The sequence below is a fragment of the Aphelocoma coerulescens genome, chromosome 7 (assembly GCF_041296385.1).
Source record: "Aphelocoma coerulescens isolate FSJ_1873_10779 chromosome 7, UR_Acoe_1.0, whole genome shotgun sequence".
Taxonomy (NCBI): Eukaryota; Metazoa; Chordata; class Aves; order Passeriformes; family Corvidae; genus Aphelocoma; species Aphelocoma coerulescens.
In genome coordinates, this window is record NC_091021.1 from 17517 (window position 1) to 157685 (window position 140169).

A 140169-nucleotide genomic window follows, 5' to 3' on the forward strand; every position below is an offset into this window, starting at 1 on the left:
CCTGGCCAAGGGGGCTCAGGGGGCTCTTCCCACCTCTGTCATTCCATGAATCTTCTCCCTGCAGAGCTCTGTGGAGACACAAGTGACAGAGAGGCAGAAGCAGAGCTATAAAATGCACCAGTACAAACACAGCAGCTCCTGTGAGGAATGAACCCTCCCAGGGCAGCGCTGGGGCAGGAGAAGCACCCAGAGGGAGGATGAGCTCAGGGCATGTGTGTGTGTCCAAGGCACAGAGGGTGAGGCTGGGCAGAGGTCAGGGCAGGGCTGGCAATGGCAGCGCAGAGCTGAGGGCAGCGAGATTGTCCATTGGGACACGGCGCAGCCTCATGGAACTCAGCAGGCCCCTGTGCCAACATGGAATCTCATGGAAACACGGCTCCACTGACAAGGCGGGGCCTCAGAGGACGCAGGTGCCACTGGGCCATTGCCAGCTCCTGTGGAATCCAGCGTCCATTGGGACACAGCGCAGCCTCAGGGCTACATGGGGACCATTGTGACAATCTCATGGAACCAAGGGTCACTTGTGACAGAGAGGGGCCACATGGAACACAAGGGCCACTGTCGTGGTTTGACACTGTCTCAAATATCAGGTAGCCATGAAAATCATCACGAAGGGCTCATGAGTTGAGATAAGGATTGGGAGAAAAACATTCTAGGTTCAAAACAGGCTCAAACTTAAAGGCATAAAGTAAATTTATTATTAATGGAGTAGGATAATGAGGAAGAAAATAAGCCTTTCAAACACCTTTTTTCCTCTCCATCCCCTCCCTCTTTCCCTCCAACAGTGCAGGGAGACAGGGCCTGGGAGTGTTCAAGCCAGTTCATCACTCGAGATCTTTCTTCAGTTCCCTCAGGGAGGGGAGTCTCTTTCTTCTGCTCTGCCATGGGCTCCTTCCCACAGGAGACAGTTCTCTGTGCACTTCTCCAGCGCGTTTCTAATTTCACGAGTATCAGTCCCTCCCAGCCTGCTGTAACGTGAGTCCCTCCCACCGGGAAAACGGTCTTCCCAAAACTGCAGGTGTGGTCATTAGTCCATGGGGTGTAGTCTTTTAAGGATCAGCTGCTTCAGTTCAGAAGCAAGGGCCCTCTATCTCTGGAAGCAGGAGCCCTCTCTCCCTGTTCAGGTCTCCCCCTGGATTACAGCTTTTGTAGCACCCAGCCGCTCCGCTGTGAGCACCTTTTCCCACGGGCTGGGAGTGGATCTCTGCATCCCCCCGTGGACTTCATGGATCCCAGGGAGACAGTTTGTTTTATCCCAGTCCTCAGCACGGCTTGCAGAGAAAATCTCGACTCCGACGCTGGGAGCATCTCCTGCCCCTCTTTCTTTCCACTGACCTTGGTGCCGTCAAGTTGTCTTTCTCTACATGTCCTCACTCCCTCCTCTTTCTACAACTAGGAGGAAAAAACTGCTGCTTGTAAATGATGTGTAAACATGTTAAGAATAACCTTTCTATGCAGATATTAACTAGTTAACATTATAACTGGGGTCAAAGTAACAAGATGCTAATATAGCTTGAGTTATAATGAAAAGCGGACAGAACTCCACTACTAAATAAGTAGTAAAGTAGGTGGGTATGCTTTATTCCAGCGCTGGGACGCACGGGGGATCGCTCCTCCAAAATCACGCGTGCCGACAGCTGCATTCAGCTCGGTATTTACTGGGTTACAAGTTCCATATTCATTAAGTTTCCTAACAAACTTATACATATTCATCACCTAGCCCCGCCCAGCCTCGCTTGGTTTTATAGTGAACTCAAAAGTCATTTACATCCGCGTAGCACTTGTGCAGTGTTGTTTGGTGGTTGTGGTAGGGGTCTTCCGAGGGTCTTTTGATGAAGTCAGGGGGAGTCTTCCTCGTCTGAACTTTTCACCTTTCTCTCCTGCGCATGCTCTTTTATACCTTTGGCCTGGGTTTAAGCTTTGGCACTGGTTTGAGCTAGTTTTGGGATGAGGCAGGATGTCTGTCTGAGACTCCCGCTGGTCTTATCAGCGGTCTCTTATCTTTTCTTCCTGCTCTGCTATGCTGACCAAGCTAGATGCATTGCTCCTGACAAACGAATTCTTCTGCTCCCCATCCCCCTGATTCACTGGTCCCAGTGTATCCTGGTGTCCCATTCTCTCCCAGTCCATCCCATTCTGTCCCAGTCCTTTCCGGTCCCTTCCCGACCGCCACCGCCGTTTCCTGTATCTGTGTTCCCCTCCCCCTCCAAGGCTGCCCCCCCACCCCCCAAGATGCTGACGGGGATCGGGGGCTTCGTGTTGGCCTTCGTCTTCCTGGCGCTGGGGCTCGGCTTCTACCTGCACAAGCAGGTGATGGGAGGGGCCCGGGGGTCGTGTCCCCCCTCCCCTGGAGCTCTGTGCTCCCCCGGGGCCCCCCAGCCCGGTGTCACCCCCTTTGCTCTGCCCACAGAGCTCCTGAGCCGCCGGTGGCCGCAGCCCCTCCCCGTGGCCTCGGGCCCGGCCGGGACCCCCCGCTCCATCCCCGCGCTGATTTTGGGGGTCGTGTGTCCCCCCCAGCCCCGCTGTCACTCTGCCCCTGCCCGGCTGCTCCCAGTGTTTCCAGGAAGGCTTCCCAGTTCGCCCCGGTCCCGTTTATCGGGGAACAGTGGGAAGGGACTTTGGGGGATCCCGCGGGGGGACCGAGAGTGGAGGGGGCAGAACCGGCCCCAGGATGGATCGAGAATGGGGACCCCCGTGTGTCACCCCCCCCGGGGGGCCCTTGCGAGGCACCTGAACCCCAAATCGGCACCCAGCGAACCCCAAAGGCGCAGAGACCCCCCCCCAAGCCGCCCCACAGCCCCCAACGACCAACCAAAATCCCCCGCGAGTATCAGATAATCAGAGCAGGCGTTGAACAACCTTCAGCCAATCAGAGCGCGCGGCGCTGGTGACTCACCAGTTGCCAGGCAGACCCGCAGCGCTCAGCGCTCCCCACCCGGACCCCGCCTGCGCCCCCCCCTCGCTCCCAGCGCCCCCCGCCAGGGGAATTTGAGGAGGGGGCGCGTGGGGGGCGCCCAGGCCGGGCCCAGAGCCCAGCGCTGCCCCAGCCCGACCTCTCCCGGCTCCATCCCGGCTCCATCCCGGCTCCTCCCGCGGGATGCGACCGCGTTGGGAAAACGGGGGGCCAAGGGTGGGCGCTGGGCCCGGGGGGAGCAGGAGAAAGGATGGGGGAGGAGGAGAAGGAGAAGGAGGCACCTTTTAATGATATTTTATTGAGTCTCATTTTTTAGAGACCGGGATCAATACTCCCCAGCCGTCAGGGCGAGTCCCTCAGGGCTGCGGGGCCCTGCTGCCGGCTCACCCCGTGCCAGCCCAGCGCCAGCGCTCAGCGGGGCTTTGGCTTCCCGTGCCCTTTCCCGTGTCCCCAGCCCAGCATCACCACCCCCGTGTCCCCAGGTCGTGCCCCACCCCTCCCCCCTACCCCCTTTGTCGAGACACGGAGGATGAGAATTTCCCCACCATCCACCCCAAGAGTTCCCCCGAGCCCATTTCCTCTCGTGCTTTCCCTTGGCAGCAGAGCCCCACCCCTCCTGGCTGCCCCCTCCTGTCAGGGACTTGGAGAGAGCCAGGTCCCCCCTGAGCCTCCTTTCCTCCAGGCTCAGCCCCCTCAGATCCCTCAGCTGCCCCTCAGAAGTCCTCCAGAGCCTTCCCCAGCTCCATTCCCATCTCTGGACGTGCTCCAGCCCCTCCATGTCTTTCTTGCACTTTGAAGCCCAATCGCTGCCCTGTCGCTGCAGGTGCCAAAACCCCAGGGAGACTCCTTGGAAACGGGGGTAGAGAGGAGCCCTTCAAAGGGAAACGTGTGCAAAACTGCTCCCAATGGCCGAGCGGGTTTGGTGTGGCTGCGGGAGGAAGAGATGCTCCGGGACTCCGCCTCGGCCCCGGAGCGGAGCGGCCCGTGCTGCCCCGGGGCGCGCGGGGCTCGGCCGTGGGGCGCGCGGGGCGGAACGGACACACGGGCACCGGACACACGGACACGCGGACAAACGCTCCCAGCGCTTCAGCGGCAGCAGCGGCAGCAGCGGCAGCAGCACAAAAGCAGCGAGTCCACGAACCCTCTGCGTCCCTTCTCCTGCTCCTCCTCTCCCTCTCCCAGTGCCTCGCACCCTCTCCCGCTCTCCCTTTCGTCCCCAACCCCCCCTCCCGCGGCCTCCCTCTCCCCAGGCCCGGTCGGGCCATGCCCCCGGCCCGCCCCCGGCCCCGGGCGGGGCTGCCCCCTCCCCGCCCCCGGGCGTCCCGCCGCGGTCCCGCCTCCGCCCGGCTCTCGCCGTCCTGGCTGTGGCGCTGCTGGGCGGGCATCAATGCCTGGCTCCTGGGCACCATCGCCAGCCCCTGGCTCCGGCTGGCCCGACCCCTACCCCGGCCCCGGCCCCGGTCCCGGCCTCGGCTCCTCCCGGGGCCCGCCGGGGACACAGGCGGCGCGGCCGCTCCCGCCGCCTCCGCAGCGTCTTCCCCGCTCCGAGCTCCGCCGCTCTTGAGCGCGGCCGCCGGCCCCGAGCCGCCGGTGGCCGCTTCAAAAGAGCCCCCATGTGCGGATGGCCGGCCCGGGGCGGTTGAGCGGCGCTCGGGGGCCGTTCCGGGCCCCGGGCCGAGCGCTGACGGCCGCGTCTCGCGGGCACGGAAGGCGCAGCAGGGCCTGAAGGAGCGCTACCGGCTGGGTTCGCTGCTGGGGCGCGGCGGCTTCGGCAGCGTCTTCGCGGCCACGCGGCTCTCGGACGGCGCCCCGGTGAGTGGCGGGGCCGGCGGCGGGCGCAGGAGGCGGGGGGCAAAGGAGGAGGAGAAGGAGCATGGGGCTGGGCACGGCGGGCGGCGAGCTCAGCCCGCTGCTCCCCTTGCCTTGCAGGTGGCCATCAAACGGGTGCCGCGGAACCGCATCGGCCATTGGGGCGAGCTGGTGAGTGAGCGAGGGGCAGCGGGAGAAGCCGGGGCGCGACGGGCGGGGATGAGCCGAGGCCCGGCAGGGTGGAAGCCGCCAGAACGCCTCGAGGGAGAGCGGCCGTGGGGCCAGCGGAGCGCGCAGAGCGTCCCCGGCTGGCTGAGGGCTTCCCGAGCCCCGGCACGGCATCAGCTCCGCTGACAGCACCGTGCTCTTCCCGCAGCCCGACGGCACCCGAGCACCACTGGAGATCGTGCTGCTGGACAAGGTGTCCGCTGGCTTCCCTGGCATCGTCCAGCTCCACGAGTGGCTGGAGCTCCCCAACAACGTGGTGATGGTGCTGGAGCGCCCGGAGCGGTCTCAGGACCTCCTTCACTTCATTTGGGCACGGGGCTTCCTGTGCGAGGAGGTGGCGCGGCACCTGTTCCGCCAGGTGCTGGAGGCCGTGCGGCACTGCACCAGCTGCGGGGTCCTGCACCGGGACATCAAACCGGAGAACATCCTGGTTGACCTGGCCACCGGGCAGGCCAAGCTCATTGACTTTGGCTGTGGCACCTACCTGCAAGCCGCAGCCTACACCAGCTTTGCAGGTGAGCCCACGCAGGGGGAGGCTCCTGGTAGCGGCATCTCACAGCCCAACATCTCACGGCCCAACATCTCACAGCCCAAGCTGGCTGTGGCAGGGGGGATTCTCCCTTTTGCTGCCAGTCATGGCAGCCAGAGTCTTCAGCTGAGCTGCTTTTGAGCGGCGCTGGCTGAGGGGCCATCTTCCAGCCCTGCTGGCAGCCTTCGCCAGCCACTCTGCCCAGGACTGGCGCTGGGGCTGGGGCAGCCAGCACCACAGAAACACCCGTGGGTGGGGGTAGCAGAGAGGGGGGCCCAGGGGGACCCATTTCTGATCCAGAAATGACGACAAAAGGACAGAAAAGGATGTCACTGCAAATAATAGCAAAACCCAAGAAGACTCCAGAAGAAAAAATTAAATCCATGGTAATTAAGGTTTGTAAAGACAAAAAAGGAGGAGGGATTAAAAGGAATGAGATGGATGAGTCTTTACAAAGAGACCGTGTGAATCGGCCTGTAGACAAGGCTAGGAACTTATGGCTAGTGAAGTAACAGAAGAAACTATGAGTTCTCTAGAACTGTTACTAATCATCAGAGACTGTTGATTAATCAAGGCCGTGTTAAATTCCTGAACCTAGAGCAAGGCAACAAAGACTTAATAGCATTAGGAATGTTTTTTTTTTTCTTTCTTCTCGATGCCAAGAGGGGGGTGCATATTAGAGGGGGGTGCATAGAGTAGGCAGTTCTGGAAGTCTGTATCTCCCGAATACCTCAGCCAGTGGGGAAAAGGAAGAGGGTGCTGTGGCCGGGAACTTGGCATCAAAAGGGGGCTGCATCCTGCAACCGTTTGACAGACGCCATGGGAAAAGCTCCATGGACTCTCCCTGTAGTCGAAGAATGTTGCAGGACTCCACTGTCTCCTTTTCAGACATAAACCTCAGGCATCGTGGATTAATTTTCCCTAACGGCAGCGACCTGCCGCGTGGTCTCCGTGCTCCTCCCCAGCCCCCCGGGAGGTGTAAAATAGTTCCCAGCGGCTCCCACCGCGCGTTACAGACGGCTGCGCGGCCCCGGGGCTGCCCGCAGTGCTCCCCTGCCCCGCCAGGGCTGCCCGCGGGCTGCGGAGCCGCCTCGCCACCGGCGCGGCCAGGGCCGGGGCCCTTCTCGACAGCAGCCGAGGGGCCGCGGAGCGGGCGGCTGCCGGACGATCAGCTATTTTATGCCGCGCGGTGCTGCCGCCTCCATCTAGCTCTCCATCGCGCCGCCGCCCGCCGCCCGCCTGGCGCGCTCACGCTCGGCCGCGCTCGCCGCCCGCCCAGCCTCGCCGGAAGCTCTCCCGCCCGGGCTGTGCCCCGGCTCCGCCGGCAGCTCGGCAGGGCCCGGCCGCACGCGTGCTGCGTGGCTCGGAGCAGCCGCGTTGCGCCGCAGGCGACGGGGAAGGCGGGGCGGGCCGGCGCCATCGTGGTAGCGCGAGGAGAGGAGCGCCCGGGCGGGGCGGCGAGCGGCGCGGCGGTGAGCGCTTCTGCTTCCTGTCGCTCGGCGGCCGCCCACGGCAGGTGCCGTGTGACCCCGCGGAGCGGCGGGGCCGGCCGGGCGGTGCGCGGCGAGGCTTTCGGCCAGCGGCGGCCCCAGCGAGAGGCTGCTGGCACTGCCCGTGCCGGTGGAGAGAGCGGGGATCCGAGGCCGGCCTTCCCCGGGCGACGAGGGGAGGCCGCCTTTGCCGCGCTGCCCTCCGTGCAGCATGTGGCCGATTCCGGCGAACCCGGGGTCTCCGCAGCGGCGCGGGCGGGAGGGAGTGGGGAGCGCGCTCGGTGCCGTGCCGGCCGCTCCCGGCCAGCGCTGCGCTGCGCCGAGGCGTTTTCCCGCCCGTCCTGGGAAGGACATAAGGGACACCGTAGTTGGAGCTTAGCTGTCAGGGGGAACAACTTCCCTCCATTGGCGACCTCCTTTTCCGTCTGATTCAGCTACCTTGTGGTAGGTGCGATGGTGCTGAAGAAGGGTGGCGGCTTGGCACAGTTGCTGTCATAGGTGGTGCGAGAGCTCCACGCAAGGAGCTTTGAGTGGCATGTGTGAGGGTAGGAGGGTACGGCACCCATAGCTGAAGGCAAAAAAGGTCAGGGCATGTCATCAGCCGCAGTCGTGCTAAGTTGTTCATCTTTGCAAACTGCTTGCCGAGTTGTTCCTTTCTTAGGTAATGGGGTTTTGTATCAACCAGAACTGCAAATGGTCAGTATTTGCAGAGAAGGTTCCTTGGACTGTTGTTGAAGTGAGTGTAGCAGTTTCTATGGCGTTTTGCAAAAAAGTGACCGGTCTCTCTGTGTTCCCCAGTTCTTAACAAAGATGAAGTTAACAAACCCCTGAAAAGAGGTTTTGCAAAACTTCCGGGATTTTTTCCTACTAGTACTGTAGAGACAACCATAGTCACCTTGTCTTTCCAAAAGTGAAGGTTCCCTATTTTTGTCCAAGAGCATCAAGTGCTTTTGATCAGCGTTTGTGTGCATGCATTAGCCTTGTTCTTGCTCTTCCTTGGAGAACTTTTACAATACTCAGATGATCTGTGTAGGCTGCAGACTGCAGTGGTGAACTTCAAGGCTTCCAGCAGAAGGGAGATGCTGTCCACGTTTTGGATTCTCCTTAGTCTGAACCTTCAATGTCCAATAACGCAGCGTTTGGTGCTCGAGGCACTGACTCTGGCGTGCCCCTGGTCAGAGACAGTCCAGCTGCGTTACCTCCACGCGTCGCTGAAGCGACTTCGGGATCAGGAAAAGAGCTTGCTGGGCTAGCTAGCTGGCTTCTTTGCAGAGGGAAACACGGCAGGAGCCGATGATGTCAGCTCACGTTAGCTCAGAGACGAAGAGAGTGGCTGTTCAGGTCTGGCTTCTAACAGGTTTAATCCGATAGGATGATGATGAGGTTGGATTGATGGGAATCTGCTCCTCGGAGCCTTGTCCTCAGTTTTACAGGGAATTTGAAAACCCCCTGTAACTATTCCTGAAAAGACCTGCCTTGCTAAATTAGTGCCTTTTAAGTCTTGTGTCCCCAGGATAGAACAACAAACTCACAAAGATAACGGCAGTGGATCTACAGGACTTCCGCAGGCCTTCTGGACCGCAGACATCTCTGACCAAAGGCCACAGATGACGTGTACCCTGATCCTGCCGAACGCCCGTCCACCCGGGACTCAGCTTCGAGGTTTGATTGATCCTGGTGCTGATGTAACTATCATCTCCTTCTCTGCGTGGCCTCCCTCATGGCCTTTACCCCCAGTGGGATCGGCCATCACAGGATGAGGATGAACCACACAGAGCTATTGAAGCGAACGGCCTGTGAAGGTGAAGGACTCAGAGGGGCACACAGCTACAATTAGGCCTTATGTTACTACCACTTCCCTTAGCCTTTGGGGACGGGATGTGTTGGCAGCCTGGGGCATACGGATCGGGACAAATTTTTAGCAGGGGTCACTGTGCGCAAAGGTGCACAGTATCCTACACTGCCTTTGCAGTGGTTGATTAACACACCAATCCGAGTCAGACTCTGCTTAGTTAGTTGAATTAAGGGCTGTTATCATGGCTTTTCAACGATTCTCACAGGAACCTTTGAATTTGGTTACTGAAGCCGACTAGCAAAAGCTCGTATACAATTAATCACCTTACGGTACCACAAAATTCAAAGAATCCTGTTCTTCTGAATCACTTTCTCTCATTGCAATCTGCAGGCAAGAGACAACTGCCCTGGGCAAAAGTCTGGGTGTGGAATTTACTCACTAACCAGTGGGAAGGCCCGTGGGAACTTATGGTTTGGGGTCGTGGCTATGCTTGCGTTTCTACAGATACTGGGGTATGGTGGCTAGCTGCAAAATGTGTTCGCCCTGCCCTACGGCACCAGAGGCAGAACAGGCAACCTCCAAATGATGACCAGAACACCAACCATCCAAGTGGCCACCAGAATGTAGATCATCAGCCATCAGATGATGATCTTCTGATGATGACCAAGATGTTGACCATCAGGCAGATGGTCCTTCTACAAGCAGAGACTGGGATGGTCCTTCCACAAGCAGAGACTGAACTTTAAATTTCTTGTTATGGAGTCAGATCGTTAAAGCCTTAAGGACGTATTTAGAATTAATAACTGATGTAAATTTCTATTTAGGATTAATAGTGGAGTTGTTATCTTATCAAACAAAAAGGGAGAATTGTAGATACAAAAATGTGCTAGCGAGGATTTTCTTGCTATTTTCTAAGTCTGTGAGAGCCTTTTCTCTCTCACAGAAGAGGTAGCAGAGTATGTAAACAACCAAGCCACCTGCAACCTTGAAAAGTCTGGTTTATGGTCTAGTAGAAAAATATTTTGACAATGGATGGTTTAGGATTTTAGCCAATCACCCCAAGGGGGGGCTGATTCTTTGTCCAATTAGACTATGAAGAAAAAAGTTTATAAAAGAGTTGGTAAAATAATTAAATGAATAAATCTTGCTGCACAATTCCTGCCTGCTGGATCTTCTCTCCTCCTCCTCCTCCCTATGGCTGCGAGACACGGTGATACACCCTAGGGCCCAGGCCTGTGGTAATAGACCACAATTACAAGTGAACTGCAACACAAGCAGCTAACACATTCCTCCTGTGATAAATGAGTGAACGATAAATTTTGTCTTTCGCATCTATCACTTTAACATTTAGAAGTGATAATGTACTATGTAGAAATAGTGTTAAGGTAAAATATAGGTAAGTAAAAACAAGACTAGAGTAAATTTTAACTTCGAAAGAGTGATAACATGTTGGGAAACGTAGGAATAAACACACGATAATAAATGTCCTTTAAGTTGAGAAATTACAGAGGTAGAAACCAAGACATCTTCAAGAAACAAAGAAGATAAACCGCATGCATCCCAGGAAGTCTGTTATCTCATCAAAACTCACACCTCCCAAAGAACCCATCAACTACAAATTAGGTTGGAGACTGAGGAGGCACCGGAGGGGGGTGCCTGCCTTCAATTCTGGAGCTACTCAGAGGACCGAGGTGGCAGTGTGCTGGCGTGTGCTGGCGCAAGGGGGCAGAGACGGAGGGGGGAAAGTTGAGTGAAGTGTAAATGACTTTCTGGGCTTAAGGACTATGTTTAAAGAAGTACTAAAGTTCACAGTAAAATGAATGGAGCCACGCCTCTAGCAATATTGCTTAGTGCTCCCGCGCTGTGATATGCCTTTGTTTAACTAATAAATGTTCAGTATTATGCTGCTGAAAATTCCGCTTGGGAATTCATCTTTCTCACTTCTTCCCTTAAAATCAGTTCTAAGAATTTAGTGTGAAATACATTTAGGCTTGGTCCACATTATTTTTAGTTCAAATAAACACATCTAAATTTTTTCCATCTTTCCCATTAAAGGATTTTGGTTTTGGCTCATTCTTTCAGCATTTTGCCAGCGATCTGCTCAATGCTATTTCCTTAGGAATGAAAGCTGTAGCATGATATTACAAAGTGTTTGGTGAAACCTTTATCATGACTCTCAAGTCGCAACATGCCAGATAATCATTGGTTTTCAAAGCTGCTTGAAGATAGAAGGAAAGCATCAAAGGTTTATGCATGAATCAGCATCCCCTTGTCACAACGTCATGCTGCAGTGATCCTTGCAGAGCTCTAAGACTGGATTTAAAGGAGAAAAGCTCAACAGTGGCTCTTGAGCCAGCAGGATGAAACATCCAAGATTGTACATATATTACTTCTGTGCTAAAACTACTGTATGAAAACGTCTTACCATTATGGCAGTTTTATAGTACTCCATAGGAGACATCTCTTTAAATGACTCTAATATCCTTTCAGTACTAAAATTGAGAAGGGGGTTGATCCATAGTTAACTCGTGTAAACACGAGTGAACTACTAAGAGACAGCAAATGTTAATCACAAAACCTAAGCAGCAGGATTCGCCTTAATCTTGTCAAGATAAGAGGAACAGGATCTTTGGAAAACCGGCACAGAGATCGCTGCATCATCCAGCGGAGAACTGCGCATGCTCCAGAAAGAAAGGTAAAAAGTGCATTGTGACAAAGACTACTGATCTTCATCAGAAAGACCCCTGAGGAAGAAGAGGAGCCTTCCTCAGTGCGCCCATCAGCGTACACAGCGCATGCATGGCACGTATGCTAATGATATTAATGACTTCCGAGAAGTAATTTCTAGAACCACTCCTATCCCAAGAATTGTGATGAATGTTCATAAATTTTACACATAATGCTGGACTGTATGGAGTGCTCTGCGTGTGTGTGTTTGTGTGTGTGTGTGTGTTAGGAGGAGTGATCCCCCACGCACCCAGCGCCGAATAAAGCAAATACCCGCTTCTCTGACTCTGAAGCATCTCTAGGCCTGGTTTTGGGCAATTCAAAATAGGTGAATACACATTACAACTACAGCTGAAGTTGTTGCGTAGGCAGATTGAAGAGGAAAGAATTTCATCTTCATCACTCTCCTTCTTTCTTGTTTTGACAGAATTAAGAACTTGTAAAAAATCTGATATCACTGATGCTCACCACTCCTCCAATTAGACTACGCTCACTTACACTGTGCTGAGGACAACGAAGTCCAGAGCTTTGGCTATCTCCTGCTTCTGCCCTAGGAATTGCTTCCAGTGCTGTACCTTTGCTCCAGCTGTGAAACCAAACCAGCAGAACCAAGGAAGTTCTCTCTGAATGGACCAAGATTTCTCACACAGTACTAAGCCTAGCCCATTTCTCTTGAAGGCTACAACGGCAGTCATGGCAGCGAACACTGCTCTTCACTGGGCCATTCCCCTGAAAAAAAATATGCACCACCTCTCAACCTAAACCGTTAAGCCTCCTGCTGATGCTGACTGACAAAGGGTCCAACTGCACTTAGATTCCAACAGCTACTTCCAATGACCTGTCAACAGAGCTTTAAAGACTTGCAACAGTCCAACAAACTACAGGAGCTATGTTTCATGGCTGTTTTTCAAACATCATTGACTTCTGTCCCTTTGCCAGGTTAAGTGAAGGTGGCCCGTCCACCTTGGTCAAAGTCAGCAGAATTTTGGCCCAATTTGTTGTTATACGACACATCATGACACAATCTCTTGGTGTTGATGCAAAATTCCCACTGAAGTGCATGTCGTTACATGACTTAAGGCTACCTACTCACCGAGTGTCCACTCCACTGCCACACCCATTTTCTGGCCACCTTGAAATGACTGAGCTGTCTTACTGTTTCCAACATTCCTCAGGGGTACGTGACCACCATGGCCTCCTTTCTGAAGTTTAGGGACCTAATTTAAAAGTAGTACTAGCAATAGCAGTTTATCCAAAATCCGTTTGCTCCATCAACAAACTCCGAGCAAGCGCTGATAATTAGTTTCAAGACTTTTACATATTTTTACAGTGAGCTTTTTTTTGCTTGTTTGTTTTTAAAGCAGATGGAGTAGTCCGCTGTTTCCCTGAGGCTACCAGGGCTTCGAGGCAGGCAGGCAGAGCCCTGGCATGGGTGGCACAGGGGACCCCGGGCGCTGACGGCTGCCACCAGCGCAGGCCAGCTCGGAACTGGCAGGCAGGGCTGCACCCCGCGTCTGCCACAACAGCTGCAGCTTCTGCAGCCTGAAACACAGCTGGCTCAGGGGTTTAAATCAAGAGCCAAAATATTTTGCTGGTCAATTTGGGGCAGAGAAAGGTCTAGTATGGTATAAGCCTGCCACTACATTTCTGTGAAGGACAATCACCATGTTGGAGTGAAACTCCTGGGTAAAATACTGAAGCGCTTTCAGATTCATATTATCCGACATTTCTGTGACCTTCTTTTATACCTGCATTGTTTCATGCTGCTGGTTTTGGGCACAAGTTCTTTGTACACTATTCTGGAAATTAAAAAAAAACCCAAAACCAACATCCACCCCTCCCCCACCATCACTCCTTCCCCAGCCCCAAGCCTAACAAAACCAACCTGCAGAATGTGCAGGATTTCAAATGAGAACAAGCATAGATGGGACATCAAAAGATGGATCCTCTTTAGACATTTGTGCATGCAGTGCTCTGCAATCAACTAAATTCTACTTCTCGTACACCAAATATTTGTCTTGGGAACTCCTTGTTCTCCATTCAAACCCTTCTGGGAGAGTAATCGAGGAGATACTCTACATATTTTTAGCACATGTTGCACTAGTCAATTAAATCCAATGGACAGCGTAACTTGACTATCTGAGGCGGTGTAGCGGGTTGGGTTTGTAACCGGGCATAAACACCAATTTAGTGCAGTGGTTTGGTCCAAAATACTCATTACTGTTTATCTTCTGTGAGATAAGAATTAGGAGAAATGCAAAGCAGGCACCAAACTTGAAAGAATATAAAGAAGTTTATTAACAGACCTAAAAGAAAGAAAAAAAATTATACCACCTTCAGAACTCTCCTCCTCCCCCCACCTTCCTCCCTTCTCCCACTGACAATGTAAAAAGACAACCCTTAAGATGTTCAGTCTGTTTACCACTTCCATAATAACCTTGTTCAGTCCATTTAGAAAGAGAAGTCTCTTTTTGCTCGTGCTATGAAAACAGTATCACACCGAGACAGCCACCCACTTCCAAATATTGTTCAGTCCATTTAGGAAGATGTCATAGGTTAGCAAGCATAGTCCCGGAAGGGATATCCTTGCTAAGGGGTGCTTACAGCTTCCTCTGGGACCTGATAGAACCTATCAGCTGGCCAGTTTGAATATGGACAATTCTTTAAGCCACTTAAAATTGTGACCGCCTCTGTGATCCACACTTAAGAATAGACAGACTCCCCCCCAAGCTCTCTCTCGTTTCCGGCGCTGGCACAAGTGGCTGCAGGCCCCGTGCGGGGGCCAGCGGGCCCGGCCAGGCCCTGCTTGGGCCAGGCCGGGCTGGGCCACGGCCATCCTGGAGCCATGGGCCTGTTCCAGCCGTGGAACCCCCCCCCCCCCCACTGCCTTGCCGTGGGCGGCCAGAGAGGCTCGGACACCCCCCCTCTCCACTGCGGCCGAGATTCAGCAAAGCGGCACCTCTGTCCGGCAGAGGTCAGTGACCAACAGCGATAAGCCACATTCCAGCTACAAGGCTGAGGTGAGATTAACCCTTTTAGTGCTGTGAAGAGCTGAAAACCTGAGGGAAGAGAGAGAGGAGATGCTTAAAGCTGAAAGTCTGTTGTGAAGCTATGATATATCAGAGTATCCCGTTGTAATTTCATGAAGATATGGGGGGTGGAGTGTTCAACTCGTAAGCAATAGGCAGATGCTGCCGCAGCTGTAATTTCATGAGAAGTTTGGACAGAGAGAGAGATGAACCAGATGAACCAGATGAGGACTTTTGCTCCAAAGAGGAAAGGAGAAAAACCTCAATTCCTAGAGATGCTCCCAGAGATAGTTCTAATGATGAAGATGAGGAAGACCCTTTGCTCCCAGGGAAGGAGAAGGGCCTCTGTTTCTTTGTTTCTGAACAGCTCAACCTTAAAATTGTACCCCAAAAACTTTCAAGAGTGGACCCTCGAAAGCAGTTGCGGGAAAAGCTGCAAGTCGGGGGAAGGGACTCACATCGCAAGCAGAGAGACTCCTCTTCCTAAATGGACTGAACAATATTTGGAAGTGGGCGGCTGTCTCGGTGTGATACTGTTTTCATAGCACGAGCAAGAAGAGACTTCTCTTTCTAAATGGACTGAACAAGGTTATTATGGAAGTGGTAAACAGACTGAACATCTTAAGGGTTGTCTTTTTACATTGTCAGTGGGAGAAGGGAGGAAGGTGGGGGGAGGAGGAGAGTTCTAAAGGTGGTATAATTTTTTTTCTTTTCTTCTTTTAGGTCTGTTAATAAACTTCTTTATATTCTTTCAAGTTTGGTGCCTGCTTTGCGTTTCTCCTAATTCTTATCTCACAGAAGATAAACAGTAATGAGTATTTTAGTCCAAACCACTACATTAAATTGGTGTTTCTGCCCAGTTACAAACCCAACCCGCGACAGAAGAGGAGTCTCTCTGCTCGCATGCGAGTCCCTTCCCCCCCCCCCCCCCCCCCGACTTGCAGCTTTTCCCGCAACTGCTTTCGAGGGTTTGAAGTTTTTTGGGGTACAATTTTAAGGTGGAGCTGTTCAGAAACAAAGAAACAGAGGCCCTTTTCCTTCCCTGGGAGCAAAGGGTCTTCCTCATCTTCATCATTAGGACTATCTCTGGGAGCATCTCTAGGAACTGAGGTTTTCTCCTTTCCCATTTGGAGCAGAAGTCCTCATCTGGTCCATCTCCAGGGACTGAGGTTTTCTCCTTTCCCATTTGGGGCAAAAGTCCTCATCTGGTCCATCTCTCCCTGTCCAAACTTCTCATGAAATTACAGCTGCGGCAGCATCTGCCTATTGCTTACGAGTTGAACACTCCACCCCCCATATCTTCATGGAATTACAACGGGATACTCTGATATATCATAGCTTCACAACAGACTTTCAGCTTTAAGCATCTCCTCTCTCTCTTCCCTCAGGTTTTCAGCTCTTCACAGCAATAAAAGGGTTAATCTCACCTCGGCCTTGCAGCTTTGCAGCTGGAATGTTGAATTTTTCTTATCACAGTGGAGAGGGGGGAGAGCCAAGCTGCTCCGGCTGCCCATGGCAAGGCAGTGGGGGGGTTCCACGGCTGGAACAGGCCCATGGCTCCAGAATGGCCGTGGCCCAGCCCGGCCTGGCCCAAGCAGGGCCTGGCCGGGCCCGCTGGCCCCCGCATGGGGCCCGCAGCCACCTGTCCCAGCACCAGAAACGAGAGAGACAGCTGGGGGGGAGTCTGTCTATTCTTAAATGTGGATCACAGAGGCGGTCACAATTTTAAGTGGCTTAAAGAATTGTCCATATTCAAACTGGCCAGCTGATAGGTTCTATCAGGTCCCAGAGGAAGCTGTAAGCACCCCTTAGCAAGTACATCCCTTCCAGGACAATGCTTGCTAACCTATGACACCCTGTCAGTCCATTCCCTAAAAGCATAGAAAAGGCAGGGTTTCCTTTAACTGATACCATTGAAATTGTAAGGCAAGGGCATTCTACATCAGTTTGAACACAGACAATTATGGAAAAGGAATTTTTCCCCCTGAATTTAAACCCCTTTTCTCCTAATAACCCCTCTCTTTTCTGGCGGCACTGTGAAGGGACTGACAAAATGAAAGGAGAAAGGTGAAAGTTTCCCCCTGGCACCCCACATGCTGCCCCACCTGCTCAGGTGCTGCCCCTTGGCACGAGGGCTTTTCCCTCGGCATTTTCTTGAAGCAATGCTCTGTGCCCAGATGCATCTGGCTGCTCCCCAGCCCCTGCTGGATGCTCCAACTATCGTTCCTGGAGGGACGCTTGGGATATCCCCATTGGCCTCTCTGGACTAGCAGCTCCCTGCACAGGTGTCCCCGGGTAACCCTCTGAAAGCAGCTGGTCACACCTGGAGCTGCTGCACCTTGGAGCGGGGCGTGAGGTGGAGAAAGGTCCTGTTTGTTGTTTGTTCCCTTAACACAGCCCATATTCTGCCCCTGAAACAGAAGTGATGGAGCTGTGGGGATGATGGAGCGGGAGCTGCGGGCGGTACCCGCGGGGGCGGGGCCCCGGGACAGGCGCAGCACCGGGGGCTGCGGTTCCGCCCCTGCCCTCCCCCGTGTCCGCCAGAGCGCGCCCCGCGGCGCAGAACATGGGGGTCGCTCTCCTTTGGCTGTCCTGTTCCTGCTGTGCCAGGGGCAGCTGCGCCAGGAACGAGCTGTCCTGAGTGAGTGATGGGGAAAATCCTCTTGGCTTGGGCAGCTGTGGAGTCTGCGTCCGAAACTCCGCACTCTTCGCTAAGACCATGTTGAGCCACATGAGCGGCTCAGGGTACTGGGCTTGTTCAGGTGGGTAAGAGATTGAGCAGAGAACTCTTTAGGGTCTGCAACTTCCTCCCGAGGGGCAGCTCTGATCTCTGCTCTAAGTGACCAGTGATAGGACCCGATGGAACAGCTGGAGCTGTGCCAGGGGAGGTTTAGGTTGGATATCAAGGAAAGGCTCTTCCCACAGACGGTGGTGGGGCACTGAACAGGCTCCCCGGGGAACGGTCACGGCCCCAAGGCTGCCCGAGCTCCAGGAGCGTTTGGACAGCACTCTCGGGGTGCACAGGGTGGGTTTGTTGGAGTGTTTGTGCAGGGCCAGGAGTTGGACTCGATGATCCTTGTGGGTACCTCCCATCTCGGGATATTCCACGGTTCTATTCCATGACTGTTGTCAGGAAGAGGCCGGCTTTAGCCGGGATTCTGTGCCCCCACGCGGCCCGAGACTGTGAATATCGCAGTCCTTTGCCCAGCGCGCTGACTCAGTCTGCACGGCTGTTCATGAGCCTGTCCCTTGGGTTTTGCTCCTCGTAATAATCCCGCAGCGGGGCTTGGGGCTCGCCGTCTTCAACATACAGCTCTGTTTGTTTGAACCACAGCTGTGTCCCACCGCGGCCCCAACGCCCGTCCCCCCGTCCCCTCCCTTCCGGGGCGGGCGGCGCAGTGCGGAAGGACGCGGGAGCAGGAGGAAGCGGATCCCGCCGGCTCCGCGGCACCGGGCGGGGCGGGCGGACGGTGAGCGGGGGTTGGGGGGGGGGGGGGGGGGGGATGGCTCGTACGGGCTCGGATGCCAGGCGAGATAGAGCGGGCGCTGCCAGGCGTCTCCCGCTGCGCTGTGTGGGAAGTGCCGGCCCGGCGCTGGAAGCCCCGCGGCTTGGCCGTGCCCTGAGCCCGCCCGGGCGCGGAGCGGTCGGGGAGAGGCCGGAGCGGGAAGTGCGTGTCCTCTCTGGAGGTCAGGGAGCTGCCGAGAAGGGAGGGCAGAAAGCCGCGCTCCGGAGCAATTCTCCTTCGCTGAGTTTTCCCGAGCCTTCGCACGGAAAACTTGGCTGCTCTCGCATTTGTTTATGGTTTGTTACAATGTGCGCGTTTTGTGGGTTTTTATTAGGATCTCACTCGTGTGTGGCTGGCGGGCGGCGTCACCAGTACGACACCGCGATGTTTCAGCCGCCGCAGGGCAGGGTTTAAATCCAAACCAAACCCTGCTTTGGTTTAAAAAAGGAAAAAAAAAAAAAAAAAAAAAGGAAAAAAAAAGCCGAAAATATGTTGCCGTTTTTGTACGATCCTTTAAAATATATAACCTTCTTTTCTTTTCTTCCCCCGCCCCCCCCCCCCCCCCCAAGAAGAAATCTGATTTATTAAGTACTGGGAAAGAAATTGCTTTAAACTAAAAGAGAGTGGGATTAGATTTAGGTATGTTCCCTGAGAAGGTGGTGAGGCCCTGGCACAGGCTGCCCAGAGAAGCTGTGGCTGCCCCATCCCTGGAAGTATCCAAGCCCAGGTTGAATGGGGCTTGGAGCAACCTGGGACAGTGGAAGGTGTCTCTGCCCGTGGCAGGGGGTGGAATGAGATGATCTTTAAGGTGTCCCTTGCAACCCGCCCATTCTATGAACGGCAGCAAAGGGTTGATTCAAAGAGATAAAGTTTAAATAACAGATATGGTGAAGTTTTGGACATTTATGAGGAAATTGGGGAATTTCTCTTGTTTGTAGGGCCTTAAGGACGAGTCAGACAAGTACCTGCCAGGAATGACCTGGAAAGAATCACTTCTGCTTTGGAAGAAAATGTAAATCTGTAGTTCAATGTAAATCTGTGGGGATCAATAGACCACACAGATTTATTAGTAGGTATATCTGTAGATCACCATGCATCTGCATCAATAGATCTGTAGGTCACTAAATGTGAATCAGTATATCTGTAACTCATTATAAATGTCTGGATCAATAGATCTGTACCTCACTGTGAATCTGCTTGGATCAATTGATGTGTAGCTCACTATAGATCTGTCTGGATCAATAGATCTGTGGCCCAGCTGTGCAAGCTACTCTGGTTTCACAGACACATCTCCAGTGCCTCCTGGTGGCACTTGCACCTTCTATTTCTCCCCTTTCACTCCTAATGCGCTGAACCAACAAAGCAAGACCCACCCACAGAGCTGCACATTCCAAACATGAGTTCTGGAGTCAGACCAGTGGATCCAAGTCCATGGCAGGGGCTGGAATGAGATGGTCTTTATGGTCCCTTCCAATCCTGTTGCCTGGGAGAAGAGACCAACCCCCACCTGGCTACAGCCTCCTTTCAGGTAGTTGTAGAGTGATAAGGTCACCCCTGAGCCTTCTCTTCTCCAGGCTAAACAACCCCAGTTCCCTCAGCCGCTCTTCGCAGGGCTTGTGTTCCAGACCCTTCACCAGCCTTGCTGCCCTTCTCATCCAGTCCAACTCCTGGCCCTGCACAGACACCCCAACAATCCCACCCTGTGCCTCAGAGCGTTGTCCAAATGCTCCTGGAGCTCTGGCAGCCTTGGTGCCATGACCATTTCCTGGGGAGCCTGTTCAGTACCTGACCACACTCTGGGGGAAGAACCTTTTCCCCTGACACAGCGCCAGCTGTTCCCTGGGTCCTGCCACTGGTCACAGAGCAGAGGTCAATGCGTGTCCCTCCCCACACTCCAATCTATAACCTCCCTGTACAAATCTCTTCCTTCACTTTCCTCTGCCTCAGGTACTTCTGTCACCAGTCCAGGGATTTTCTCTCTCCCAAGGCTCATTTTCTAGCTGGAGGCTTTTCTGATCCTCCCCTGACTTGTGTTCTGGAGAGACACCTGTGACCCAGGTGTGGGACATCCCCTCCCAGAGTGGGGTTCCCAGAGGATCCCCACAGTGAGGGATGGTGTCCATGGGGTGCTGACTGCTGTGACCCACCTGGGGACAGTGGGCACAGCTGCTGAAGGCACCTTCTGGAACACACAGAGATGATGTCACAGTCCTGTGCAGAGCTTTATCAGGCAATAAACATTAACATTCCTCAGCCCCAGCTGCCAGAGTGTTGCTGGAATGGATTTGTTACTTTTATGAAGGAGAAGATGAAAGACTGGTGGGAGAGAAGGCCCCAATAACCTGGATACCACCTGACTGAACACCCACATCCTCCCATAAAACTTTACCTCAAATGAGAGTGTTTTATACCCAGCCCTTTGTTGGTTTTGTGTGATCCAGCCTCAGGAACCAGGATCTGCAATTTCCCCTATTTCACACAGAACAAACATTATTCCTGCCATAAACTCTTTGAGGCAGGGCTTGTGTTTTATTTGCATTCATTTGTCCAGCCTCTTTTCCAAGCCAGCTGTCTCCTGACATAATGTACTCACAAACCCCACAAGTGCCTCTCAGAGATGCCAGTCCCTGACTGATTTAACTGATAGCTTTTTTGATGCTGCTCCTCATAGGGAGGTGCAGAATCTGGGACCTCAGCAGAGGCAAGGCTGCCACAGGCCCACCAGGCTCAGCAACACTGTGTATCTCCAGTAGCTGCACATCAGCCCAGTAGCTGCTCCTGGATCTTCCCCGCTGGCCCCTCCAGACTCCAAGATCTTTCCAGCAATTGGCCAGGCCCTTCTGAGCCTCTGGCAGTCAAATCCTCTCGTTTTCACATCCTTGTGCACATGCAGACTCCTGGTTCCCAAGGCTCTTACCAAGCTGATCAGCTCCTCTGGCTGGACACTCCCTGTAATCACATCCCCACACACCCACGCAGATCCGCCCCTGGTACTCGAGCTGTTCGCCTACAGTCCCACACTGGAGGTGGGGGGGGGCTCTCAGACTTCCCTTCAGAGGGAATAAACAGTCTCTGACCCAGGAGAAGATTTAGGAGTGGAGGTTAATGAGAAGCCAGGTCACAGTGTGCTGAGCAGGATCACTCTACCCAGTGAGCTCTTTACATGGCACTGGCCACTCTTGTCCCCTGGGCCTTATTTTTAATCCTGTGTTTGTTCCTCTCCAAATTCCATCAACCCCTCCATTTCCCCACCTTTGGTTCTTCCCTGAAACTTCCTATAGTAAGTGTAATGGGATCCTGAACTTCCCTTCCCCTACACTTCAGAATGTTTCCTATAAACCTATGCAGGGAGAAAGGGAGAAGAGAGGTTGGTTGGAGGGACCTTAAAGGTCATCCAGTCCCACCCCTTTCCATGGGCAGGGACACCTTCCACTATCCCAGGTTGCTCCAAGCCCCATCCAACCTGGGCTTGGACACTTCCAGGGATGCAGGGGCAGCCACAGCTTCCCTGGGCACCCTGTTCCAGGGCCTCACCACCCTCACAGCCAAGGATTCCTTCCCAATATTCTATCTAACCCTGCCCTCTGGCAGTGGGAAGCCATTCCCCCTTATCCTGTCACTCCAGCCCTTGTCCAAAGTCCCTCTCCAACTCTTCTGGAGCCTCTTTAGGCAGTGCAAGGGGCTCTGAGCTCTCCCTGGAGCCTTCTCCAGATGAACACCCCCAGCTCTCCCAGCCTGGCTCCAGAGGGGCTCCAGCCCTTGAAGCATCTCCATGTCCCTCAGAGGCCTTTGTTGACTGGCAATGACAAAATTTAGGTCACATCTTCAATGTGCATGAGATGTCCAGAGTTACTGCAGGACACTCCCTCGGCACAATCTATTTTGCTCCTGGAATGCAACAGGAAGAGAATCCTTTGTGTGATGTTCTGTGAATTCCCCTCTCTCTGGTGATGAGTTATCTCAGCTGGTGACTTACCAGGGTTCAGACCTTCTGCCCTTCCCAAAAACAACCTGTTTAACAGTTGGATTTCCAGAGTGTATAACCCTTTGTTATTCCTGCAAGTCCCTGTTGTTCTCTGTGCCTTTGTGTGCTCACTCACCCACATCTGCTGACTTCATTCAGAGCTACCACAAGAGCTCTGCTGAAGGTCTGAGTCAACAAGAGATAAGGAGCAGTTTTAGAGCACAAAAAGCCAAATGGTATCAGGCAAGGGGAATTTAGCTAAATGATCAGGCAGTGGGTTCAGACTAATCTTAAATATTTCTTTTTCACCAACAAATATGCACCACACTTGGTACAAGCTTCCAAAATAATAAAAAACTCTTCCAGAGCTATTAAAACCCAATGTGGCTTATGAGGAAACTGTGACATGGATCCTTGGAAGTGTCACAGAAGTGTCACTGGATGTGCCTTTCTGAAGGATCTGGAAATAAGAGACTCTCCATGATTAACCTGTTTCTCACAATTGCCCCCTTCACCCTTTTCCCCTCCTCTCTCCCAGATTAAAGAAGTTCATTTCCCCCCACCTGATGTGCCACAGACCCCTCACCACCTCCGTCACCCTGCATTGGATTTTCCAGTTTTTTTCACAGGTATCTCCCAGGAGAGGGGTTGGACATCTACCAGAAGATATCAAAAAGTCAAAGTTGTCTGGGCTAAGTCACCTGAATGACTATTCCCAGCTGGGAGACACCAAACTGTGGGGTATTTGCTATTTAAAGCAGACAAATGCTAACAGGGATATTGGGATTCACTGTGTCACCTCATTCACTGAAATGGCAAAGCAGAATATTTACTGATCTGGTCAAAAAGTGTCTCACCATGACAGGAATGAAAACAGTAATAAAATACTTTTATCAGCAATTCTGATTCCAGTGCCTGATAGTGCAAATATCCCAGACAGAGGAGAAGATGGGATTTGTCTTTCAGATTCCTGGAAAAAAAAAAAAAAAAGTTAAGATCCTGGAAAGATCTAAAGATCTAAGAGTGTTTCTATCTCGACCCTGATATTTTTTATCAGAACATGCAAAATATTTAATGCAAATTCTCCTTGGCTGTGCCATTGCTTTTACGGACTTTTTATTGCTTATAAACCAAATCACGTCATCGCTGATACTTTCTCTGACCCTTTAGTTAAAATGTTACCCCAAGGACAATCATATCTTTGTGTGCTCAGTTTTTGCTGAGTACTCCAGGATCCTTGGATTTGCATGAGGTGGGAGCAGAGGCCCACCCAGGGATAAGACCAACTCCATCAACACTGCCTGCAATCATTCTGCATTTTTGCCATGAAAAGCATTGAAATTTCCTCCAAAAAAGCTTCATTTGAAATTAGCAAAAACTTCTGTTCTTCTGTTTCCTAGGTGGGGGCAAGTCAGAAATTCACTGATATTAAACAAAAAGACAAAAAGAAGGGTGACTGAGCACTGGAATGGACTGCTCAGGCTGTGGAGTCTCCATCCTTGGACACATCCAAAAGTCATCTGGAAATGGTCCTGGGCACTCAGGTCCCAGGGAGGTGGGACTGGATGACCACCAGCATCCCTTTCAACCTCAACCACTCCAGGATTCTGTGAAGAAATGGGTTTGAGCCTTCATATTTTTGTACATTTGAAAGGAAGAAGATTTTTTTGCTGCAAAAACAACTTCTTTTCCTGCTCACCTCAAACGCTGTCTGGATTTATCCCTTTATGGAAAATTAAAAAAAAAAAAAAGAGGGGAGGAAAAAGCAAGGGTTAACAAACGTTCTGAAATACAGGAAGAATATGGGCAAACCAGGACATGATAATCGCTGGATGGGTGGGAAGAATGTCATAGGTTAGCAAGCATAAGACACAGGTTAATGGGAATAGAAGCAGATAAACACAACATTTCTGGATAGAAGGGATACAGGAGAGGGATTAGAGGGTAATGTGGGCGGAAATTGGAAAGAAATGATGGGATTAGTATTTTAACAGGATCTAAAGCTGGTTGGTTGAGAACACAGGTGGCTAGCCCACCCACCCTAACGCTAACCTTAACTTCTGCCCTCCTCCATTGTCTCCATCCTAGGAAGCACCACGGTGAGATTGCACTGCACGCAGGAGGTCGAGGTCAAGGTCATGCTCAGGCAGGCTGGAAAACACCTTTCTGAGGAGAGAGGTCTTACCACAATGCAATTTTGCATTCTTTCCCAAACTGCATTTGTGGCCTGTCACCATCTCTGGAAGGACAGCTTGACTCGCATGCCCTTGCTGCCCTCTTGAGTGTATCTGTAGGTACTTCTGGCCATGACTGCCATTTTGAGTGTGGCATGATGCAATTTCTGGTAAACACTTGCCATCTTGAGAGTGGCACTCTGAGTTTGTTCCAGGTCCACCATCTTGAGTGTTATGGCACATGACTTTCTGTCACAGTCGCCATCTTGAGAGTGGACTGATGCCAATTCTTGGCTCCTCTACTGTCTTGAGCATATTGCCACGTGACTTACTGCAGCCAAAACCCAATGGCACTCAGCAACAACCCTGCTCCTCCTTTGGCTCACTGCAACCCTCGTCCGCCACTGTCACTGCAACTGGGTCCTGCGCTTGGTGCTCCTAGGCACCGTGCATGCTCCAGGGCCAGCAGGAGGCTGCGACAGGCATAGGAAGCGCCACAGTAACACTGAAAGATCACTGTGCGTGCCCACAGTTTTTAGTTGCAGTACTTGTTTTTAGCTGCAGGTGGCATCAGCAAGTCGTTTAAGTCATGGTACATATGCCCGTTTATTACCGCAGGTCTGGTTCCTGGGGTACATCACCGTGTCCCGCAGCCATAGGGAGGAGGAGGAGAAGATCCAGCAGGCAGGAATTGTGCAGCAAGATTGATTTATTTAATTATTTTACAAACTCTTTTATAGACTTTTTTCTTCATCGTCTAATTGGACAAAGGACCAGCCACCCCTTGGGGGTGATTGGCTAAAATCCTAAACCATCCATTGTCAAAATATTTTCTACTAGACCATAAACAAGACTTTTCAAGGTTGCAGGTGCCTTGGTTGTTTACATTCCCTGCCACCTCTTCTGTGAGAGAGAAAAGGCTCTCACGGACTTAGAAAATAGCAAGAAAATTCTCGCTAGCAGCATTTTTGTACCTACACCTGTTTGTCGTGGGTTGACACTGGTTAGGCACCAGCACCACAAAAAATCTATTCACTTACTTGCCCCTACTGTAGCTAAGCAGAGAAGAGGAAATTGAAACTTCATTTTTATGAGGTGAAATAAGGATTATTGAGGAAAACGGAAAACCTTCAAGGCAAAACAGGCTCAAACATACAGTAGAATAAAGACTATTTATTACTAACAGAATTAAAAGTGAAAAGAATAATGAGAAACCAAAGCAAGCTTCCAGAACACCTTTCTCTTCCAGTACCTTCCTCTTTCCACCAAACTGCACAAGGGAAAAAACATGGGTTTTGGTCAGTGTTTCATTTCTTAAGAGTTTTTATGTTTAAGGAAAAGAGTTTCTCCTGATGTGCTGTGGGATTCTTCCCACAGAAGATAGTTCTCTGCAAACTTCTCCAGCGTGGTGTCAAAACTTTGTCACAACAGTCCGCCCGAATCTGCTGCAGTGAAAAATATCCCTCCCGTGAATCTTGCAGTCTTCCCACACTGCCTTCATGGGTCATAACAGTCATGGGGTTTTAGTCTTTTAAGGATGAGCTATTCCAGCCTGAAAGCAAAGGCTATCTTCTTCAATCTCTAAAAGCCTTTCACGGCATCTATAAGCTATGGCACCTTCTTTTCACGAGCTGCATGTGGATTTCTGCATCCCCCATGTCCTTCATCTCATGAATTATAGGGGAAACAAATTACTGTATTATAGTCCTCACCACAGCTTGTAAGGAGAATTTCAGCTCCAGTGCTGGGGGTGCCTCCTGTCCCTTCCCCCACTGATCGTGGCACGGCCATGTTGGCCTCTTCTCACATGATCTCACTTTTCCATTCGCTCTGACTCGGAAGAAAGTTGGTATCAGTTAAGTTGCAGCTGAGAAGTTGACCTTGTCTGGGCTCTGCATCAGGAAAGACTTGTCCTGTCTCTCATTGTCGGCTGCATGCTTTTTTTTTTTTTTTTTTTCTGATTCAGCGTGAGCCACGCCGGCTGCGGGGAGGGGCCCACCGGCCCTGGGTGGGCTGCGCCAGCTGCAGAGATTGGCGCTGCACGGTTCGGGCTGCGCAGCTGCTCAGGGCTGTTCTTGGCTGCTTGCAGCTCCGGGGTGGTTTTCTCCCGGCAGCCCGGCCCCGCACCGCAGTCCCGGGTGGGGTGGGCGGCCCAGGCCTGTTCCGGGATGGGGCTCGGGGCCCCCTCCCCCGCCACCCCTCGACGGGGAAGCAGGAAAACGGAACTTCTCGCGTTTCCTCGTCTTTAAATATGTACGTCACGGAGGCATTACCAGCTTATTTACCTGGTCTAACGACCTGTCTTATCAACCACAGGCTCTGTGCCGGTCACAGAAGGTTTTTACAAACGGCTAAACCACACCATTTCTTAGTTGCAGTACCACTTTTAGTCTGCAGGTGACACTACTGAGTCATTGAAGAGTGTATATGCACAGTATCTCGTGCTTATCACCAGGTGGCAGCAGCGATTTAAGTGCCAACCAAGATCTCAGCCTTTGTCTTAGTGACACACAAAAAAGCTCTGAATACACAGAGCTATTTTCTATTGCCTTCATAGAGATCATCTTTTCACCCATTCTCAAGCCCTTTATTGTTTAATTTACATATACAAAAGTTACATTTGTATTTTCAAGCCCTAAATATCTTGATTTTCTTTTTGAATTTTGAATTTCTTATACTCTAAGATCCTGCATATAAAACAGTGGATACAGGGTTGTATTTGGAAATAAATTTTTATAAAAATTTATATATATATATATATAAAATATAATAAAAATTACCATTTTTAACTACCCTAACTACTGCCCTAACAATTACCCCTTACAACTACACCTAACCTAGCAACTCAGTGTCTCAGGGGCAGTTCAGAGGCAGCTCCCAGGAGTCCAAAGCCAGCCAGTGCCATAGCTACTGGCAGCTTTCATCTTGTAACAATCCTCCGACATTCACAATTTTAGGAGGCAGAATCCCACTTTTAGCCCCAGGAGCATGACAGCTCTTTTCCACAGGAAGGAAAGCCTTGCAATGCACTGTCTCAGGGGCACTTGAGACACAGTCCCTGGGAGTCCAAGGCCAGGCAGATCCTGGCAGCTTTCATCTGGGAGTAATCCTCCAATGTTCACAAATTTAGGAGGCAGAATCCCACTTTGGGACCAGGGCGCCTGACCACGAATGATGGCCCTTTTCCAGAGGAAAGAAAGCCTGGCAATCCAGTTATCTCCTGGGCAATTGAGTTCCAACCCAAACCACTCCATGATTCTATGATTGGTAGTGCTGCAAGAAGTCCTGTTGAACGGGTTCAGGGATAGAGGTGCCACTGCATGCCAGTAACTGCACCATCATCCTGGTTCCTGTGGCTGGGCATGGATCAAAGGGCCCTTCCTAGGTTTGGTGAGAACACCCAGAAAACAAGTTGATCTTTCCTCCTGAACATTCACAGCACAATACAGAAATGAAGTTGACACTAACATAAATGAAGGTTTTATCTGGGTCTGCAGCTGTCATGAGATCCACCCATTTCCTGATGCTCAATCTTTTGGTCAGTGCCTGGTCCCAGTCCCCCACACTCTCCTCCCTGCCCCCACCCAGCACCATCCAGGATTGAGGGTCACCACTGAACACAGGGCAGCAGGACAGTTCAATTTGAAGAGCATGGGCATAGCCCTGTGAAAAGCCTGCTTGGTCATAAACACCCAGGATGTGTATCTGGAACTGCACACCAGACCCAGAGCCACAGACGTGATGGGCAGACATTGAGCCAATGGTATTGGCCACTGTTTGTTCTAAGGCTACTTTCACCATGTTAGTGTGGGCTCCGGTGACTTTACCGTCGTCATCCACACCAAAAAATAAATATCCACCCTCAGTGTTTGCAAAGGCAGAGACATATTTAGGAAGGTTTTTTCTTATTTATTACAAGGTATTCTTCGTACTGTATTCCTTAAATTCAGTATGTGTTGCCTCTGTGAAAGCCAGGACCTCCCCAAATAGCACTTCATCTCTCTTTCTAAACCTGGCCACGGCCTCTTGGGTATTGTGCTCCTGGATGTTCAGAGGAGTCTCTCTTGCTCCCCCATCAAAACTCAGCTGAGCTCTCTTGGGGCTCAGTCCATTCTCATTGCGGCACTTGGCAGAGTTTTTCCTCCTCAGGAATTCAGGGGCTTCTCTGGAAGTCACAGGATAAACCAAAGTGCCGGACCTATAAAACAAATCAGTGCTCGAGCTGCGGAGGTGCGGCTTTGTGGCTGCAGCTCCCTGTTCCGGGCTCCACAGCTCCATGTTTTAACAAAAAACAGCAGGTGACTCCCTGCTGCATCCATGCAAAATATTCAGAGGCCTTTTTTGCTGCCAATGCAACCCTGAGGCTCGTCTCTTATGTTAGTGTCACAAATGCCACGCTCCCAGAAGCAGTAATTCCTGTCCTCATTCTCCATCCTCACTATTCGTCCTCCTGAGTTCAGCAATGCACACACTGCTATGGAAAAGACCTTTTGTTCTGTTTTCTGATTGCTATACTTCTTCCTTCCGGAACTCTTTCCTAAAAGAATTAACTACAATCAATAACCAATAACTACATCACATCAGGATAGCTTGTGTTCAAATCAATCAGCAGCTGCCCCTCCTGGCTGGCCATCCTGATCCTGAAAGGATACATTATTAAAAACACTTAATGATTATCAGAGAATCGTTACAGTTAGGAAAGCCCTTTGAGACCATCAAGTCCAACTGTTCCCACAGCACTGCCAAGGCCACCGCTAACCCATGTCCCCTACACATCTGTTAAATCCCTCCACAGATGGTGATTCTACCACTGGCCTTGCAGCCAGAGCTGGACAACCCTTCCACTGAAAAAACTTTTCCCCAGTACTCAACCTAAACCTCCCCTGGGACAACTCGAGACTGTTTCCCCTCATGCCACTCCTTGTTCTGTGGGAGCAGAGCCCAACCCCCACCTTGCTGCACCCTCCTGTCAGGGAGTTGTGCAGAGCGAGAAGGTCCCCCTTGAGCCTCCTTTTCTCCAGACTGAGTTCCCCCAGCTTCCTCAGCCGCTCCTTATCAAACGTGCTTCGGACCATTCCCCAGCTCCATTACCCTTCACTGGACATGCAAAGAAGGGGACACGCACGGTATCGGGACCAAGAAAACCTGGGAAAAAAAGGAAACATTGGAAAATGAAAGTGAAAATGAAAATCATTTATTGCAAGGACAGTCAGGTCCGAGCGGGCTGGTGCGGAGGCCGCGGGTTAATGATGGGAATTGCTGGGGCGCTCTGGCACTGCCCTGAAGTCACGTCCAAAGCACATCCCCGATCCCCGCAGCCGCGGCCGATTCCTTCCGGCCCCCGCAGCCCCTGCGGGCGAGGAGCCCCGGGCCGCGGGCAGAGCCGCCCGGGTGGGCGGGGACGGCTGCGGAGCGGTCAGAGCCCGGGGCCGGGGCCGCGGGCAGAGCCGCTGCTGCACAGGGCGGAGGGGCCGCCCCGGGCTCCTCTTCCCACCCGCCCCGAGCCGGCCCCGCCGGGCGCTGCTGCCGCCTCGGCTCGGGGCCGCCCCCGCCCGCTCCGGACAGCGCCGAGCACCGGCAGGGAGGAGAGGGTGGGGAACCGGGACCGGGCGCGCTGACCGAACTTCCCGGGGAATCGGGCTCCTGGCCGGCTCCGAGTGCCGGCACCGGGCCCCGTTTAGCAGAAACTTCCCTTGCGTTCCCTTCCCTTCTCTTCCCGCACCGCACAGCCCTTCCCCACCCCACCCGGCCCTGCCCGGCCGACATCGTGCTCTGCATCTGTATTTCAAATAGTTTAATTTTAAAAATATTCTATTCAGTGCTAAAATAACTTTCCACTTCCACGCGCGGCCGCGCCTTCGGCTTCACCAGGCTCGATCACGGACTCGGCGGGACATGCAGTGGCGGCGGGGAGGAGAGTGGGGCTGGGGGGGGCAGCGGGTATTGGGAGGCGGCAGAGCCCCAGGGCGGGAGCACTTCCTGGGGTTCCTTCCCCTCCTACCCTGCCGCTTCCTTCCCCGTCCCGGGGATAGCGGGTACCTAGGCCGGGACAAGGACCCCCAGCACAGGGCAGCGGCTCCCCCTGCTCTGCCGGCTCCCGGGGTCTGCAGATCCCATGCAGCTGGAGCTGTGCCCTGCGGCAGAGCCGAGGCCAGCCAGTACCTGCCCTCCGGGAGGGGAAAGCGCTCCCCTCTCTCCCAGCATGAATGGCTTAAACTAGCAGCTTATTGCACAGCGTCCCAGTGGGTCCTTGCTGGCCTCCCCTCACTGCCCCCACACCCACCACCACCTGCTCCCACAACCGAGTGGACACATCACCTGGAGCAGGTGGAAGGTGGCTCTCCTGTTCCCAGCACCCAAGGGAAGGGCAGGCACGGGAGCCACAAGCAGGCAAACAGCATCTGCCAGCGTCCTGGGGACCGTGGAGAGCAGGGAGCCCTGTGGAGAACCCCCCCACGCATGCAGCCCACCCAGCAGAGAACCCCCAGCTCTAGGGCAGGGAGCAGGGAGAGAGGGAGCCAATAAATAGAGGCAAATTTGCAGGTACTGGCAGCAGCCCCATCCGTTGGGCAGGGCAGCGCAGGGCAGGGAAGGGCGCACTGGATGCAAGTGGTGGGAGCCCCAACGCTGGGGAAGGGGCAGGCTGGAAGGAAGCGCCGGTCCTGGGAGGTCCAGGTGGCTCTGCAAGGGGCTGGCGAAGGTGCCGGGCCAGGCAGGTTAGCTCTCCGAGGCCGTGTGGCACACAGAGTTCTGGTCAGCACAAAATCTCTTCAGAGGCGGCGCACCGGAGTCCTCCTCCTCTTCAGTTACCTGCAAGAGCCAGAGGTCACAGGCAGTGACACTGAGCGACGCACACCTAGACAAGGCTGTGACACACCATGGGGACACCCCAGGCTGTCACCTGTGCACAGACCCCAGGGCACCAGGAATGGGAACCCACTCCAGCCCTGGAGCCTGCCAGAATTGTTACTTTCCGACAGCCTCACATCATTCCCTCACACTTCACTTGATCTGAACCAGGAAATAGCTCAGGAAACCAGGAGGTTCCAGGAGCTCCCAGGGGGCACTTCAGGACTGCAGAGCAAGTCCCTCCACCAAGACGTTCATGCTACAAGGAGCAGCAACAAGGGTAAAAGGGCCAAGGGCACATTTAGAAGTGGTTTCAATTCCCCTCCCCTTACCTGAGTCTCAAGGGGGACTGGCTCTTCCTTTGTGAGAGTGGGAGGCTCATCTGCCACTTCCGAGGAAGGCAGGGAGGGCTCTGGGGAAAACAGGTGGGTCAACAAAGATGCAGACCGAGCACCCAGCTCAGTGCTGAGTCAGGACAGAACGTCCAGCAAAAGAAGTGCCCACTGCCCTGTCAGCTTCCAGCAGTGCCAAGTCTACCCACCAGACCACCAAGAACCCTGCAAGAGCCTTCCCTGAACCCACACATATACCTCCTCCCTTCCCAGCCCAGCACCCACCTTCCAGAGTCTCCTGCCCCAGGGTGGGAGGCTGCGAGTCGTCCGTGCGGAAGTCAGACGTGTGGGCAGGACTCATGGACTCACTCTGCTGGGGACTGGGGCTGGAGTTGGGGCTGCTGTCCACCTTGAGCTGGTACACGTCAGACAGGGAGCTCTGGTTGCTGTTCTCATCTGCAGAAACAGCACCTGGTGAAGAAGAGCACCTTGACCCAGGGGCACAAGCAGCTGAGGGCAGCACTGCAAGCTGGGGTCTTGCTGAGAGCAGAGCACAGTCAGAGAGTTAAAGAGGGGATTCACTGTTCCACATCAGCCCAAGGAGGGCTGTCAGGCACAGGACTGCCCTCCAGAACACAGTGGGAATCACATACACAACTGGCCATGGGAGAGGGAATGCTCCTGCCATGTACCAGGGCTTTGTTCCTCCTCTTTGAAGCAACACCAGGATTAGTGCTCAGCACCTGTCTCCCAATGAGGAGGCAGGCCTGGCACACACCTTTTCAAACTGCAGACCTGCAACATAACCTCACCGCATCTCCTGGAAATGCCAGCACACTCCTGATTTTCCTTAGCCACACGAAGAGCAGAGGCTGGGCAGGAGTGTACAGTGTGCTCCAGCAGTGAGTCCGGCGCTGCCGGAACCTCTCCTGACTGTATAGCGCTCGGACCAAGAGCAAGGCCAGAGACATCCTTTGCCCCTTCACACTAAGGTCCATGGAGATTAACTGCTGGAAAAGCAAGCTTGGCTGCAGGTGGCTACTAGCCTCTCCCCAGCAGAGACTGGAAAGGGGGGAGCAGGAAACCCTACTCCTTCAGTTGGCTGTGAAGCTTCCCACAGAAGATACCAGAAACAGCCCGTTAAGACTCTCTGATAACAAAAATGAACAGTTTGGGCAGGGACAATCCAGAAGTGGATCAGCCCAACTCCCAGCTACTGTAAAGCCTTGGAGTCTTTCTCCACATTGAAGGGAGCTCAGCCAGACCCACCTTGGAATTCCAGAAGGAGGGAGGAGTTGGCAGAGGTGTCAGCTGGGAAGCCATTGGGTTCTCGGACAGTGCTGCTACTTGATTTGGATTTCTCTTTCTTGAGGACAGAAAGAAAAGCACAAACACAAGGTCAGAGAAACACAGGCTGCTCCAGAGGAGCCATTCCCCTTTCTGTCTCCAGAAGCCCAGAGGGATGTGCTCAAGCTGGCCTTTTCCCTTGGCTTTGGGGGCACATTTCTAAGTGAGAGGCAAAACTCCATCTGTGAAGGGACTAGGTGGAGCTTGGGTGGGCTCGGGGGGGCTCAGGGCACCTCAGTAGGGCAGGGGGGGCTCGGCGGGGCCTTAAGGGTGCTCAGCAGGGCTGGGAGGGCTCAGCAGGGGCTCGGTTGCTGGCTCGGGGAGGCCTCAGCAGTCGACTTGGAGGGGACTCAGGAGGGTTTGGAGGCGTTCGGCAGAGCTGGGGGGCTTGGAGGTGGCTCGGGGGGCTTCGGTGGTCGGTGGGGCTGGGGGGGCTCGGCAGAGCTGGGGGAGGCTCAGGGGTCAGCTTAAGGGGAGTTGTTAAAGGGGCTAGGCTGGGCTGTGAGCGGTGGCTCCCGGCTCGTCTCCACGCGCGGTACCCACCTCCTTACTGTCCGCCACCGGCACCCACTTGAATATCCGCAGGGACGTATCGCCCACCGTCACCCACTTCTTCTCCCTGCCAGACACAACGCTGACAGGCCGGGCCGGGCCTGCGGCACCGTGGCAACAAACCCCGCCACCCCGCCCCGCTCCGGTTGGCCCAGAGGAGCATCCATTCAGCAGCCCGCAGCACGCGCCCCCGCCCGCCGCGCTGTGACTGGGCCGCACCAACCGCCCATCACGGCCACTTCCGTCCCCCCCGCCCCGCTCCCATTGGCCGCCGCCCCCCCGCCCCCGCCCGCTGGTTGGGCGCGCACTCCCGGGTCGCACCCCGCCGCGCGGTGATTGGCTGCGCGCGGGCTGCGGGCCCTCCCCCCCGCGGGCCCGCCCTCACCATCTGCGGACGCGCTCGATGGCTGCCATCACCTTCTTGATGTCATCCTTGCCCCGACATGGCGCGCGCAGCCCCGCAGCACCGGCCCCGCTGCACCCGCCGCCGCACCCGGCCCCGCGCACGCGCCCTGCGCGGCCCGCCCGCGCGCTGCGCGTCCTGCGTCACCACGCCGGACACGCCCCGGTTGCTGCGCCTGCGCAGGCGTACCCGCCCCTCCGCGGGCGCGGAAACGACGCGCAGGCGAGGCGACGGTGCGCCGTCATCTTCCTTTGGGGCAAGTCCCGCTCCACGCCCCCCTGAGACCACCCTGAGACCCCGGGCCGGGGGAATGGGGCCACCTTAGGTCCGCTGCACCGTTACAGCACTGCCCCGTCCCCTGCAGCAGAAACCCCAGCATTTAGCATCAAAGATTGAGCTTAGGCAGCGCCCCTGGAAAAAAACCGACCCAACCAAAAAACCTACCCCAAATCCACAAAAATCCCATTTCTAAGCTCAGAAAAACTCGTAGGCACTGCCTTAGCAATTACTCCCATGGGATATTGATGATCCAAGCCCGTGGGAGAAAACAACACAAGACTGTGACACTGTGAGTCCCCACTGTCCCCAGCCCAGCCCAGCCCTGCCCCGCCCGTCACAGAGCACACAAGGAAGGACTGGACACTCTTTTATTACTGCTATTCACAGTTATTTAAAAAAATCCCCAAATGCAGAGCGCAGCTGCTTCCTGCTGTACAGATAGCTTAGTGCTTCTTGCCATAGATGGCAGCCAGCGCTTTGCGAGCGCTGGAGATCTGCTGCTCCAGCCTCTCCCGCGTGGCTTTGTTCCCAGTTTTTTTCAGCATGGCCTCCATCTCCTCCACCACAGCGCGGTGCCCGGCAGTGTTGTGGAAGACACAGATAGCACGGTCCCCACAGGACACGAGATAGCGGCCGGTCGTGTCAAAGGCAAGGTCGGCGATACGGTGGCTGTGCACGCCAAGAAAACGCTCCTCCTCCTCGCCGCGCCGTGTGTTGTACACCACGATGTCTGTGCCACCTGCCACAGCGACCGTGCGGCTGTCAGGGGACAGGGCAACACGGCACGGCTCCAGCACCGCACACTGCCCTGTCAGAAGCAGGTATGGGTCCTGCTGCTTCTTGTACTCCACATCTGTGTCCCAGAACTTCCACGTGCCATCCTTTGACACGGTCGCCATCCTGCAGCCACGAGAGAGCACGGTGAATGCATGGAAAAGGGGCGGCACCTCTTACCCTGCCCCACCCATGAACCAGGAATACTCTATGGAGAGAGATCTGTTCAGAAGGGTGAGTCTGTACACACGTACAGTCTGCATTCTTTCCAAAGCAAAAAAGCCTTCCACTAGACCAGGCTGCTCCAAGCCCCTTCCAGCCTGGCCTTGAACACTTCCAGGGATGGGGCAGCCGCATCTTCTCTGGGCAACCGGTGTCAGGGCCTCACCACCCTCACAACCAAGGCTTTCTTCCCAATATCCCATTTAACCCACCCTCTGTCAGCCTAAAACCATTCCCCCTTATCTTGTCACTCCAGGCCCTTGTAAATAGTCTCTTTCCCATCTTTCTTGTCAGCTCCCTTCAGGTCTTGGAAAGCCACAGTTACATCACCTGAAGCCTTTCTCTTTTCCAGGCTGAGCAATCCCAACTCTCTCAGCCTTTCCTCACAGCAGAGCTGCTCCATCCCTCTGATCATCTTGATGCCTCCTCTAGACTCATTCCAGCAGCTCCATGTCCTTCCTGTGCTGGGACCCCAGAGCTGGAGGCAGCTCTGCAGGTGGGGTCTCACCTGAGTGGGGCAGAATTCCCCTCTCCCCTGCTGCCCACGCTGTGGGATCAACCCAGGGCACGGGGAGTTTCTGGGCTGGGTCATGTCCAGCCCTCACCCACTAGCACCCCCAGGCTGCTCTCCATCTGTTCATCCCCAACCTGGATTGATACTCGCGGTTGCCCTGGTCCAGGTACAGCATCAGCATTTGGTCTTGTTAAACCACATGAGATTCCTATGAGCAGCGAATACACAGGTGGCACGAGCCAGATTTGGCTCCCCAGGGCAGTGTTTTACTCCCCACAGCTCAGTGATACAGCTGGTACACCCTGGAAGAGATGGGCTTACATGTCCTGAGGGTAACTCAGAATGGCTAACACACACGTACCTCCTTGAGTCGTTGGAGAAGGAAAAGGATTGTACACCAGCAGTGTGGCCTTTCAACTCAAAAGCCCTGGTCACCTCCTTGAAGTCTCCGTTCTTGCCAAAACACACCTCCCACACCTTCACATCGGGGGTAAAGCCACAGGATGCCACAAACCTGCATGAAGGAACAAGGAGAGACTCTCGAACAAGGAGTTGCCCCTTACACAGGACCTGAGCAAGGCAAGGCCGCAGCTCTGCAAACCTGTCCTGACTCCTGCACTCAAGTCTGGTCAGCTGAATTTCCACTTTTCCCTGAAACCTGGCTGGTAAAGGGAACACTAAGGAAGGGCACCAGAACAACTCAGGAATGAGAAACTCTCTGGTCAAAGTAAAGGAGCTAAATGCTTTTGATCCCCAAACTCCTCACACCAGGAGCAAGGCAAATCATCCTGTAGCTGCAAGTGATTTTCCCGATTAACAGATCTCCTAGAAATAAAACCTTTAATTTTATAATTAACCTTTAAGAGGTCACAGACAAGTTCAAAGTGCTGTTTTCTTTGCATAGGCCATTTGCTCTGTCCCACCTCTGCGACCTGAGGCCAAAGCTGTTCTCGGGTTACCAGAACAGGAGCACTGAGGCAGGATGGCAACACATGAGTGCCTGAGCCCACCAAAATACCTTTTTAAACTGTGGAACCCTCAGAAAATTGCATTACAATAAAACTAACTGCCGATGGTCTGAACTGATGCTATCTTGTGCAAAGGAGCAGCCTGGAATCCTGCCTGTCACTCACCTTCCACAGGGTGAAACTGTGGCATAGGCATTGTTCATCTGGTTTGTGTTAATGCTGGCCAGGACTTCTCCCTTTGGGCTCCAGATCAGGATGGTGGTGTCACTGGATGCTGTCATGATAAACTTCCCTGGGGAAAAAAGGCAAAGATCAGGAGAGCCCCCAGACCTAACACTGCCATAGTCTTATGGAAGCCCCAGGACAACTTCTCCCTGCAGCTGGAGAAAACCAACGGCAGCACCAAAATCCAAGGAGTGTCAGCCTCCTGGGACAGAGTAAAGAGCAGTATCAGAAGACTCAGTTCCTGGTTATGCCTCAGTACTCCCCTGGCTCCCGAGCAGACAGCAGGCACTGAGCCCACGTGTGCCCTGTGCTCAGGACCCTGAGCCCCACATGCAGAACTCAGCACTGGGCTGTGCCATAAACAGGCACAAAGCACACTCCACCTGACCTGCATGCCCAAAATCAGCTCGAGAATAAGCACCTTTCAAGCTGTGGATTGCAGGCAGGCAACTGAATCCCAGTCACACCACCATGATCCATGGTTGCTGGTTGTACCCATGCTGGACTCCTGCTTGTTTCCCACTTCCCCTTTGCCATCTCAGCCCAGGCAGGGAGTTGCCTGTTTACCTTCCAACTAAAGGCAAACCTTGTTGCAGGTTTAAGTTTTCACTTTCACAGCTCCAGTCTCAGTTAACATCTTCCCTGCTCTCCTATTACAGAGGTGAACTCGTATCCACCTGCTTCCAACTGCCCACTGGCACATACCTGACAAATTAATCCATCAAGCCCTCGCTGCTAACACATAATTTCCACCCACCCACCCCCACCTCTGTTCTAGATGATCCCAGAAGTTCAAGATAGACCATTTGAACTCACTAGAGAGATTTCTGACTGGTTAAAGAGAGACTGGCGGCCCAGAGAACAGCGATCCTCTCAATATTGAGACCAGACCTCTTTGCAACAGCATCCCTGAAAATGTAAATTAAGAAACTGTGCATATCGGGGAGCTGGTTACAGGGACATTATCGGTGTGAAAATGACACCTTTTGGTTCAGTCACTAGTAAATTAAGTAAAAAAAACCTAAGAGACTACAGAGTTCAGTAGTGGTGCTGTACACAGCCTTGAGAATGCCAAGAACGCCAACACTTTGAATCCAGTAGCTTCACAAGGAAATCAAAGCTGATCTGGAGAGGTGAGCAGCTCATTTCCATACCTGTCTCTGCAATCCCTATGTTAATGACAGGAGCCTTGTGCTTCTTTGGGAAGTCTCCAGAAGTTGCAGTGAAGGTGAAGCTGCCATCATCCTTCTTGGTCATCTTGTAGACACGAATAGTCTCAGCATTGGCCAGCCAGACAATGAAAGCCCTGTGGAGGGACAGGCTCTGAGCCTCAGCTCAGCCCAGGTCACTCAGGGGCACCTGGGAAGAGGGATACGCTGGCAGGTAAAAATATTTACAAGGGCAGCAAGTTCTCTCCCTGTGTTGGCTCGACTGCAATACTGAATGAAAAAGAACAGAATTTATTACCCACACCAGGAAACGAGATCACTTCCTCTCTTTCTAAAAGAGGCCACTTCAAAAAGTCAAAACACACTTTTCCACCAAATTTCCCACCCAGCAAGAGCTCCCCCCGACCACCGGAGAGGCTCAGCAGCACATTCCAGCTGCAAAGTCAGCTGGCAGAGACCTCAATAGACACCTTCCATGGGTACAGCAAGCTCGGGACTAGGATATTTGCCCTGAAAACCATATTAACCCACCAGGAGCTGGACTAGATGATCTCCAGAAGTCCCTTCCAACTTGAACTACTGTGATTCTGTGATTAAGTGCCAGCTGCTTTCAGGAAAGGCCACGGATCAGTGATACCGTGATGACCCAGTGAGAGATGCTGCCTGCACCCATGCCAGAGCAACACCACTGATCCCACCGCAGCTTGGCCGTGAGACTGGTGGCTCTGCAGGACATCCCGGTGCCGGTACAAGGTCCGGCCGTACCGTGAGTCGGGGCTGAGGCGGACGAGCTCGGCGTGGTCCAGCCCCACGTTGGCGCGCAGGCAGCGGTGCTCCCGCCCCGCCAGGTCCCGGGTGCTCCACAGCCGTACCGTGCGGTCCTCAGAGCATGACGCCAGGTACTTGCCGTTGCTGCTGAAGTCCAGGCAGGTGACCGGGCTGCTGTGGCCCTGCGGACAGAGAGTGGTCAGGGAGGACGAGGGAGGAGGGTGGGGAGGGGGAGAGGGGGGTGGGAGACGGAGAGAGTGGGGTGGGAGGGGGACGCGGTGGGACACCAGTACCGGGGTAGGAGGCGGACAGTGGCACCGGGGGGAGAAGGGGAACACCGGCACAGGCGGGACACCAGTATCGAGAGGGACACCTGCACCGGCCCCGGCAGGACAACGGCACCGGAGGGGACACCGTCACCGGGGAGACACCAGCCCGGGCATCGAGGGGGACACCGGCATCCAGGGGGACACCGGCCCCGGGCACACGCGGTACCTTTAGGGCAGCTACCAGCAGCCGGTGTGCGAAGCTGTGCTGCCGCTGCTTCTCCCTGCGAGCCCTTCCCGCCGGCTTCGCCTTCCGAGCCTCCTCCGGCCTGGCATGCCCGTTCGCCCTGGGCCCTGCGGGAGTGGAGGGGCCAGTGGGTCCGGTTCAGCTCCGCTCCGCTCCGCGCTGCCCGGCGCCCCACCGTCCGCACGGTACTCACCGTCCTGCGGGGCGACGGGGGTCTCCCGCGGAGCGGAGCGATGCAGCGTGGCCACCAGCAGCAGGACAAGGACGAGGAGGATGAGGACGATAAGGGCGCCCGGCAGACCCGACCCACCCAGCGCCGCCGCTGCCTCCATGTTCCCGCCGCCGCGTCAGCGACCGGCACCAGGAGGGGGGGGAATTCTATATGTAAAACTTTTTTTTTTTTACTCCCAGGGAGCATTAAAAGCCCTACTGCTGCTTTTTTAAATTTAAGCTATAAAGAAAAGTAAACTTTATTTCTAACAAAAGTTAGAAATAAAGTTAGAGTTAGAGAGAAGGAGAAAAGCAAAGTAGAAAAGTTAGAGTGAAAGAGAAAAGCAAAGTAGAAAAGTTAAAGTTAGAGAGAAAGAGAAAAAGAGAAGAAGAGAAAAGCAAAGTAGAAAAGTTAAAGTTAGAGAGAAAGAGAAAAAGAGAAAAGCAAAGTAGAAAAGTTAGAGAGAAAGAGAAAAAGAGAAAAAGAGAAAAGCAAAGTAGAAAAGTTAGAGTTAGAGAGAAAGAGAAAAGCAAAGTAGAAAAGTTAGAGTTAGAGAGAAAGAGAGAAAGAGAAAAAGCAAAGCAAAGTAGAAAAGTTAAAGTTAGAGAGAGAGAAAGAGAAAAAGAAAAGCAAAGCAGAAAAGTTAAAGTTAGAGAAAAAGAGAAATGCAAAGTAGAAAAGTGAGAGTTAGAGGGAAAGAGAAAAGCAAAGCAGAAAAGTTAGAGGGAAAGAGAAAAGCAAAGTTGAAAAGTTAGAGGGAAGGAGAAAAGCAAAGCTAAAGGGTTAGAGAGAAATAGGAAAGTAAAGTAGAAAAGTTAAAGTTAGAGAGAAAGAGGAAAGTAAAGCAAAAGAGTCAGAGGGAAAGAGAAAAGTAAAGTTAAAAAGTTAGAGAGAGAGCAAAGTTAAAGACAGAAAAGTAGAGTTGGAGAGAAGAGGAAAGAGAAAAGTAGAGAAAACACAGGAATAAAGACAGAGGAACAAAGAAGAGTTAAAAGAGAAAAATAGAGAAGGACAGAAACAGAGTTAAAGAGAAAAAGAGAGAGACAAAGCAATAAGGAGAAATAGGAAAGCAAAGAAACGGAGTCAGAGACAAACAAGGAAATAGTTAAAGAGAAATAGGGAAATAAACCTAGAGAGAAACATAATTGGAGAGAGTGAGGAGAAACTGAGAGACAGAGGTAGAAACAATGAGAAAAAGAAAAACAGACACAGAAATATAGACAGAGAAAAGTAAAGTGAAGCAAAGCAAGAAATACAGTGAATAAATGACTAAACCACACCAAAGAAAGACAGGAGCCAAGGAAGGAGGGGGGGGCTGGGGATCTTTATTAGGGTTTTAGAGTTTATTCAACTTTATTGAATGGATTTTTGTATTTACACTCTAGCACAATATACAGAAACAACAATGTATACAAATAAAGTACAAATACAATCCATATACACACTGGTAAAAGTCCTATTTGCATACAGAGCAATACATGGAAATACAGCAGCAGACACAAATACAGACCAATACAGAGCAGCACAAGCCAAATACATATTAATACAATATAACAATTACTCTATTTCTGGAAAACTTGCTACATTTTGTTTTATTGTTACAGAAAACCCAAAACAACAGCACCACAGGGAGAACATACCAGTCATCCACCACACACACCTCCTTCAGCTTCCACACAACCCCACCATTGCTCTCATCGCAACCACTCTCCTCACCCTGGCCCCTCGGGAACGGGGTTCCCGAGAGCCTCCAAATCGTCCTGCCTGACAAAACCCCGGCCCGGCACGGTCCGCACCCAAACCTTGGCGATGAACATCGCCTCGCAGACCGGCCGGGACCGAGGAAAAAAAAACCCAGCCGGGGGGGGGGAAAAAAAAAAAACCCCCCAGCTGGGGTTTTTTTATTCTAAATTTAAAAATATGTTGAAAAACCTGAAAAGCAAAAACCAAACACACAAGGTTAGAACCATTCCACCACACACACACTCACAGGCAGACACAACCACATAGGCACAGACAACCTCTCACACACAGATACAGACAGTCACACTCTTCAGCTTACACACTGACTGTAGCCATTCATCAAAACACTCCACCAATGAAAATACTTTGATACATCTTCCCTGGCTGCCGCTCCTCGACATCGAGCCGTAGATTCCAGGAAAATCGGTAGCATCGGTGACCGTGGAGATCCAAAGCCACCTCGGGACCTGCAAGAAAATGTGAAGCGGTCAGAGAGGGGCCCGTGGCTAGGAGTTATCCCCACACCAGGCCCACAAATTTTCTACCCAAAACCCCACAGAAAATAAATGAACCCTTAAGTTTTATGACTGTTCTACCTAACTCTGACTCTACATGCCAGGGCAGGGCGGCTCCGACCCTAAGCGGCGCACGGATGGGCAGCACCCCAAATTAAGAAAAGATGACACGAGGGCTTGAGATGAGTCTCCGGAAGATTAATTCTTGAGCGCAATACACTTAGAGGCGATGGAACCTACTGAAATACTGCGGTCACGGAGGGAGGGTCCGATACCCTCCCTCTAGAAGTCCAAGGGAATGACATGTGAAAAGAAGCCAGTACTAAAACTGAGAAGGAAGATGGATGAGAACATCTTGTGTACTTCCTCCAGTCTCAAGAAGTAAAAAGGTAAAGATGCCAGAATAAGCCCCATCTGGGAAAGTAGGCAAGTAGAGTACAGCCAATACGGCCCAGAACGATGCAAAAAACGTCACTGATATGCAACAAAGCCCTGTGACACAGAGGACAATGGACGCTACATAACATAGACACAACCTACAGAACATAGACACAAGTTGAAACTGCCCAGCAGTCTCACCTGATGGGCCCAAGATTCCTACTGCAAGATGAGCCAGAGGCCGATGATGCCAAAGGAAAGAAAGCTCTATGGCAATAGCACATGATAGCAAAACATAAGTCCTTACAAGAAGTTGGTACCAAAGCTGTTAAGAGGATGCTCAAGAAGCTCAGTAGGCCTAGAGAAGAAGGCAACAACTGCTGGGGGACCGGGGCGATCGCTCCGGACCCAAAGGCGAGCTCCCGGGCCAAAAGGTTTTGCGATGACATCAAGACTCGGAGAAGGCCGATGACGTGAAGCTCGTGAGAACACGGAGACGGGTCGGAACCGTCCTGCCCGGCAAAAGGTCGGGTGATGCTGAGGAGAAATCCTCTCCCTTTACTTCCAAGGGGCCTATCCCTCTACAGCCCTCTCCTCTAAGCTAACTTCAAATTGCCTCCTGCAAGTCCAAAGGGTTTTCCCTTGTCCCCACCATCGGTCCCAACACTTAGCTTTTGGAAGACGAGCCAACAAAATCCATCCTCAATGGAAATGAGCACACGGGCGCCATGGACGTTGATACGGTCCCCAGGGTCTGTTTTGGTGGCTGCAAAAATTCAGAAAAAAAATTCAGACTGCAGTGAGACGTCCCAAAAGCGACCCCTTCCGCAAGGCCTCCCTCCCTCCTAAGGGCCGAGGCTCGCTTACCTGCCGCTTCCAAACTTCAGCTCCGCAGCTGCTCACAGCACCTAAGACAACAAAACAGAAAACGTCACTGTGGCCCTCGAGAATATTAATCCCCGGGGGTCCTCCGCACCGGTACCCCGGCTCACCTCAAATCTTCATCCGATTCCAGAGGCGGCCCAGAAAATACCTGCAAAGCGAAAAGGTACATGCTTAGCACACTGCCACATACCGCTCGCCTATTACTTGCCCCACTTAAAGGCCAACTCACCTGATTGTCTCTATTTCTTGGCACGTCCAAGGCAGCAGCAGCACCTGCAAAGAAACAAAGCAAAAAACATCCTGAAAGACTCTGAAATCACAACCTCCCCCCTCCAATTAAAGTACACTGCACCTATAGCTTAAGCTTGCACCCACCTGGCTGCCAGCATCCCCGACCGGGACATCTTGCCGGTGGACCACCTAAAATGCGCAAAAAATAACAGATGCTTAGAGCTGCACCAGAAATTGATAAGTGAGCAAGAAAAACTAGTTCAGTCCACTAGTCACCGCTTACCTCACTCACTTCACCTTGATGGCTGAGATCCAGCTTGACCTCCTAAAAATAAAGACAAAGAACAATGCTGTAACACAGCCACCATTTGCACCTGCTCCACAAACACAAATGGTGACTGACCTTCCTGTGGGAACCCCGTCACCCGGTCCAGGGCGCTCTGCCACAGATTTAATCCCTCCGCATCTGAAAGAAAGCGATGACAAAAGTCAAAGTGCTGCATGAGAACTTCACAGCCCCAGCTATCTTGTGTCAATCTAGGAATACCATCTAGAGGCCAAACTACAGCCTACACCACAAATTACAAGTCCCCAGGGCTTGTCCTATTACACCCATATGCCAGACCGTGCAGCAGGGCAGAGCAGCTCCGGGCCAAATTCACGCAGACACCAGTGACACAGGAAAGGACAAAGGAGGGGATGCAATGAAGAGAGAAAACCCTCGTAGAGAAGAACGATCGCAAGGACCGAGAGAACGAGGAATGAGATGACCTAGGCGAGACCGACGGTGAGCCGATGAGGCTCGAAGAACCCTGGCAGAAGGACTTATTCCGAGAACCGCAAAGACGGATGCCCGAGAATCGTACGGTCAGAATCCTCTACCGCTCTTCGCATTCTGACAAGTCCTAATCCGCTATAATGGATCGTTGTGGCATACAGCTGTGAATACAGCTCAGAACAAGACCATAAAAGACATCTGACTCGACACTTCTAAAGAGAGATGCGATTCTGATGCACCTCCAAGCTCTTGAGTCAAAGGATCGATGGTATCAGCACCGGGCCAAAGAGCACCGAGAGCAGAGATGCTAAGAATAACACCCAACATTTCCAATAAGCATCTCAAAGGGCTAAGGCAAAAGACCTGCAACAGAAGATGCTCAAAAGACACAGAACATACAATAGACAAGTGACACACACCGGGACTGCTCTGCTCTGCACACCTCGGCATTGTGATCAAAAGTGAGACTTGCCCTTTATGTGGCCTAAGGGGCCCCTTCCTGGACATCCCCACCTCCATATCTGACTCAAAAATCCCTCCCGGCGACCCCTGACCCAACACCGCACATTCCTTCCCTCAGTGGATTGTAGCCCTCAACTTATCTCTCAGGCATCTGGAGATGGGAATCCTCCTCAGGCACAACAGAAGGCCGGCTCACCCTCTGGGAAGCTCCTGTCATCACCGGGCTGTCGTCTCCTAGTCAGCCACAATAAAGAAAACCAAACATCACTACAGGAACTTAGTGGCACGTCGGCCAAAGCCCCGACAATTCCGCTACTCACCGTCCCCTAAGAAGGCCGGGGTCCTCCGACCGCACGCTTCGGCCACGCTCCGAGGCCGACGCCGTCATCGCGGGGTATGCCTGGGTTAAGAGGAGACAAGGTGGTGTGGCATTGCTGAAACTTAAGTGGACCCTCCCTCCTCCTCCCTCCCTGACTCACCGCAACTCCACGGCCGTGGATGTACCGGAAGGTACCTCAGAAGAGAAAATGTAAAGGCTTCGTTGCAGAGTCCCATAATACTTCCAGAGCGCTCACGACGGTGGCAAACTGGGTCTGTCGGGCGGTCGGCGAGAAGGTTCGGCATAAAAAAAGCGGACCCCCTAAAACACACAAATGACAATGGATGCTTAGAACTGCACTGGAAATTGATAACCGAGCAATAACAACTCGTTCTGTCCACCGGTCACCGATTACCTCGCTCCATCGACCTTGACTACTGCTATCCAGCTTTACCTCCTGAAAGCAAAGACAAAGAACAATGCTGTAACATAGCCACCATTTACAGTTACCCCACAAACACAAACGGCGACTGACCTTCTTGCGGGAACCCCCTCGCCTGGTCTTGGGCGCCCTGACACAGATTTCATCCATCTGCATCTGAAAGAAAGCGATGACAAAAGTCAGAGTCCTGCATGATAACAGCTCCAGGCATCCTGTGTCAATCTAGGAATACCAGCTAGAGGCCAAACTACACCCTATATTACAGATTTCAAGGCCTTGGGACTTGTCCTACTGCACCTATACACCAGACTACACGGCGGGGCAGAGCAGCTCCGGGCCAAACCCATGCAGGCACCCGTGACACAGGAAATGACAAACGAGGAGATGCGATGAAGAGAGAAAACTCTGGCAAGAGGAATGACCGCAAGGACCGAGAGAATGCGGAGCGAGATGATCTCGGCGAGACCGACGAGGCTCGAAGAAGATGCTAACGGAAGGGCTTATTCCAAGAACCGCAAAGATGGATGCCCGAGAATCGTCCGGTCAGAATCCTCTACCGCTCTTTGCATTCTGACAAGTCCTAATCCTCTGTAATGGATCACTGCGGTGCACAGCTGTGAATATAGCTCAGAACAAGACCATAAAAGACCTCTGACTCAATGCCTCTGAAGGGAGATGCGATTCCAATGTGCATCCAAGCTCGTCGGTCAAAGCTCCGACGGTATCGGCACCCGGCCGAGGAACACGGATGCTAAGGATGATGCCTGGCATTTCCGATAAGCTGGCCCCTCGAAGGGCTAAGGAAAAAGACCTAAGACACAAGATGCCCAAAAGACACAGAACATACAACAGACAAGTGACACGACACGCACCGGGACTGCTCTGCCCGCCTCGGCATTGTGATCAAAAGTGAGACTTGCCCTTTATGTGGGCTAAGGGGCCCCTTCTTGGACATTCCCGCCTTCAAAGCTGACTCAAAAATCCCTCCCAGCGAGGCCCGACCCGGCACCCTGCTTTCATCCCCTCAGTGGGTCGTAACCCTCGACTTATCTCTCGGACGTCCGGGATGTGAATCCGCCTCGGGTGCAAAATAAGGCTACCTCGCTGTCCGGGAAGTTCCTGCCATCTCCTAGTCAGCTACAACAAAGAAAACCAAAACATCAGAAAATGTAAAGGCTTCATTGCAGAGTCCCATAACACTTTGGGAGGGCTCACGAGGGCGGCGAGCCGGGTCTGTCGGCCGGTCGGTGAGGGGATTTGGCATAATACAAGTGGACTGCTCAAAACACGCAAATGACGATGGCCGCTTAAAGTTTAGAGTACCAGCACTCGGCACCCGAGCAATAACAACTTTTTCCTTCCACCGGTCACCGCTTACCTCACTAACTTGACCTTGACTGCTGAGATCTGGCTTTATCTCCTAAAAGAAAAAGACAAAGAACGGTGCTATAACATAGCCATCATTTACACTTGCCCAGCACAGACAAACAGTTACTGACCTTCCTGCGGGAATCCCCTCACCCGGTATGGGGCGCTCTGCCACAGATTTAATCCATCTGCATCTGAAAGAAAGCGATGACAAAAGTCAAAGGGCTGCATGAGAATTTCACGGCTCCGACCATCTCGTGTGAATTTAGGAATATCATCTAGAGCCCAGCTACAACCTACATTACAAATTTCAAGTCCCCAGGCCTTGTTCTATTACACCTATGTGCCAGACTATGCGGCAGGGCGGAGCAGCTCCGGGCCAAACCCGTGCAAGCACCCGTGACACAGGAGATGACAAATGAGGAGACACGACAAGGACAGAAAACTCTCTGCAAAAAGAACGACTGCAAGCACATCAAAGGGCTAAGGCAGAAGACACGAGACACAAGATGCCCAAAAGACACAGAACGTAACAATAGACAGGTGACACGACACGCACCGGGATTGCTCTGCCCTGCGCACATCGGCATTGTGATCAAAAGCGAGCCTTCCCTTTATGTGGGCTAAGGGGCCCCTTCTTGGATATCTCCATCTCCAAAGCTAATTCAAAAATCCCTCCCAGCAAGTTCCAACCCGACACCCCGCTTTCATCCCCTCCGTAGGTCAGAGCCCTCGACTTATCTCTCGGATGCCCGGGGATGCGAACGTGCCTCGGGTGCAAAAAGAAGGCTGGCTCTCGCTACCCGGGAAGGTCCTGCTGTCGCTGGGCTGTTGTCTCTTAGTCAGATACAATAAAGAAAACCAAGATCAAACTATGAGTTTAGTGGCAAATCGCAACAAGTCGGCGGCTCGCTTCGCTCCTAAGTGCCCCTAGATTCTCAAGGCCCTAGCTTTATCCCTAGTCTAAGGCTGCGGCTGCTATTGTGATAGGCACCCAGGGTAGCAAGGGACAGAGTTACAAGGCGTTTCCATAAATGCATGGGATGTGTTTGCATGCCATAAAACTTGTAAATGCAGCTGCTATGCTTATGGAAAGGCCTTAAGCGGCTCCCAAATACACCGTGCCGCCTTCAAAAGCCCCCTGCTGTAACTCCTAACCCGCTACCCTGCTCGTCCTCCCTCTCCCGGTCGCAATCCTCAACTTCCCTATCGGAAGCCTCAATCTCGGACACCATCTACGGCACGAGGTAGATCCCTTTTTGGACACAATGAATTCACTGAAAAAATTTGAAGTATCCCACTCAACACAACCTGGAATAGCAGGAAGTTGCACTGCTCCAAAAAAAAAAAACCTTAGCACAAAACCAGAAATTATAAAACCACCTTACCAACCCTAAACATGTAACCCAAATGAGTGAACTTAAATATTACCTGTATTCAATGGTATCTTCTTCCCAATGTCTTCAAAGCCTCTGTTGCTTTAGAGGCTAAAAGAGCCTGCTGAAAGCAAGCTGAGATAAGCAGAAAGATCCCCATCACTGAAATGAGAGGAGAGCTCTTACCCCACTCACTCCCAGAGAGGGAATGACTCCCCTTGCAAAAGCCTGGGCTTAATATACCCCTGGCCGGGTCCGCCCCTCGTTCCCATGATGCCCAGGGAAAAGGGAGGAGCCAAATCCTGCAAGGTATAAAAGCCCTCCTAGGAGTTGCCACTGTTTGGCTCCTCTGACTTAAATTTGAGGTGAGTAAAGGGCTTGGTAGGAAACTCTTCAGGGACACGACGATGCTTTCTTTTTTTGCTTTTATATTGAGCAAAAGGGTGGCCGGCCGGTAAGAAATCAAACTTTGTGTTTTGGGAACTCAGCTAGGTAATTTGTTGTTAAGTTGCATAATTATTCCCTAGTAATTACTGAGTAGTACTCCACCTGTGGCTTAGTAGGGTAGAGAAGAATAGTAATTTTATTAACGATGTAACTCTCCTTGGGACCTCTAATTAAGGCTATATACATTATAAATAAAAATAAGACTTCTTAATACCTTCCTAGCTGCTATTAGGGTTACGTCCGTGCGGGGCTCGCTCCCGTATGACGTTCGGTACCGGGGCTTGGGTAGGAGCACCCTGAGATGCAATTTAAATCCTTAAAATGCTCAAAAAGGGAGAGCTTTCTTTGACTGAAGTCTTTAAAATGAGGGAACGGGCGGGAGTTGCCTCCACTTGAACCGATACAATGGCAAATTAATGGCTTCTCCCCTTCAATTTAATCCCCTAACCTATTGGGAAAAGAGGGGTTTTCCTCACTTTAAAACTCTCTGGTGCTGGAAAAAGGGGGATTTTTCCTCAATTCAAACCCTTAGAAAGGAGGGAGAACTGGGCTTCCCCCTCAATTTAAACCTTACAATGATGGAAAAGGGGGAGATGAAAGGGACCTCACATACTGCCCTGCCCGCTCAGGTGCTGCCCCTTGGCACAAGAGCTTTTCCCTGGGTGTTTTCTTGAAGCGATGCTCCTTACCCGGGTGCATCCGGCCGCTCCCCGGCTCCTGCGGAGCGCTGCGACCGTTGTTCCCGAAGCGTCTCTCGGGACGCCTCCGTTGGCCCCTCTCGACCGGCAGCTCCCCGTGTAGGTGTGCCTCGGGAACCCTCTGAAAGCGACCTGTGGCAGAGCCGCCCCCTCCTCATCCACGCCGGTCGCGCTCGGTGCTGCCGCACCTCGGAGCGGGGGGATGAGGCGGAGAAAGGTCCTGCCGGTCGTTCCCTCCCCTACGTGGGCCGTCGTCCGCCCCCGAAACGCCGGGGTGTGGGGCTTTCCTTTCCGTGGAAAAGGACCGGCCTTCTCGTCCGGGTGCACGTGGCCAAAATTGGGATCCCGCCTCCAAAATTCCCTATGTCCTAGGCTTGTACTTACCGAGGAAATTCCCTGCCGATCGCAAGCGATTACCGGTAATGGTTCTTCCATAATTGTTACTGACTTCCATTTCCTTTGAAGTGTTTGACGTGTTCCTCGAGGGGGTCGAGGGTTTGGCCGGGTCGTTTATGGCCCATCCCGGCAGGCCCGGACCAAACCCGAGCGCCCCCGTCGCCGGTCCGCCCTGAATTTCGGTGAAATATTGATATTGTTTATAAATACTCCCTTTCCCTGCTACTCGGTCTTTCCTCGTGTATCTGCAGGGAGAGGGTTTACTCTATCCCTTGATCCCACCCGCAGCTCTCCGGCCCAAATGCCGATGCTTGCGGACATGATCTAAGCAGAAAACTACTACGAGTGTTGGCTTTTTGAAGTAAAAGTCTTATTGTACATCTGGCTGTACAATTTAAAAAAATGCATCTATTGATGGTCATTATGGGAAAGCTTTTCAGAGGAGAAAATACCCATTTTGGTAGCACAGATCCCATTTTGACAATACTGCATTTTTGTGGGTTTGGGAATCCTGCCTGTACAAGACATCTGAAAATCGGTATTTTACAATTTGATATTTGGAAAGGGGGTCATTTTGATATTTTGGAACTTGATATTCTGTCGTTTTGAAATGGAATTAGTTTGGTATTTTGGAACCTGGTATTCTGATATTTGGAAACCGGGTAACTTTGGTATTTTGGAACTTGGTAATTTGTAACTGGGTTACTTTGGTATTTCTGAACGTGTTCTGGCAATTTGAAACTGGGTTACTTTGCTACCTCTGAACGTGGTGTTCTGGTATTTTGAAACTAGGCTATTTTAATATTTTGGAACTGGGTATTGTGGTTGTTTGAAACTGTTTTTCTGGTATTTTGAAATTTGGGTTTCTATGATTTTGAACTAGGTTATTCTGGTATTTTGTTCCAAAATACCAGACAAATAACAAACAAAACAAAGAACAAAATTTTTCTGTAGGCTGTTTTTTTGGTGTATTTGTAGGCTTTTTTTTTTTTCCCTGTGTATTGTATGATGAGCTTTTACTGTTTTTGTAACCTCGGGGTTTGGTTTTTTGTAATCTGCGCCTGGCAGGGACCTGGGGCATCCCAGTCGAGTCTCTAGGCTTCGTTTGCTGTCTTCCGCTACGATTAACAGTTCCTGGCATGGGAACTGTTAAATTACAGACTATATGATGAGATGCTTCCTGAAACAAATTAATTCCAGCTAAATGACTCTTCCTGCTCTGCAGTTCCTATACCTGGCCCGGTTTAAATCCGTACCTAGCCCGACTCTTCGGTCCTTCCGTTTCCTACCGCTCTGCTCGGGGCTTTGCACCTCACGCTCTTTCCTCCCTCGGTGGCGTCACGGCAGAATGCGGCGAGGTTTTGGCCGGCACTTGACGTCTCCGAGATGAACTTACCGAGAATTCTTCTGCTTTTCGCTGCACCTGCCACAACAACATTTGTTCACTGAAATAAATGCTTTCCACAATGAACTAAAGGTGTAAGGGAACAAGCGCTGCACTGTTGGGGAGGAGGATAGTTTGGCAAGGGAATTACACAGATCTGGAGGCTTGGCAGAATTGAAAAAAAGGCAAGAAAAACACAAGAACTCCAAGCCCAAGCTACATCCACTACACAAAACATATTGGCCATAAAAGCAAGAAATTCCCATCTGCTTCTAAAAAACCTAAGCAGCACAAAATAAAATCTATTTTGCTAGAGTTCTGCTTACCATAAAAAACCCTGATTAATTTAATCATGACACTTAAACTTCAGGCATATTAGAAAACTTGTACTGTCTGAAATGTCAGGGGAGGCTGATGCAGCAGCTCCACCCCAGTCACTGTGCTGGAAAGCACAGGAGGCACCTGCTACATCACAGGTACTTTTGGAAATAAATAAAACGCAGCACTTTAGGTTGTGACAGATTGTAAAGCACTGTACCTAAAAGCCCCATAACATAAACATGTACTGAAGCTGAAGCAAGCACCACATTTGAAGCTTCTTTCCATCCTGTTCCTTCCACCCACTTGCTGCAGTTCCCTGGGAGCTGCCAGGAGCACTTACTTGCACTGAAGCATCTCCCATGATGAATTTTGCCCCTTCAATAACAGCTAAGTAGGAGAACCGGAGCTGATCTGCAGTCTGGATGAGCCCCATCCTGTACTTCCTCATTTCCAGGAGAATCTGCTTAACATCCACGGAAGAAGGGTCTTTCCGTTTGTCCATCTGCAGATAAAAACGTGAAACGTTTTCTGCTCTGATGAGGTTCACTACAATGACTCACTTTGTGGTAAGGCCTTCACACCACCCTCCACATTACAGAACGAATGAACTCACATACAATTGGTATCAACGGCTCTTTACTGGGTCTCCAAAAACACACAGGGGAAAACACTGGGCCTCAAAAATGCTGCTTTCCCTGAAAGCAAAGCCTGTCTTTGCGAATCACTCTGAAAACTGGAGACTTTTCTTCCCCTAACTCAAAATGGCCACTTAGGAATGAGACCTGCCTTGGAATACACTCCCAAAACAGCAGAGTAAAACAACAGGAAATCACAGGGAACCCCTCCAGCCCCTGCTCCAGCTCCTTTAAGGCTGCACCAAAGCTCCCCTGAAGGTGCCTGTGCAGGAGAGGTGGCCCTGCAGGTGGCCCTTACCAGCAGCAGACAGGTGTCCACCAGGCAGAAGGTGCCCGACCTCCCGATGCCAGCGCTGCAGTGCACCACGACCGGGCCGTGCCCGGGGCTCGGCGAGCCCGACTCCCGCACCTTGAACGGGAAATTCAGGAACGAGGCCGGCGACTCTGGGACCCCAAAGTCGGGCCAGGTGGTGTAGTGAAAGTGCAGAATCTCCCGAGTTTCCTGGGTCTGCAAAAACAGGGTTTGGGAACAGTTTTAGTTTGGATACACCAGTCAGAAGGACTGACTTAAATTCCAAGGACAAAGTTTCAGGGAGTCTCAGGGAGTTTTTATAGCTGCACAGCCAAGAAACTAATTACAAGTAATTGTCTCTTGTTGTGAAGGTCTCCACTGGGACCAAAGGGAATTGGGTAAGTAAATTTACTTATTTACAATTCAGTTATTTCAGTGCAGCTCAGAAGCCTGTGTCACTCTGGGTATGGCTGAGACATGAAACCGCCGGGAGTGTCCCCAGGTACGTCTCAGAAATATCCAAGAGTTTCATTTCCATGACATCTCATGCAGAATCATCAAATCCAGACCAATTCGTGACCCCCAATTTCAAGCCAATCTCCTGGCCCGGCTGCGGCGCGATTCATCTGGTGCCCCGAGATGGGACCCTCTCTGCCCGGCTGCCGGATCCAGGGGGAAGCGGACCTCCCGGTCGCGACCCTGAATTTTCAGGGGGAGCTCGGCTGTCCTTTGGCTCGCGGCGGGGGCGGACAAGGACCATCTGCACCAAATTAAGGTATTTGCTATTCCTTTTAAACACAGAAATACCTGCAGGTCCAGGGTTCGAGTCCCTGAGGGTGGGTTGAAAGTCCCGAAGAAGACTGGGTCTCCCAAAATTAGTCCTGGGCAAGAAAAAAAAGTACTTTTAAGGGGTTGGACCCCGACTTTCAAAGGGGTTGGACCCCACTGGGAAAGGTACCTTTAAGGGGCTGGACCCCACTGGCGTGTGCTATTGTACTGCTATTTTTGTTTTGTCTGTTGCTATTCTGCTGCTGTGTGAGTGAGAGTGGATGAGACGTGCTGTCAAAGTACAAAGCGAGTGAGAGGCTCTATCTGCGGTTCCGTACCCCGGCGACGGGCTCGACCGGAGGAAAGCGAAGCGTTTGGCAAAGAGCGAATGAGCATAAATCACATAAACTGTCGGTTTGGAATTCAACCTTACTGTCCAAAGGGGGTGGATTTTAGAGGAGAAAGATTTTAGCTATTGAATTGAAAACATGCAGACCCCCAACGCCTTTCTGATATAGCTCCATCTGATTTCCCTTTTGAAATCCCGTGTTAAGTGTGAGAAAACGGTTCTAAAGCTTGTCTTTGTGTGCATGTATTAATTGTGAGAGAAAGTGGTATTGTATTTCTACTAGATGGAGTGGGTGGTGTCCAAGCTGCCAGAGGAGAGAGCTTGGTATCAGACTAGAAAGAGCAGGAATAAAGAACTTGCCAGAAAAGGAAAGTGCAGATAATGTTAAAGGGGAGAGTGGCAGAGAATAGTGAGAAATTTGAGAGGAGCTGGTTAGAAAAGTACAGCAAGCGTATGGAAGAAGAGATGAGGAAAAGGCAAAAGGAATGGCAAAGGTGATGGCAGAGGTTGTAAGAATTGTGGACATTGTGGTTAATAGGTTTGGGTGTTTAGTTCCCTTTTCTGCTTGGTGTTTTGTGCGGAGCTGCGAGGCTCCTGTTATGTGGTACTTGTGCAGAGCTGAAAGGCTCCTGTTTGGAGGGGACCCGTGCCCCTGTGCCTTTTGTGTTTTGTTGTGAAAAGCCAAAATTGGCAGGTTTCGGTTCTGAGGTGAATCCGGAGCTCCTATCTTGTGGGGAACCCTCCCCTGCCACCGGTCTGTGGTTTATTGTGGAGAACTAGAATTGGCAGATTCTAATCCTGCGGCCAATTCTGCAGCTGCTGCCTTGTGGGGATGGTGTTGTCCCTGTGCAGGCCCAGGTATTTGTCATGCAGCCTCATCTGCGGGGGCTGTAAAGAAACCTATGGGGAGAATGTTTTGCTGTCCTTCCTTGGTTAATTTGTTAGTCACCTCTCTACTCCTGGGGTGGACTTGGTAAAAAAAAAAAAATATTGAGATAAGGAACAATTGGTTACTAAAAGATGATTGATTACTAAAAATGTGATTGGTTATTTAAAAAAAAAAAAGGCGACTCAAATGCCTGATTCACAGACTGCAACTCTTGCAAAACTTTTAAAAGCAGTCTCGCTCCCTCCGCTGAAGAATCAATTGGAAGAAACCCCACCGAAAACCTGTGGGAGACAACAAAAGTGGTGCGACAAGCACTTCATAGAATAAAAACTAAAACTCCACTTGAATAAGTTAATGCAATTAAACTCTTGTTTCACTCAGACATATTTTTTTGGGGGAAGTTTGTTTCTTTTCTCTTTTCTAGGAATGTCAAATGTCCCGACATCAAAGATAAAGCAAGCAGTTTGAGAGCAAGGAAACTGCAAGCAGCAAAATCACACCTAAAAGTGATAACCGTTGCTTCGCTGTCACTTTGTGTTAGCCCTATAAAGTTTTACTTCTTTTTTAATAATCGGTCTAGTGGGCCAAATTTTCACTTTTCTTTTATAGGAATCTACCAACACATGAGATGGAGCTGTGTGAAAACCAATGAAATTGAAAGTGTCACCATAATTGCTTGCATTGTCAGTTGGTTAATGTTTGTAATTTGTTTGTGTTTTCATTGCAAGTGACAGATCAAATAGTAGTTAAAGCATTCTACATATTCTTGAGTTTAATTTTTGTCTAACTTGTTTTGTCTTTTTACTGAAAAATGGTGTGGCTCAGGTCTTATGGATGTATAATTTGTTTCAACCAATATTATCCTGAGAGTTGGTATAAGAATTTATACATATTTGAAATCCTACAAATATGGACTAACCCTCCCGGTTCTGCCTCAGAAAGCTTCAAAATTATTATAATCTGGCTAAATTTTTTGGATTTTCTAATTAGTGAATTAAAGAATCTTGACAAAACACAAGCAAATGCTACATGAGAAATGATTGAATCCCCCTTCCTAAACCAGGAGGGATACAGAAAAGCCTTCTACCAGCTCTCAAACTAAAGTGCTGTTCAATCTCATGCCATATGTCTTAAGAGGATGTTTTAACTTTTCCTCACCCCTCCTATTTATAGCACATTCTGCAATGTCAGTTGTAGGTGCAGAATGGGATGAAGGCAATTTATTCACAAAAGAAAAAAGGCTACTTGAGGTAAAAAGAAAAAAAAACCTTAGGTTTGAAAGAGAATTCATTTCATTTTTAATCCCACCAAAAATAAAGCCACAGTTTGTAGTTTGTGTCAAGATTAAATGACAAGGGTGCTATAATCTGTCTCCTGGAAAACAGAGCATAGCCCTGATGTAAAGATATGTTTGCATGAGAATATTTTGTATGAAAATGTTTTGTGTGTTAGTTTTGTATCATAAAAACTAATCCTTTATAATGTATAGAATTATACAGCAGAGTAAGAATATTATTCTAACAAAAACTGTATAAAGAAGCTACAACCAAAGAAGCCTCCTGAAGATACCTGACTAGGACTTTAAAGTGTAAGTTAAACCACTAAGATTAGATAAAGGGAAAACCCATTCTTTGACCAACTCAGGCCTAGGAAAAAAAACAAAACAAAACAAAAACAACCGACCAAACAAACAAGACTGAGAGAAATACCCATAGATAGTAAAATAACAAATCAGATGATCCCATTAGTAAGAGATGTTGAAATTCCAGGGAGATCAAAACGGGCTCCCCCAGTGATTATTGAACTACTGGAAGGGGTACAACCAGTGTCAGTTAAATAATATCCACTAAGGCATGAAGCATGAGTAGGAATGGAACCAATAATTAGTAAATTTATTGATCAGAAGTTGTTGAGAGAGTGTAGATCTTCCTGCAATACCCCAATTCTACCAGTACAAAAGCCAAATGGAAGTTATTGATTAGTTCAGGACCTGAGGACACGTTACTCAAAAAATTACAAAGTGACTGAGTGTGGTTTTCAGTTTTAGATTTAAAGGATGTTTTCTTTTGTCTGCCATTAGGTGAAAGCAGTCAGGAAATTTTTGCCTTTGAATGGGAAAACCCCAGAACAGGGAGAAAAAGCCAGCTTACGTGGACTGTATTGCCACAAGGATTCAAAAATAGACCCGTGATATTTGGAGATCAATTAGCCGAGGAACTGGAAGCCTGGACGCCGCCGCTTGGGAAAGGGGAGGTACGCTCTTGCAGTACATCGATGATCTATTAATAACAACAAGGACCTGTGAAGACTGCAAGAACTGGACTGTAAGTCTTTTAAATTTTCTGAGACTAAGTGGACATAGAGTCTCTCCTGAAAAGGCTCAGCTAGTCCTCCACAATGTTACATATCTGGGGTATGAACTGGCAGGAGGGGAGAGAGCCTTGAGAGACAACAGGAAGGAGGCAATTTGTCAAATGCCCTGGCCAACTGAAGAACCAAAGAACTGAGAACTTTTCTGGGAATGACAGGATGGTGTAGATTATGGATCTACAACTATAGACTCACTGTGAAACCTTTATACCAACTCCTAAAAGAGACTGGGGGAACTCACCTATGCTGGACACCAGAGACTAATAATGCATTTGTAACTCTGAAACGTGAGTTGATGCAAGCTCTAGCACTGGGCATACTAGATGTCACTAAACCTTTTCTGTTGTTTTCACATGAGAGACAAGGACTGGCACTGGGACTTTTGGCACAGAAGCTGGGACCGTACAAAAGGCCAGTGGCTTATTTCTCCAAGCAGCTGGACGTGGTCAGCCAAGGAGGGCCCGCCTGCCTGCATGCAGTGGCAGCCGTGATCCTGAACATAGAAGAAGCTCGCAAGTTCACACTGGGACAGCATATAACTGTTTTTGTCCCTCACATGGTGTCAGCAGTGCTCACACAGAAAGAAAATCACCGGTTAACCCCATCTCGCTTTCTCAAATACCAGGCTGTCCTGGCAGAATTGAAGGATGTGAGTATCCAAGTAACTAACGTTTTAAACCCAGCAGCTTACCTCCAGGGCAAGGCTGCTGAGGAGCCTGTAAGACATGACTGCATCAAAACCGTGGAGGCGGTTTACTCCGGCTGGCTGGACCTAAAGGACTCTCCGCTAGAAAATGCAGCAAACTGGTTCACCGATGGGAGCGGTTACGTCAAGAATGGTAAGCGGCTTGCTGGGTATGCAGTTACAACCACAGACGCTGTCATTGAGGCAAAACCGTTACCTGTGGGGACATCAGCTCAAAAGGCTGAAATAATAGCCCTAACTCGAGCCTTGGCATTGGCCGAAGAAAAACCTATCAACATTTGGACTGAGTCGAGGTATACTTTTGGGGTGGTACACACTCACAGGGCTATCTGGAAAGAAAGGGGTTTATTAACCTCACAGAAGAAATCAAGCACGCTACTGAAATTGTACAGTTACTGGAAGCAGTGGTAAAACCTTCAAAAGTGGCTATAATGCATTGTAAGGGACACTCCCAGGGTAACACTATCCCTGAACTGGGAAATGCTATGGCAGACAAAACAGCAAAGGCAGTGGCCAGTGGGGTTCAGATCCAAGCCCTAGCTCTAATTCCTTCTAGCATCCTTATAAGTTTAAAAAAAAAAAAAAAAAACAAACCACCATATGACACTGATGATTTAAATTGGATACAAGAAGACAAGGGACAAATGAGCACAGATGGGTGGGCTAGGATAAAGGGTCTCATAATCATACCCAGAAAACTGTTAAAATTATTTATCCAAAGTGAACATTGCATCAGATCACCTTAGATTACAGTTCTTGAAGGTTTGAGGAGGTATGAGACAAACTTACAGCATGGTTACCCAACTTACCCGGCTTAAACAATTGTTTGTAATAGCTATTTGTGTTATTGCATTGTTACTTAGTGTTTGTATTAGTAGTTACTGTTGTATGATATTATGTACCTGGAATCGAGATGCCTATGCTCCATGGCACAAGCATAAACTTAGAACTAAGATAGAGAAGGGTTCTTACTTTAAAGACATGCAAGATTTGTAAAGAATTACAAATACCCAAAGAAAAGGGGGGGATTGAAGAAGGGGCAGTCAATAACTAACTCATGTAAGCACAAGTTAACTAGTGGGAGACAGCAAATGTTAGTTCAGACAGCAGATGCTAAAAACACAACCTAAGAGGCCAGATTCAACTTAATCTTGTCAAGATAGAGGGGACAAGGATTATCTCAGAGGCTGCTAAATCATTCATTATTTAAAGCCGTGGCTCAGTTAAAGAGCAATACCAATTAAGCTCCTGGATAAAAAGCCTGGGAGATCGGGGTTGGTTTTTTTCCATTGTTCCTTTCGGTGGCTTTTTGCAAGCAAACTATGAAGCGGACAAGCCGCAAGCGTGCTACAGTGCCCCTTGCTGGGACTCGCTCCGGGCTGGCGCTGTTCCACGGTGCGAGGGGACCGGAAAAGCCACGCGACCCACGGAACCGGCGGCACTCGCCGCCCGGGGACGGCCCCGCGCTCCCGGAACCGGGCGCAGCGCGGCTCGCGGCACGGAAGCGGCTCCTCCGGCAGGCGGGGGCGGCCCCGCGCCGGGAGACCCCCGCCCGCCCCCGGCGCCTGCCGAACGGCACCGGCACCGGCGCCTGACCGAAGGGGAGCCGGCGGCGCCCGAGCCCCGCGCACGGACGGCACGGAGCGGGCGGGACGACCCGGGGCGGCGCGGCTCCGTGCCGCATCTCCCGCCGGCCGGCCCGGCGGCGCTCACCTCGGCTCCGCGCGGCTCGGACCGGCGCGGCTCCGTCGGTCCCTGTCGGCGGCCCAGCCCCCAAATTCCCACTCCTCCTTAGAAATTCCCCAGGGGCCGGGAGTGCTCCCACGCGAGACATTCGGTGCCGGGGCATGGCCGGAAGCGACCTCAAATGCGGTGGCACGCTCCGATTCAAACCTTTCAAGTGCTGGAAAAGCCGGAGTTTCTTTCAATTTAACCCCTGAAACTGAGGCAACGGGGGGTGTTCACCTCAATTCAAACCAATACAATGGTAAATAAATGTGTTCTCCCTTTCTATTTAATGGTCTAAGATATCAGAAAGAGAGGAGTTTTCCTCAACTCTCTCAAATGATGGGGAAAGGGCGATTTTTACCTTCATTAAAACCCTCAAAAAGCAGGGGCAGCAGGGCTTCCCCCTCAATTTAGAACTTAGGTTGATGAAAATGGAGGGGTTACCCTCAATTCAAACCCATAAAATGGTAACATCTGTGCTTTCCCCTTCCATTTAAAATGGAAGGGGGATCCCCTCGTTCAAACACAGACAATAATGAAGGAGGAGTTTCTTCCCTCCATTTAAACTCCTTTTGTTCTCGTAATCCCCATTTTTTTCTGAGGGCACGGGGGGAGGGACTGGCAAGATGAAATCGGAAGGGAAAAATAGAAAGAACCCCCCCCGCAAACCCACGCACCGGCTCACCTGCTTAGCTGCAGCTGCCTGGCGCCTCCTTTGGCAATGCTCCGCATCTAACTGCATCCGAGTGCTCCCCCAGACCCTGTGAGATGCTCTCACCGTCCTTTCGTGAGAGACCCCCCAGGACCTCACCGTAAGCCCCTCTCCTCCAACATAGCCCCACAAAAGTGAGCTGAGGTAACCCCTCCTAAAACAGGCCCCGGCAGGAGCCGCCCTCTCCTCACCGTCACAGTTCACACCTGGGGCTGCTCTGCCCCCTCATCATTCTCACGGCTCACACCTGGGGTTGTTGCCAGTCCAAGTGTGAGGGCAGGTGCAGAAAGGATTTGCTGCTCCTTCCCTGGACGGCTCATTGTCTGCACCTGACACGCCGAGGCACTGGGCTTTCCTTTCCATAGATAATAGATAGTTGATGCCAGGTGCAGGTAAACTGTCAGGGTTGGTTTTTGAAATATTTTTTTAAACTAGAAAGTGTTCCATAAGTATGCATGTGACTTTTGAGATTTGATATACGAGACTTGTTGAGCTTTTGACGGGGTACCCTTCCTTCTCAGACCGGGGTAACGGAGCAGAGGAGGCTGCTGTTCTGCTAAGTTCTTTATTTCATAGTCTCACAGCTTTCTTGAAGGCAGAGTTCAGAGGGGGCTACATGACAAAGCCAAGCAGCAACAGCAGGCAAAAACAGCCTCTTCTATATGTTCTATATGCTCCATATACTCTATATGCTTTATATACTATACACACTATACTTGATGCACTCTATACAATGTACTATACACTCTATATTTTTTCTTACAGAAGTGTGGATTATATTTGTTAACTGACCAATAAGATTAATACACGATTCTAGTTTCTCTTAACCTATCCTGGCCTGATTCTAACAGTCGTAAGCCTTACACAAGTACTACATAGGTATTACACAGATTTGCGTATGCAGTTTCTATCGGCTCTTATTGTTTATGTGGACAGTCTATCTAAAAAATATGAACAGTGTAATTCTATCTATATTTTGTCTAAAGTAAAGAATTCTGTGAAAAGGTAACACTGCTGCAGCAAGAACTGTGTTTAAGGTCTCTGCTACAGCTTTTTAATGTTTAAGGCACTTAGCATATATTTCCACTGAAGTTAAAAATCTATGTTTCTATTTCACTTTGGTGTGGCTTTATGTATCTCAGCCTGTCCAAAGGTTTAAATTCAATCCCCGTGCTTTGGCTTCCCTCTGGGCCTGAGTCCAGAGGAGCTTTTGCTCCGACAGAGACTAAATCTCTCACCGGTTTTAGAGTACTGCATTGAAAGTCTGTGCGCTTTCTCTTCTTTCCCTGTTCTGAGCGAGTTCTTTGGAACTTCTTTCTTCATTGAATTTTTTTATTTACACTTCAGCAAAATGTGGAAATAACATATACAAACACAAGTACGAATACAATCCATATACATGCTGGCAAAAGTCCAATTTACACACGGAGCAATACATGGAAATTCAGTGGCAAACACCAATACAGAACAATACAGGGCAATGCAAGCCAAATACATATCAATACAATAAAACAATGCTACTGTTTCTGGAAAGTTTATTACATTTTCTTTTATTGTTATAAGAAACCCAAAACAGCAACATGTAGAGAACATAACAGTCATCCACCACCCACACCTCCTTTAGCTTACACACAAACCCACCCTTGCTCTCATCTTGACCGCTCCACTAACCCTCGGCGCTCTATGGGAATGTGGTTCCCAGGAGCCTCCAAATCATCCTCCCTCACAAAACCCCATCGCCGGCACGGTCCGCACCCAAACCTTGGTGATGAACGTCGCCTCGCAGACCGGCCAGGACCGAAGGAAAAAAAACCTGGGGGGGGCGGGGAACAAACCTGGCTGGGGTTTTTTTAATTCAAAATTTAAAAATGTGTTGAAAAACCTGAAAGGCAAAAATCTCACATACAACATTAGAACCCATCAACACACATGCTCTCACAGGCAGACAGAAGCAGAAAGACAGACAACTCTCACAGACACACACAGTCACACACTCTTCAGCTTCCTGCTTCCTTTGTTCTGCAGCCCTTACTCAAAAAACTCTACGGATGAAGATGCTTCAGCACATCTTCCAGCTGCTGCTCCTCAACATCAAACGGTAGATTCTGGGAAAACTGGTAGCATCAGTGACCACAGAGATCCAAAGCCACCTCAGGGACCTGAGAGACAACATGAGGCGGTCAGTGAGGGGCCGAAGGCTAGGAGTTATCTCCACGCTAGGCCCATAAATTTTCTACCCAAAACCCCATAGAAAAGATATGAACCTTTAAGTTTTATAACTGTTCTTCTTAACCATTACCCTGCCAGGGCAGGGCAGCTCCAACTGCAAAGAGCACATGGACAAGGTGGTGCGCCGAATATAAGCAAAGACGACACGACGGCTTGAGATAACTCTCTGGAAGATTAATTCTTGAGCCCGATATGCTTTAAGGCAACAAAACCTACAGAACTACCGCGGTCACGTGAGGAGGGTCTAATATGCTCCATATAGAAGTCTAAGGGAATAGGACGTGAACAGAAGGCACTACCAAAAGTGAGAAGGAAGATGGATGAGAACATCTCCTGCACTTCCTCTGGTCTCAAAAAGTAAAAATGTAAAGATGCTGGAATAAGCCCAATCTGGGAAAGTATACAAGGAGAGACCCCCCCCCCCCACTGCCAATACGGCCCAGAACAATGCTGATAAAGCATCAAGACATAACAAAGCCCTAGGACACAGAAGAGGGTGGACACAAACTACACAACATAGACACAAACTACGTAACACAGAGAGAAGTTAAAACTGCCCAGCAGTTTCACCTGATGGACCCAAGATTCCTGCTGCAAGATGAGCCAGAAAGTGATGATGCCAAAGGAAAGACGGCTCTATGGCAATAGCACGTGACAGTGAAACAACTCCTTACGAGAAGTTAGTGCCAAAGCTGTTAAGAGGATGCTCAAGAAGTTCAGTAGGCCTAGAGAAAGAGGTGATGACTGCTGGGCAGCCGCTCCGGACCCAAAGGCAGGCTCCTCAGGCAAAAAGATCTGCAATGACATCAAGACTCAAAGCACAAAGCTTGCAAAAACATGGGTATGGAACTGCTCTGCCCGGCAAAGGGTCAGGTGATGCTAAGGAGAAACCCTCTCCCTTTACTTCCAAGGGGCCCATCCCACTACAGCCCTCTCCTCTAAGCTAACTTCAGATTGCCTCCTGTGATTCCAAAGGTTTTTCCCTTCTCCCAACCACGAGTCCCAACACTTAGCTTTCAGAGATGAGAAGAAAAAATCCATCCTCGACAGAAAAGAACACGTGGGCGCTGTGGACATCAGTACAGTCCCTGTAGTCTGCTTTGGAGGCTGCAAAAATTCAGAAAGAAACTTCAGACTGCGATGAGACGTCCCAAAAATGACCCCTTGTGCAACGCCCCCCTCCCTCGTAACTGCAAAGGCTAATCGCTTACTGGCCGTTTCCAAACTTCGGCTCCACACTGGCTCATGGTACCTAAGACGACAAAACAGAAAACATGACTATCACCCTCCAGAAGATTAATCCCCAGGGCTCCTCTACACTGCTGCCCTGGCGCACCGCAAATCTTCATCCGACTCTGGAGGGGGCCTGGACAATACCCGCAAAGTGAAAAGGTACATGCTTGGCACCTCAAAGGACTAAGGCAAAAGACCTGTGACATGAGATGCACAAAAGACAAAGAACGCACAATAGACACATGACATGTACCGGGACTGCTCTGCCCTGCGCACCTCGGCACTGTGATCAAAAGCAAGACTTAAGCTTTATGGGTCCTAAGGGGTCCCTTCTTGGGTATCCCCACCTCCAAATCTGACTCAAAAATATCTCCGGTGAGTGCCAACTCGACACCCCGCTTTCACCCCTACTGTGGGTCACAGGTCTCGACTTACCTCTTGGATATCTGGGGATGTCAATCTGCCTCGGGTGCAAAAGGCGGCCGCCTCACCATGCAGGCAGCTGGTGCCTTCACCAGGCTGGTTATCTCTTAGTCAGCTACAATAAACAAAACCAAACAAACATCAGTGCATGAGCTTAGTGGCACCTCAGCCAAAACCCATCAATTCTGCCACTCACCGTCTCCTAAAAAGGCTGGAGTCCTCAGGCCGCACGCTCTGGCCGCGCTCCAAGGCCAACACCATCGTTGTAGGGTATAGCTGAGTTGAGTGGAGACGAGGTGATGTAGCATTGCTAAAACTTGAGCAGACCCGCGCTCCCCCTCCCTCCCTCCCCAACGTATTGCAACTCCTCGGCCATTGCCAAAGGCAACCTGGAGGGTACCCTCACATGGAAAAGGTAAAGGCTTCGTCACAGAGTCCCATGATACTCGCAGAGTACTAACAAGGGCAGCGAGACAGGTCCGTCGGCTGGTCGGTGAGGAGTACGGCATAAGACGGTGGGACGGCCTGAAACACACAAATGACAATGGATGCTTAGAGCTGTATCAGAACTTGGCACCCAAGGAATAACATGTGGTTCTTTCCACCAATGACTTCTTACCTCATTCACTTGACCTTGACTGCTGAGATCTGGCTTTACCTCCTAAGAACAAAGACAAAGAACAATCCTGTAACACAGCCACCATTTATGTTCGCCCTGCAAAGACAAACAGTGACCGACCTTCAGGTGGGAACCCCCTCACCCGGCATGGGGCGCTCTGCCACGGATTTAATCCGTCTGCATCTGCAAGAAAGTGATGACAAAAGTCAAAGGGCTGCATGAGAACTTCACAGCTCCAGCCATCTTGTGACAATCTAGAAATATCAACTAGAGGACAAACTGCACCCTACATTACAAATTTCAAGTCCCCAAGCCTTGTTCTATTACACCGATATGCCAGAGTATGCTGCAGGGCAGAGCAGCTCTGGGCCAAACCCATGCAGGCACCCATGACAGAGGAGATGACAAACGAGAGGATACAACAAGGAGAGAGAACTCAGGGTGGAAAGCATGACTGCAAGCACATCAAAGGGCTAAGGCAAAAGACCTGTGACACAGGACACCCAAAAGACATGGCATGCACTATAGACAAGTGACACAACATGCACTCGGATTGCTCTGCCCTGCGCACCTCAGCATTGTCATCAAATGTGAGACTTTCACTTTATGCGGGCTAAGGCGCCCCTTCTTGGGTATCCCCATCTCCAAAGCTGACGCAAAAATCCCTCCCGGCGAGGCCCGACTCGATACTCCGCTTTCATCCCCTTGACTTATCTCTCAGACGTCCTGAGATGTGAATCCACCTGGGACGCAAAAGAAGACCGCCTCACCATCCTGGAAGCTCCTACCATCGCCGGGCTTTTGTCTTTTAAACAGCTACAATAAAGAAAACCAAACATCAGTACACGAACTTCGTGGCACATTGGCCAAGCCCCCAACAGTTCCACTACTCACCGTCTCCTAAGAAGGCCGGGGTCCTTGGGCCCCACGCTTTGGCCGCGCCCCGAGGCCGATACCGTCATCGCAGGGTATACCTGAGTTAAGAGGAGAGGAGGTGATGCGGGACTGCGGAAACTTGAGGGGACCCTCGCTCCCCCCCCCCCCCCCCCCACCCCGACTTGCCGCAACTCCTCGGCCATCGCCAAAGGCTACCGGGATGGTACCTTCACATGGAAAAGGTAAAGGCTTCATCGCAGAGTCCCGTGATACTTGCGGAGGACTCAGTAGGGCGGCAAGACAAGTCTGTCAGCCAGTCAGCGAGGAGTTTGGTGTAATACAAGGGGACTACCTGAAAACACACAAATGACAATGGATGCTTAGAGCTGTACCAGAACTTGGCACCCAAGGCATAACAAGTGGTTCTTTCCACCAGTGACTTCTTACCTCATTCACTTGACCTTGACTGCTGAGATCTCGCTTTACCTCCTAAGAACAAAGACAAAGAACAAGCCTATAACACAGCCACCATTTATGTTTGCCCTGCAAAGACAAACAGTGACCGACCTTCAGGTGGGAACCCCCTCACACGGTATGGGGCGCTCTGCCGCAGATTTAATCCGTCTGCATCTGCAAGAAAGTGATGACAAAAGTCAAAGAGCTGCATGAGAACTTCACAGCTCCAGCCATCCTGTATGAGTCTAGGAATACCATCTTGAGGCCAAGCTACAACCTACACCACAAATTCCACATCCCCAGGCCTTGTCCTATTACACCCATACTCCACAGTATGCTGCAGGGCAGAGCAGCTCTGGGCCAAACCCACTCAGGCACCCGTGACACAGAAGATGACAAACAAGGGGACACAACAAGGAGAGAAAACTCTAGGCTAGATGATCACAAGGACCGAGCAAATAAGGAATGAGATGACCACGGCGAGACCGACGGTGAGCCAACGAGGCTGCAAGAACCCTGGCAGAGGAGGATGATAACAGAAGGGCTTATTCCAAGAACCGCAAAGATGGATGCCCGAGAATTGGACGGGTGGAATCCTCTAGCTAGCTTCACATTCTTACAAGCCTTCATCCTCTATAATGGATCATTGCAGTGCACAGCTGACAATGCAGCTCAGAACAAGACCTGAAAAGACACCCGACTCAACGTCGCTGAAGAGAGACGCGATCCTGATGCACCTCCAAGCTCACGAGTCAAAGGATCAATGGTATCGGCACCACACTGAGGAACACCGAGAACAGAGACGCTAAGAATAATGCCCAGCGTTTGCGATAAGCATCTCAAAGGGCTAAGGCAAAAGACCTGTGACATGAGATGCACAAAAGACAGAGAACGCACAATAGACAGGTGACATGTACCAGGCCTGCTCTGCCCTGCGCACCTCGGCACTGTGATCAAAAGCAAGACTTAAGCTTTATGGGGCCTAAGGGATACCCCTTCTTGGGTATCCCCACCTCCAAATCTGACTCAAAAATACCTCCTGGTGAGTCCCAACTCAACACCCCGCTTTCACCCCTACTGTGGGTCACAGGTCTCAACTTGTCTCTTGGATGTCTGGGGATGTCAATCTGCCTCGGGTGCAAAAGAAGGCTGCATCACCATGCGGGAAGCTCGTGCCTTCACCGGGCTGGTTCTCTCTTAGTCAGCTACAATAAAGAAAACCAGACAAACATCAGTGCATGAGCTTAGTGGCACCTCAGCCAAAACCTGTCAATTCTGCCACTCACCGTCTCCTAAAAAGGCTGGCCTCCTCAGGCCGCACGCTTTGGCCACGCTCTGAGGCCAATGCCATCGTCATCGTCACAGAGTATACCTGGGTTAAGAGGAGACGAGGTGATGCGGCATTGCCGAAACTTGAGTGGGCCCTCGCTCCTCCCTCCCTCCGCAACTCACTGCAACTACGCGGCAGCTGCCGAAGGCAACCTGGACGGCACGTTCAAATGGAAAAGGTAAAGGCTTTGTCACAGAGTCCTGTAATACTTCCGGCGGGCTAACGACAGCAGCGAGCCCGGTCCATCAGCCAGTTGGCAAGGAGTTTCACCATAATACATGGGGACTGCCTAAAGCACACAAATGACAATGGATGCTTAAAGCTTAGAGTGACAGAACTTGGCATCGAAACAATAACAACCGGTTCAGTACACCGGTCACCACTTACCTCACTAACTTGACTTTGACTGCTGAGATCTGGCATTACCTCCTAAAAACAAAGACGAAGAATGATGCTGTAACACAGCCACCAATTACACTTGCCCCGCAAACAAACGGTGACTGACCTTCCGGCAGGAAACCCCCTCACCTGGTATGGGGCGCTCTGCCATGGATTTAATCTGCCTGCATCTGCAAGAAAGTGATGACAAAAGTCAAAGCGCTGCATGAGAACTTCACAGCTCCAGCCATCTTGGGACAATCTAGGAATATCATCTAGAGGCCAGACTACACCATACATTACGGATTTAAAGGCCTTGGGCCTTGTTCTATTACACCTATATGCCAGGGTATGCAGCAGGGCAGAGCAGCTCTGGGCCAAACCCATGCAGGCACCCGTGACACAGGAGACGACAAAAGAGGAGATGCAATGAGGAGAGAGAACTCTCAGCAAAAAGCACGACTGCAAGCACATCAAAGGGCTAAGGCAAAGGACCTGTGACACAAGATGCCCAAAAGACACAGCATGCAAAATAGACAAGTGACACAACATGCACTCGGATTGCTCTGCCCTGCGCACCTCAGCATTGCGATCAAATGTGAGGCTTTCCCATTATGTGGGCTAAGGGGCCCCTTCTTGGACATCCCCATCTCCAAAGCTGACTCAAACTCCCTCCCAGCAAGCCCCGACCCGACACCCCGCTTTCATTCCCTCCGTGGGTCATATCCCTCAACTTATCTCTCGGACATCTGGGGATGTGAATCTTCCTGGGGCGCAAAAGAAGGCGGCCTCTTGCAGGCCCAGAAGCTTCTGCCATTGCCAGGCTGCTGTCTCTCAGTCAGCTACAATAGAGACAAACAAACATCAGTATATGAGCTTAGTGGCATGTCAGCCAAAACCCATCAATTCCACTACTCACCGTCTCCTAAGAAGGCCAGGGTCCTCGGGCCACACGCTCTGGCCGCGCTCCAAGGCCGACGCCATCATCGCAGGGTATACCTGGGTTGAGGGGAGACGAGGTTATGCAGCATTGCTGAAACCTGAGTGGACCCTTGTTCCTCCTCCCTCCCCAACATGCTGCAACTCCTCGGCCGTTGCCAAAGGCTACCCAGACGGTACCTTCGCATGGAAAAGGTAAAGGCTTCATCGCAGAGTCCCATGATACTTGCAGAGGACTCACGAGGGCGGCGAGCCAGGTCCATCAGCCAGTCGGTGAGGGGTTTCAGTGTAATACAAGGGGACCGCCTGAAACACACAAATGACAGTGGATGCTTAGAGCTGTACCAGAACTTGGCACCCAAGGCATAACAAGTGGTTCTTTCCACCAGTGACTTCTTACCTCATTCACTTGACCTTGACTGCCGAGATCTGGCTTTACCTCCTAAGAACAAATACAAAGAACGATCCTGTAACAAAGCCACCAGTAACACTTGCTGAGGAAACACAAACAGTGACTGACCTTCCTGGGGGAACCCCCTCACCCGGTATAGGGCGCTCTGGCATGGATTTAATCTGTCTGCATCTGCAAGAAAGTGATGACAAAAGTCAAAGCGCTGCATGAGAACTTCACAGCTCCAGCCATCTTCTGACAATCTAGAAATATCATCTAGAGGACAAACTGCACCCTACATTACAAATTTAAAGGCCTTGGGCCTTGTTCTGTTACATTGATATGCCAGGGTATGCAGCAGGGCAGAGCAGCTCTGGGCCATTCCATGCAGGCACCCGTGACACAGGAGACGACAATCAAGGGGATGCAACAAAGAGAGAACTCTCGGCGAAAAGCATGACTGCAAGCACATCAAAGGGCTAAGGCAAAAGACCTGTGACACAAGATGCCCAAAAGACACGGCATGCACAATAGACAAGTGACACAACATGCACTCGGATTGCTCTGCCCTGCGCACCTCAGCATTGCGATCAAATGTGAGGCTTTCCCATTAGGTGGGCTAAGGGGCCCCTTCTTGGACATCCCCATCTCCAAAGCTGACTCAAAACTCCCTCCCAGCAAGCCCCGACCCGACACCCCGCTTTCATTCCCTCCGTGGGTCATATCCCTCAACTTATCTCTCAGACGTCTGGGGATGTGAATCTTTCTGGGGCGCAAAAAAGGCCGCCTCTCGCTGTCCCAGAAGCTGCTGCCATTGCCAGGCTGCTTTCTCTCAGTCAGCTACAATAAAGACAACCAAACATCAGTATATGAGCTACGTGGCATGTCAGCCAAAACCCAACAAATCCACTACTCACTGTCTACTAAGAGAGCCTGGGTCCTCAGGCCGCACGCTCTGGCCGCGCTCCAAGGCCGACGACATCATCGCAGGGTATACCGGGGTTGAGTGGAGACGAGGTATACAGCATTGCTGAAACTTGAGTGGACCCTCGTTCCTCCTCCCTCCCTGACATGCTGCAACTCATCGGCCATTGCTGAAGGCTAACAAGACGGTACCTTCACATGGAAAATGTAAAGGCCTCATCGCAGAGTCCCATGATACTTGCAGAGGACTCATGAGGGCAGCAAGCCAGGTCCATCAGCCAGTCGGTGAGGGGTTTCAGTGTAATACAAGGGGACCGCCTGAAACACACAAATGACAATGGATGCTTAGAGCTGTACCAGAACTTGGCACCCAAGAAATAACAAGTGGTTCTTTCCACCAGTGACTTCTTACCTCGTTCACTTGACCTTGACTGCTGAGATCTAGCTTCACCGCCTAAGAACAAAGAAAGAATAATGCTGTAACACAGCCACCATTTATGTTTGCCCTGCAAAGACAAACAGTGACCGACCTTCCTGCGGGAATCCCCTCACCCAGTATGGGGCGCTCTGCCATGGATTTAATCCGTCTGCATCTACAAGAAAGTGAAGACAAAAGTCAAAGAGCTGCATAAGAACTTCACAGCTCCAGCCATCCCGTATGAGTCTAGGAATACCATCTTGAGGCCAAGCTACAACCTACACCACAAATTCCACATCCCCAGGCCTTGTCCTATTACACCCATACTCCACAGTATGCTGCAGGGCAGAGCAGCTCTGGGCCAAACCCACTCAGGCACCCGTGACACAGAAGATGACAAACAAGGGGACACAACAAGGAGAGAGAACTCTGGGCTAGACGATCACAAGGACCGAGCAAATGAGAAATGAGATGACCGCGGCGAGACTGACGGTGAGCCAACGAGGCTGCAAGAACCCTGGCAGAGGAGGATGATAACAGAAGGGCTTATTCCAAGAACCGTAAAGATGGATGCCCAAGAATTGGACGGGTGGAATCCTCTAGCTAGCTTCACATTCTTAAAAGTCCTCATCCTCTATAATGGATCATTGCAGTGCACAGCTGACAATGCAGCTCAGAACAAGACCTGAAAAGACACCCGACTCAACATCACTGAAGAGAATGTGGTTTTGATGCACCTCCAAGCTCACGAGTCAAAGGATCAATGGTACCGGCAACGCACTGAGGAACACCAAGAACAGAGATGCTAAGAATAATGCCCAGCATTTGCAATAAGCATCTCAAAGGGCTAAGGCAAAAGGCCTGTGACAGAAGATGCACAAAAGACAGAGAACGCACAATAGACAGGTGACACGTACCAGGCCTGCTCTGCCCTGCGCACCTCGGCACTGTAGTCAAAAGCAAGACTTAAGCTTTATGGGGCCTAAGGGGTCCCTTCTTGGGTATCCCCCCCTCCAAATCTGACTCAAAAATATCTCCCGGTGAGTCCCAACTCAACACCCAGCTTTCACTCCCTCTGTGGGACACAGGTCTCGACTTATCTCTTGGATGTCTGAGGATGTCAATCTGCCTCGGGTGCAAAAGAAGGCCACCTCACCATGCAGGAAGCTCATGCCTTCATCGGGCTGGTTATCTCTTGGCAAACTACAATAAACAAAACAAAACAGACATCAGTGCATGAACTTAGCGGCACCTCAGCCAAAACCTGTCAATTCTGCCACTCACCATCTCCTAAAAAGGCTGGGGTCCTCGGGCTGCACGCTTTGGCCAAGCTCCGAGGCCAATGCCATCGCCATTGTCACAGGGTATACTGGGGTTAAGAGGAGACAAGGTGATGCGACACTGCCGAAACTTGAGGGGGCCCTCAATCCTCCCTCCCTCCACAACTCACTGCAACTAATTGGCCGCTGCCGAAGGCTTCCCAGACGGTGCCTTCACATGGAGAAGGTAAAGGCTTCGTTGCGGAGTCCCGTAATGCTTCTGGAGGGCTCACCAGGGCAGCAAGCTGGGTCTGTCGGCCGGTCAGCGAGAGGTTTTGATGTAATACAAGCAGAAGATCTAAAACACACAAATGACAGTGGATGCTTAGAGCTGTACCAGAACTTGGCACCAAAGGATTAACAAGTGGTTCTTTCCACCAGTGACTTCTTACCTCGTTCACTTGACCTTGACTGCTGACATCTGGCTTTACCTCCTAAGAACAAAGACAAAGAACAATGCTGTAACACAGAAACCATTTACACTTGCTCTGCAAACACAAAAGGTGACGGACCTTAATGCAGGAATCCCCTCACCTGGTAGGGGGCGCTCTGCCACGGATTTAATCTGCCTGCATCTGCAAGAAAGTGATGACAAAAGTCAAAGGGCTGCATGAGAACTTCACAGCTCCAGCCATCTTGGGACAATCTAGGCATATTATCTAGAGGCAAAAATACACCCTACATTACAGATTTAAAGGCCTTGGGCCTTGTTCTATTACACCTATATGCCTGGGTATGCAGCAGGGCAGAGCAGCTCTGGGCCAAACCCATGCAGGCACCCGTGACACAGGAGAAGACACAAACAAGGGGATGCAACAAGGAGAGAGAACTCTCAGCAGAAAGCATGACTGCAAGCACATTAAAGGGCTGAGGCCAAAGACCTGTGACAAGATGCCCAAAAGACACAGCATGCACAATAGACAAGTGACACATCATGCACTCAGGTTGCTCTGCCCTGCGCACCTCAGCATTGCGATCAAGTGTGAGACTTTTCCATTATGTGGGCTAAGGCACCCCTTCCTGGGTATCCCCATCTCCAAAGATGACTCAAAACTCCCTCCCAGAGAGCCCCGACCCAACGCCCCGCTTTCATTCCCTCCGTGGGTCGCAGCCCCTCAACTTATCTCTCAGACGTCTGGGAATGTGAATCTTCCTGGGGCGCAAAAGAAGGCCACCTCTTGCCATCCCAGAAGCTGCTGCCATTGCCAGGCTGTTGTCTCTCAGTCAGCTACAATAAAGACAACCGAACATCAGTACACGAGCTTAGTGGCACGTCAGCCAAAACGCAACAATTCCACTACTCACCGACTCCTAAGAGGGCCCAGGTCCTCGGGCCGCACACTCTGGCCGCGCTCCGAGGCCAACGCCATCATCGCAGGGTATGCCTGTCTTGAGTGGAAATGCGGTTATGCAGCATTGCTGAAACTTGAGGGGACGCTCGCTCCTCCTCCCTCCCTGACTTGCCGCAACTCCTTGGCCGTTGCCGAAGGCTACCCGGATGGTACCTTCACATGGAAAAGGTAAAGGCTTCATCGCAGAGTCTCATGATACTTGCAGAGGACTCACAAGGGCGGCAAGACCGGTCCATCAGCCAGTTGGTGAGGAGTTTCAGCGTAATACAAGGGGAGCGCCTGAAACACACAAATGACAATGGATGCTTAGAGCTGTACCAGAACTTGGCACCCAAGGAATAACAAGTGGTTCTTTCCACCAGTGACTTCTTACCTCATTCACTTGACCTTGACTGCTGACATCTGGCTTTACCTCCTAAGAAAAAAGACAAAGAACAATGCTGTAACACAGAAACCATTTACACTTGCTCTGCAAAGACAAACAGCGACCGACCTTAATGCAGGAACCCCCTCACCTGGTATGGGGCGCTCTGCCATGGATTTAATCTGCCTGCATCTGCAAGAAAGTGATGACAAAAGTCAAAGAGCTGCATGAGAGCTTCACAGCTCCAGCCATCTTCTGACAACCTAGAAATATCATCTAGAGGACAAACTGCACCCTACATTACAAATTTAAAGGCCTTGGGCCTTGTTCTATTACATTGATATGCCAGGGTATGCAGCAGGGCAGAGCAGCTCTGGGCCAAACCCATGCAGGCACCCGCGACACAGGAGAAGACACAAACAAGGGGATGCAACAAGGAGAGGGAACATTCCACAGAAAGCATGACTGCAAGCACATTAAAGGGCTAAGGCAAAAGACCTGTGACACAAGATGCCCAAAAGACACTGCATGCACAATAAACAAGTGACACATCATGCACTCTGATTGCTCTGCCCTGCGCACCTCAGCATTGCGATCAAGTGTGAGACTTTTCCATTATGCGGGCTAAGGGGCCCCTTCTTGGGTATTCCCATCTCCAAAGCTGACTCAAAACTCCCCCCCAGCAACCCCGACCCGACACCCCGCTTTCATTCCCTCCGTGGGTCGCAGCCCTCAACTTATCTCTCGGACATCTAGGGATGTGAATCTTCCTGGGGCGCAAAAGAAGGCCACCTCTCGCCATCCCAGAAGCTGCTGCCATTGCCAGGCTGTTGTCTCTCAGTCAGCTACAATAAAGAAAACCAAACATCGGTACACAGGCTTAGTGGCACATCAGCCAAAACGCAACAATTCCACTACTCACCGACTCCTAAGAGGGCCCGGATCCTCAGGCCACACTTCGAGGCTGGCGCCATCATCGCAGGGTATACCTAGGTTGAGTGGAGACACGGTTATGCGGCATTGCTGAAACTTGAGTGGACCTTTGCTCCTCCTCCCTCCCCGACTTGCCGCAACTCCTCGTCCGTTGCCAAAAGCTACCTGGATGGGTACCTTCATATGGAAAAGGTAAAGGCTTCGTCACAGAGTCCCATGATACTTGCAGAGGGCGGCAAGACGGGTCTGTCGGCCAGTCGGTGAGGGGTTTGGTGTAATACAAGAGGAGCGCCTGAAACACACAAATGTCAATGGATGCTTAGAGCTGTACCAGAACTTGGCACCCAAGGCATAACAAGTGGTTCTTTCCACCAGTGACTTCTTACCTCGTACACTTGACCTTGACTGCTGAGATCTGGCTTTACCTCCTAAGAACAAAGACAAAGAACAATGCTGTAACACAGCCACCACTTACACGTGCTCTGCAAACACAAACGGTGTCCGACCTTCCTGCGCGAACCCCCTCACCCAGTATGGGGCGCTCTGCCATGGATTTAATCCGTCTGCATCTGCAAGAAAGTGATGACAAAAGTCGAAGTGCTGCATGAGAACTTCACAGCTCCAGCCATCTTGTGTCAATCTCAGAATATCATCTAGAGGACAAACTGCACCCTACATTACAGATTTAAAGGCCTTGGGCCTTGTTTTATTACACCTATATGCCAGAGTATATGCAACAAGGCAGAGCAGCTCTGGGCCAAACCCACTCAGGCACCCGTGACACAGGAGATGACAAACAAGGGGACACAACAAGGAGGGTAAACTCTGGGCTACATGATCACAAGGACCGAGCAAATGAGGAATGAGATGACCACGGCGAGACCGACGGTGAGCCAACGAGGCTGCACGAACCCTGGCAGCAGAGGATGGTAAGAGAAGGGCTTATTCCAAGAACCGCAAAGATGGATGCCCAAGAATTGGACGGGTGGAATCCTCTAGCTATCTTCACATTCTTAAGAGTCCTCATCCTCTATAATGGATCATTGCAGGGCACAGCTGACAATGCAGCTCAGAACAAGACCTGAAAAGACACCCGACTCAACATCGCTGAAGAGAGACGTGATCCTGATGCACCTCCAAGCTCACAAGTCAAAGGATCAATGGTATCGGCACCACACTGAGGAACACCGAGAACAGAGATGCTAAGAATAATGCCCAGCGTTTGCGATAAGCATCTCAAAGGGCTAAGGCAAAAGACCTGTGACATGAGATGCACAAAAGACAGAGAACGCACAATAGACAGGTGACATGTACCAGGACTGCTCTGCCCTGCGCACCTCGGCACTGTGATCAAAAGCAAGACTTAAGCTTTATGGGGCCTAAGGGGTCCCTTCTTGGGTATCCCCACCTCCAAATCTGACTCAAAAATACCTCCTGGTGAGTCCCAACTCAACACCCTGCTTTCACCCCTCTGTGGGTCACAGGTCTCGATTTATCTCTTGGATATCTGGGGATGTCAATCTGCCTCGGGTGCAAAAGAAGGCTGCATCACCATGCAGGAAGCTCATGCCTTCACCAGGCTGGTTATCTCTTAGTCAGCTACAATAAAGAAAACCAGACAAACATCAGTGCATGAACTTAGCAGCACCTCAGCCAAAACCTGTCAATTCTGCCACTCACCGTCTCCTAAAAAGGCTGGCCTCCTCAGGCCGCACGCTTTGGCCACGCTCTGAGGCCAACGCCATCGTCATCGTCACAGGGTATACCTGGGTTAAGAGGAGACAAGGTGATGCGGCACTGCCAAAACTTGAGGGGGCCCTCACTCTTCCCTCCCTCCGCAACTCACTGCAACTACTCGGCCGTTGCCGAAGGCAACCTGGACGGCACGTTCAAATGGAAAAGGTAAAGGCTTTGTCACAGAGTCCTGTAATACTTCCGGCGGGCTAACGACAGCGGCGAGCCAGGTCCATCAGCCAGCTGGCAAGGAGTTTCAGCATAATACAAGGGGACTGCCTAAAGCACACAAATGACAATGGATGCTTAAAGTTTAGAGTGCCAGAACTTGGCATCGAAACAGTAACAACCGGTTCAGTACACCGGTCACCACTTACCTCACTAACTTGACTTTGACTGCTGAGATCTGGCTTTACCTCCTAAGAACAAAGACAAAGAACAATGCTGTAACACAGCCACCATTTACACTTGCTCTGCAAAGACAAACAGTGACTGACCTTCCTGCAGGAACCCCCTTAACTGGTACGGGGGCCCTCAGCCACAGACTTAATCCCTCTGCATCGGAAAGAAACTGAGGACAAAATTCGAAGTGCTGCATGAGAACTTAACAGCTCCAGCCATCTGTTGTCAATCTCAGAATACCATCTTGAGGCCAAACTACAACCTACATCACAAATTCCACATCCCCAGGCCTTGTCCTATTACACCCATACTCCACAGTATGCTGCAGGGCAGAGCAGCTCTGGGCCAAACCCACTCAGGCACCCGTGACACAGGAGATGACAAACAAGGGGACACAACAAGGAGGGAAAACTCTGGGCTAGATGATCACAAGGACCAAGAGAATGAGGAATGAGACAACTTAGGTGAGACCAACAGTGAGCCGACAGGGCTCCAAGAACCCCGGCAGAAGAGGATGCTAACACAAAGGCTTTATCCAAGAACCGCAAAAATGGATGCCTGAGTTGTACGGGTGGAATCCTCTAGCTATCTTCTCATTTTCACAAGTCCTCATCCCCTTTAGTGGATTGTTGTGGTGCACAGCCGTCAATGCAGCTCAGAACAAGACCTGAAAAGACACCTGACTCAACATTGCTAAAGAGATGTGATTCTGATGCAGCTCCAAGCTCACGAGTCAAAGGATCAATGGTATCGGCACCACACTGAGGAACACCAAGAACAGAGATGCTAAGAATAATGCCCAGAGTTTGCAATAAGCATCTCAAAGGGCTAAGGCAAAAGACCTGATACACGAGATGCACAAAAGACAGAGAACGCACAATAGACAGGTGACATGTACCAGGCCTGCTCTGCCCAGCACATCTCAGCTCTGTGATCAAAAGCAAAACTTTTGCTTTATAGGTCCTAAGGGGCCCCTTCTTGGGTATCCCCACCTCCAAATCTGACTCAAAAATACCTCCTGGTGAGTCCCAACTCAACAACCTGATGTCACCCCCTCTGTGAGTCACAAGCCTCGACTTATCTCTCAGACACCTGGGGATGTGAATCTGCCTTGGACGCAAAAGAAGGCCGCCTTGCCATCCAGGAAGCTCCTGCCGTCACTGGGCTGTTCTCTCTCAGTCAGCTACAAAAAAAAACCAAACCCAACATCAGTACATTAGCTTAGTGGCGCCTCAGCCAAAACCCGACAATTCTGCTGCTCACCGTCTCCTAATAGGGCCAGGGTCCTTGGGCCACACGCTTTGGCCATGGTCCAAGGCTGACACTGGCATTGCAGGGTTTACCTGGATTAGGAGGAGACAAGGTGATATGGCATTGCTGAGACTCGAGCAGACCCTCGTTCCTCCTCCCTCCCCAACATGCTGCAGCTCCCCAGCCATTGCTAAAGGCTGCTCAGAAAGACCCTTCAAATGGAAAAGGTGAAGGCTTGGTCAAAGAGTCCCATAATACTTTCAGAGGGCTCACAAGGGTGGCGAGCCGGGTCTGCCAGTCATGGAGGTTCGGAGAACACAAGCAGACCACCTTAAACACACAAATGACAATGGATGCTTGGAGCTGTACCAGAACTTGACACCCAAGGAATAACTTTTTCTTTCCACCGGTCACCACTTACCACGCTCACTTTACCTTGACTGCTGCTACCCAGCTTTACCTCCTAAAAATAAAGACAAAGAACAATGCTGGAACATTACCACCATTTACACTTGCCCTGCAAACACAAACAGTGACTCACCTTCTTGCGGGAATCCCCTTCAACCGGTGGGGGACGCTCTGCCACAGATTTAACCCGTCTGCATCTGAAAAAGTGATGACAAAAGTTAAAGTGCTGCATGAGAACTTCGCACCTCCAGCCATCCTGTGTCAATCTAGGAATAACATCTAGAGGCCAAACTACACCCTACATCACAAATCTCAAGTCCCAGGGCCCTGTCCTATTACAACTATATGCCAGACTGTGCAGCCGGGCAGAGCAGCTCCAGACCAAACCCATGCAGGCACCTGTGACACAGCAGATCACAAACGAGGTGAAGGGATGAGGAGAGAAAACTCTCAGTGAGAAGAATGACTGCAAGCACATTGAAGAACTAAGACAGAAGACATGAGATGCCCAAAAGAGACAGGGTGCACAACAGACAAGTGACATGACATGCACTGGGTCTGCTCTGCCTGGCGCACCTCGACCTTGTGATCAAAAGTGAGACTTTCCTTTCATGAGGCCTAAGGGGCCCCTTCTTAGACATCCCCATCTCTGAAGCAGACTCAATATTCCCTCCCAGTGAGCCCCAATCCGACACTCCGCTTTCATCCCCTCAACTTATCTCTCAGATGTGCAGGGATGCAAATCCTCCTCGGGCACACAAAAAGGCCACCTCGCCATCCAGGAAGCTCCTGCCATCGCCAGGCTGTTCTCTCAGTCAGCTACAATAAAGAAAACCAAACCAAACATCAGTGCACGAACTTAGTGACACCTCGGCCAGAACCCAACAATTCCGCCGCTCACCATCCCCTAAGAAGGCCAGGGTTCTCAGGCCGCACGCTTTGGCCGTGCTCCAAGGCCGACGCCATCGTCGCCACATATTCCTGGGTTAAGAGGAGACAAGGTGATGCAGCATTGCTGAAATTTGAGCAGACCCTCACTCTTCCTCCCTCCCTGACTCACCACAACTACCCAGCCGTTGCTAAAGGGTGCCCGGACAGCAGCTTTGAATGGAAAAGGTAAAGGCTCCGTCGCAGAGTCCCGTAACACTTCTGGAGGGCTCACAAGGGTGGCAGACCGGGTCTGTTGGCCGGTCATGGAGGTGCTTCCGCATAATACAAGTGGACCCCCTAAAACACAGAAATGATTGTGGATGCTTAGAGGTGTACCAGAACTTGGCACCCAAGGAATAACAACTTTTTCTTTCCACCGGTCACTGCTTACCTCGCTCACTTCACTTTGACTGCTGCTATCTGGCTTTACCTCCTAAAAACAAAGACAAAGAACAATGCTGGAACATTGCCACCATTTACACTTGCCCTGCAAACACAAACAGTGACTGACCTTCCTGCGGGAACCCCCTCAACCGGTGGGGGGCGCTCTGCCATGGATTTAACCCATCTGCATCTGAAAGAAAGTGATGACAAAAGTCAAAGGGCTGCATGATAACTTCACAGCTCCAGCCATCCTCTGTCAATCTAGGAATAACATCTTGAGGTCAAACTACACCCTACATAACAAATCTCAAGTCCCAGGGCCCTGTCCTATTACACCTATAGGCCAGGCTATGCAGCAGGGCATAGCAGTTCTGGGCCAAACCCATGCAGGCACCCGTGACACAGGAGATGACAAACAAGGGGACACAACAAGGAGAGAAAACTCTTGGCAAGAAGAATGACTGCAAACACATTGAAGGGCTAAGACTAAATACATGAGACACAAGATGCCCAAACGAGACAGAACGCACAACAGACGAGTGACATAACATGCACCAGGACTGCTCTGCACACATAAGTGTTTTAATCAAAAGTGATACTTACCCTTTATGGGGCCTAAGGGGCCCCTTCTTAGACATCCCCATCTCTGAAGCTGGCTCAATGTTCCCTCCCGGCAAGCCCTGACCTGACACTCTGCTTTCACCCCCTCAACTTATCTCTTGGACATCCAGGGATGCAAATCTACCTCAGGCATAAAAGAAGGCGGCCTCACCGTCCAGGAAGCTCCTGCCATCACCGGGCTGTTCTCTCAGTCAGCTACAATAAACAAAACCAAACCAAACAACAGTGCACAAAGTTAGTGGCACCTCGGCCAGAACCCAACAATTCTGCCACTCACCGTCTCCTACGTAGGCCGGGGTTCTCGGGCCACACACTTCAGCCACACTCCGAGGTTGACGCCATCGTTGCGGGGTATACTGGGGTTAAGAGGAGACAAGGTAATGTGGCATGGCTGAAACTTGAGCGGACCCTCAATCCTCCTCCCTCCATCCCCAACTTGCTGCAACTCCTCTGCCGTTGCCAAAGGCAACAGGATGGTAGCTTTGAATGGAAAATGTAAAGACTTCATTGCAGAGTCCTGTAATGCTTCCGGAGGATTCACGAGGGCAGCAAACTGGGTCTGTCGGCCGGTTGGTGAGGAGGTTGAGCATAATACAAGTAGACCCCCTAAAGCACACAAATAACAATGTATGCACCAGAAATTGATACCCAAGCAATAACAAGTCATTCTGTCTACCAGTCACTGCTTACCTCACCCACTTGATCTTGACTGCTGAGATCTAGCTTTCCCTCCTAAAAATAAAGACAAAGAACAATGCTGGAACACAGTCACCATTCACACTTGCCTTGCAAACACAAATGGTGACTGACCTTCCTGCAGGAACCCCCTCACCCGGTGTGGGGCACTCTGCCCCAGATTTAACCCAACTGCATCTGAAAGAAAGTGATGACAAAAGTCAAAGTGCTGCGTGAGAACTTAACAGCTCCAGGCATCCTGTGTCAATCTAGGAATATCATCTAGAGGCCAAACTACACCCTACAAAACAAATTCCACATCTCCAAGCCTTGCCCTATTACACCTATAGGCCAGACTGTGCAGTAGGGCAGAGCAGCTCCGGGCCAAATCCCATGCAGGATTTGCATGCAGCAGATGACAAAGGAGGGGACACAACGAGAAGAGAAAACTCTCGGCAAGAAGAATGACCACAAGCACATCAAAGGGCTAAAGCAAAAGACATGAGACAAGATGCCCAAAAGACAGAACACACAATAGAGAAGTGACACAACATGCACTGGGACTGCTCTGCCCTGCACACCTCAGCACTGTGATCAAAAGTGAGACTTTCCCTTTATGTGGCCTAAGGGGCCCCTTTGTGGGTAGCCCCGTCTCCAAAGCTGACTTAAAAATCGCTCCCAGCAACCCCCTACCCAACACCCCGCTTTCATCCCATTGACTTATCTCTCAGACATCCAGGGATGTGAATCCTCTTTGGGTGCAAAAGAGGGCCACCTTGCCATCCAGGAAGCTCCTACCATTGCCAGCCTGTTGTCTCTTAGTCAGCTACAATAAAGAAAACCAAATATCAAGGCTTCAACTTAGTGGCATGTTAGCCAAAACCCAACAATTCCACTACTCACCATCTCCTAAGAAGCCCGGGGTCCTGGGGCCACACACTTTGGCTGCGCTCCAAGGATGGCACCGTCATCGTAGGGTTAAGAGGAGACAAGGTGATGCAGCATTGCTGAGACTTGAGCAGACCCTCGCTCCTCCCCCCTCCCTCCCCAACTCGCCCCAACTTCTCGGCCGTTGCCAAAGTCTGCCCGGACGGTATCTTTGAATGGAAAAGGTAAAGGCTTCATTGCAGAGTCCCATAATGCTTTGGGAGGGCTCATGAGGGCAGTGAGCCAGGTACATCGGCCAGTTGGTGAGGGGGCTCAGCACAATACAAGTGGACCCTCTAAAACACACAAATGACAGTGGATGCTTAGAGCTGTACCAGAACTTGGCACCCAAGGAATAACAACTTTTTCTTTCCACCAGTCACTGCTTACCTTGCTCACTTGACCTTGACTGCTGAGATCTAGCTTTCCCTCCTAAAAATAAAGACAAAGAACAATGCTAGAACACAGTCACCATTTACACTTGCCCTGCAAAGACAAATGGCGACTGACCTTCCTGTGCAAGCCCTCTCACCCGGTATGGGGCACTCTGCCACCGATTTAACGCATCTGCATCTGAAAGGAAGTGATGACAAAAGTTAAAGGGCTGCATGATAACTTGGGACTAGAAAACTGCAAGATGCCACCATACCACTCCCGCCGAACCCCGCACCGACCGGCCGTGGTTGCTCCATCTGAGGTGTGGCTCAGGTGGTTATGCAAAGGTAAAGGTTACCCGTAAAGCCTTCTTTCTATTCCACCTACCCCCCAGTCTATTCCACAGGGCAGAGCAGTTCCAGGCTAAACACAAACTCAAACAACACATTATGCTACAAACAGTGGGACGCAAGGATGATAAAAAAAGCTCTCTGAGAGAAGAATGACGGTGAGGACCGAGATGACGCCAAAAGAGATGACCGATGGCGTAGCGACAGTAGACGGAAGCAGCTCTAAGGAGCGGAAGAAAAGACTGTAATACAGTGACCTATTATAAGAACTGTCAGTCACGATGATCAAGACAGCTGCAAAACAATGCTATGTTCAGAATGCTCCCTGTATCCTTACAATGTTATAAGCCCCAGGACATTACAACTCACAGCTGGAAAGGATGTATGGCAATACAGCCAGGAATGAGGCCTCAAAAGACATCTGACTCAACACTTCTGAGATGCGATTCCGAGACATGGCTGAGCCCGTCGGTAAGAGAACAAATGATATCGGTGACATGCCGAGAAATACAAATGTTTGAGAACCTAGAGATGATGGCTGACACTTGCCATAAGGTCCTTGAGGATAAAAGGCAGACATATCTGATCCAAGGGATCCTGAAGACATGCTAGACAACACAACACACCAGACAACACAACACAGACTGGAACTGCTCTGCACTGCATACCCTACAGTTGCAATCAAATGTGGAGCCTCTCCCTTTAGCTGTCCTAAGAGGCCCCTTAGAGAGCATCCCTTACCCCTACACTAATTATTAAGTTTTTCCCAGGAATTTCCAACTCACTACGCTGCTGCCATCCAATCTCCAGGTCATAGCCCCTGACTTATCTTTCGGATGACCGGCAATATGAATCCACATTGGATGTGAAATGAGTCCTCCTCAGTTGTCTCAGAAGGCCCCATAATAGCCAGGTTAGCCTCAAAGTCACCTACAATAGAAAAAAAAAAACACAACATCAATGCACAAATCTAGTGGCATATAGGCCAAATGCCCACAATTTGGCTACTCACCACCTCCTAAGCACATCCAGGTCCTCGGGTCTCTGGCTTCACCCAGAATCAAAAGCTGGGGCCATTATTTCAATAGACACGTAAGACAGCGAGGGGCAAAGTTATAGGGTATTTCTGTGAGTACGGTGGATGCATTTGTGTGCTTTAAGATGCATAAATGCATCTGCTGTGCTTGGGAAAAAGCCTTAGGTAGCCCTAAATAGACACCTTTTCCCACCCTATAGCCTTCAAAACCCCTTCTGGCACTTCCTAAACCAGCTACCCTGCTCACACTCTCCCAGCTGCAATCCATAACGTACCTATTGGAAGCCACAATTTTGGGTATCATCTTTGATATGAGCAAGGTCCCTTTTATGATGCAATGAATGCACTAAAAAAATTTGAAGCTTCATACTCAATACAACCTGGAAGTTACAAAGCTCCTAAAGAAAAAAAAAAAACAAGAAAAAACCCTGAATTTAGAAAAGCACCTTACCACCCCTAAACACTCAGGCCAAAATTACAAGCCTAAATACTCCCTGTGTTCAACACCATCTTCTTCCCAATGTCTTCAAAACCTCTGTTGCTTTAGAGACCAAAAGCATCTACTGAGGGGAAAAAAAACTGATATAAGCTGAAAGGCCCCCTTCATTGAAATGAGAGGACATCTCCCATCCCAGTCAATCCCAGGGAGGAAATGAAGCCCTTTGGCAAAGGCTGGGGTTAATATACCCCTGGCTGGGTCCGCCTCTCATTCCCATCATGCCCCAGAAAAGGGAGGAGGTAATTACCACAAGGTATAAAAGCTGTCAAAGGAGCTATAGCTGCTTGGCTCCTCTGATTTAAATTCAAAGTGAGTAAAGGGCTGGAGAGAGAAAAAAAGCTCTTCAGGGACTTGGTAATACCTTCTTTTTTACTACAGCTACATCAAGTAAAAGGGCAGAGACCAGGTAACAAATAAAACTTTGTATTTTGGCAGTGTAGATAGCTAAGTGGGATAACTAGCTGTTAATTTGCACAGTTGTTCCTTAGTGATTAGTAAGTAGTACTTCACATGTGACTAAGTAGGGTGGAAAAGAGTAGTAATTATATGAATGGTGAAGCTCTCATTGGGACCTCTAATTAGGGCTAGATACATTATAAATAAAAATAACAAAACTAATAGACTCCTGGGTGCTGTTAGGGTTACATATGTGCTGGGCTTACTCCCATAGGAGATATTTGGTACCGGGGCATGGGTAGAAGTGCCCTGAAATGCAGATTTAAACCCTTAAAATGCTGAAAAAGGGAGCACTTCCTTTAACTGAACCCCTAAAATGAGGAGATGGGGTGTTTACTTCCACTTAAGCTAATATGATGGCAAATAAATGGCTTTTCCCCTTTAATTTAATCCCCCAAAATATTTGGAAAAGAGGGGGTTTCCTCACTTTAAATCTCGCAAATGATACAGAAAGAGTAATTTTTCCCTCAGCTCAAACCCTTAAAAAGGGGGGACAACTGGGTTTCCCCCTCCATTTACACATTTGGATGATGAAAATGCAGGAGTTGCCCTTAACTCAAACCCATAAAATAGCACAGTCAAGGTTTTCCCTTTCCATTTAAACTAGAAAATAATGGGAAATGGGGATTTGCTGTCAATTGATACCCCTAACAGCATAGAAGGGGTGGGGTTTCCTTCAAATGATACTATTAAAATTGCAGGGGAACGGGATTCCCCCTCAATTTTGATAGAGACAATTATAGAAAAGGAAGTGTTTTCCCTCAATTTAAGCCCCTTTTCTCCTAATAATACCTCTCTTTTCTGGGGCTTCTGGGGAGGGACTGACAAGATAAAAGGGGAAAGTTGAAAGTTTCCCTGTGGCGCCCGGCATGCTCGGGTGCCCAGGTGCATCTGGCTGCTCCGTAGCTCCTGCTAGGATGCTCCAACTGTTGTTCCTGGAGGGACACTTGGGATACCTTCATCAGTCCCTCTGAACTAGTAGCTCCCTGTGCAGGTGTGCCCAGGCAACCCTCTGAAGGCAGCTGGTCATGCCTGGCCCTGCTGTGCCTTGGAGCAGGGGGTGAGGTGGAGAAAGGTCCTGCCGGTTGTTCCCTCCCATTCATGGGCCATTGTCTGTCCCTGAAACACTGGGGTGCCGGGCTTTCCTTTCTGTGGAAAAGAACCGGCCTTCTCAGCCAGGTGCCTGTGGCCAAAATTGGGATTCTGCCTCCAAAACTCCCTATGTCCTAGCTTTGTAATTACTGAGGAAATTTCCCTCAGATCATAAGCGATTACAGGTAATTTTTCCTCTGCAATCATTACTGAATTGTGTTTCTGTGAAGTGTTTGACACATCCCTTGAGGGGACGAGGGTTTGGCCGGGTTTTTTATGGCTCATCCTGACAGGCCCCGACAGAACCCGAGCTCCCCATCGCTGGTCTACCCCGAATTTCTGTGAAATATTGATATAGTTTATAAATACTCCCTTTGCCTGCTACTCAGTCTTTCCCTGTCCATTCAGGGAGCAGATTACTCCATCCTTTGCTCCTGACCACAGCTCTCCTGCCCAAATGCTGGTTCTCACAGACAAGAACTAAGCAGAAAACTGCTACAAGTGTTGGCTTTTAAAGTAAAATTCTTATTACATCTGGCTAAATGAGCAAAATAAATACAAGTATTGATGGTCATTGGGCGAAAGCTTTTCAGAACAGAAAATAACCATTTTGATAGCACAGATCCCATTTTGACAATAATGCATTCTTTGCGTTTGGAAATCCTGCCCATATAGGGCATCTGAAAATTGGTATTTTGGAATTTGATATTTTGAAATGGGGACATGTTGATATTTTGGAACTTAATATTCTGGTATTTTGAAAGGGAATTATTTTGGTATTTTGGAACTTAATATTCTGGTATTTTGAAAGGGAAATATTTTCATATTTTGGAACTTGGTATTCTGGTATTTTGAAAGTAGGTTACTTTGCTATTCTGAAACTTTGTTTTCTGGTATTGCAGAACTGGATTACTTTGGCAATTTGGGACTTGGTATTCTACTGTTTTGGAACTGAATTACTTTGGTATTTCTGGACTTGGTATTTTGGAACTGGATAACTTTGGTATTTCAAAACTTGGTTTTCTGGGATTTTGAAACCTAGTTTTCTGATATTTTTTACCTTGGTTTTCTATTATTTTGGAACTAGGTTATTCTGGTATTTCGGAATCTGATTTTTTTTTTTTTTGTATTTTTGTAGGCTGGTTTTTTGGTATTTTTGTGGGCTGTTTTTTTTTGTATTTTGTAACATGGGCTTTTAGTTTAGTATTTTTGTAACCTGGGTGGTTGCTATTTTGTAACCTGTGCTTGGCAGGGGCCTGTGGCATCCTAGTCCAGGCTCTCGGCTTCATTTGCCTTCTTTGACAGTGATTATCCTCTCATGGGAACTGTTACATCACAGACTGTACAATGAGACAGACTTCCCAAAACAGAAATAAATTCCAGCTATGGAAAATCTCACTGCCGCATTTAGAAACACTTCAGCAAAGACTTTGGAAAAAGCAAAGGTGATGTATGATTACCTGGGGCCCCAGAAAACTGAGGTGAAGGTGGGGAACAAGCAGACAGCAAACAGCTTCCACTGCTTCTTGCTCCAGACACTACTGCAAGTGCAGCTTCCCTGGAATTTCATGTCCAGTGTGTCTCTTCCAAGCTCAGCAGGCAAACGAACAGGTACTCCAGGATTTACTTTGTTTGTACTTCAGGCAGCACAGACCCTCCACGAGGAACTGGAATCCAAGGGTAGATCTAAAAATGGTCCTTCCTCCCACTTACCGCTCCACACTTTCTCCTTCCGCAGGTAGGATGCAGGTGCCTCACAGAGGCAAGAACACTGCCTTTCAATTCAGTACAAAACCTGCCAGAAAAAAACAGGACACCGGGACCGAGAGCCAGCAGCAATTCCTTAGTGTTTCTGTTCACAGCTGTTCTCCTGCTGCTTTTCTTGACAGGGGCTTTTCTTTCAAGGTCATTCCTGTATGGTTTTATCTTGCCAAATGTTTTAGAAAGTTGAGTTTCTTGAGAACTGTTTCATCCTGACATTTTCAGTGCTGCGCTTGCCACGATCCTTTGGATGCCCTAACTGCGCATCCAATTCAGGGAACACCAGTTTAGCCCTGGGCTGGGAAACAAAAGACAACAAACATTTAAAAATCGTCCCTGCCTTGAGGGTGTTCAGGCCCAGGAGAAAGCCCTTCCCACCACCCTCTTGGCCTCTTCCCAGTCTGAGTAACTGGAAATGTGCATCCAAACCCGAGTTAGACAGATTGGGGTGTGTTTCGCACACCAAAGACCACAGTCCCAAGCACTGGGAGCCTAAAGATGCTCTGGATTACAGTTCACAGCCTCAGTGAACCCTGCAGAGTAAAGCCAAGTGGTTTCTCTTTTGCTGAGGGAGGAAAACGCATGACAGCAAGGGCTGTCACAGCTGACCCGGCCCTCGTGGGGTCAGCTGAACAGGATAACCCATTGAGTCTTGCTCTGCTGTTGAAAAACACTACAAACCCTGTGGCTCAAGGGTTCAAAATCTACTTTTTAGGTCAGCCAAAAGGCCTCTGGCTGAGACAATTCACTGAATTCACTGGCAGATCCCAAGATCTGTTTCCAAGTGCATAAAAACCTACACCTACAAAAAGGTCCCAAGCACAGTGGAGTTAAAGGTGCTCTGAGCACGGGTTCCTTGAACTTCAGGGAAATGATCCCGAGTCTGGCTTTGGGATGCTCCCACCTGCACCTTGTGTTCTCCACACCAGCCATCCTGCCTGGGAAGGCCAGGGGTTTTGGACGCCCTCTGGGAACCCCCAGACCCCCTGCCAGTGAGCAATGGTGCTGTCTGTGCCTGCAGCCCTCACCCCAATTTTGGTCAGTGGGTGGTTCTTGATGTGGCAGTTGGGGACAGGGGTAAGGAGTGGCCCTGGCAGTGCTGGGGCAGCAGTTGGACCTGATGGTCTCAATGGGTTTTCCAGCCTCAGGGATTCTATGGGACAGCCTGTGACTGACCCAGCTGCACAGACAGGCACAGGGAAGCTGTTACACACAGATTATATTGCCATGAGCCAGAGCACTTCAGGGCATCCTTGAGAGAGTTGCAGAGAGCAGGAAAAAAAAATACAGTTACGGCACTGATCATGCTCTGTGGTTTGCAAGTGGGGCATGATCACCATTTTGTTTTTGTCTTGATAGCTCCAAAGAAAATAACTGTTGACCTGGCAGCAAAGATGCCACCTTCCTGATACTCCTGGCCCAGAACCATGGCCCAGCAGGCAGCTGCGGCAATCTGAATTATTTGTGCAGTTCAGAAGCTGCACATCCCTAGACCAATCCCTTGGGAGCATGAACCTTCCCACAGGCATTTTGTACTTCAGTGTGTACTTTCAGCACACTGGGACCATTCAAATCAGAATGAGGTCACTTGCTGACAGCACAGCATTAGATCAGAGATATTGAGAGACTCACCAGACAACATTCACTATGGACTCTCTGTGGATGCTAAAAGGCAGGAGCAGAGAAATTTTTCAGCTCTGTAGTTTGTGAAGTTTATCCTTTCTCATCCTTTAGCAGAGAAACAGAGAAATCCAGCTTCTCACAACTTCTCTGTGAGAGCTTTCGTTCTCATGAGAACTGGATGGGTGGTAACAGTTTGTAAGAATGTAAACTATTTCTACACCTGCTATTGTTGTCAGAACACTAGAATTGTTTTCAGTCTTGTGAGAATAATATTTGGAAATGGGTCTCTTACTGCTCGGCCTATCACCTTGAGAGGTGGTGAGTGAATAAGCCAATCATGTAATTTCTTAATTGTGAACTACACTATAAAAGAGGAGAAATTCATTAAATGAGGTCTTAACTCTGCTTTGGCCATATCTTTTAACCTGGACCTATGTCGTGATTCGCTGTTCTCTGGGGATAACAGCGACAGACTCGCCATTCCCATTGTTCTGGCTGCAGCATCCTCATTTCTCACAGGTCTGTTTCAAGGACTCCCCTCAAAATATGGATTGCTGGTCCCAGTAGGGAATCCCCAAGGGCATTTTTACTCCCTGCAAACTGCAGGAATGACCAAGAACAGGTTCTGTCATAAGAAAAGCAGAGGATTGTGATGATTACACAGCTCTCCCTGTGAGGGCTTCAGTTTCTACCTGCAATTCTTGAGCAGCTCTGCCTTGGTCCCACCCGCCTGCTCCAAAATGCCTCCGTGGGGTTTAACTCCAGCTCTTTGGATCTGCCCATCCCCATGGCTCTGACAGACAGCACAGCAGGGAAACACCTGAACAGGTACAGCCAGAAGCACACCAACGCCATCAGGCCTTGCAGCACAGCTTCCTGTGCTTCAAGGCTTCCGGTTTTTTGGTACAGATTCACTGGAATTTAACATCATCTAGAAAAATCATCTGGCAAGACTTAACATTAACTCAGGAATTCCAGTGCATCCCTGCACCACTGCGATTACAACTACTGTACAAGCTGTGAGAGGCAGCGAACAAGCAGTGGATGGAAAATGATCCTCTCCTGGTCCCTGCTGGATTCCAGGAGCAGGGATCCTTTCCCTCTTTCCCCCTACCCCCCGCGGTGCCCTCCTCCCCCTCCCGCCCCACCCCACACCCTTTTCAGCCTTTCTTCCACAGCTTTTGCCTCCGGACCTCAGATCCTTTTGGTCTCCAGGAGCTCCCAGCAGCTCCACAGCCTTTCCTCTCCCATTCTGATCCTTTCTCCAGGAATGGAGCTCTGCATTTCAATTCCCTTCTCTTTTCTCCGACAATTCCCACCAACCCAGACCTAAAGCTGACACAAGGAACGCTCGGTGCCCACAAATCCAGACCTGGCCATCCCTAAACCAGCAACTCCCGGACAATTTGCGTTCATTCCAACCTAACACTGAGGACTCACCTAATCCTTCAAAATTCCCAAGAAATATCCCGTTGCCTTCAGCTCGCAGGGGATTCTGCTTTGTGCTCACACGGATTTGGGACTTCCCTGAAAAACCCGTGCAGGGCACGCTGGAATCCCCGATCCCGTGAATCCGGGGAGTGTGAAAAGCTCGGTCCAGCCTGGGCCCCCAGAAATTTTTGCCAAATATCCCCCAAGTCCTCGGGACAACAGAACTCTCTGGTACTGCATTTTTGGCGTTGTAAAGCCTGGAATTACTTTATTCCTAGCGCTGGGCTCTGCATACGGCCGAGAAAATCCCGGCCTCCACACAGACCCAGATTCCAAACTTTTTGAAACGTTTTAGCAAACCGAGAAATTCCCCTTCCCTGCTTCTTCTTAAGGGCATCCTTCTCTTCCCTTACCCAGCCTGCTCTCTCCCACTGGGCTGGGTTTTTCCCTTCCCATGCTAATTAGTCCCTACTTTTAGGAGGTTTAGGTACCTTTCTTCCCTGGCAGGGATTTCTTAACACAGCTACCGAGGCTTTGGGAGTCTTCTTTGTCTTCTACTTTGTGGAAACACACCCTCTGATCCATAAATGCCACAATCCAGATGCCCAACTTCACCAAGACATCCTTTTCACCTAAAAACACTCACTCTCAACTCTTAGATCTTTTGAAGTTTTACCCCCGCAAAATTCCCCTGGTTTTCCACCGCTGAATTCCTCCGTCCTGATTCCAAGAATTTCTTGAATACCACGGGGCTTTTCTCAAGATTTACCCCCACAACCTTCCCTACGTGCCCACTGCTCACCACCTCATTTTTCCCTCAATGTCTTCGTTCTCCACCCCAGAGAGTTTGTCAAGTGTTGCCTCCAAGATGTTCCCCCTCTGTCCACTACTGAGTTCCCCATTTTGCCTTCAAAATATTCCTTCTGTCCCCTCCAGATTGCATCCACTTTTACCCCCAACATTTTACTTCCTCTACAATATTGATTAAACCTTTTCCACCCCAAAAATGTGCATTCCCTCCCTTAAACAGCACCTCAGCTTTTCCCTCAAAAATGCCCCAGAGAGAAACTCCGATTCAGCCCCCAAACTCCCATTTTCCTACACAAACAGTTCTTGTGGCCCCTCTCAATTCCCCCAGGCTTTCAGCTAAAGGAATAACTGGAAGCCTATTCCCTCATCTCTGCCCTCCTTTTGCTTTCCTGGAAAACCTTGCCATCCCACATTTTCTCCAAGAGATCTGCTGCGAGTACTGCAAGGTCTGCTCTGTAAGAGAGCCTGGGGGGTTTACAGCACTTGCTCCTCTGCATCTTCACCCTTTCATCAGCTTTCCCCTGGAACGGTGTTGTGCGAGAAGCTTGGAATTACCAGAAATGGATCAGGTTCACATTTTTTCCCCACCAGTTTTCATCTGGTTTGAAATTCCTGGAATGACCCTCAAATGTGCCCTAGAACAGTGCTGTGAAAGGATCAGTCAGAAGAACAGCCTGAAAGCAGAAAACCACCTCCAGCAGCAGCCGGAATGATCCCATTTCTGTTCTTACCTGCTCCTGCCAGAGCTCCCAACGGCCCTTCCCATTCCAAAACAAGAACTATCGAAGACATTCCTGCTGTCCGTGAGGGTGAGGTGCCAGTTCTGGATGTTCTTTGCTGTGGAATCGGACAACAAACAGAGCGTAAATGATCTTGGTGGCTCTTCCAAGCCAAACCACCCCGTGATTCCTTGCGTGGATCAGCACCTGTCCCAACTCCATTCCAGAAACCTCCTCCCACTAACCCAGAACTTTCCTTTTTCCGCTCAACATCAGGGATTTGCTGCCGAGTGCCCCGGGCAGGGGACGCCTCAGCCTTCCCTGGGACGCCTCAGCATTCCAGCATTTTTATTCCAGGCATTAAAAGGATGCTCATTTCTCTTCCAGCATTGTTTTCATCCCAGACCCCCCTCGTCAGCTGTTCAATCCTCTGGCACTGGATTTGGACAAAAGAAGGGACGCACCTGGACTGCGGGAAATCACGGAGAGAAACCCCTCCAAAACCTGACAGAGAAAAACAACGGGAGATGCAGGAAGACATATCCCTCATTTGCACGTCTGGAATGCTTTTCTAAAGACTTCTCCGCATCTGGATGCTCTTTGCTCTTGGCTTTCTTTACAGGAATGCATTTGCTGCTAAACACATCTCAGGCCCTGGTTTGATCAGGATAAGGCGGGATGGAGATGAAGACTCACACAGGGAATAGCCAGGGAGATTCCCAGATCTCTGAGCTCCTTCACAAGGCAGGAGATCCATTTGGCCCAGGAACCGAACCCTCCCGAGGAATTGTCGGATGCCATCTCCACATTTCACAGCTGATCCTTGTGCTCAAAGGATCCCCCTTTCTTCCCTTCAGCCAATTCCAAGCCTCGCTGCCCCCAGCCGGGAACAGTCCCCAGGCCGATCCCTGCAGTCTTCCCTGCCAGGATCCTGCTCAGGAATCCATGGGCTACGAATGTAACAATTAATTCTTCCCACCCCTGCCCAGTTCTAATTCCAAAGGATTTGGTGTCTGCCTTACCCGGCTGGAGCCTGCTTCCAACTCTGTTCTTGCTGCTTCTGCTGCTTTCCATTTCCCAGGAATTCCACCAACGGAGCGACAGCGTTTTCCACCTCCTCCTCCAGGATTCCCTCTGTCGCGTTCGGGTGCTGGAAGGATATCAAAACCAGGGCCTCACTATCAGGAATTATATCCCCAGATTTGTTCCTTTCCAAATGTCACCTCTTCCCAACAAAGCACTGGCCATCCAAGGAATTATAGAGAGCCATGTGCTGACCACTGCTTACTCCTCTGGAATGTCAGAGCTTGGAAAAAAAGGGCAGTTGAGGCTTTTCCTGGTGCTGCCCATCAAGTGTATTTTACCTAAGTGCCCCTGCCCATGCCTTTGCCTGTATCCACCAAAAATCCACCCGTTCATTCCCCAGCTGCTGCCTCCCTCTTTTCCTGGATCCAACAGAATTTTAACAGGTGAATATTCCCCTCTGGAAGAGCACCTTTCATTCCAAACCTAGGAACAAACAAATGAATCACTTTCCTTCGACCTTCCTTATTAGGATTCCACTGAGAGCAGTGGATGGAAAATGATCCTCTCCTGGTCCCTGCTGGATTCCAGGAGCAGGGATCCTTTCCCTCTTTCCCCCCACCCCCCGCGGTGCCCTCCTCCCCTTCCCGCCCCACCCCGCACCCTTTTCAGCCTTTCTTCCACAGCTTTTGCCTCCGGACCTCAGATCCTTTTGTTCTCCAGGAGCTCCCAGCAGCCCCACAGCCTTTCCTCTCTGTCCTGGGTTGAGGTGTATTCTATTACCATCCTCATGAGCTGTTGAAATCAGGTGGGGCAGTGTTTTCCTTGCCTCCTCCCCCCAGACTATCTTTCTGTTAATGGCCCATCATTGTCCTGCTGCATGACTCAGAGATAACTCCCTCCGGACTATCTTCTGTTAACGAGCCTAATCAACACCTGGCCTCATGACTCATTACCTCATTGTGAGATGCTCCACCCAGAGGGAGGAACCAAGCATCCCATCATGGATATAACTGGGACTCTGAGCATCAAAGGGACGGGCTCCACTGGATTTCCAGAGGACAGGAGCTACACAGCCACCGCTGGACTTTCTGAGGAAGAGCAGACCCCTTCTACTACAGGATCACCACTTCAGAGGATTGCAGCCACCATTCCACCAGACTGCTACCACTACCCTGCCTAATAGGGATTCAGGTTGTATCTTGGCTCTGTCAGTGTTTTCTTTTACTTTCTTTTCCTTTTCTTTAATTTCCATTAAATTGTTATTCTGACTTGGTGCCTCTCACTGGTTTATTTTCAAACTAGTACATAATTTGGCGCCCAATGTGGGGCCTGCTCTGAGAGAAAGTCAGAATTACAATTTTGTATTCACCATGGTGCTCAGCTTGTCTGCATGGGTACTGTATCTTGCTCTCTATATCTTTCCTCACATGGGGAACTACCTGCCTGTAGTATTACTCCTGTTAAAACCAGGGAATGGTATGAGAATTGCTTTAATGGTTTATTATGTCTATAGCATAATAACCTGCGAGGCGATGAATGCCATTCGGAAAATATACTCCATTTTGTTTGGCTGTCCTAGTCTGGGCTCCTATTTCTGGGATCTCCTCAACAATCGCACCCAGCCCCTGGTGGGAGGAGTAGAGAGTGGTTTCTTCCAGCCTTTCAGGCCAGGCACAGCAGTTTTTGAAAATATTGAACTCCCTCTGGATGTCAAAGATAGCATAAACTTGCTGTCAGTTCTGCTTTGTCTTCTCTGTACAGCCTGCACCATGTACACCATGCTCAGAATCAGAGCTATGGCACAGCATCCTCAGGATGAGGGAGGGAAGAAGAGCAGAGCAACAAACACCATGTCTGCACAGACTGTCGCAGAGAAGAAAGAAACCAAATGCAAAACAACAGCGTCCATGTCTACGCAGACTGACACAAAGGAAAAAGGAACCAAACGCAAAGCAACAGTGTCCATCTCTACGCAGACTGACACAGAGGAGAAAGAAACCAAATGCAAAACGACAGCATCCATGTCTACACAGACTGACACAGAGGAGAAAGAAGCCAGACGCAAGACAACAGCGCCCATGTCTACGCAGACTGACACAGAGGAGAAAGGAACCAAAAGCACTGTCAGCATCCCCACGCAAACCATCACTGAACCAGAACAGCCCAAACCGATTGCAGTTGCCCCCGTGCAGAAGAAGAAATCAAAAAGCAAGTCAGTCCGCATAGTGACTGACGAGGATGCAGCAGGACCTTCGCACCCAGCAGAAGAGGCAGAGCCAGAGATCATCACTCGGTCACTATCCCTGGGTGAGCTGCGTGACCTGCGGAGGGAATTCACCCGCCAGACGAATGAGTCCATCCTGACCTGGCTGCTCCGCATCTGGGACGCTGCAGCCAATGACACTATTCTAGACGGAAGTGAGGCCAGGCAACTGGGATCTCTGTCCCGGGATGTGGTCATTGACCAGGGGATCGGGAGAACCCAAGAAACCCTCAGCCTCTGGCGGCGACTGCTTACAAGTGTCAGGGACAGGTACCTTTGTAAAGAAGACCTCCAGGTACACCAAGGAAAATGGAGCACAATGGAACAAGGTATCCGGTGCCTGAGGGAATTGGCTGTGCTGGAGATCATTTTCTCAGAAGATGAGAGATTTCCTAAGAGCCCAGATGGTGTCCAGTGCACATCACAGATGTGGTTGAGGTTCGCACGCCTTGGACCAGAGATATACTCCCGTTACCTGGCAACGCTGCAATGGAGGGAAGGCGAGGACAGGGTGGGCGTCTTGGTGAACAAGCTGAGGATTTACGAGGACACTGTCACAGCCCCATTTCGCACCCATGTCTCATCCGTGGAAACAAGTCTTTTGGCTGAGCAAGTCCGGAGCTTGGTTGAAGAAGGCCATCAGAAATTGAAAAAGGAGCTTAAGGAAGAGATTTATCACATCTCGCCAGAACCAACAAGAGTCTCTGCCATTAGGAGCCGGCGCCCCCCAACCAGGGAGAGAGGATACACGCCACGAGGTAATCTCTGGTTTTTCCTTCAGGAACATGGAGAAGACATGAGTAAGTGGCATGGAAAACCCACCTCCTCCTTAGCAGCCAGGGTACGTGAACTAAAAAGAGGGACAACTACCACAAGAAGCGCATCTAGAGTCAACATTGCTCCGGTCTCTCGCACACAGAACTCCAGACGGTACCAGAATGATAGTATGACTGATCCTCTTGAAGGGACCTCAGGAACATACTCACCGGAAGGGAGCAACATGCACCAGAACCAGGAATAGAGGGGCCCTGCCTCTAGCCAGGTAGAGGAAAGGGATAATCGGGTCTTTTGGACTGTGTGGGTCCGATGGCCTGGCACAGCTGACCCACAAAAATACACGGCTTTGGTTGACACAGGCGCTCAATGTACTCTGATGCCATCAAGGTATGTGGGAGCAGAACCCATTTCTATTTGTGGGGTGACAGGAGGATCCCAGCAGCTGACTGTACTGGAAGCTGAAGTGAGTTTAACTGGGAACGAGTGGCAGAAACACCCCATCGTGACTGGCCCGGAGGCCCCGTGCATTCTCGGCATAGACTATCTCAGAAATGGATATTTCAAGGACCCAAAAGGACATCGTTGGGCTTTTGGGATAGCTGCTGTGGAGACAGAAGATATCAGACAACTGAGTACATTGCCTGGCCTCTCAGATGACCCGTCTGCCGTGGGACTGCTAAGAGTTGAAGAACAACAGGTACCAATCGCCACAGCAACAGTACACCGTCGGCAATACCGCACCGACAGAGACTCTGTGGTTCCCGTCCATGAGATGATTCGTAAACTGGAGAGCCAAGGGGTGGTCAGCAAGGCCCATTCACCTTTCAACAGCCCTATATGGCCAGTGCGTAAGTCCAACGGGGAATGGAGACTGACAGTGGATTACCGTGGCCTGAATGAAGTCACACCACCATTGAGCGCTGCTGTGCCGGACATGTTGGAACTTCAGTACGAGCTGGAGTCCAAAGCAGCGAAGTGGTACTCCACTATTGACATTGCCAACGCCTTCTTCTCCATTCCTTTGGCAGCAGAATGCAGGCCCCAGTTTGCTTTCACTTGGAGGGGTGTGCAATACACCTGGAACCGACTGCCCCAGGGGTGGAAGCACAGTCCCACCATTTGCCATGGACTGATCCAAACTGCACTGGAAAAGGGTGAGGCCCCAGAACATCTGCAATACATCGACGACATCATCGTGTGGGGAAACACAGCAAAGGAAGTATTTGAGAAAGGAGAGAAAATCATCCAGATTCTCCTGGAAGCTGGCTTTGCCATCAAAAGGAGCAAAGTCAAGGGACCTGCCCAAGAGATCCAGTTCCTGGGAGTAAAGTGGCAAGATGGACGACGTCAGATTCCCACCGAGGTCGTCAACAAGATCACTGCGATGTCTCCACCGACCAGTAAGAAGGAAACACAAGCTTTCCTAGGCGCCATAGGTTTTGGAGAATGCACATTCCTGAGTACAGCCAGATTGTGAGCCCTCTCTACCTGGTTACCCGCAAGAAGAACGATTTCCACTGGGGCCCTGAACAGCAGCAAGCCTTCGCCCAGATCAAACAGGAAATCGCTCATGCGGTAGCCCTTGGCCCAGTCAGGACAGGACCAGAGGTGAAGAATGTGCTCTACTCTGCAGCCGGGAGCCATGGTCTGTCCTGGAGCCTCTGGCAGAAGGTGCCTGGTGAGACTCGTGGCCGACCACTGGGATTCTGGAGCCGAAGCTACAGAGGATCTGAAGCTAACTACACTCCCACAGAGAAGGAAATCTTGGCCGCCTATGAAGGAGTCCAAGCTGCCTCAGAGGTAATCGGCACAGAGGCACAACTCCTCCTGGCACCCCGACTACCAGTGCTGGGGTGGATGTTCAAGGGAAAGGTTCCTGCCACGCATCACGCCACCGACACCACATGGAGCAAATGGATTGCTCTCATCACACAGCGTGCCCGTATTGGAAACCCGAATCGCCCTGGGATTCTGGAAATTATAACAAACTGGCCTGAAGGTGAGACTTTTGGATTATCTTCTGAAGAAGAGGAAGAGCAAGTGACTCGTGCTGAGGAAGCCCCACCATATAATGAGCTACCGGAGACTGAAAGACGTTATGCCCTCTTCACTGATGGTTCCTGCCGAATTGTAGGCACTAACAGGAAGTGGAAAGCTGCAGTATGGAGCCCCACACGGCAAGTTGCACAAGCTACCGAGGGACAAGGTGGATCGAGTCAGGTTGCAGAGCTTAAAGCCGTCCAGCTGGCTTTGGATATTGCTGAACGAGAGAAGTGGCCGAGGCTTTATCTCTACACCGACTCGTGGATGGTAGCTAATGCTCTGTGGGGATGGCTGGTTCGCTGGAGAAAAGCCAACTGGCAGCGCAGAGGGAAACCCATCTGGGCCGCTGAGATTTGGCAGGACATCGCCGCCCGAGTAGAGAAGCTGACCGTGAAGGTTCGACACGTGGATGCGCACGTACCCAAGAGTCGGGCTAATGAAGAACATCGCAACAACGAGCAGGTGGACCGAGCTGCCAAGGTGAAAGTATCACAGGTGGATCTGGACTGGCAGCACAAGGGAGAATTATTCCTAGCTCGTTGGGCCCATGATGCCTCTGGTCATCAGGGGAGAGATGCAACATACCAATGGGCCCGTGACCGAGGGGTGGACCTTACCATGGACAGCATCTCACAGGTCATCCACAGTTGTGAGACCTGTGCTGCAATCAAACAGGCCAAGCGGGTGAAGCCTCTGTGGTACGGTGGACGATGGTCAAAGTACAGGTATGGGGAAGCCTGGCAAGTTGATTACATCACCCTTCCCCAAACTCGCCAAGGCAAGCGCTACGTGTTGACCATGGTTGAAGCAACCACTGGATGGCTGGAGACCTACCCTGTGCCTCATGCTACAGCCCGGAACACCATCTTGGGCCTGGAAAAGCAAGTCCTGTGGAGACATGGCACCCCGGACAGGATCGAGTCAGACAACGGGACTCATTTTAAGAACAGCCTCATCAACACCTGGGCCAGAGAACACGGTATCGAATGGATATATCACATTCCTTATCATGCACCAGCTGCCGGAAAAGTTGAACGCTGCAATGGACTACTTAAAACCACCCTAAAGGCACTTGGTGGGGGAACCTTCAAAAATTGGGAAGCGAACTTAGCGAAGGCTACCTGGATGGTCAATACCCGAGGGTCCATCAATCGAGCTGGTCCTGCCGAGTCTGAACCCTTGCACACAGTGGATGGAGATAGAGTCCCTGTGGTACACCTGAGAGGTATTTTAGGAAAGACTGTTTGGATTAATCCCACCTCAGGCAAAGGCAAACCCATCCGTGGGATTGTCTTTGCTCAAGGACCTGGTTGCACTTGGTGGGTAATGCAAAAAGATGGGGAAACCCGTTGTGTACCACAGGGAGACCTAATCTTAGGTGAGAACGGTGTGTAGGGTTTCATTGTGTATATATATATATATATATATATATGTATGTGTGTTTAGAGTTTAAGAAGGTATTGATTTGGGATGATGTAGATGGTAATAGAATAAGGGGTGGATAATGTCCTGGGTTGAGGTGTATTCTATTACCATCCTCATGAGCTGTTGAAATCAGGTGGGGCAGTGTTTTCCTTGCCTCCTCCCCCCAGACTATCTTTCTGTTAATGGCCCATCATTGTCCTGCTGCATGACTCAGAGATAACTCCCTCCGGACTATCTTCTGTTAACGAGCCTAATCAACACCTGGCCTCATGACTCATTACCTCATTGTGAGATGCTCCACCCAGAGGGAGGAACCAAGCATCCCATCATGGATATAACTGGGACTCTGAGCATCAAAGGGACGGGCTCCACTGGATTTCCAGAGGACAGGAGCTACACAGCCACCGCTGGACTTTCTGAGGAAGAGCAGACCCCTTCTACTACAGGATCACCACTTCAGAGGATTGCAGCCACCATTCCACCAGACTGCTACCACTACCCTGCCTAATAGGGATTCAGGTTGTATCTTGGCTCTGTCAGTGTTTTCTTTTACTTTCTTTTCCTTTTCTTTAATTTCCATTAAATTGTTATTCTGACTTGGTGCCTCTCACTGGTTTATTTTCAAACTAGTACATAATTTGGCGCCCAATGTGGGGCCTGCTCTGAGAGAAAGTCAGAATTACAATTTTGTATTCACCATGGTGCTCAGCTTGTCTGCATGGGTACTGTATCTTGCTCTCTATATCTTTCCTCACATGGGGAACTACCTGCCTGTAGTATTACTCCTGTTAAAACCAGGGAATGGTATGAGAATTGCTTTAATGGTTTATTATGTCTATAGCATAATAACCTGCGAGGCGATGAATGCCATTCGGAAAATATACTCCATTTTGTTTGGCTGTCCTAGTCTGGGCTCCTATTTCTGGGATCTCCTCAACAATCGCACCCAGCCCCTGGTGGGAGGAGTAGAGAGTGGTTTCTTCCAGCCTTTCAGGCCAGGCACAGCAGTTTTTGAAAATATTGAACTCCCTCTGGATGTCAAAGATAGCATAAACTTGCTGTCAGTTCTGCTTTGTCTTCTCTGTACAGCCTGCACCATGTACACCATGCTCAGAATCAGAGCTATGGCACAGCATCCTCAGGATGAGGGAGGGAAGAAGAGCAGAGCAACAAACACCATGTCTGCACAGACTGTCGCAGAGAAGAAAGAAACCAAATGCAAAACAACAGCGTCCATGTCTACGCAGACTGACACAAAGGAAAAAGGAACCAAACGCAAAGCAACAGTGTCCATCTCTACGCAGACTGACACAGAGGAGAAAGAAACCAAATGCAAAACGACAGCATCCATGTCTACACAGACTGACACAGAGGAGAAAGAAGCCAGACGCAAGACAACAGCGCCCATGTCTACGCAGACTGACACAGAGGAGAAAGGAACCAAAAGCACTGTCAGCATCCCCACGCAAACCATCACTGAACCAGAACAGCCCAAACCGATTGCAGTTGCCCCCGTGCAGAAGAAGAAATCAAAAAGCAAGTCAGTCCGCATAGTGACTGACGAGGATGCAGCAGGACCTTCGCACCCAGCAGAAGAGGCAGAGCCAGAGATCATCACTCGGTCACTATCCCTGGGTGAGCTGCGTGACCTGCGGAGGGAATTCACCCGCCAGACGAATGAGTCCATCCTGACCTGGCTGCTCCGCATCTGGGACGCTGCAGCCAATGACACTATTCTAGACGGAAGTGAGGCCAGGCAACTGGGATCTCTGTCCCGGGATGTGGTCATTGACCAGGGGATCGGGAGAACCCAAGAAACCCTCAGCCTCTGGCGGCGACTGCTTACAAGTGTCAGGGACAGGTACCTTTGTAAAGAAGACCTCCAGGTACACCAAGGAAAATGGAGCACAATGGAACAAGGTATCCGGTGCCTGAGGGAATTGGCTGTGCTGGAGATCATTTTCTCAGAAGATGAGAGATTTCCTAAGAGCCCAGATGGTGTCCAGTGCACATCACAGATGTGGTTGAGGTTCGCACGCCTTGGACCAGAGATATACTCCCGTTACCTGGCAACGCTGCAATGGAGGGAAGGCGAGGACAGGGTGGGCGTCTTGGTGAACAAGCTGAGGATTTACGAGGACACTGTCACAGCCCCATTTCGCACCCATGTCTCATCCGTGGAAACAAGTCTTTTGGCTGAGCAAGTCCGGAGCTTGGTTGAAGAAGGCCATCAGAAATTGAAAAAGGAGCTTAAGGAAGAGATTTATCACATCTCGCCAGAACCAACAAGAGTCTCTGCCATTAGGAGCCGGCGCCCCCCAACCAGGGAGAGAGGATACACGCCACGAGGTAATCTCTGGTTTTTCCTTCAGGAACATGGAGAAGACATGAGTAAGTGGCATGGAAAACCCACCTCCTCCTTAGCAGCCAGGGTACGTGAACTAAAAAGAGGGACAACTACCACAAGAAGCGCATCTAGAGTCAACATTGCTCCGGTCTCTCGCACACAGAACTCCAGACGGTACCAGAATGATAGTATGACTGATCCTCTTGAAGGGACCTCAGGAACATACTCACCGGAAGGGAGCAACATGCACCAGAACCAGGAATAGAGGGGCCCTGCCTCTAGCCAGGTAGAGGAAAGGGATAATCGGGTCTTTTGGACTGTGTGGGTCCGATGGCCTGGCACAGCTGACCCACAAAAATACACGGCTTTGGTTGACACAGGCGCTCAATGTACTCTGATGCCATCAAGGTATGTGGGAGCAGAACCCATTTCTATTTGTGGGGTGACAGGAGGATCCCAGCAGCTGACTGTACTGGAAGCTGAAGTGAGTTTAACTGGGAACGAGTGGCAGAAACACCCCATCGTGACTGGCCCGGAGGCCCCGTGCATTCTCGGCATAGACTATCTCAGAAATGGATATTTCAAGGACCCAAAAGGACATCGTTGGGCTTTTGGGATAGCTGCTGTGGAGACAGAAGATATCAGACAACTGAGTACATTGCCTGGCCTCTCAGATGACCCGTCTGCCGTGGGACTGCTAAGAGTTGAAGAACAACAGGTACCAATCGCCACAGCAACAGTACACCGTCGGCAATACCGCACCGACAGAGACTCTGTGGTTCCCGTCCATGAGATGATTCGTAAACTGGAGAGCCAAGGGGTGGTCAGCAAGGCCCATTCACCTTTCAACAGCCCTATATGGCCAGTGCGTAAGTCCAACGGGGAATGGAGACTGACAGTGGATTACCGTGGCCTGAATGAAGTCACACCACCATTGAGCGCTGCTGTGCCGGACATGTTGGAACTTCAGTACGAGCTGGAGTCCAAAGCAGCGAAGTGGTACTCCACTATTGACATTGCCAACGCCTTCTTCTCCATTCCTTTGGCAGCAGAATGCAGGCCCCAGTTTGCTTTCACTTGGAGGGGTGTGCAATACACCTGGAACCGACTGCCCCAGGGGTGGAAGCACAGTCCCACCATTTGCCATGGACTGATCCAAACTGCACTGGAAAAGGGTGAGGCCCCAGAACATCTGCAATACATCGACGACATCATCGTGTGGGGAAACACAGCAAAGGAAGTATTTGAGAAAGGAGAGAAAATCATCCAGATTCTCCTGGAAGCTGGCTTTGCCATCAAAAGGAGCAAAGTCAAGGGACCTGCCCAAGAGATCCAGTTCCTGGGAGTAAAGTGGCAAGATGGACGACGTCAGATTCCCACCGAGGTCGTCAACAAGATCACTGCGATGTCTCCACCGACCAGTAAGAAGGAAACACAAGCTTTCCTAGGCGCCATAGGTTTTGGAGAATGCACATTCCTGAGTACAGCCAGATTGTGAGCCCTCTCTACCTGGTTACCCGCAAGAAGAACGATTTCCACTGGGGCCCTGAACAGCAGCAAGCCTTCGCCCAGATCAAACAGGAAATCGCTCATGCGGTAGCCCTTGGCCCAGTCAGGACAGGACCAGAGGTGAAGAATGTGCTCTACTCTGCAGCCGGGAGCCATGGTCTGTCCTGGAGCCTCTGGCAGAAGGTGCCTGGTGAGACTCGTGGCCGACCACTGGGATTCTGGAGCCGAAGCTACAGAGGATCTGAAGCTAACTACACTCCCACAGAGAAGGAAATCTTGGCCGCCTATGAAGGAGTCCAAGCTGCCTCAGAGGTAATCGGCACAGAGGCACAACTCCTCCTGGCACCCCGACTACCAGTGCTGGGGTGGATGTTCAAGGGAAAGGTTCCTGCCACGCATCACGCCACCGACACCACATGGAGCAAATGGATTGCTCTCATCACACAGCGTGCCCGTATTGGAAACCCGAATCGCCCTGGGATTCTGGAAATTATAACAAACTGGCCTGAAGGTGAGACTTTTGGATTATCTTCTGAAGAAGAGGAAGAGCAAGTGACTCGTGCTGAGGAAGCCCCACCATATAATGAGCTACCGGAGACTGAAAGACGTTATGCCCTCTTCACTGATGGTTCCTGCCGAATTGTAGGCACTAACAGGAAGTGGAAAGCTGCAGTATGGAGCCCCACACGGCAAGTTGCACAAGCTACCGAGGGACAAGGTGGATCGAGTCAGGTTGCAGAGCTTAAAGCCGTCCAGCTGGCTTTGGATATTGCTGAACGAGAGAAGTGGCCGAGGCTTTATCTCTACACCGACTCGTGGATGGTAGCTAATGCTCTGTGGGGATGGCTGGTTCGCTGGAGAAAAGCCAACTGGCAGCGCAGAGGGAAACCCATCTGGGCCGCTGAGATTTGGCAGGACATCGCCGCCCGAGTAGAGAAGCTGACCGTGAAGGTTCGACACGTGGATGCGCACGTACCCAAGAGTCGGGCTAATGAAGAACATCGCAACAACGAGCAGGTGGACCGAGCTGCCAAGGTGAAAGTATCACAGGTGGATCTGGACTGGCAGCACAAGGGAGAATTATTCCTAGCTCGTTGGGCCCATGATGCCTCTGGTCATCAGGGGAGAGATGCAACATACCAATGGGCCCGTGACCGAGGGGTGGACCTTACCATGGACAGCATCTCACAGGTCATCCACAGTTGTGAGACCTGTGCTGCAATCAAACAGGCCAAGCGGGTGAAGCCTCTGTGGTACGGTGGACGATGGTCAAAGTACAGGTATGGGGAAGCCTGGCAAGTTGATTACATCACCCTTCCCCAAACTCGCCAAGGCAAGCGCTACGTGTTGACCATGGTTGAAGCAACCACTGGATGGCTGGAGACCTACCCTGTGCCTCATGCTACAGCCCGGAACACCATCTTGGGCCTGGAAAAGCAAGTCCTGTGGAGACATGGCACCCCGGACAGGATCGAGTCAGACAACGGGACTCATTTTAAGAACAGCCTCATCAACACCTGGGCCAGAGAACACGGTATCGAATGGATATATCACATTCCTTATCATGCACCAGCTGCCGGAAAAGTTGAACGCTGCAATGGACTACTTAAAACCACCCTAAAGGCACTTGGTGGGGGAACCTTCAAAAATTGGGAAGCGAACTTAGCGAAGGCTACCTGGATGGTCAATACCCGAGGGTCCATCAATCGAGCTGGTCCTGCCGAGTCTGAACCCTTGCACACAGTGGATGGAGATAGAGTCCCTGTGGTACACCTGAGAGGTATTTTAGGAAAGACTGTTTGGATTAATCCCACCTCAGGCAAAGGCAAACCCATCCGTGGGATTGTCTTTGCTCAAGGACCTGGTTGCACTTGGTGGGTAATGCAAAAAGATGGGGAAACCCGTTGTGTACCACAGGGAGACCTAATCTTAGGTGAGAACGGTGTGTAGGGTTTCATTGTGTATATATATATATATATATATATATGTATGTGTGTTTAGAGTTTAAGAAGGTATTGATTTGGGATGATGTAGATGGTAATAGAATAAGGGGTGGATAATGTCCTGGGTTGAGGTGTATTCTATTACCATCCTCATGAGCTGTTGAAATCAGGTGGGGCAGTGTTTTCCTTGCCTCCTCCCCCCAGACTATCTTTCTGTTAATGGCCCATCATTGTCCTGCTGCATGACTCAGAGATAACTCCCTCCGGACTATCTTCTGTTAACGAGCCTAATCAACACCTGGCCTCATGACTCATTACCTCATTGTGAGATGCTCCACCCAGAGGGAGGAACCAAGCATCCCATCATGGATATAACTGGGACTCTGAGCATCAAAGGGACGGGCTCCACTGGATTTCCAGAGGACAGGAGCTACACAGCCACCGCTGGACTTTCTGAGGAAGAGCAGACCCCTTCTACTACAGGATCACCACTTCAGAGGATTGCAGCCACCATTCCACCAGACTGCTACCACTACCCTGCCTAATAGGGATTCAGGTTGTATCTTGGCTCTGTCAGTGTTTTCTTTTACTTTCTTTTCCTTTTCTTTAATTTCCATTAAATTGTTATTCTGACTTGGTGCCTCTCACTGGTTTATTTTCAAACTAGTACACTCTCCCATCCTGATCCTTTCTCCAGGAATGGAGCTCTGCATTGCAATTCCCTTCTCTTTTCTCCGACAATTCCCACCAACCCAGACCTAAAGCTGACACAAGGAACGCTCGGTGCCCACAAATCCAAATCCAGACCTGGCCATCCCTAAACCAGCAACTCCCGGACAATTTGCGTTCATTCCAACCTAACACTGAGGACCCACCTAATCCTTCAAAATTCCCAAGAAATATCCCGTTGCCTTCAGCTCCCAGGGGATTCTGCTTTGTGCTCACACGGATTTGGGACTTCCCTGAAAAACCCGTGCAGGGCACGCTGGAATCCCCTATCCCGTGAATCCGGGGAGTGTGCAAAGCTCGGTCCAGCCTGGGCCCCCAGAAATTTTTGCCAAATATCCCCCAAGTCCTCGGGACAACAGAACTCTCTGGTATGGCATTTTTGGCGTTGTAAAGCCTGGAATTACTTTATTCCTAGTGCTGGGCTCTGGATATGGCCGAGAAAATCCCAGCCTCCACACAGACCCAGATTCCAAACTTTTTGAAACGTTTTAGCAAACCGAGAAATTCCCCTTCCCTGCTTCTTCTTAAGGGCATCCTTCTCTTCCCTTACCCAGCCTGCTCTCTCCCACTGGGCTGGGTTTTTCCCTTCCCATGCTAATTAGTCCCTACTTCTAGGAGGTTTAGGTACCTTTCTTCCCTGGCAGGGATTTCTTAACACAGCTACCGAGGCTTTGGGAGTCTTCTTTGTCTTCTACTTTGTGGAAACACACCCTCTGATCCATAAATGCCACAATCCAGATGCCCAACTTCACCAAGACATCCTTTTCACCTAAAAACACTCACTCTCAACTCTTAGATCTTTTGAAGTTTTACCCCCGCAAAATTCCCCTGGTTTTCCACCGCTGAATTCCTCCGTCCTGATTCCAAGAATTTCTTGAATACCACGGGGCTTTTCTCAAGATTTACCCCCACAACCTTCCCTACGTGCCCACTGCTCACCACCTCATTTTTCCCTCAATGTCTTCGTTCTCCACCCCAGAGAGTTTGTCAAGTGTTGCCTCCAAGATGTTCCCCCTCTGTCCACTACTGAGTTCCCCATTTTGCCTTCAAAATATTCCTTCTGTCCCCTCCAGATTGCATCCACTTTTACCCCCAACATTTTACTTCCTCTACAATATTGATTAAACCTTTTCCACCCCAAAAATGTGCATTCCCTCCCTTAAACAGCACCTCAGCTTTTCCCTCAAAAATGCCCCAGAGAGAAACTCCGATTCAGCCCCCAAACTCCCATTTTCCTACACAAACAGTTCTTGTGGCCCCTCTCAATTCCCCCAGGCTTTCAGCTAAAGGAATAACTGGAAGCCTATTCCCTCATCTCTGCCCTCCTTTTGCTTTCCTGGAAAACCTTGCCATCCCACACTTTCTCCAAGAGATCTGCTGCGAGTACTGCAAGGTCTGCTCTGTCAGAGAGCCTGGGGGGTTTACAGCACTTGCTCCTCTGCATCTTCACCCTTTCATCAGCTTTCCCCTGGAACGGTGTTGTGCGAGAAGCTTGGAATTACCAGAAATGGATCAGGTTCACATTTTTTCCCCACCAGTTTTCATCTGGTTTGAAATTCCTGGAATGACCCTCAAATGTGCCCTAGAACAGTGCTGTGAAAGGATCAGTCAGAAGAACAGCCTGAAAGCAGAAAACCACCTCCAGCAGCAGCCGGAATGATCCCATTTCTGTTCTTACCTGCTCCTGCCAGAGCTCCCAATGGCCCTTCCCATTCCAAAACAACAGCTATGCAAGACATTCCTGCTGTCCGTGAGGGTGAGGTGCCAGTTCTGGATGTTCTTTGCTGCGGAATCGGACAACAAACAGAGCGTAAATGATCTTGGTGGCTCTTCCAAGCCAAACCACTCTGTGATTCCTTGCGTGGATCAGCACCTGTCCCAACTCCATTCCAGAAACCTCCTCCCACTAACCCAGAACTTTCCTTTTTCCGCTCAACATCAGGGATTTGCTGCCGAGTGCCCCGGGCAGGGGACGCCTCAGCCTTCCCTGGGACGCCTCAGCATTCCAGCATTTTTATTCCAGGCATTAAAAGGATGCTCATTTCTCTTCCAGCATTGTTTCCCTCATTTTAGGAGAACCGTTTTCATCCCAGACCCCCCTCGTCAGCTGTTCAATCCTCTGGCACTGGATTTGGACAAAAGAAGGGACGCACCTGGACTGCGGGAAATCACGGAGAGAAACCCCTCCAAAACCTGACAGAGAAAAACAACGGGAGATGCAGGAAGACATATCCCTCATTTGCACGTCTGGAATGCTTTTCTAAAGACTTCTCCGCATCTGGATGCTCTTTGCTCTTGGCTTTCTTTACAGGAATGCATTTGCTGCTAAACACATCTCAGGCCCTTGTTTGATCAGGATAAGGCGGGATGGAGATGAAGACTCACACAGGGAATAGCCAGGGAGATTCCCAGATCTCTGAGCTCCTTCACAAGGCAGGAGATCCATTTGGCCCAGGAACCGAACCCTCCCGAGGAATTGTCGGATGCCATCTCCACATTTCACAGCTGATCCTTGTGCTCAAAGGATCCCCCTTTCTTCCCTCCAGCCAATTCCAAGCCTCGCTGCCCCCAGCCGGGAACAGTCCCCAGGCCGATCCCTGCAGTCTTCCCTGCCAGGATCCTGCTCAGGAATCCATGGGCTACGAATGTAACAATTAATTCTTCCCACCCCTGCCCAGTTCTAATTCCAAAGGATTTGGTGTCTGCCTTACCCGGCTGGAGCCTGCTTCCAACTCTGTTCTTGCTGCTTCTGCTGCTTTCCATTTCCCAGGAATTCCACCAACGGAGCGACAGCGTTTTCCACCTCCTCCTCCAGGATTCCCTCTGTCGCGTTCGGGTGCTGGAAGGATATCAAAACCAGGGCCTCACTATCAGGAATTATATCCCCGGATTTGTTCCTTTCCAAATGTCACCTCTTCCCAACAAAGCACTGGCCATCCAAGGAATATAGAGAGCGATGTGCTGACCACTGCTTACTCCTCTGGAATGTCAGAGCTTGGAAAAGTGGGCAGCTGGAGCTTTTCCTGGGGGTGCCCCATGAAGTGTATTTTACCTAAGAGCCCCTGCCCATGCCTTTGTCTGTATCCACCAAAAATCCACCCGTTCATTCCCCAGCTGCTGCCTCCCTCTTTTCCTGGATCCAACAGAATTTTAACAGGTGAATATTCCCCTCTGGAAGAGCACCTTTCATTCCAAACCTAAGAACAAACAAATCATTCCCTTGGACCTTCCTTATTTGAATTCCACTGAGAACGGTGGATGCAAAATGATCCTCTCCTGGCCCCTGCTGGATTCCTGGAGCAGGGATTCTTTCCCTCTTCCCCCCCCCCCCCCCCCCCCCCCCCGCGGTGACCACCCTGCCCTGCCCCCTTTTCAGGCTTTGTTCCACAGCTCGTCTCCAACTCTTGCATCCTTTCCCTCACTCCAGGAGCTCCCAGCAGTTCCACACCCTCTTTTCTCCCATCCTGATCCTTTCTCCAAGAACAGAGCTCTGCATTTCAATTCCCTTCGCTTTTCTCCGACAATTCCCACCAATCCAGACCTAAAGCTGACACAAGGAACACTTGGTGCCCACAAATGCAAATCCAGACCTGGCCATGCCTAAACCAGCAAGTCTGAACACACAATCCTGCACCATCTGCATTAATTCAAACCTAACAATTAGGACACACTGAAGACTTCAACATTCCCAAGAAACACCCTGTTGCCTTCAACTCCCTGGGGTTTTTGCTTTGAACTCATACGGATTAGGGGATCAAGGGATTTCCCTGAAAAAAACCTGTGTGGTGCATGCTGGAATCCCCGATCCCGTGAATCCAGGGAGTGTTAAAAGCTTAAGTCCAACCTGGCCCACCATAAATTTTTGCCAACTATCCCCCAAATGATCAGGTTAACAGAACCCTGCTCTGGTGCTGCGTTTTTAGTATTGGAAAGCCAGGAATTACTTTATTCCCAGAGCGAGGCTCTGGATATGGGCTTGGGGAGAACAAGACCTTACCAACTTACAGAGCCAGGGGATGACGTTTGGGAACAATCCTGGGCTGCCTGGCAGCAGTTCATTGTACCTCTTGTCACCCACGAACACCTTCACCCACTCCACCAGGAGCCCGAAACAGTGGCTCTGCTTCTCTTGGAGCAGGAGGCATCCCCCTGCCCACTGCAGGGACCTGCAAACCATTCCGGAGTCAGCTCCGAGCCAGGGACGGGGCAACACCCTGTCCCACGGCTCCAGCGGCTCGGGCCCTCGGTAATTCCGGATCTGAGCCTCGTAATCCCTGCAGGGAAGAGGCCGGCTCAGGCCGGGATCGCAGAGGGTGGGAAGCGCCCGGGGTGGGCGGAGGCTCTGCCACCCCCACGGCCGCGGCATCCGCACAGCTCCGGGGGACGGGGCCCGCCCCGATGCCGCTCCCCGTCCCGTTATGCCGTTCCCCCGCTCCCCATCCCGTTCTCCCGCTCCTCGCTCACCGCCCGGGCCCGTCCATGCCCGCCTGTCCCCCGCCGACCGCGCCTGCCCACTCAAACTGGCCACGGCAGCCGCGCCACGCCTCCCCATTGGCCAGCCCTCGGCCCGCCCCGCCTTCCTATTGGCCGCTGGCCCCGTCAATCACGCGGGAAACCCCGCCGCCCGCAGGCACCGCTCCCACGGCGGCCGCTACACGGCGGCCCGGGCGCATCCCCAGGGGAAAAGGAGAGTTGTTATCAACACTCGAACCTCCCAAGCGTTGTTATTGCTCAGAGAGCTGCGCCGGCACTGAGCTACTCCCATGCGCCTGCACGGCTTTGGGGAGGGGCAAGACCACGTCCCACTCCTGCCTGGAGAAATTTCAATGCCCTAAAAAGTCATTTCCCTTCTCTCTCTCTGACCCAGGGCCAAAGCAGCTGTGCAGAACAACCCGGGGGATTTATGGGAGGGTGATTCTCTCAGGAAAGACCCCAGACCCTGAGGAAACAAACCCACCCCAAATTTCCAGCTGAAAACACGCTGCTTCCTGAACGGCAGCGCACAAAACTCTCTATAGCCAGACAGGAGACGACAGTCCGGAAAAAGCCAAAAGATGTGCTCTGCTTGCATGCACTCTCTGACTGGTAATTCCAAAGGAAATTCCCCACAGATCGTAAGCAGTCGCCTACAATTTGTCCTCTGCATTCATGACTGCCTTGGCTTTCTGTAGAAGTGTGTCAAACATCCATGCAGGCGTCAGGGCCTGGGCTGGCTCGTTTATGGCTCTTCCTGACAGGCCCAGGCCAAACCCAAGCACCCCCCTCACTGCTCCAGCCCCACTTTCAGGGAAATATTGACACGGCTTAGAAATACTCTCCTTCCCTGCAACTCACTCCCTCCCTGCGCATCCCCGGAGAGGATTTACTCCGTCCTTTGTTCCCGACAGCACCTCTCCAGCGCAAATCCCACTTCACACAGACACTGACTAAGCAGACCTAAGGCAGTGGTTCCAATCCCCAGCTGCAATCCCCAACTCCCTGTCTCCTGCACAGCTCGTCCAAGCACTCCCAGCAATCTCACCTCAGCCCAGAGACTCTCTGTCCGCAGAGGGAAACACAACCCGATGGCACGCAGCTCTGGCACCACATTCCCTCTTCCCTTCTCCCTTTTTCCAGCACACCAGGCTGCTGGAAACGGCATTCCCTAGGCAGTTCATCCCAACACAGAGAAGAGGAGCCTGTGACTTATCCAAACCATGGGCAGGACAAGGGGGGCCCTAGCTGGCTTTGGCTGCTCTAATACCAAAGCTCTTGGGGACGACTTCAGTGGTTTTTCCTGTCTTGAAAGAGTGCAGAAAAGCAAAGTTAATCCCACTGTGGACTCCAAGACTCCTGCATTTCCTATTTCTCCTATGATTGCTCACCATGAAATTTTATCCATGGAAAAAAAGCATGAAGAATAACACCATATCAAATAAAAAGTGCCCTTTTCCAGCATTTTTATACCAGGCATTAAAAAGATGCCCATTTCTCTTCCAGCATTGCTTCCCTCATTTTAGCAGAACCGTTTTCATCCCAGACCCCACTCATCAGCTGTTCAATCCTCTGGCACTGGATTTGGACAAAAGAAGGGATGCACCTGGATCGCAGGAAATCACAGAGAGAAACCCCTCCAAAACCTGACAGAGAAAATCAACAGGAGATGCAGGAAGACACATCCCTCATTTGCACATCCGGAGTGCTTTTCTAAAGACTTCTCTGCATCTGGATGCTCTTTGCACTTGGCAGCAAACTGCTTCCACTGCTTCCCACTCCAGCAAGGGGAACATCCCTGGAATTTCATGTCCAGTGTCTCTGCCTAAAGCAGCCCCACGGCAACACGAAGCTTCCCTCGGGCATTTCGTTTCTTTATCCCAAACATTCTCCCCACTCAGCCACAATCTAGAAAGAACAAAAGGGAAAAGAAGGAAGACCAATTAATTCTGACATAAGGAGTCTTGACTATCCCGACACACTGCCAGGTGAAAAAGCATCCCTGCCACTCTAACAAATCCCCCTGATACTGTCTCCATTCTGTATCAATTATTTAAATGTTGTATTAAGGAGCGTAAGGACACAATGCTTGGAATTCTCAAAAACGGCTCCGCCTGGCTACTCCAAGCACTTTCCCACCCGGGGAGCTGAGCTGTCCCACATTTAAACGCCACGTTTGATCCAAATCCCATAGAAATCTGATATTGTTTGGCTCCTGAGCTTTCCCAAAAGCTGTGCAGTCAAGCCTGGAAATCCTCACTGAAGCTTTGCCATGTCACATCGGGATTTACCCTTGGGAAAACCCCACTCTGAGCACTTGGGTTTCAAGAGGTTGCACCCAATGTTACAGACACAGAATTCCTGTGGGGTTTGGCATTTCCTGCACCTCCAAACACGTGAAAAGAAGGAAGTGCAGAGTCCCGAGGCTCCATTATTGCCATTCCCCTCACATCCCTTTCCTCAGCTGCACGTGGCTTTGTGCCTCCTCTGAAGGGCTGGAAAGGAATTTGGGAACCCCCCTCAGCTTCTTCGGTTTTCAGCTTTTTCTCTGAGCCAGCCCAAAAGGCAAACAGGAAAAAAAAACCCCAGAAGTGCACAAAATCCCAGCCCCTCCCAAGATGCAGCTCCTCACACCAAACCTTGGGAGAATCCCTGGTGCTTCCAACACCGCTGCAATCCCACCTGGAGCTGAGCTTACAGGGTGCTCTGCCTAATCCACATCCAAGCCTGGATAGCCCAAAGCCTGCAAGAAAAGAGGAGGCAAAGTGAAGGGGAGAGGGGGGGAAAAACGGAGTTTTAGGTTTTTCCCGTGTTTGCAACAGGATTGAAGGGCAGGATGGAGAGGTTTTGTGGAAAACAAGTACCAAAGGCTGCTTCATTCCCAGCAATTAGCGCTGCTCAGGTTGAATCCAAGAGGCCCAATCCACCAGGTTTAAACAGGAGCGGCCGACAGGATGGGTTATGACAGAGATCTGTGAAGCTGGAGCCTTCTTCCTTCTCCCGGGCTCTCCCAGGAATTCTCCATGTCCGGACATGCTCCCGCTCTCCCCGCTGGGGAGGACGGACTTGGATAGCCCGGGTGACTGGTGAGCCTAAAACAATAAGTGATGCAGTGATCCAAGTGTTTTTCCCCAGGAAATGACATATTCTCTGGACCTGGGATAACCCATATCCCATGGCCTTCTCCAGGAAGAGTCCCAGCTGGATATGGTCTCCCAGAAAGGATTCCATAGGGGCTCACCTTTTGCTTGGAGCTCGGCTGAATTCCTCAGCAATGCCAGGGAATGTGGACATTGGAGGCTTTGAGCAGATTAGGCTCATTTGCCTTTTTAGGTTTTGTTACCATCTCTCAGACTTCCCACTGGATTGTGGTCTCCAAGGAACATGTAAATCCCATTGGATTCCTGCTCTTAGGATATTTTTTGTACCATTCCTGTACAAAACGAGGCCCCCTGTTCGGATGCTTTTCCCCACCGTTCCCCAGCAGTTTTATCTGCCAGTCCATTCCCTGCGCTCGTTGGGCTCTTCCCAGATCTCTGAGCTCCTTCACAAGGCAGGAGATCCATTTGGCCCAGGAACCGAACCCTCCCGAGGAATTGTCGGATGCCATCTCCACATTTCACAGCTGATCCTTGTGCTCAAAGGATCCCTCTTTCTTCCCTCCAGCCAATTCCAAGCCTCGCTGCCCCCAGCTGGGAACAGTCCCCAGGCTGATCCCTGCAGTCTTCCCTGCCAGGATCCTGCTCAGGAATCCATGGGCTACAAATTTAAGAATTAATTCTTCCCACTCCTGCCCAGTTCTAATTCCAAAGGATTTGGTGTCTGCCTTACCCGGCTGGAGCCTGCTTCCAACTCTGTTCTTGCTGCTTCTGCTGCTTTCCATTTCCCAGGAATTCCACCAACGGAGCGACAGCGTTTTCCACCTCCTCCTCCAGGATTCCCTCTGTTGCGTTCGGGTGCTGGAAGGATATCAAAACCAGGGCCTCACTATCAGGAATTATATCCCCGGATTTGTTCCTTTCCAAATGTCACCTCTTCCCAACAAAGCACTGGCCATCCAAGGAATTATAGAGAGCCATGTGCTGACCACTGCTTACTCCTCTGGAATGTCAGAGCTTGGAAAAAAAGGGCAGTTGAGGCTTTTCCTGGTGCTGCCCATCAAGTGTATTTTACCTAAGAGCCCCTGCCCATGCCTTTGCCTGTATCCACCAAAAATCCACCCGTTCATTCCCCAGCTGCTGCCTCCCTCTTTTCCTGGATCCAACAGAATTTTAACAGGTGAATATTCCCCTCTGGAAGAGCACCTTTCATTCCAAACCTAAGAACAAACAAATGAATCACTTTCCTTCGACCTTCCTTATTAGGATTCCACTGAGAGCAGTGGATGGAAAATGATCCTCTCCTGGTCCCTGCTGGATTCCAGGAGCAGGGATCCTTTCCCTCTTTCCCCCCACCCCCCGCAGTGCCCTCCTCCCCCTCCCGCCCCACCCCGCACCCTTTTCAGCCTTTCTTCCACAGCTTTTGCCTCCGGACCTCAGATCCTTTTGGTCTCCAGGAGCTCCCAGCAGCCCCACAGCCTTTCCTCTCCCATCCTGATCCTTTCTCCAGGAATGGAGCTCTGCATTGCAATTCCCTTCTCTTTTCTCCGACAATTCCCACCAACCCAGACCTAAAGCTGACACAAGGAACGCTCGGTGCCCACAAATCCAAATCCAGACCTGGCCATCCCTAAACCAGCAACTCCCGGACAATTTGCGTTCATTCCAACCTAACACTGAGGACTCACCTAATCCTTCAAAATTCCCAAGAAATATCCCGTTGCCTTCAGCTCCCAGGGGATTCTGCTTTGTGCTCACACGGATTTGGGACTTCCCTGAAAAACCCGTGCAGGGCACGCTGGAATCCCCGATCCCGTGAATCCGGGGAGTGTGAAAAGCTCGGTCCAGCCTGGGCCCCCAGAAATTTTTGCCAAATATCCCCCAAGTCCTCGGGACAACAGAACTCTCTGGTACTGCATTTTTGGCGTTGTAAAGCCTGGAATCACTTTATTCCTAGTGCTGGGCTCTGGATGTGGCCGAGAAAATCCCGGCCTCCACACAGACCCAGATTCCAAACTTTTTGAAACGTTTTAGCAAACCGAGAAATTCCCCTTCCCTGCTTCTTCTTAAGGGCATCCTTCTCTTCCCTTACCCGGCCTGCTCTCTCCCACTGGGCTGGGTTTTTCCCTTCCCATGCTAATTAGTCCCTACTTCTAGGAGGTTTAGGTACCTTTCTTCCCCGGCAGGGATTTCTTAACACAGCTACCGAGGCTTTGGGAGTCTTCTTTATCCTCTACTTTCTGGAAACACACCCTCTGATCCATAAATGCCACAATCCAGATGCCCAACTTCACCAAGACATCCTTTTCACCTAAAAACACTCACTCTCAACTCTTAGATCTTTTGAAGTTTTACCCCCGCAAAATTCCCCTGGTTTTCCACCGCTGAATTCCTCCGTCCTGATTCCAAGAATTTCTTGAATACCACGGGGCTTTTCTCAAGATTTACCCCCACAACCTTCCCTACGTGCCCACTGCTCACCACCTCATTTTTCCCTCAATGTCTTCGTTCTCCACCCCAGAGAGTTTGTCAAGTGTTGCCTCCAAGATGTTCCCCCTCTGTCCACTACTGAGTTCCCCATTTTGCCTTCAAAATATTCCTTCTGTCCCCTCCAGATTGCATCCACTTTTACCCCCAACATTTTACTTCCTCTACAATATTGATTAAACCTTTTCCACCCCAAAAATGTGCATTCCCTCCCTTAAACAGCACCTCAGCTTTTCCCTCAAAAATGCCCCAGAGAGAAACTCCGATTCAGCCCCCAAACTCCCATTTTCCTACACAAACAGTTCTTGTGGCCCCTCTCAATTCCCCCAGGCTTTCAGCTAAAGGAATAACTGGAAGCCTATTCCCTCATCTCTGCCCTCCTTTTGCTTTCCTGGAAAACCTTGCCATCCCACATTTTCTCCAAGAGATCTGCTGCGAGTACTGCAAGGTCTGCTCTGTAAGAGAGCCTGGGGGGTTTACAGCACTTGCTCCTCTGCATCTTCACCCTTTCATCAGCTTTCCCCTGGAACGGTGTTGTGCGAGAAGCTTGGAATTACCAGAAATGGATCAGGTTCACATTTTTTCCCCACCAGTTTTCATCTGGTTTGAAATTCCTGGAATGACCCTCAAATGTGCCCTAGAACAGTGCTGTGAAAGGATCAGTCAGAAGAACAGCCTGAAAGCAGAAAACCACCTCCAGCAGCAGCCGGAATGATCCCATTTCTGTTCTTACCTGCTCCTGCCAGAGCTCCCAATGGCCCTTCCCATTCCAAAACAACAGCTATGCAAGACATTCCTGCTGTCCGTGAGGGTGAGGTGCCAGTTCTGGATGTTCTTTGCTGCGGAATCGGACAACAAACAGAGCGTAAATGATCTTGGTGGCTCTTCCAAGCCAAACCACCCCGTGATTCCTTGCGTGGATCAGCACCTGTCCCAACTCCATTCCAGAAACCTCCTCCCACTAACCCAGAACTTTCCTTTTTCCGCTCAACATCAGGGATTTGCTGCCGAGTGCCCCGGGCAGGGGACGCCTCAGCCTTCCCTGGGACGCCTCAGCATTCCAGCATTTTTATTCCAGGCATTAAAAGGATGCTCATTTCTCTTCCAGCATTGTTTCCCTCATTTTAGGAGAACCGTTTTCATCCCAGACCCCCCTCGTCAGCTGTTCAATCCTCTGGCACTGGATTTGGACAAAAGAAGGGACGCACCTGGACTGCGGGAAATCACGGAGAGAAACCCCTCCAAAACCTGACAGAGAAAAACAACGGGAGATGCAGGAAGACATATCCCTCATTTGCACGTCTGGAATGCTTTTCTAAAGACTTCTCCGCATCTGGATGCTCTTTGCTCTTGGCTTTCTTTACAGGAATGCATTTGCTGCTAAACACATCTCAGGCCCTTGTTTGATCAGGATAAGGCGGGATGGAGATGAAGACTCACACAGGGAATAGCCAGGGAGATTCCCAGATCTCTGAGCTCCTTCACAAGGCAGGAGATCCATTTGGCCCAGGAACCGAACCCTCCCGAGGAATTGTCGGATGCCATCTCCACATTTCACAGCTGATCCTTGTGCTCAAAGGATCCCCCTTTCTTCCCTCCAGCCAATTCCAAGCCTCGCTGCCCCCAGCCGGGAACAGTCCCCAGGCCGATCCCTGCAGTCTTCCCTGACGGGATCCTGCTCAGGAATCCATGGGAATGTAAGAATTAATTCTTCCCACCCCTGCCCAGTTCTAATTCCAAAGGATTTGGTGTCTGCCTTACCCGGCTGGAGCCTGCTTCCAACTCTGTTCTTGCTGCTTCTGCTGCTTTCCATTTCCCAGGAATTCCACCAACGGAGCGACAGCGTTTTCCACCTCCTCCTCCAGGATTCCCTCTGTCGCGTTCGGGTGCTGGAAGGATATCAAAACCAGGGCCTCACTATCAGGAATTATATCCCCGGATTTGTTCCTTTCCAAATGTCACCTCTTCCCAACAAAGCACTGGCCATCCAAGGAATATAGAGAGCGATGTGCTGACCACTGCTTACTCCTCTGGAATGTCAGAGCTTGGAAAAGTGGGCAGCTGGAGCTTTTCCTGGGGGTGCCCCATGAAGTGTATTTTACCTAAGAGCCCCTGCCCATGCCTTTGTCTGTATCCACCAAAAATCCACCCGTTCATTCCCCAGCTGCTGCCTCCCTCTTTTCCTGGATCCAACAGAATTTTAACAGGTGAATATTCCCCTCTGGAAGAGCACCTTGCATTCCAAACCTAAGAACAAACAAATCATTCCCTTGGACCTTCCTTATTTGAATTCCACTGAGAACGGTGGATGCAAAATGATCCTCTCCTGGCCCCTGCTGGATTCCTGGAGCAGGGATTCTTTCCCTCTTCCCCCCCCCCCCCCCCGCGGTGACCACCCTGCCCTGCCCCCTTTTCAGGCTTTGTTCCACAGCTCGTCTCCAACTCTTGCATCCTTTCCCTCACTCCAGGAGCTCCCAGCAGTTCCACACCCTCTTTTCTCCCATCCTGATCCTTTCTCCAAGAACAGAGCTCTGCATTTCAATTCCCTTCGCTTTTCTCCGACAATTCCCACCAATCCAGACCTAAAGCTGACACAAGGAACACTTGGTGCCCACAAATGCAAATCCAGACCTGGCCATGCCTAAACCAGCAAGTCTGAACACACAATCCTGCACCATCTGCATTAATTCAAACCTAACAATTAGGACACACTGAAGACTTCAACATTCCCAAGAAACACCCTGTTGCCTTCAACTCCCTGGGGTTTTTGCTTTGAACTCATACGGATTAGGGGATCAAGGGATTTCCCTGAAAAAAACCTGTGTGGTGCATGCTGGAATCCCCGATCCCGTGAATCCAGGGAGTGTTAAAAGCTTAAGTCCAACCTGGCCCACCATAAATTTTTGCCAACTATCCCCCAAATGATCAGGTTAACAGAACCCTGCTCTGGTGCTGCGTTTTTAGTATTGGAAAGCCAGGAATTACTTTATTCCCAGAGCGAGGCTCTGGATATGGGCTTGGGGAGAACAAGACCTTACCAACTTACAGAGCCAGGGGATGACGTTTGGGAACAATCCTGGGCTGCCTGGCAGCAGTTCATTGTACCTCTTGTCACCCACGAACACCTTCACCCACTCCACCAGGAGCCCGAAACAGTGGCTCTGCTTCTCTTGGAGCAGGAGGCATCCCCCTGCCCACTGCAGGGACCTGCAAACCATTCCGGAGTCAGCTCCGAGCCAGGGACGGGGCAACACCCTGTCCCACGGCTCCAGCGGCTCGGGCCCTCGGTAATTCCGGATCTGAGCCTCGTAATCCCTGCAGGGAAGAGGCCGGCTCAGGCCGGGATCGCAGAGGGTGGGAAGCGCCCGGGGTGGGCGGAGGCTCTGCCACCCCCACGGCCGCGGCATCCGCACAGCTCCGGGGGACGGGGCCCGCCCCGATGCCGCTCCCCGTCCCGTTATGCCGTTCCCCCGCTCCCCATCCCGTTCTCCCGCTCCTCGCTCACCGCCCGGGCCCGTCCATGCCCGCCTGTCCCCCGCCGACCGCGCCTGCCCACTCAAACTGGCCACGGCAGCCGCGCCACGCCTCCCCATTGGCCAGCCCTCGGCCCGCCCCGCCTTCCTATTGGCCGCTGGCCCCGTCAATCACGCGGGAAACCCCGCCGCCCGCAGGCACCGCTCCCACGGCGGCCGCTACACGGCGGCCCGGGCGCATCCCCAGGGGAAAAGGAGAGTTGTTATCAACACTCGAACCTCCCAAGCGTTGTTATTGCTCAGAGAGCTGCGCCGGCACTGAGCTACTCCCATGCGCCTGCACGGCTTTGGGGAGGGGCAAGACCACGTCCCACTCCTGCCTGGAGAAATTTCAATGCCCTAAAAAGTCATTTCCCTTCTCTCTCTCTGACCCAGGGCCAAAGCAGCTGTGCAGAACAACCCGGGGGATTTATGGGAGGGTGATTCTCTCAGGAAAGACCCCAGACCCTGAGGAAACAAACCCACCCCAAATTTCCAGCTGAAAACACGCTGCTTCCTGAACGGCAGCGCACAAAACTCTCTATAGCCAGACAGGAGACGACAGTCCGGAAAAAGCCAAAAGATGTGCTCTGCTTGCATGCACTCTCTGACTGGTAATTCCAAAGGAAATTCCCCACAGATCGTAAGCAGTCGCCTACAATTTGTCCTCTGCATTCATGACTGCCTTGGCTTTCTGTAGAAGTGTGTCAAACATCCATGCAGGCGTCAGGGCCTGGGCTGGCTCGTTTATGGCTCTTCCTGACAGGCCCAGGCCAAACCCAAGCACCCCCCTCACTGCTCCAGCCCCACTTTCAGGGAAATATTGACACGGCTTAGAAATACTCTCCTTCCCTGCAACTCACTCCCTCCCTGCGCATCCCCGGAGAGGATTTACTCCGTCCTTTGTTCCCGACAGCACCTCTCCAGCGCAAATCCCACTTCACACAGACACTGACTAAGCAGACCTAAGGCAGTGGTTCCAATCCCCAGCTGCAATCCCCAACTCCCTGTCTCCTGCACAGCTCGTCCAAGCACTCCCAGCAATCTCACCTCAGCCCAGAGACTCTCTGTCCGCAGAGGGAAACACAACCCGATGGCACGCAGCTCTGGCACCACATTCCCTCTTCCCTTCTCCCTTTTTCCAGCACACCAGGCTGCTGGAAACGGCATTCCCTAGGCAGTTCATCCCAACACAGAGAAGAGGAGCCTGTGACTTATCCAAACCATGGGCAGGACAAGGGGGGCCCTAGCTGGCTTTGGCTGCTCTAATACCAAAGCTCTTGGGGACGACTTCAGTGGTTTTTCCTGTCTTGAAAGAGTGCAGAAAAGCAAAGTTAATCCCACTGTGGACTCCAAGACTCCTGCATTTCCTATTTCTCCTATGATTGCTCACCATGAAATTTTATCCATGGAAAAAAAGCATGAAGAATAACACCATATCAAATAAAAAGTGCCCTTTTCCAGCATTTTTATACCAGGCATTAAAAAGATGCCCATTTCTCTTCCAGCATTGCTTCCCTCATTTTAGCAGAACCGTTTTCATCCCAGACCCCACTCATCAGCTGTTCAATCCTCTGGCACTGGATTTGGACAAAAGAAGGGATGCACCTGGATCGCAGGAAATCACAGAGAGAAACCCCTCCAAAACCTGACAGAGAAAATCAACAGGAGATGCAGGAAGACACATCCCTCATTTGCACATCCGGAGTGCTTTTCTAAAGACTTCTCTGCATCTGGATGCTCTTTGCACTTGGCAGCAAACTGCTTCCACTGCTTCCCACTCCAGCAAGGGGAACATCCCTGGAATTTCATGTCCAGTGTCTCTGCCTAAAGCAGCCCCACGGCAACACGAAGCTTCCCTCGGGCATTTCGTTTCTTTATCCCAAACATTCTCCCCACTCAGCCACAATCTAGAAAGAACAAAAGGGAAAAGAAGGAAGACCAATTAATTCTGACATAAGGAGTCTTGACTATCCCGACACACTGCCAGGTGAAAAAGCATCCCTGCCACTCTAACAAATCCCCCTGATACTGTCTCCATTCTGTATCAATTATTTAAATGTTGTATTAAGGAGCGTAAGGACACAATGCTTGGAATTCTCAAAAACGGCTCCGCCTGGCTACTCCAAGCACTTTCCCACCCGGGGAGCTGAGCTGTCCCACATTTAAACGCCACGTTTGATCCAAATCCCATAGAAATCTGATATTGTTTGGCTCCTGAGCTTTCCCAAAAGCTGTGCAGTCAAGCCTGGAAATCCTCACTGAAGCTTTGCCATGTCACATCGGGATTTACCCTTGGGAAAACCCCACTCTGAGCACTTGGGTTTCAAGAGGTTGCACCCAATGTTACAGACACAGAATTCCTGTGGGGTTTGGCATTTCCTGCACCTCCAAACACGTGAAAAGAAGGAAGTGCAGAGTCCCGAGGCTCCATTATTGCCATTCCCCTCACATCCCTTTCCTCAGCTGCACGTGGCTTTGTGCCTCCTCTGAAGGGCTGGAAAGGAATTTGGGAACCCCCCTCAGCTTCTTCGGTTTTCAGCTTTTTCTCTGAGCCAGCCCAAAAGGCAAACAGGAAAAAAAAACCCCAGAAGTGCACAAAATCCCAGCCCCTCCCAAGATGCAGCTCCTCACACCAAACCTTGGGAGAATCCCTGGTGCTTCCAACACCGCTGCAATCCCACCTGGAGCTGAGCTTACAGGGTGCTCTGCCTAATCCACATCCAAGCCTGGATAGCCCAAAGCCTGCAAGAAAAGAGGAGGCAAAGTGAAGGGGAGAGGGGGGGAAAAACGGAGTTTTAGGTTTTTCCCGTGTTTGCAACAGGATTGAAGGGCAGGATGGAGAGGTTTTGTGGAAAACAAGTACCAAAGGCTGCTTCATTCCCAGCAATTAGCGCTGCTCAGGTTGAATCCAAGAGGCCCAATCCACCAGGTTTAAACAGGAGCGGCCGACAGGATGGGTTATGACAGAGATCTGTGAAGCTGGAGCCTTCTTCCTTCTCCCGGGCTCTCCCAGGAATTCTCCATGTCCGGACATGCTCCCGCTCTCCCCGCTGGGGAGGACGGACTTGGATAGCCCGGGTGACTGGTGAGCCTAAAACAATAAGTGATGCAGTGATCCAAGTGTTTTTCCCCAGGAAATGACATATTCTCTGGACCTGGGATAACCCATATCCCATGGCCTTCTCCAGGAAGAGTCCCAGCTGGATATGGTCTCCCAGAAAGGATTCCATAGGGGCTCACCTTTTGCTTGGAGCTCGGCTGAATTCCTCAGCAATGCCAGGGAATGTGGACATTGGAGGCTTTGAGCAGATTAGGCTCATTTGCCTTTTTAGGTTTTGTTACCATCTCTCAGACTTCCCACTGGATTGTGGTCTCCAAGGAACATGTAAATCCCATTGGATTCCTGCTCTTAGGATATTTTTTGTACCATTCCTGTACAAAACGAGGCCCCCTGTTCGGATGCTTTTCCCCACCGTTCCCCAGCAGTTTTATCTGCCAGTCCATTCCCTGCGCTCGTTGGGCTCTTCCCAGATCTCTGAGCTCCTTCACAAGGCAGGAGATCCATTTGGCCCAGGAACCGAACCCTCCCGAGGAATTGTCGGATGCCATCTCCACATTTCACAGCTGATCCTTGTGCTCAAAGGATCCCTCTTTCTTCCCTCCAGCCAATTCCAAGCCTCGCTGCCCCCAGCTGGGAACAGTCCCCAGGCTGATCCCTGCAGTCTTCCCTGCCAGGATCCTGCTCAGGAATCCATGGGCTACAAATTTAAGAATTAATTCTTCCCACTCCTGCCCAGTTCTAATTCCAAAGGATTTGGTGTCTGCCTTACCCGGCTGGAGCCTGCTTCCAACTCTGTTCTTGCTGCTTCTGCTGCTTTCCATTTCCCAGGAATTCCACCAACGGAGCGACAGCGTTTTCCACCTCCTCCTCCAGGATTCCCTCTGTTGCGTTCGGGTGCTGGAAGGATATCAAAACCAGGGCCTCACTATCAGGAATTATATCCCCGGATTTGTTCCTTTCCAAATGTCACCTCTTCCCAACAAAGCACTGGCCATCCAAGGAATTATAGAGAGCCATGTGCTGACCACTGCTTACTCCTCTGGAATGTCAGAGCTTGGAAAAAAAGGGCAGTTGAGGCTTTTCCTGGTGCTGCCCATCAAGTGTATTTTACCTAAGAGCCCCTGCCCATGCCTTTGCCTGTATCCACCAAAAATCCACCCGTTCATTCCCCAGCTGCTGCCTCCCTCTTTTCCTGGATCCAACAGAATTTTAACAGGTGAATATTCCCCTCTGGAAGAGCACCTTTCATTCCAAACCTAAGAACAAACAAATGAATCACTTTCCTTCGACCTTCCTTATTAGGATTCCACTGAGAGCAGTGGATGGAAAATGATCCTCTCCTGGTCCCTGCTGGATTCCAGGAGCAGGGATCCTTTCCCTCTTTCCCCCCACCCCCCGCAGTGCCCTCCTCCCCCTCCCGCCCCACCCCGCACCCTTTTCAGCCTTTCTTCCACAGCTTTTGCCTCCGGACCTCAGATCCTTTTGGTCTCCAGGAGCTCCCAGCAGCCCCACAGCCTTTCCTCTCCCATCCTGATCCTTTCTCCAGGAATGGAGCTCTGCATTGCAATTCCCTTCTCTTTTCTCCGACAATTCCCACCAACCCAGACCTAAAGCTGACACAAGGAACGCTCGGTGCCCACAAATCCAAATCCAGACCTGGCCATCCCTAAACCAGCAACTCCCGGACAATTTGCGTTCATTCCAACCTAACACTGAGGACTCACCTAATCCTTCAAAATTCCCAAGAAATATCCCGTTGCCTTCAGCTCCCAGGGGATTCTGCTTTGTGCTCACACGGATTTGGGACTTCCCTGAAAAACCCGTGCAGGGCACGCTGGAATCCCCGATCCCGTGAATCCGGGGAGTGTGAAAAGCTCGGTCCAGCCTGGGCCCCCAGAAATTTTTGCCAAATATCCCCCAAGTCCTCGGGACAACAGAACTCTCTGGTACTGCATTTTTGGCGTTGTAAAGCCTGGAATCACTTTATTCCTAGTGCTGGGCTCTGGATGTGGCCGAGAAAATCCCGGCCTCCGCACAGACCCAGATTCCAAACTTTTTGATACATTTGAGCAAACCGAGAAATTCCCCTTCCCTGCTTCTTCTTAAGGGCATCCTTCTCTTCCCTTACCCGGCCTGCTCTCTCCCACTGGGCTGGGTTTTTCCCTTCCCATGCTAATTAGTCCCTACTTCTAGGAGGTTTAGGTACCTTTCTTCCCCGGCAGGGATTTCTTAACACAGCTACCGAGGCTTTGGGAGTCTTCTTTATCTTCTACTTTCTGGAAACACACCCTCTGATCCATAAATGCCACAATCCAGATGCCCAACTTCACCAAGACATCCTTTTCACCTAAAAACACTCACTCTCAACTCTTAGATCTTTTAAAGTTTTACCCCCGCAAAATTCCCCTGGTTTTCCACCGCTGAATTCCTCCGTCCTGATTCCAAGAATTTCTTGAATACCACGGGGCTTTTCTCAAGATTTACCCCCACAACCTTCCCTACGTGCCCACTGCTCACCACCTCATTTTTCCCTCAATGTCTTCGTTCTCCACCCCAGAGAGTTTGTCAAGTGTTGCCTCCAAAATGTTCCCCCTCTGTCCACTACTGAGTTCCCCATTTTGCCTTCAAAATATTCCTTCTGTCCCCTCCAGATTGCATCCACTTTTACCCCCAACATTTTACTTCCTCTACAATATTGATTAAACCTTTTCCACCCCAAAAACGTGCATTCCCTCCCTTAAACAGCACCTCAGCTTTTCCCTCAAAAATGCCCCAGAGAGAAACTCCGATTCAGCCCCCAAACTCCCATTTTCCTACACAAACAGTTCTTGTGGCCCCTCTCAATTCCCCCAGGCTTTCAGCTAAAGGAATAACTGGAAGCCTATTCCCTCATCTCTGCCCTCCTTTTGCTTTCCTGGAAAACCTTGCCATCCCACACTTTCTCCAAGAGATCTGCTGCGAGTACTGCAAGGTCTGCTCTGTCAGAGAGCCTGGGGGGTTTACAGCACTTGCTCCTCTGCATCTTCACCCTTTCATCAGCTTTCCCCTGGAACGGTGTTGTGCGAGAAGCTTGGAATTACCAGAAATGGATCGGGTTCACATTTTTTCCCCACCAGTTTTCATCTGGTTTGAAATTCCTGGAATGACCCTCAAATGTGCCCTAGAACAGTGCTGTGAAAGGATCAGTCAGAAGAACAGCCTGAAAGCAGAAAACCACCTCCAGCAGCAGCCGGAATGATCCCATTTCTGTTCTTACCTGGTCCTGCCAGAGCTCCCAACAGCCATTCCCATTCCAAAACAAGAGCCATGCAAGACATTCCTGCTGTCTGTGAGGGTGAGGTGGCAGTTCTGGATGTTCTTTGCTGTGGAATCGGACAACAAACAGAGTGTAAATAATCTTGGTGGCTCTTCCAAGCCAAACCACCCCGTGATTCCATGCGTGGATCAGCACCTGTCCCAACCCCATTCCAGAAACCTCCTCCCACTAACCCAGAACCTTCCTTTTTCCGCTCAACATCAGGGATTTGCTGCCGAGTGCCCCCGCAGGGGACGCCTCAGCATTCCCTGGGACGCCTCAGCATTCCCTGGGGTGCCTCAGCATTCCCTGGGCTGCTGTTCCACGCCGATCCCGTGTCCAGCGCCGTTCCGGGCTGCAGTGCCGGGCTCTCCCCACAAGGCGGCAGCACCGGGAGCGAGCAGCCCCGGCCGGTCCCGCTGTCTCGGGGCAGCTGCGCCTTTAACCCGCCCGGAGCCGGCGGGGCCGTGAACACAGCGGGCAAAAACCCCAGCGATCCCCTTTATTTCACCCCCAGAGGCACAGGATCGCAGCATTCCCTGGGCTGGAAGGGACCCGCAGGGAGCATCGAGTCCAAATCCTGGTCCTGCACCCCAAGAATCCCACCCTGTGCCCGAGAGCCTTGTCCAGACCCAAACTCTGCCCCCAGGATCCTGAAAACACAGCGGGGCTGGGAGAAGGGTAACAAGGGAGGATTTTTTACATAGTTCTCCTTGTACGATCGTTATATAATCTTATTAGATAGTCCAGCAACCCATCCCTGGGACGGGACACTCATCCCTGGGCCGGAATACCGATCCCCCGCGGCCCCCACCGTCCGCTCGGGACTGTCCCCGTTCCCCGCTCACCTCCGAGCCCGCAGCACCCGCCCCGGTGCCCCCGGCCCGGCAGCGCTGCTCCCCGGACTCCCCGCCATTGCCACGTCGGGCGAAGAAGGGGGGAAATTACCGGTACCACACCAATGTGGCGATGCGACCTTCTCAAGATGGCGGCAGTGGAGGACCCCGCTCCGTCTATTCGGCTGCCTGAATGCTCCCGCCTACCCCAGGCGCCACCGACCCCACAGTCGGTGTCCGCATAGCGGGAAACGCCTCAGAAAATTGCGTGCAAGCGCTGGGCTGGCGTCGGTGTCGGCGTCGCGTTCAGGCAGCCGAATAGACGCAGCTAGAGGGGGCCTTCCCTGCCACCATCTTGAGAAGGTCAGAAAACAGCGTAAACGGCCGCCATCTTTAGTGTGGCGATGATCTAACTTCCGGTTTTGCCGCCATCTTGGGTGCTGGCAGAAGCCACTTCCGGTCGAGCCGCCATCTTTAGTGTGGTACTCACAAGGCCCCCGCCGCTCACAAGGGCTTCTGTCTATTCAGCTGCCTGAATCCAGCCCGGACTCCGACGCCGGCCCCGCGCTTTCCGCGCGATTTTCCGCGGTGGTCCCCGGTGCGAGGACACGGGTGGTGAGGTCACCGGCGCCGGAGGCGGGCGACGGTCCCGCGACCGGCGGCAGGCATCGGCAGGGACACCTCTCCTAGGGGCCTAGTGCGTCCGCCATCTTGAGTGTGGCGGACGTGTCATCCACCCTCTGCAAGGTCCTGGCGGGTTCGAATAAAAACGCCACTTACGCCGTCCCGAAAGCGCCGAACTGCGCCTTCCTTTCCGAGCCGCCCCCTTGAGAGCGGCACGCGGGCGACTCTATTCCCACCGTGCTCGCCCTGTGCCCCTCGCCCCGGCTCGCGCTGTGACCGCGCCTCTGCTGCCCGGCAAAACCGGCCCCGCCGGGCCGCCCCCCGCGCTGTCATTCGTCGCGGTCACCGCCCCGCACGGCGCCCGCTCCTTTGCAGCGCTCTGGCCCCGCTCATGCACGGCCGTGTCCCTTGGCGCTCCGAACCGTCCTTCGCCCCTCCCCTCCCCTGACAGACGCGGCCCCGCTCGCTCCTTGCCCTTGCCACGCTCGGCAGCCACCGAGGCCGCCGCCCTCTCGGCTCCCCCGGCCCCGGGCGGCAGCAGCGCCGGGGCGCCGTGCCGGGGCCGGCAGTGCCGCGCTCTCGCCACCAGGCGGCAGCAGCGCCGCCCAGCTCAGCCCGGGGCCGGGCCGCGCTGCGGGGCACGGACAGAGCAGAGGCAAAAGCCGGCTCAGGGCGCTCTGCAGCTCCTGCAGCCCGAGCCTCTCGGCTCCTGGCGCCAGGCACTCGCTTCTTCCCTTCCTACAGAAAAACGCCGGCTCGTTATTCTCAAAACTTGCTCATCTCTAGTCCCAGCTTCTTATATTCCTATATGCAACAGAGTAGAGAGAGAGGGCTGGCTTATTTCAAAATGAATCTACATCTAAATCCATCGCCTTTGTCTATAGATGTCAAAATGAAGACCTTAGCAGGTTTTGGTATTCTGCACACATCCCTCCCTGGGAGGAATGGTAAAAAGTTAAAAACAAATGAAATTTAAACAGTAAAAAGTTAGAAAAAAAGTTACAATGGCAGAAATTTAGAAACAAACAAAGAGGTACAATACAAGAAACGAACAAATTTCTAAAGGTAGAAAGGTTGAAAGTTAAAAACAAAGGTAGAAACAAAAAAAAATTAGAAACAAAGTTAGGTAGACATTTAGAGACAAAGTCAGAAAGGCGAGTGTTGAGCTTTTGACAGGGTACCCTTCCTTCTCAGACCAGGGTGAAAGAGCAGAGGAGGCTGCTGTTCTGCTAAGTTCTTGATTTCAGTCTCACAGCTGTCTTGAAGGCAGACTTTGAATGGGGTTACATGATAAAGCCAAGCAGCAGCAGCAGGCAAAACCAGCTGCTTCTATATGCTCCATACACTATATTTTTTGCTTACAGAAGTGTGGATTATATTTGTTAATTGACCAGTAAGATTCACACACGATTCTAGTTTTCTTTTTCTTAACCCACCCTGGTCTAATTCTAACAGTCGTAAGCCTCACACAAGTGTTACATCTGTGTTACACAGATTTGCATCTACAGTTTCTATCAGCTCTTAGTGTTTATGTGAACACTCCATCTAAAAAATGGCAACAGTGCCATTCAATCTAGATTTTGTCTAAAGTAAAGAATTCTGTGAAAAGGTAACACTGCTGCAGCAAGAGCCGTGCTGAAGATCTCTGCTACAGCTTTTTCATGACTAAGGCACTTGGCATCTATTTCTACTAAAAGTTAAAAATCCGTAGTTCTATTGCACTTTGCTGTGGCTTCATGGATGCCAGCTTGTCCAAAGGTTTCAATTCAAACCTAAGGCTTTGGCTTCCCTCTGGGCCTGAGGCCAGAGGAGCCTCCACTCTAAGAAGGTTAGAAACAAGGTTAGAAAGGTAAAAGTTAGAAAGCAAAAAATAAAGTTAGAAAGGCACAAAGTTAGAAATGTAGAGTGTTAGAAACCAACAAAGGCAGAAAGGTAAAAATGGGGAGAAAAACAAAGGTAGAAAGTTTCAAAGTTAGAAGCAAACAGAGGCAGAAAGGGACAAATCTAGCAAGTTAGAAACAAACAAAGGTAGAAAGTCAAAAAGGTAGAAATGAACAAAGGTAGAAAGTTGGAGAGGCAGAAAGTGCAGAGGCTGGCAGCAGCCATTCCAGCCCTGCGGAGAAGAGCAACTTGTTCCATTGATCTTCACTTCGAGAAGGGCCTTCTGCTCTCTTGGGAAAGATGCAGACCAGGCCATGACTCCAGCTAGAAGCAGCAGGTGGGAATGCTTTTCCTTCACCTCCCAGAAAGCTGGGAGCTTTCATGTTTGAGTCAGTGGCCTAAAAGGGGCAGAAAGTCTGCCCTGACAAGTGTGTGGGCATGGATCTGTTTGGTCTTGCCCTGTGCCCATTCCCAAAACTCTCTTCAAACTTGCCCAAAAGAGCAACACAAAGCCTGGGACAGATTGTGCCTGAAGAAAGAATGGTCTCTGTTTTTTTCCAAGCTGCTACAGAAACAAACTAAGGTAGAAAGGTAAAAATGAACAAAGGAGGGAAGGTGAGGAGGGAAGGTGAGAAAGGTAGTTCGAAAGTCAAAGTCAGAGAAAGAGAGAAAGTCAGAGAAAGAGAGAAAGAGAAAAAGGCAGAGAAAGCGAGAAAGTCAGAGAAAGGGAAAGGCAGAAAGAAAGCAAGTCAGAAAGCAAGTCAGAGAGAAAGAAAGAAAGAAAAAAAGAGAGAAAAAGGAATAGAGAAAGAGAAGAATCGGGTTTGAGAGAAAAAGAAATGGAGTTTAAAAGAGAAGTAGTGTTGAAGAGAAAAAGAGCAACTGAGAACTAGAGTGACAGAGACATCCAGAAAGAGTTAAACAGTGAGAAAAAGAGAAAGAGTTGGAAAAAGTCAAGTGAGGAATAGACTAAAAAGTAAAGCAAAGCAGAGCAGCAAAGCAAGAAATACGACAAAAAACTTACTAAAGCACACCAAAGGAAGAGAGCAACCAAAGGGGGGAGGGGGGGTATCTTTATTAGGGTTTCTTCAATTTTATTGAATGAGGGTTTTTTAGTTACACTTCAGCAAAGCAAGTGGAAACAACAATGTGCACAAGCACAAGTACAAATCCAATCCATCTGCACACTGGTCAAAGTCCAAGTGACATCCAGAGCAATACGTGCAAGTGCAGCGGCAAACACGAATCCAGAGCAACACAAGCCAACCCCATGGCAGTACAACCTAACAATTGTTCTATTTCTGGAAAATGTATGACATCTTATTGGTCCAGGAAACCCAAAACAACAGCAGCAGACAGAGAACAAAACACTCATCCACCACCCACCTCCTTCAGCTTCCACACAAACCCACCCTCGCTCTCGTCTCGAGAGCACCCCATGGGAAGGCGGTTCCCGGGAGCCCCAAAATCATTGCGCCTGACAAATGCCCAGCCCCGGCACGGTCAGCACCCAACCCCTGGCGATGAACGTCACCTCACAGAGCGGCCGGGGCCCAGATAAAAAAACCCAGCTGGGAGGGAAAAAAACCCCAGACAGCAGAGCTGGGTGGTTTTTACTCTAAGTTTAAAAAGTAGCTGAAAAGCCTGAAAGGCAAAACTCACACCCACAAGGTTAGAAGCATTCCACACACACACTCTTCTCGCAGGCAGACAGACACACACAGACGCAGCTCTGGCACCACATTTCCTCTTGTTCCTGCTGGCCTGGAAAGCCCCAGGTAAATCCAGTCCCTCAGACCTTGCATCCCTGAACACCAGGAGAGCTGGAGTTTTACCCAGATCCCAGTGCCCTGCACAGCTGCACTGACACGAGCACAGGCTGATCGCTCTGCCCAGCACCATCCCTCATTTTCCTCCCATTGCTCCCCAAGCGTCCCCAAACCACCCCGTGTCTGTGCCGGGGCCAGTGCCTGCCCCGAGCCCAACCAGAGGCTGTCACCCAGCTCCCACCCCGGGAGAGCTGGGAATGCACTGAGAGCTCAGCTCCCTGGGCTCCCCAACACCCAAACCAGTCCTCAGACACACAAATAATGCCCAACCTGCCCCTCCGGGCACAGCCAAACACCACAATTCCATCATCCCCAAGGAACTCTGGCAGGTTGCCTCTTCACCTGTGCCTTTTTCCAGCAGCCATGGCTAGGACCGGGCTGTCAGAAATAGCATTCCCTAGGCAGTTCATCCCAGCACAGAGGAGAAGAGGAGCCTGTCACTCATCCACACCACGGGCAGGACAAGGGGGGCCCAAGCTGGCTTTGGCTGCTCCAACATCCAAAGCTCTTGGTGCCAAAGATAGGACGAGTTCAGTGGTTGCTCCTGTCCTGAAAGAGAGCAGAAAAGCGAAGTTAATCCCACTGTGGAATGCAAGACTCCTGCATTTCATATTTCTGCTCTGATTGCTCACCGCAGAGTATTATCCATGGAAAAAAAAGGAGAATGACACCATATCAAATAAAAAGTGCCCTTCTCCAGCACTTTTATTCCAAGCATTAAAAAGATGCTCATTTCTCTTCCAGCATTGTTTCCCTCATTTTAGCAGAACCGTCTTCATCCCAGACCCCCCTCGTCAGCTGTTCAATCCTCTGGCACTGGATTTGGACAAAAGAAGGGATGCACCTGGATCGCAGGAAATCACAGAGAGAAACCCCTCCAAAACCTGACAGAGAAAAACAACAGGAGATGCAGGAAGACACATCCCTCATTTGCACGTCCGGAGTGCTTTTCTAAAGACTTCCCTGCATCTGGATGCTCTTTGCACTTGGCTTTCTTTACAAGAATGCATTTGCTGCTAAACACGTCTCAGGCCCTTATTTGATTAGGATAAGGTCGGATGCAGATGAAGACTCACACAGGGAATAGCCAGGGAGATGCAGGGCCTGGGAACATCAAGGACGGAGAAGACAAGGAACAGGGATTGTTTTTCTTGTTTAGAGCCAGCAGTGCTGTGAGCTTGGAGAACACACGGCACCACAGGGATCCAGGGCAGGAGCGGGATAACTCCGGGATAAGGGGAATCTGCTCCCACTCCAGGGCTGTGCCAGTGAAGGAGGGGAAGTTTTAGTGCCTTCATGGCACACAAAAACCAAACCCAGCACCACCGAGCTGGACTTTCGTGAACTGCAACACAAAGCGGCCCCTGGCCTTTGGGGGAACACAACCTCACCGAGTCACGGAGCCAGGGGATGACACTTGGGAATGAGCCTTGCGGCCTGCAGCCAAATCAGATGAGGGAGCCACAGGAGCTGTGGGGTTTCCTGCTCTTCCTGCAACGCCATCAGTCCAGACCAGGAGACCTTTCCTGGAACAGATCTTCCCTGTAAAAGGGAGCTACACCAAAGCTCAAGCCCTCATTTAGAGACCCTTGGAAAAGCAAAGGTGAGAGGGGATTACCTGGAGCCCCAGGGGACCGAGGTGAAGGGGATGAAGAAGCAGACAGCAAACTGCTTCCACTGCTTCTCACTCCAGCAAGGGGAACTTCCCTGGAATTTCACGTCCAGCGTCTCTCCCAAGCCCCACCGGCGAACCTACACGTACTCCAGGACTGATCTCCTTTGTACTTCCAGCAGCACAGACCCACCGGGAGGAACTGCAATCCAAGGACACACATCAGCAACCGTCTTCCCGCTTGGCGCTCTCTCCACATTTTTCCCTTTCCAGTGGGATGCAGGTGCCACCCCCCAGAGGCAGGAAAACTGCCTTGCAATCCAGTACAAAACCTGCCTGGGAAGCCCAGGATGCCCGGAGCCAGCAGCCATTTCTCCTGGAGCTCCTGCTGACAGGCATTTGAAGCCTGCTGGGCCTCACAGCTGCTTTTCTGCCAAGGGCATTCCCATCTCTTATTTTTTAGCCCAAATAAAGGTTTGCAAAGCTGAGTTTTGTGAGAAGTGCTTCATATTTGGATTATTCTTAACTTGGGAGTTTCCCTTGGCACCAAAATCAGGGCGTAAACCCAACATGGCCTCAAAGGGCCATAAGATCCCAGATATCCAATCCCCAGTTCCCTCAGCATTGGTTCATTAAAGCTTTTCAGGGGTAATTTAGCAAACTTCAGGGTTTGGTGACTTCACCATCAAAGCAACACGAAACCTGTGCAAAAGGAACTTAACTAAAGCTGGCTAAACGCTGCCCAGACCTGGCAGAAACCGCTTCCCACACCTCTCCTGGAATTCTCTTTCCCAGCCCTTCCAGCTTCGGAAGGCTTCTGTGGGAGCCTCAAGTCGCGGTGCAGCTCAGAACCTGCACGTACCTAAAGCAGCCCCACGGGAACACGAAGCTTCCCTCGGGCATTTCGTTTCTTTACCCCAAACATTCTTCCCACTCAGCCACAATCTAGAAAGGAAAGAAAGGAAAAGAAGGAAGACCAATTAATTCTGACATAAGGAGTCTTGACTATTCCAACACACTGCCAGGTGAAAAAACATCCCTGCCAGGCTAACAAATCCCCCTGATACTGTCTCCATTCTGTATCAATTATTTAAATGTTGTATTAAGGAGCGTAAGGACACAATGCTTGGAATTCTCAAAAACGGCTCCGCCTGGCTACTCCAAGCACTTTCCCACCCGGGGAGCTGAGCTGTCCCACATTTAAACGCCACGTTTGATCCAAATCCCATAGAAATCTGATATTGTTTGGCTCCTGAGCTTTCCCAAAAGCTGTGCAGTCAAGCCTGGAAATCCTCACTGAAGCTTTGCCATGTCACATCGGGATTTACCCTTGGGAAAACCCCACTCTCAGCACTTGGGTTTCAAGAGGTTGCACCCAATGTTACAGACACAGAATTCCTGTGGGGTTTGGCATTTCCTGCACCTCCAAACACGTGAAAAGAAGGAAGTGCAGAGTCCCGAGGCTCCATTATTGCCATTCTCCTCACATCCCTTTCCTCAGCTGCACGTGGCTTTGTGCCTCCTCTGAAGGGCTGGAAAGGAATTTGGGAACCCCCCTCAGCTTCTTCGGTTTTCAGCTTTTTCTCTGAGCCGGCCCAAAAGGCAAACAGGAAAAAAAAACCCCAAAAGTGCACAAAATCCCAGCCCCTCCCAAGATGCAGCTCCTCACACCAAACCTTGGGAGAATCCCTGGTGCTTCCAACACCGCTGCAATCCCACCTGGAGCTGAGCTTACAGGGTGCTCTGCCTAATCCACATCCAAGCCTGGATAGCCCAAAGCCTGCAAGAAAAGAGGAGGCAAAGTGAAAAGGAGAGAGGGGGAAAAAACCAGAGTTTTAGGTTTTTCCCCTGTTTGCAACAGGATTGAAGGGCAGGATGGAGAGGTTTTGTGGAAAAGAAGTACCAAAGGCTGCTTCATTCCCAGCAATTAGCGCTGCTCAGGTTGAATCCAAGAGGACCAATCCACCAGGTTTAAACAGGAGCGGCCGACAGGATGGGTTATGACACAGATCTGTGAAGCTGGAGCCTTCTTCCTTCTCCCGGGCTCTCCCAGGAATTCTCCATGTCCGGACGTGCTCCCGCTCTCCCTGCTGGGGAGGACGGACTTGGATAGCCCGGGTGACTGGTGAGCCTAAAACAATAAGTGATGCAGTGATCCAAGTGTTTTTCCCCAGGAAATGACATATTCTCTGGACCTGGGATAACCCATATCCCATGGCCTTCTCCAGGAAGAGTCCCAGCTGGATAGGGTCTCCCAGAAAGGATTCCATAGGGGCTCACCTTCTGCTTGGAGCTCGGCTGAATTCCTCAGCAATGCCAGGGAATGTGGCCATTGGAGGCTTTGGGCAGATTAGGCTCAATTGCGTTTTTAGGTTTTGTTACCGTCTCTCAGACTTCCCACTGGAATGTGGTCTCCAAGGAACATGTAAATCCCATTGGATTCCTGCTCTTTCAGACAATTTTTTGTACCATTCCTGTACAAAACGAGGCCCCCTGTTCGGATGCTTTTCCCCACCGTTCCCCAGCAGTTTTATCTGCCAGTCCATTCCCTGCGCTCGTTGGGCTCTTCCCAGATCTCTGAGCTCCTTCACAAGGCAGGAGATCCATTTGGCCCAGGAACCGAACCCTCCCGAGGAATTGTCTGATGCCATCTCCACATTTCACAGCTGATCCTTCTGCTCAAAGGATCCCCCTTTCTTCCCTCCAGCCAATTCCAAGCCTCGCTGCCCCCAGCAGGGAACAGTCCCCAGGCTGATCCCTGCAGTCTTCCCTGCCAGGATCCTGCTCAGGAATCCATGGGAATGTAAGAATTAATTCTTCCCACCCCTGCCCAGTTCTAATTCCAAAGGATTTGGTGTCTGCCTTACCCGGCTGGAGCCTGCCTCCAACTCTGTTCTTGCTGCTTCTGCTGCTTTCCATTTCCCAGGAATTCCACCAACGGAGCGACAGCGTTTTCCACCTCCTCCTCCAGGATTCCCTCTGTCGCGTTCGGGTGCTGGAAGGATATCAAAACCAGCGCCTCACTATCAGGAATTATATCCCCGGATTTGTTCCTTTCCAAATGTCACCTCTTCCCAACAAAGCACTAGGCATCCAAGGAATATAGAGAGCGATGTGCTGACCACTGCTTACTCCTCTGGAATGTCAGAGCTTGGAAAAGTGGGCAGCTGGAGCTTTTCCTGGGGGTACCCCATGAAGTGTATTTTACCTAAGTGCCCCTGCCCATGCCTTTGTCTGTATCCACCAAAAATCCACCCGTTCATTCCCCAGCAAGTCCTCCCTCTTTTCCTGGATCCAACAGAATTTTAACAGGTGAATATTCCCCTCTGGAAGAGCACCTTGCATTCCAAACCTAAGAACAAACAAATCATTCCCTTGGACCTTCCTTATTAGAATTCCACTGAGAACGGTGGATGCAAAATGATCCTCTCCTGGCCCCTGCTGGATTCCTGGAGCAGGGATTCTTTCCCTCCCCCCCCCCCCCCCCCCCGCGGTGACCACCCTGCCCTGCCCCCTTTTCAGGCTTTGTTCCACAGCTCTTGTCTCCAACTCTTGCATCCTTTCCCTCACTCCAGGAGCTCCCAGTAGTTCCACACCCTCTTTTCTCCCATCCTGATCCTTTCTCCAAGAACAGAGCTCTGCATTTCAATTCCCTTCGCTTTTCTCCGACAATTCCCACCAATCCAGACCTAAAGCTGACACAAGGAACACTCAGTGCCCACAAATGCAAATCCAGACCTGGCCATGCCTAAACCAGCAAGTCTGAACACACAATCCTGCACCATCTGCATTAATTCAAACCTAACAATTAGGACACACTGAAGACTTCAACATTCCCAAGAAACATCCTGTTGCCTTCAACTCCCTGGGGTTTTTGCTTTGAACTCATACGGATTAGGGGATCAAGGGATTTCCCTGAAAAAAACCTGTGTGGTGCATGCTGGAATCCCCGATCCCGTGAATCCAGGGAGTGTTAAAAGCTTAAGTCCAACCTGGCCCACCATAAATTTTTGCCAACTATCCCCCAAATGATCAGGTTAACAGAACCCTGCTCTGGTGCTGCGTTTTTAGTATTGGAAAGCCAGGAATTACTTTATTCCCAGAGCGAGGCTCTGGATATGGGCTTGGGGAGAACAAGACCTTACCAACTTACAGAGCCAGGGGATGACGTTTGGGAACAATCCTGGACTGCCTGGCAGCAGTTCATTGTACCTCTTGTCACCCACGAACACCTTCACCCACTCCTCCAGGAGCCCGGGCCAGCGGCTCTGCTTCTCTTGGAGCAGGAGGCATTCCCCTGCCCACGGCAGGGACCTGCAAACCATTCCGGAGTCAGCTCCGAGCCAGGGACGGGGCAACACCCCGTCCCACGGCTCCAGCGGCTCGGGCCCTCGGTAATTCCGGATCTGAGCCTCGTAATCCCTGCAGGGAAGAGGCCGGCTCAGGCCGGGATCGCAGAGGGTGGGAAGCGCCCGGGGTGGGCGGAGGCTCTGCCACCCCCACGGCCGCGGCATCCGCACAGCTCCGGGGGACGGGGCCCGCCCCGATGCCGCTCCCCGTCCCGTTATGCCGTTCCCCCGCTCCCCATCCCGTTCTCCCGCTCCTCGCTCACCGCCCGGGCCCGTCCATGCCCGCCTGTCCCCCGCCGACCGCGCCTGCCCACTCAAACTGGCCACGGCAGCCGCGCCACGCCTCCCCATTGGCCAGCCCTCGGCCCGCCCCGCCTTCCTATTGGCCGCTGGCCCCGTCAATCACGCGGGAAACCCCGCCGCCCGCAGGCACCGCTCCCACGGCGGCCGCTACACGGCGGCCCGGGCGCATCCCCAGGGGAAAAGGAGAGTTGTTATCAACACTCGAACCTCCCAAGCGTTGTTATTGCTCAGAGAGCTGCGCCGGCACTGAGCTACTCCCATGCGCCTGCACGGCTTTGGGGAGGGGCAAGACCACGTCCCACTCCTGCCTGGAGAAATTTCAATGCCCTAAAAAGTCATTTCCCTTCTCTCTCTCAGACCCAGGGCCAAAGCAGCTGTGCAGAACAACCCGGGGGATTTATGGGAGGGTGATTCTCTCAGGAAAGACCCCAGACCCTGAGGAAACAAACCCACCCCAAATTTCCAGCTGAAAACACGCTGCTTCCTGAACGGCAGCGCACAAAACTCTCTATAGCCAGACAGGAGACGACAGTCCGGAAAAAGCCAAAAGATGTGCTCTGCTTGCATGCACTCTCTGACTGGTAATTCCAAAGGAAATTCCCCACAGATCGTAAGCAGTCGCCTACAATTTGTCCTCTGCATTCATGACTGCCTTGGCTTTCTGTAGAAGTGTGTCAAACATCCATGCAGGCGTCAGGGCCTGGGCTGGCTCGTTTATGGCTCTTCCTGACAGGCCCAGGCCAAACCCAAGCACCCCCCTCACTGCTCCAGCCCCGCTTTCAGGGAAATATTGACACGGCTTAGAAACACTCTCCTTCCCTGCAACTCACTCTCTCCCCGCACATCCCCGGAGAGGATTTACTCCGCTCTTTGCTCCCGACAGCACCTCTCCAGCACAAATCCCACTTCACACAGACACTGACTAAGCAGACCTAAGGCAATGGTTCCAGCAGCAGCTGCAAGCCCCAACTCCCTGTCTCCTGCACAGCTCGTCCAAGCACTCCCAGCAATCTCACCTCGGCCCAGAGACTCTCTGTCCGCAGAGGGAAACACAACCCGATGGCACGCAGCTCTGGCACCACATTCCCTCTTCCCTTCTCCCTTTTTCCAGCACACCAGGCTGCTGGAAACGGCATTCCCTAGGCAGTTCATCCCAACACAGAGAAGAGGAGCCTGTGACTTACCCACACCATGGGCAGGACAAGGGGGGCCCTAGCTGGCAGGGACAGGTTCTTCTAGCACAGGGGTTTCTGAGCCCAAAAAGGAGCCTTACTTTGGCTTCCCTGACTTATTCAGCAGCCCTCTGGAAACACGTGGCAGGGAGGGAAGCTGCTTTTCCTGCCACCATTCAGCTGCCAAAACCAGTAACCCCTCCACAGTGCTGCTGCAGCCTTGCCTGGCCCTGGGGCCATAGAGCAGGAGCCTTGTGGGCATGAACCTGCCCTTGATGCATCCCCTGAGCAAAACCCACTAGTGAAAGGTGGTGAGAGCAACCAGGGCAGGGGTGGTAAGCAAATCTGTGAGCCCTTAGGAGAGGCCTGTGCCATCAGAAATGTAGAATGGTGTCTTTCAGTTGAAAGGGTCATACAGTGTTCATCTAATCCAGTTGCCTCACCAAACACGCTGACATACAAAATAATAAGCAGAAACCTTATTTCTGGTATTTCCTCACTTCTAAGTCTCAGAACTTGCAACTAAACCTACTCAATCTGTAAATTTGCGTATGTCATTGATTAGATTATTTGTAATCTTTCTCACTGCTGAAGGGTTAACATGGTGTCCTTATATCCTGATGCTTATAAATAATTAAAGACACAGCGGAATTCTTCACTAAAATCTACCATAGTCTTTTCCAGAACTGATTTCTAATCCTTTCCAAGACAGCTGCACAAGTTAATATTAAAAAAAAAGTGCTGAACCATATTTCACAACTTGCCAGCTGCCTGCCAGGGCAGAGGGGTGCATGGTTCTGGCAGGGAGGGCACAGCCTCAGCACCAGCCTGCTTGGAGAACCTGCTCTGCTCAGTGCCAGTGCCTCAAGCAGCAGTGACTCAGGAAGGAGCACTTCCCAGCCCATCCAAAAGGACATAGGGATTTACTGGTCTGGCCACGGGGAGGGGGTGAGTGCTGCAAGGGGGAGGCTCCTGCACAAGTCTGGAGTGGGCAAAGAAGGCACAACTGAGAAGGAATGGCCACCTCAGCCCCTCTCCTTCATTACAGCTCTGCACCTTCCCCTACCTGTAGGTCATAGGGAGAGGTGACAATGGGCACTGAGGGAATCAGTTGGCTGAGCAAGCTGGCGGGCAGAAGGTCCAAGAAGCTGACTTGTAAAAAAAACCAAAACCTAGAAAGGTTAATCGTGATTAACCACATATCAGAAATGCCTTCCTCTCTAATGGTAAAGCCACTGACACACTTTTTCTCCTCTTGCTTTGTCATTTATCTCGTAAATCAACCCATCTGCTTTCAAACCAAACGTGCCAAGTAAATATGAAGATTATTAGGAAGCCTTTTTATTTCCCTAGAGCAAATTAAACAGCTGGAGGTTACATTTTTTTAATATTGCCAAGCTGTTACCAGGCGTAACAAAAGGCAGTTGGCTGCACACACAGCCCCGCAATGTTTCACCGGGCTGATGCAGCAAAATCAAGGAACTTGTGCCTTGCAACCAGCTGCAAATGCCGGAGACGCACCGCTGATTTTATGGCAGCTGTCACACCAGAAGAGCTGATCCTCCCAGACAGTGGAAGTACACAATTAGGTCACATTAAACATCGAGAAAATGCCACAGCAGTTCCCCATGCCAACTACAAGTGAGTGACACTGGAAAACAGTTCCTAGCTGGCAAGAACCATCCCAGCATCAGTGCATAATTTCTGCTAAAAGTTTACAGATGAAGTCTGAGGGTGCAGAAGCGTGAGCAATCACCCAAACAGAGGGATTCATAACACTTTCCCACAAGGCAGAGAAGTGAGACAGGCAAGCACCAAAGACTGGTTTATCCCCCCTGGGAAGCCACCGCTACCTCCTGTTCACAGAAACAGAGGGGCTGGCTACAGCATTCCTTCAGGAGGGTTTCCTTTAGGGCCAGAATAACAAGATGAAGCAGTGATGCTCACAGCAGAAGCTTCAGACTTGTGAAGGCTTTTTTTCCACGTACAACACCAAGCTCCTAGCCTTACCACAGGAGCAAAAGTATTTGCAGTGTCCTTACCATTGCACCCACACACTACAAAGTACGTCCTTGGCCAGAGGTGGACTAGCGAGAAAAGCACAGCCCACTCTGCTTACAGAAAGCCTTTTTGCATCCTGTCAGCACCACCTACATTCAGCTTAGTCCAGTCTTGCAAACCTGAAGTCAAAGGTAGTTATGAAAGGTAGCTGTTGTCACAGGTAACAGACATTCTGTTGCACAATATTTGGTGCTCGCCACAAATTGCACTGAAACAACTTCTATGCCATTGCCACAACAGTGGTAATTATTTAAAACATGAATAAAAGGGCTCTGTACAGGAGGGCAATGCTGCATGGGGAGAGAACACACCACACCATGTAAACTTCAACACTGTGAGAAGTGTCAGTCTATGTCTTTT

The 140169-nt window shown here is 51.0% G+C and overlaps 4 protein-coding genes and 8 long non-coding RNA genes across 18 annotated transcripts; all 12 read right to left on the reverse strand.

The window, feature by feature from the left end:
* Positions 1-27546: 27546 nt before the first annotated feature.
* On the reverse strand, positions 27547-28528 carry LOC138113285 (schlafen family member 12-like). Its single transcript, XM_069021445.1, is given in 1 exon segment — positions 27547-28528. A coding segment is annotated over 1 exon segment (897 nt). The 5' UTR covers positions 28444-28528.
* Positions 28529-29944: 1416 nt separating this feature from the next.
* On the reverse strand, positions 29945-33893 carry LOC138113286 (B-cell CLL/lymphoma 7 protein family member B-like). Its single transcript, XM_069021446.1, has 7 exons — positions 33838-33893; positions 33631-33786; positions 33237-33312; positions 32616-32712; positions 31632-31817; positions 31347-31426; positions 29945-30975 (listed from the first exon to the last, which is right to left on the reverse strand). The coding sequence occupies exons 1-7, from the start codon at positions 33891-33893 to the stop codon at positions 30883-30885; spliced, it is 744 nt and encodes a 247-aa protein (XP_068877547.1). The 3' UTR covers positions 29945-30882.
* A 400-nt stretch (positions 33894-34293) lies between these two features.
* On the reverse strand, positions 34294-39433 carry LOC138113423 (transducin beta-like protein 2). Of its 2 annotated transcripts, XM_069021593.1 has the most exons (8): positions 39274-39433; positions 39063-39187; positions 38565-38749; positions 38028-38069; positions 37785-37936; positions 36571-36697; positions 35799-35951; positions 34294-34827 (listed from the first exon to the last, which is right to left on the reverse strand). In XM_069021593.1, the coding sequence occupies exons 1-8, from the start codon at positions 39410-39412 to the stop codon at positions 34371-34373; spliced, it is 1380 nt and encodes a 459-aa protein (XP_068877694.1). In that variant the 5' UTR covers positions 39413-39433; the 3' UTR covers positions 34294-34370. The 2 variants fall into 2 exon arrangements, with proteins under 2 accessions (XP_068877694.1, XP_068877695.1); XM_069021594.1 differs by lacking the exon at positions 38028-38069.
* A 3160-nt stretch (positions 39434-42593) lies between these two features.
* Positions 42594-43370, reverse strand: LOC138113303 (uncharacterized). Of its 2 annotated transcripts, none has more exons than XR_011152091.1 (6): positions 43327-43370; positions 43188-43232; positions 43042-43112; positions 42920-42960; positions 42795-42835; positions 42594-42693 (listed from the first exon to the last, which is right to left on the reverse strand). It is a non-coding gene; the product is annotated as an uncharacterized lncRNA (long non-coding RNA). The 2 variants fall into 2 exon arrangements; XR_011152092.1 differs by having other exon boundaries at positions 43042-43085; positions 43327-43365.
* A 1035-nt stretch (positions 43371-44405) lies between these two features.
* On the reverse strand, positions 44406-44828 carry LOC138112984 (uncharacterized). Its single transcript, XR_011151956.1, has 3 exons — positions 44763-44828; positions 44604-44683; positions 44406-44517 (listed from the first exon to the last, which is right to left on the reverse strand). It is a non-coding gene; the product is annotated as an uncharacterized lncRNA (long non-coding RNA).
* A 48-nt stretch (positions 44829-44876) lies between these two features.
* Positions 44877-45159, reverse strand: LOC138113424 (uncharacterized). Its single transcript, XR_011152160.1, has 3 exons — positions 45138-45159; positions 45018-45059; positions 44877-44923 (listed from the first exon to the last, which is right to left on the reverse strand). It is a non-coding gene; the product is annotated as an uncharacterized lncRNA (long non-coding RNA).
* Positions 45160-50272: 5113 nt separating this feature from the next.
* LOC138113425 (tyrosine-protein phosphatase non-receptor type 1-like) lies at positions 50273-59597 on the reverse strand. Of its 2 annotated transcripts, none has more exons than XM_069021597.1 (6): positions 59457-59597; positions 58757-58985; positions 52769-52842; positions 51968-52171; positions 51375-51536; positions 50273-50752 (listed from the first exon to the last, which is right to left on the reverse strand). In XM_069021597.1, the coding sequence occupies exons 2-6, from the start codon at positions 58890-58892 to the stop codon at positions 50642-50644; spliced, it is 687 nt and encodes a 228-aa protein (XP_068877698.1). In that variant the 5' UTR covers positions 58893-58985; positions 59457-59597; the 3' UTR covers positions 50273-50641. The 2 variants fall into 2 exon arrangements, with proteins under 2 accessions (XP_068877698.1, XP_068877697.1); XM_069021596.1 differs by having other exon boundaries at positions 51968-52177.
* Positions 59598-61001: 1404 nt separating this feature from the next.
* Positions 61002-64154, reverse strand: LOC138113426 (uncharacterized). 3 transcript variants are annotated; one of them, XR_011152162.1, is made up of 9 exons: positions 64108-64154; positions 63988-64029; positions 63775-63893; positions 63565-63644; positions 63381-63483; positions 62924-62964; positions 61748-62819; positions 61516-61642; positions 61002-61296 (listed from the first exon to the last, which is right to left on the reverse strand). It is a non-coding gene; the product is annotated as an uncharacterized lncRNA (long non-coding RNA). The 3 variants fall into 3 exon arrangements; XR_011152163.1 differs by having other exon boundaries at positions 61002-61642; positions 61748-62840; XR_011152161.1 differs by having other exon boundaries at positions 61002-61642; positions 64108-64153.
* A 981-nt stretch (positions 64155-65135) lies between these two features.
* LOC138113008 (uncharacterized) lies at positions 65136-65504 on the reverse strand. Its single transcript, XR_011151961.1, has 3 exons — positions 65431-65504; positions 65311-65352; positions 65136-65215 (listed from the first exon to the last, which is right to left on the reverse strand). It is a non-coding gene; the product is annotated as an uncharacterized lncRNA (long non-coding RNA).
* Positions 65505-79703: 14199 nt separating this feature from the next.
* On the reverse strand, positions 79704-80588 carry LOC138113311 (uncharacterized). The gene is made up of 3 exons (XR_011152095.1): positions 80208-80588; positions 80088-80129; positions 79704-80003 (listed from the first exon to the last, which is right to left on the reverse strand). It is a non-coding gene; the product is annotated as an uncharacterized lncRNA (long non-coding RNA).
* A 24-nt stretch (positions 80589-80612) lies between these two features.
* On the reverse strand, positions 80613-83152 carry LOC138113312 (uncharacterized). Of its 2 annotated transcripts, XR_011152096.1 has the most exons (7): positions 83036-83152; positions 82737-82791; positions 82510-82654; positions 81510-81572; positions 81390-81431; positions 80976-81295; positions 80613-80898 (listed from the first exon to the last, which is right to left on the reverse strand). It is a non-coding gene; the product is annotated as an uncharacterized lncRNA (long non-coding RNA). The 2 variants fall into 2 exon arrangements; XR_011152097.1 differs by lacking the exon at positions 82737-82791.
* Positions 83153-113523: 30371 nt separating this feature from the next.
* On the reverse strand, positions 113524-116912 carry LOC138113448 (uncharacterized). Its single transcript, XR_011152171.1, has 3 exons — positions 116712-116912; positions 116005-116110; positions 113524-113645 (listed from the first exon to the last, which is right to left on the reverse strand). It is a non-coding gene; the product is annotated as an uncharacterized lncRNA (long non-coding RNA).
* Positions 116913-140169: the final 23257 nt, after the last annotated feature.

Bases quoted from the DNA above. Each gene is read 5' to 3' on its own strand.
- LOC138113423 (XM_069021593.1), bottom strand. From the start codon at position 39,412: ATGGAGGCAGCGGCGGCGCTGGGTGGGTCGGGTCTGCCGGGCGCCCTT. The intron at 38,070-38,564 runs GTACGGCCGGAC...TTTTTCATTCAG, and splicing joins CGCCTCAGCCCCGACTCACG to TATTGCAGTCGAGCCAACAC. The intron at 36,698-37,784 runs GTATGGAAATGA...TTTTTTCCCCAG, and splicing joins CATAGGGATTGCAGAGACAG to GGAAGTTTATCATGACAGCA.
- LOC138113286 (XM_069021446.1), bottom strand. From the start codon at position 33,893: ATGACGGCGCACCGTCGCCTCGCCTGCGCGTCGTTTCCGCGCCCGCGG. The intron at 33,787-33,837 runs GTACGCCTGCGC...GTGGTGACGCAG, and splicing joins CCGCGCCCGCGGAGGGGCGG to GACGCGCAGCGCGCGGGCGG. The intron at 31,818-32,615 runs GTGGGTCTGGCT...CTTCTTCACCAG, and splicing joins CCTCCTTCTGGAATTCCAAG to GTGCTGTTTCTGCAGATGAG.
- LOC138113425 (XM_069021596.1), bottom strand. From the start codon at position 58,892: ATGCCCCGGCACCGAATGTCTCGCGTGGGAGCACTCCCGGCCCCTGGG. The intron at 51,537-51,967 runs GTAAGGGCCACC...TTTTATCTGCAG, and splicing joins TGGACACCTGTCTGCTGCTG to ATGGACAAACGGAAAGACCC. The intron at 50,753-51,374 runs GTAAGTGCTCCT...TTGTTGTGGCAG, and splicing joins TGGGAGATGCTTCAGTGCAA to GTGCAGCGAAAAGCAGAAGA.